Source organism: Vigna unguiculata, chromosome 7, assembly GCF_004118075.2.
Source record: "Vigna unguiculata cultivar IT97K-499-35 chromosome 7, ASM411807v1, whole genome shotgun sequence".
Taxonomy (NCBI): domain Eukaryota; kingdom Viridiplantae; phylum Streptophyta; class Magnoliopsida; order Fabales; family Fabaceae; genus Vigna; species Vigna unguiculata.
The window spans coordinates 40,751,567-40,865,858 of record NC_040285.1 but is presented as its reverse complement, the minus strand read 5'-3'; the positions used below and the strand labels follow the sequence as shown (position 1 = coordinate 40,865,858).

Below are 114,292 nucleotides of genomic sequence, written 5' to 3'. Positions count from 1 at the left end.
GAACCCTGAACCCTGAACCCTGAACCCTGAACCCTGAACCCTGAACCCTGAACCCTGAACCCTGAACCCTGAACCCTGAACCCTGAACCCCTGAACCCTGAACCCTGAACCCTGAACCCCTGAACCCTGAACCCTGAACCCTGAAACCCTGAACCCTGAACCCTGAACCCTGAACCCGAACCCTGAACCCTGAACCCTGAACCCTGAACCCTGAACCCTGAACCCTGAAACCCTGAACCCTGAACCCTGAACCCTGAACCCTGAACCCTGAACCCTGAACCCTGAACCCTGAACCTGAACCCCCTGAACCCTGAACCTGAACCCTGAACCCTGACCCTGAACCCCCCCTGAACCCTGAACCCTGAACCCTGAACCCTGAACCCTGAACCCTGAACCCTGAACCCTGAACCCTGAACCCTGAACCCTGAACCCTGAACCCTGAAACCCTGAACCCTGAACCCTGAACCCTGAACCCTGAACCCTGAACCCTGAACCCTGAACCCTGAACCCTGAACCCTGAACCCTGAACCCTGAACCCTGAACCCTGAACCCTGAACCCTGAACCCTGAACCCTGAACCCTGAACCCTGAACCCTGAACCCTGAACCCTGAACCCTGAACCCTGAACCCTGAACCTGAACCCTGAACCCTGAAACCCTGAACCCTGAACCCTGAACCCTAAACCTAAACCCTAAACCTGAAACCCTACACCATACACCCGAAACCCTAAACCCAAACCCCAAATTCCAAAACCTGAAACCCAAAACCCTACACACGAAACCCAAAACCCTACACCCTACACCCGAAACCTTAAACCCAAACCCCAAACCCCAAATCCCAAACCCGAAACCCTACACCATACACCCTACACGTGAAACCCCAAACACGAAACCCTAAACCTGAAACCCTAAACTCGATACCTGAAACCCTAAACCTAAAACCTGAAACCCTACACCCTACACCCGAAACCCTCAACTCGAACCCTGAACCCCAAATCCCAAAACCTGAAACCCCAAAACCCTAAACCTGAAACCCTAAACCCGAAACCTAAAACCCCAAACCTTAAACCCAAACCCCAAACCCAAAACCCCAAAACTTGAAACCCTACACCCGAAACCCAAAACACGAAACCCAAAACCCGAAACCCTAAAGCCGAAACCTTAACCCCGATACATGCAACCCTAAACCCGAAACCCTACACCTGAAAACCCAAACACAAAACCCTAAACATGAAATCCTAAACCCGATACATGAAACCCTAAACCGAAACCCTACACTCTACACGGGTTTTCGGCTTCGGGTTTAGGGTTTGGAATTTCGAATATCGGGTTTTGGGTTTAGGGTTTGGGGGTTTCGAATTTGTGGTTTCGGGTTTCAGGTTTCGGGTTTGATGTTTGGGGTTTCAGGTTTCAGGTTACGGGTTTCAGGTTACGGCTTTGCGGTTTAGGGTTTCGGGTTAAATGTTTCCGGTTTCAGGTTTCAGGATTTGTGTTTCGGGTTTCGGGTTTCGAGTTACGAGTGTCCGATTTCGGGTTTCAGGTTTCGAGTTTCGGGTTACGGGTTTTGGGTTTGGGGTTTGGTGTTTTGAGTTTGGGGTTTCGGGTTATGGGTTTTGGGTTTCGGGTTTTGGGTTTGGAATTTCGGGTATCGGGTTTAGGGTTTGGGGTTTCGAATTTGGGGTTTCGGGTTTCGGATTTTGGGTTTTGGGTTTCGAGTTTTATGTTTGGGGTTTCAAGTTTCGGGTTTCGGGTTATGGGTGTCCAATTTCGGGTTTAGGGTTTTGAGTTTTGGGTTTCGGGTTTCGGATTTCAGGTTTCAAGTTACAGGTTTTGGGTTTGGAATTTCGGGTATCGGGTTTGGGGTTGGGGGTTTGGGGTTTTGAGTTTCAGATTTCGAGTTTTGGGTTACGGGTTTAGGGTTTGGGGTTTCTGATTTCGGGTTACGGGTTACGGGTTTCGAGTTTTGGCTTTGGGGTTACGGGTTACGAGTTTCGGGTTACAGGTTTCCGGTTTAGGGTTTAGGGTTTCGAATTACAAGTTTCCGGTTTCAGGATTTGTGTTTCGGGTTTGGGGTTTGGAGTTTCGGATTTCGGGGTACGAGTTTTGGGTTTCAGGTTTGGGGTTTCGAGTTTGGGGTTTCGAGTTTAGGGTTTTGGGTTTCGGGTTTCGGGTTTCAGGTTTTGGGTTTCCGGTTACGGGTTTCCGGTTACAGGTTTCGAGTTTGTGGTTTGGGGTTTCGTGTTTCGGGTTTTGAGTTTCGGGTTTCGGATTTCGCGTTTCAAGTTTCAGGTTTCAGGTTTCAGGTTTCAGGTTTCGGGTTTGGGGCTTCGGGTTACGGGTTTCGGATTACAGTTTTCCAGTTTTGGGTTTTGAGTTTCGAGTTTCGGGTTTCGGGTTTTGGGTTCGGGTTTCAGTTACAGGTTTTCGGCTTCGGGTTTAGGGTTTGGAATTTCGGGTTTTGGGTTTGGGGTTTGGGGTTTCAAATTTGGGGTTTCAAATTTGGGGTTTCGGGTTTCGGGTTTGATGTTTGATGTTTGGGGTTTCAGGTTTCGGGTTACGGGTTTCGGGTTTTGGCTTTGGGGTTACGGGTTACGGGTTTCGGGTTACAGGTTTCCGGTTTAGGGTTTCGAGTTACAAGTTTCCGGTTTCAGGATTCGTGTTTCGGGTTTGGGGTTTGGAGTTTCGGATTTCGGGGTACGGGTTTTGGGTTTCAGGTTTGGGGTTTCGAGTTTGGGGTTTCGAGTTTAGGGTTTCAGGTTTCGGGTTTCAGATTTTGGATTATGGGTTACGGGTTTCAAATTTCAGCTTTCGGGTTACGGGTTTCAGATTTCGGGTTACATGAATTTCCAGTTATATATGCAGTTAAAACTATAATAGTTTTTTTTATGATTAATCTTTGTAAAAAAATTTAATGTATAAATATTTGTTAAACATGAACATTATATTGTTAAAGTTTATGAATAGAAAAAAAATTTAACAGTATTTATAATATTACTTTTGATTATTCAAATTATTTATAAAATTGAACTTCAATTAAATCTAAATGTATTCAAGATAAATCAAAATACGTAAATAAATAAGAAAAATATTTAGAGAGGGTCTTTAAAGATGTTTAAAAATGTTTTTTTATTATTATTATTGTAACTAACAAGATGTTATTCAACTTAAATATTTTTATGTTTTTCTGTGTATACACCATGTTCCCTTAAAATAATGTTACATTTAGATTTTTTTTTCGATGAATGTAAATTATTTACTTTACAGACTTAAATAATTACGGCACATATCATACTTTAGTTTACAAAAATTATATACAATTTAATAGAAAAAAAAATTGATGCATGTGTTTGAACTTTTTTTTCATACTTTTAAACTAACATTAATTTGAATCGTAAAAATATGTGAAATAAAAAAAATGTTATAAAAAACATATTAACGTAATATATTTTATAAAAGTCTTTTTTTTTTTACATTTTATTACATTTTTATTGAGTCTATGTCAAGAGTTTACACAAAAATAATTTAACTATTTCTAATTCACTTAAAAAATTTGTCAGTCAAAATTAATACAACGTTCTGAATTTTTGAATTTTAATTGTGATATTATGGGTGTGAGAAAAATATGATTTGCATTCTTTCCTCTAATATTTCCACCACTAAACACAGTAAGGTAGGTTTCGAACCCGAAAAAAAATTATTTAGATTATTTTTCAGTAACTCAAAAACAAAAACTTAGCCCGTCAAAATTGACACAAAGTTCTAAATTTTTTAATTTTAATTGTGATATTATGCGTGTGAGAAAAATATGATTTGTACTCTTTCCTCTAGTATTTAAACCGCTAAACACAATGGGATAGGTTTCGAACTTGAAAAAAATTAGTTAGATTATTTTTAAGTGACTCAAAAAAAACTTAGTCGGTCAAAATTTACACAACGTTCTAATTTTTTGAATTTTAATTGTGATATTATGGGTGTGAGAAAAATATGATTTTCATTTTTTCCTCTAGTATTTCCACCGCTAAACACAGTAAGATAGGTCTCGAACCCGAAAAAATTATTTAGATTATTTTTAAGTAACTAAAAAACAAAAACTTAGCTTGTCAAAATTGACACAACGTTCTACCTTTTTGAATATTAATTGTGATATTATAGGTGTGAGAAAAATATGATTTGTATTCTTTTCTTTAGTATTTAAACCGCTAAACACAATGGGATAGGTTTCGAACTTGAAAAAAATTAGTTAGATTATTTAAGTGACTCAAAAAAAAAACTTAGTCTGTCAAAATTGACACAACGTTCTAACTTTTTGAATTTTAATTGTGATATTATGGGTGTGAGAAAAATATGATTTGCATTCTTTCCACTAGTATTTCCACCGCTAAACACAGCAAGATAGGTTTTAAACCCGAAAAAAATTATTTAGAATATTTTTCAGTAACTCAAAAACAAAAACTTATGAATATATAGACTTAATAACACATACTAGCGAGCTGACCCGCTATTTTATTAAAAAATTTTAATATTTTTATTTTTTTTAGATTACTTTCAAATTTTTATATAAATTTTGTTTATATAATATATATATATATATATATATATATATATATATATATACATATACTAATAAAGATATATTTAGAGCATATTTAATTGTCTAAGTATTTTTTAAGCTTCTAATTTATCAATTAATATCTTTAATTGGATAAATTAAAATAGTTATTAGATTTACATGTTAAATTACTCTATTATTAAATTAATGTTATGCATCTTGCATGTTATCATGTTAATGACATGATTGCATGTTATAAATAAGCCATGCTTAATTGCAAAGCTACTACAATTTTTACTTAGCAATTTTATTTGCACAGCATACACCATAATTGGCAACTCTAAGCGGGCGGCACCATGAAACCACATGTAGCAGAACTTATTGCAAAAATTGAGAAAGTTTGCAATGAAGGGCATCAAACTGAAAGTGTCTCGGTGTGCTCTTGTGCGCATGGTTGAATTACATGGAGTTGAGAGGTATGATATTATCAATAATATCAGTATCAGTTTACCTGTATGTGGAGAACTGACTTTCTAATAACATTGATACCATCATGAAGGTGGCGTGAGGTTAAGCTACGACCTTTCTCGGATGCAGTGCAGACCACAGGACTCATAGAGATTTAAAGGTATGATAGATCTTTGTTTTGTTTTTTCTTACTACAATTTTTATTAATTCTAATTTAATGTAATTCTAATTTGACATGCACAGGATAAATGGAACACATTAGTGCACACGGAAAGAATCCCCCTGAACGAAGGAGGGGTGAGCCCATACCTCAGGAGCTCTTGGATGGAGTCTTAATTGCTTAGACTCTTGGATAAAGTATATATCGATAGAATCTAGAATACTGCATGGTATGTAGGTATTTTTGTTAAAAACAAAATTATCTTATTCTAACTTTTGAATAATGATAGTGAAGTATATGTCTTAAAAATTGCTTTGCATTTATAATTAATTATGCAAATTAATTTATAATTAACCATTCCAAATAATATTGAATATTAACCGTAATTACGATCATGACTTAAAATAATATTTAACTTTCTCGAGGATTAAATGAAATCTTAAATTGATCTTCATATTCATACCTTTATATATAGAGTTACTTGAATGTTATAAAATGTAGTTCTTATCAATTATGGAGAACTTTGGACGATTACTTGATTGACCGTCAGCCTGTTCTATCATTATGAATATATAGACTTAATAACACATACTCTTTTATAAATGTTCATTGATGCTAAGGACTACTGTGACAAGCAGTTTTTGTATTTCTGTTCTACTTTATCTAATATGATGTATTTTATGAATATTTTTTGCAGGTATTTAGATGGAGGTGTTATTATGTTTTATATAGCATTAACTGAGTGATTTAAACTTATGATATTGTGATGTGTAATCAAAACTTTTGTTATTAATAAACCTCTAGTTATCAGGCTATTCTTGCTCTAGTATCAATCTTATATTTCATAGACAAAATTTGTAAGAATCACATCATATCTACTGGTGTGCACAGCAAAACTGTAAAGGTTATGTAATTATGAATTGTAGTATTTAAATTTTTTAACTAATTATGTTTTGATTTTTAAATTATCTTAGAAATAGAAATAAATAAAAATGAAAGTTGGAGATGATTGAGATAGATTATTTTAAATCATATATGAAATGTAATTCTAAAAGAGAGAGATTGAGGAGAAAAATAGCCATAATATTTATTGAAAATAAAGGATAGTAAGTAATTTTGTGTAATTTTACTGATGAATTTTATTTCACGATATAATAATACATGAAAAAGATTGAAATTTTCTTAGGGTATGATATTTTCACCAATAAAATTTTAACAATTTTGACAAACTACTTTATTTTAAAAGGATAAAAAAATTACTATTTTATTATTTTATTTTGATTAAAAAATAAAAAATTAATCAATTAAATTTTACATATAAAAACTTTGTCAAGTTTGTAAAAAAAATTATCAAAAAATTATTTTTCATTTTATTAAAAGGTGTAAAACAAAATTGAAAGACAATAAAACTTTATTTCATAAGTATATTTATTTTGAATAATGGATATGAAAAAGAAATTATTTTTGTCTCATTGTTACCAAAATCAGATAAGTCATTGGTTTTAGAGACTTAGGAAGAACTAGTGGAATTATGAATAATACAAAGAGAAAAAAATTATGGGTGCCAAAACAGGTTTGTCTATTCTGTTTTGACTGTCCAACCCAATTTAACTCGTTCTATTCTTCAGTTGCCAAAAATTGATTGGACGAAGCTAGTTTGCCAATGGAAAACGGGTTAGAATCGGCTGCTTGCCGCGCCATAGGACGGGTTAGGGCGCTGACCCTCCATTTTATTAAAATTTTTTAATATTTTTATTTTTTTTAGATTACTTTCAATTTTTTATATAAATTTTGTTTATATAATATATATATATATATATATATATATATATATATATATATATGCATATACTAATAAATAAATATTTATAGCATATTTAATTGTCTAAGTATTTTTTAAGCTTCTAATTTATCAATTAATATCTTTAATTGGAAAAATTAAAATAATTATTAGATTTACATGTTAAATTACTCTATTATTAAATTAATGTCATGCATCTTGCATGTTATCATGTTAATGACATGATTGCATGTTATAAATAAGTCCTGCTTAAATGCAAAGCTACTACAATTTTTACTTAGCAATTTTATTTCTACAACATACACCATAATTGGCAACTCTAAGCGGGCAGCACCATGAAACCACATGTAGCAGAACTCATTGACAAAATTGAGAAACTCTACAATGAATGGCATCAAACTGAAAGTGTCTCGGTGCGCTCTTGTGCGCAGGGTTGAATTACTTGGAGTTGAGAGGTATGATGTTATCAATAATATCAGTATCATTTTACATGTATGTGGAGAACTGACTTTCTAATAACATTGATACCATCATGAAGGTGGTGTGAGGTTAAGCTACGACCTTTCTCGGATGCAGTGCAGACCACAGGACTCATAGAGATCTAAAGGTATGATAGATCTTTGTTTTGTTTTTTCTTACTACAATTTTTATTAATTCTAATTTAATGTAATTCTAATTTGACATGCACAGGATAAATGGAACACATTAGTGCACACGGAAAGAATCCCCCTAAACGAAGGAGGGGTGAGCCCATACCTCAGGAGCTCTTGGATGGAGTCTTAATTGCTTAGACTCTTGGATAAAGTGTATATCGATAGAATCTAGAATACTGCATGGTATGTAGGTATTTTTGTTAAAAACAAAATTATCTTATTCTAACTTTTGAATAATGATAGTGAAGTATATGTCTTAAAAATTGCTTTGCATTTATAATTAATTATGCAAATTAATTTATAATTAACCATTCCAAATAATATTGAATATTAACCGTAATTACGATCATGACTTAAAATAATATTTAACTTTCTCGAGGATTAAATGAAATCTTAAATTGATCTTCATATGCATACCTTTATATATAGAGTTACTTGAATGTTATAAAATGTAGTTCTTATCAATTATGGAGAACTTTGGACGATTACTTGATTGGTCGTTAGCCTGTTCTATCATTACGAATATATAGACTTAATAACACGTACTCTTTTAAAAATGTTCATTGATGTTAAGGGACTAACGGTGACAATCAGTTTTTGTATTTTTGTTCTGACCTTTATCTGAATATGATGTATTTTATGAATATGTTTTTGCAGGTATTTAGATGGAGGTGTTATTATATTTGATATAAGCATTAGCTGAGTGCTTTAAACTTATGAATATTGTGATGTGTAATCAAAACTTTTGTTATTAATAGAACTTTTAGTTATCAGGGCTATTGTGTCTCTAGGTATCAATCTTATATTTCATAAACAAAATTTGTAAGAATCAAATCAATATCTACTGGTGTGCATAGCAAAACTGTCAAGGGTTATGTAATTATGAATTGTAGTATTTAAATTTTTTAACTAATTATGTTTTGATTTTTAAAATTATCTTATAAATAGAAACATAAAAAATGGAAGTTGGAGATGATTGAGATAGATTATTTTAAATCATATATGAAATGATTTCATAATGTAATTCTAAAAGAGAGATGGAGGGAGAGAAATAGTCATAATATTTAATTGAAAATAAAGGGATAGTAAATAATTTTGTGTAATTTTACTCATTAATTTTATTTCATGATAGAATAATACATGAAAAAGATTGAAATTTTCTTAGTGTATGATATTTTCACGAATAAAATTTTAACAATTTTGACAAACTACTTTATTTTTAAAAGGATAAAAAAAAGTACTATTTTATTATTTTATTTTGATTAAAAATAAAAAACTTAATCAACTAAATTTTACATATAAAAACTTTGTCAAGTTTGTAAAAAAAATTATCAAAAAATTATTTTTCATTTTCTTAAAAGGTGTAAAACTAGATTGAAAGACAATAAAACTTTATTTCATACACATATTTATTTTGAATAATGGATATGAAAAAGAAATTACTTTTGTCTCATTGTTACCAAAATCTGATAAGTCATGGCTTTTAGAGACTTAGGAAGAACTAGTGGAGTTATGAATAATACAAAGAGGAAAAAATTATGGGTGACAAAACGGGTTTGTCTATCCTGTTTTGACCTAAGTATTTTTTAAGCTTCTAATTTATCAATTAATATCTTGAATTGGATAAATTAAAATAATTATTAGATTTACATGTGAAATTACTCTATTATTAAATTAATGTCATGCATCTTGCATGTTATCATGTTAATGACATGATTGCATGTTATAAATAAGACATGCTTAATTGGAATGCTACTACAATTTTTACTTAGCAATTTTATTTGCACAGCATACACCATAATTGGCAACTTTAAGCGGGCGGCACCATGAAACAACTGTTGGAAATATTTTATTATAATTTAAAAAATAAATAATTAAAATAAAAAAAATTTACTGTTACTCATGTTTTTGTAGACCTTTAATTTATGGATTAATGTGTTTTATGGCTAACGGCTATATTCTTATTACTATTTACTTCTTTGTCTCCCTTTTCTACCTATAAATACCACCTAGGTGCATGTGGAAAGATAGAATAACAAAGAATAACAAATACTAGAGTTTTCTTAAGAGTGTTCTTTCTTTTCTATATTATCTTTAAGACAGTGTTCATAAGGTTCGGAGATCCTTCGCTGCACTCGATCGATCTGACGGGTTGTGTATCTTGGGAGAGAAACGCATATGATAAGAAACACATATGATTGCGTATTGATATATTTATTTAGCCCTGTGCAGTAGGGATCTTTTCTCTCTAAGGATAGCGCTATGCGTGCCTCAACCCAGGATATTTCTACTTCTTACCTTTTATCTTTTATTTATTATTATTATTATAATTGTTGATCTATGATTAATATTCATTGTTTTATATATTGTCTCAGTATTATTATTGATCTAATAATTATTATTATATCATTTTATATTTTTATTATTATTAATATTATCTGAGTAATCATTTTCTAACATTCTTAGAGAGAAAAATTATCTTGTTATTTCTATTTTTTGATTACTCGTTTGTATTCAATTCTAAAATTAAAAACAATATAAAGTCGAAGACCGCAAAACACATTTTATGAACTAATGTGTTTGTTATGGTTATAATTAAATCCGTATCAACTAAGCCTAAAAATTTATGTGTATAATTGTTTTTATTTCTATTGGTAACAATAAATGAAATTATGGATAAATGAAATTCCTGCTCATTGAATATTTTTTTTTGTGATGTCTATAGCTAATATTTTTGTTGTTTTATGCTTTAATATTGTCTATTCTTACCATTGATAAAGATGTTCTATATCATGTATATATTTTAAGTGTTTGTATGAAAATAATTATAAAATAATTTGTCATACTAAAACTACTATTGTGTTATAAAAAATAATTGAACTAAACTTTGCATTCGCAAAGGTAGAAAAAATAGTTTGATATTTATATGAAAAAAAAAATGATTGATAATAAATATAACCTTATCAAATTTATGAATTCAAAATTTTTGTTTATGACATAAAATTAAAATGAATTATTTTAATTGATATCATGTTTAAGATCATGTAAATGTTGATATAAAAAATTAAAGGGATGGTCAAGTAAAAATTAAACTTGTCTTCTAGATTTTTTTTAAAATGTTTGTCCTGTTTCTAAATTTAGAAACTTTCTTGTGCTCAACAAAGTTATGAAGTGATTTTCAAGTACAATAAGATTATTATTTCTAGACATTTGTTTGGTTGGTAAATGATATATTTATGATGATTTGTTTGAGTTAAGTACCTTTATCTTGTAATAAAATATTTATAATTTTTCTTTGATTATTACAATATGTTAAGTTGTGATTTATGACATGTTATATATTGAGAAATTTTGGTTAGAGACCATTCAAATTATAAAATTTTGAGGTACAAAATTAATTAAATAGAGAAGTGATGATACATATCTTTATAAATGAGTGTTTTTGTGTGAAACTCATTGTATTATTCATTATGTAACATCTTCATATAGTGTTAATCTAATGGTGCAGCGAAAAAAAATGATTTTGTTTGATATGGTAAATGTTATGCTTCAAGTTCTAGCTTGTTTTTGCCTATAAAATCATATAGGGTGAAACTTTATATTCAGCTTACCATATTTTGAACACAAAAGGTTGTGATAAACATTTTATGAGTTATGAAAGAAAAAAGAACCACATTAAAAATATTTCAAAGTGTGGGGGTGTCTTGTAAAGGTTAATATACCTCTTAATGAGAATAAAAAAAATCTTTGATTATTTATTCTGATAAATGTCTAAAGATGTTTCCTTCCAATGACAAATTATCTAAATTTGTTTGTGATACCTCGGGAACTATTTTTCCATCTAGTGTAATATTATTTGTTTTTCTTCTAGTTATGCCAATATATCAAATTTCTTGAGATTATTGAATGATATATATTAATGTAATTGGATATTGTTTCTGGTGGGACAATATCAACTATTGGTTATGGTTATGTTCTAACCTTCGATGAAGGTGTCCTATAATGGAAATATGTTAAAAAAATGTTGTCATGATGTACTATGAGAGCATAAATTATTCCTTTTTCCAATGCATCCTGACAATTGAATTGTTATATTTAAAGTGTTTAAGTAAAAATGTCAATGAAATTGACATATGAGAATGAGAGACAAATATATATTAGAAACTTAATTACTCATGGTGTTGTCTCTTTTGACTTTGTCAGGTCGGAAAGAAATATTGCAGATCTGCTTATCAAAAGGTTGATGCATCAACAACAAGTATTTGAGTCGTCGAGGGGAATGAGACTAGAGCCCATAAATTAGTTGCAACAATGGACACCCATCTCCACATGAGTGACGATCCCATGGAATGGAGTTCAATGGGTAACAACGAAGTTGTTGTTGACTAAAGTACACCAAATAATTTGATTAAATTTTATGTCTCATTCTTATGATGAGGTGTATTATAAATTGTGACAATAATAAGGTTGAGGTATGTGCATTATTATGCTTATTTTATAAAATACCTCTTAATAAACCCAATGACAATTATTGTAGGGGTGTGAGTCACAAACCACCCCTTGAGGGTTTACCTAGTGAGTGTGATGGTGGGGCCTCCATTGTTAGATATGGGCAAGTCTCTAAATGACACTCATGAAACAAGATACATGCGCAAGGCCGTAACGTGCACCCACTGATTAGAACCTATAATGAACACTGATATTGTATGTGTTATTTACTAAAACCTGGTCACAGAGGATGTAGTTCAAGACAATCAAGTCTCTGCATTTTCTCGGGTGGAAGTTTATGAGCACTAGGTGTAAGGGTCAGACCCGGAAGGTTCCTTACACTGAACTACAATATTTTATTTTAAAAGATAATATATTTTTGCTTTTTTGTTTTTAAATTATGTGGGGGATTGTTGGAAATATTTTATTATAATTTAAAAAATAAATAATTAAAATTAAAAAAAAACTTATTATTACTCATGTTTTTATAGACCTTTAATTTATGGATTAATGTGTTTTATGGCTAACAGCTATATTCTTATTACTATTTACTTCTTTGTCTCCTTTTTCTACCTATAAATACCACCTAGGTGCATGGGGAAAGATAGAATAACAAATACTAGATTTTTCTCAAGAGTGTTCTTTTCTTCTCTATATTATCTTTAAGACAGTGGTGTTCATAAAGTTCGGAGATCCTTCGCTGCACTCGATCGATCTGACGGATTGTTGTATCTTGGGAGAGAAACGCATATGATAAGAAACACATATGATTGTGTATTGATATATTTATTTAGCCCTGTGCAGTAGGGGCATTTTCTCTCTAAGGATAGCGCTATGCGTGCCTCAACCCAGGATATTTCTACTCCTTACCTTTTATCTTTTATTTATTATTGTTATTATAATTGTTGATCTGTGATTAATATTCATTATTTTATATATTGTCTCAGTATTATTATTGATCTAATAATTATTATTATATCATTTTATATTTTTATTATTATTAATATTATCTGAGTAATCATTTTCTAACAACAACATGTAGCAGAACTCATTGACTAAATTGAGAAACTCTGCAATGAAGGGCATCAAACTGAAAGTGTCTTGGTGCCTACTCCTTCAATCCAAGAACAATAGGGTCCTACCAGGAGACCATTCTCCGTAGATAAGGTAGAAGCTCTTGTGCGCACGGATGGATTACTTGGAGTTCGGAGGTATGATGTTATCAATAATATCAGTATCAGTTTACCTGTATGTGGATAACTGACTTTCTAATAACATTTATACCATCATGAAGGTCGCGCGAGGTTATGCTACGAGCTTTCTCAGATGCAGACCACAAGACTCCTGAAGATCTAAAGGTATGATAGATCTTTCTTTTGTTTTTTCTTACTATAATTTTTATTAATTCTAATTTAATATAATTATAATTTGCTATCCACAGGATAAATGGAACACATTAGTGCACACGGCAAGAATTCTCCTAGAACGAAGGAGGGGTGAGTTCATACCTCAGGAGCTCTTGGATAGAGTCTTAATTGCTCATTTATATTTGTTAAAATAAAAACAATTGATCTTATTCTAACTTTTGAATAATGATAATGAAGTATCTGCCTTAAAAATTGTTTTGCATTTATAATTAATTATGCAAAATAATTTATAATTAACCATGCAAAATAATATTGAATACTAACTGTAATTATGATCACACTTAAAATAATATTTTACTTTCTCGAGGATTAAATGAAATATTAAATTGATCTTCATATCCATACCTTTATATATAGAGTAAATTGAATGTGATAAAATGTAGTTCTTATCAATTATGGAGAACTTTGGATGATTACTTGATTGGCTGTCCGTTCTATCATTGTCGATATATAGACTTAATAATACATACTATTTTATAATTTTTTGGGCTGACCCGCAATTTTTTAAAAAATTTTAAAATTTTTATTTTTTTAGATTACTTTCAAATTTTTTTATAAATTTTGTTTATATATATATATATATATATATATATATATATATATATATATATGTTAAATATATTATTTATTTTAATTTTTATATATGTTAAATATATTTTTTAAAATTATATTTATATATTATTATTTTATTTATATGAAATTTAGTAAAAATGTTATTGTATTATCTATTTTATTTATATATTAAAATTTATATGTATTTATTATTTAAAAAATAAAATAAAAATTAACTTGATAGACATTGGTTAATAAAAGATAGTAGGGTTTTATCACTAATTATAAGATTATTTTATCATAAATGATTAAAAAAGAATGAGAGTAAAAAAAAGGTAAAGAAAAAATTAGGAAACAAAATATTTTAAAACACACAATATGTGGTTAGTATCTTATTGTGATTTATGATTATTCTATTATAATATTTTTCTCAAATTAAACTTTTCCCGAATTAGTATGTCTAATTATGAAGGGATTCTTTTATAAATTTGACACGAACCCTAATTATGTATTTCCCGAAATTGGTATAACCTAAATTGTGAAATTTAAAAATTTAGTGTTTTTCACTGTCTATGGTCAAATTTGTAAAATTTTATAGATATATCTTGGACTGCATTACGAATTCTTCTCCACATAATGGTTTTACACCCATTTTGCACCTCAATTTTTTTTAAACCCATTTGACATCTAAAATATTTTTACATCCATTTGACAACTAAATTTTTTTTACACTCATTTGACACCTAAAATATTTTTAGGCCCATTTGACATCTATAATATTTTTACACCCATTTGACACCTAAATTTGTTTTTACACCCATTTGACACCTAAAATATTTTTAGCCCCATTTGACATCTATAATATTTTTACATTCATTTGACACCATAAATTTTTTTACAACTATTTGACACCTAAAATATTTTTCGACCCATTTAACATCTTACACCGATTTGACACCTAAAATATTTTTATACCCATTTGACAACTATAATATTTTTACACCCATTTGACACTTAATTTTATTTTACACCCATTTGACACCTAAAATATTTTTACATCCATTTGACACCCATAAATTTTTTTCACCCATTTGACACCTAAAATATTTTTACATCCATTTGACACCTATAATTTTTTTAAACCCACTTGACACCTAAAATATTTTTACACCCATGTGACCCTTAAAATACTTTTACATCCATTTGCGCCTAAAATATTTTTACACCCCTTTGACACCTAATATACTTATACATCCATTTGACCCCTAAAATTTTTTAGACCCATTTGACACCTAAAATATTTTTACACCCAATTGACAACTAAAATATTTTTACACCCATTTGACACCTAAAATATTTTTACACCCATTTAACACCTAAATAATTTTGACACCCATTTGACAATTAAAATATTTTTACACTCATTTGACACCTAATTTTTTTTTACCCCCATTTGACACCATAAATATTTTTACAACCATTTGACACCTAAATTTTTTTGCACTCATTTGACACCTAAAATATTTTTACATCCATTTGACACCCAAAATTCTTTTACACTCATTTGACATAATAAATATTTTTACACACATTTGACATCTATAATATTTTTACACCCAATTGACACCTAAAATATTTTTACAACCATTTGACACCTAAATTTTTTTTACACCTAGTTGACACCTGAAATATTTTTACACCCATTTGAAACCAAAAATATTTTTACACCTATTTCACACCATAAATATTTTTACTCCCATTTGACACCTAAAATTTGTTTACATCCATTTAACCCCTCAAATATTTTTACATCCATTTGACATCGAAAAGTTTTTTACACCCATTTGACACCTAAAATATTTGTACACCCATTTGACACCGTAAATATCTTTACACCCATTTGACACCTAAATTTTTTTTACACCCATCTGACACCTAGAATATTTTTACATCCATTTGACACCTAAAATTTTTCTACACCTAGTTGATAACTAAAATATTTTTACACTCGTTTTAAGGATGACTCTAGTGTTTGTTGTCTCTGTTGTTGTGTGTTTCCCCATGCACCTAGGTGGTATTTATAGGTAGAAAATGGAGACAGATAAGTAAATAGTAATAAGAATATAGTCGTTAACCATTAAAAGCATTAACTCATAAATTAAAGGTCTATAAAAACATGAGTAACAGTAATTTCTATTTTAATTATTTTATTTTTTAAATTATGTTAAAATATTTCTAACACATTGATGTTAAGGGACTAACGGTGACAATCAATTTTTGTATTTTTATTCTGACTTTATCTGAATATTATGTATTTTATGAATATGTTTTTGCATTAGTTAGATGGAGACGTTATTATATTTTATATAAGCATTAGCTGAGTGCTTTAAACTTATGAATATTGTGATGCGTAATCAAAACTTTTTGTCATTAATAGAACCTTTAGTTATCATGGCTATTGTGGGTCTGGGTATCAATCTTATATTTCATAAACAAAATTTGTAAGAATCAGATCAATATCTACTGGTGTGCATAGAAAACCTGTCAAGGGTTATGTAATTATGAATTATAGTATTTAAATTTTTTAACTAATTATGTTTTGATTTTTAAAATTATCTTATAAATAGAAATAAAAATAATGGAAGTTGGAGATGATTGAGATAGATTATTTTAAATCATATATGAAATGATTTCATAATGTAATTCTAAAAGAGAGAGATGGAGGGGGAGAAATAGCCAAAATATTTAATTGAATATAAAGGGATAGTAAGTAATTTTGTGTAATTTTACTCATGAATTTTATTTCACGATATAATAATACATGAAAAAGATTGAAATTTTCTTAGGGTATGATATTTTGACCAATAAAATTTTAACAATTTTGACAAACTACTTTATTTTTAAAAGGATAAAAAAGTACTATTTTATTATTTTATTTTGATTAAAACTAAAAAAATTAATCAATTAAATTTTACATATAAATACTTTGTCAAGTTTGTAAAAAAAAATTGTCACAAAATTATTTTTCATTTTTTAAAAGGTGTAAAACAAAATTGAAAGACAATAAAACTTTATTTCATACACATATTTATTTTGAATAATGGATATGAAAAAGAAATTATTTTTGTCTCATTGTTACCAAAATCAGATAAATCATGGCTTTTAGAGACTTAGGAAGAACTAGTGGAGTTATGAATAATACAAAGAGGAAAAAATTATGGGTGACAAAGTCTATCCTGTTTTGACTGTCCAACCCAATTTAACTCGTTCTATTCTTCAGTTGCCAACAATTAATTGTACCAAGCTAGTTTGCCAATGGAAAACGGGTTAGAATCTGTAGCTTGCCGCGCCATAGGACGGGCTAACGAGCTGACCCGCCATTTTTAAAAAAAAAATTAATATTTTTATTTTTATATATTACTTTCAAATTTTTATATAAATTTTGTTTATAATATATATATATATATATATATATATATATATGTATGTATATATATATATACATACATATATATATACATACATATATATATATATATATGTTTTGATACATATACTTATAAATAAATATTTAGAGCATATTTAATTGTCTAAGTATTCTTTAAGCTTCTAATTTATCAATTAATATCTTTAATTGGATAAATTAAAATAATTATTAGATTTACATGTGAAATTACTCTATTATTAAATTAATGTCATGCATTTTGCATGTTATCATGTTAATGACATGATTGCATGTTATAAATAAGTCATGCTTAATTGCAAAGCTACTACAATTTTTACTTAGCAATTTTATTTGCACAACATACACCATAATTGGCAACTCTAACCGGGCGACACCATGAAATCACATGTAGCAGAATTCATTGACAAAATTGAGAAACTCTGCAATGAAGGGCATCAAACTGAAAGGTGTCTCGGTGCGCTCTTGTGCGCACGGTTGAATTGGAATTGAGATGTATGATGTTATCAATAATATCAGTATCAGTTTACCTGTATGTGGAGAACTCACTTTCTAATAACATTTATACCATCATGAAGGTGGTGTGAGGTTTAGTTACGATCTTTCTCGGATGCAGACCACAGGACTCCTGGAGATCTAAAGGTATGATAGATCATTGTTTTGTTTTTTCCTAGTACAATTTTTATTAATTCTAATTTAATGTAATTCTAATTTGATATGCATAGGATAAATGGAACACATTAGGGCACACGACAAGAATGAATTCCCCTTGAACGAAGGAGGGGTGAGCCCATACCTCAGGAAATCTTGGATAGAGTCTTAATTGCTCATACTCTTGGATAAAGTCTATATGGATAGAATCTAGAAGACTGTCTGGTATGTAGGTATTTTTGTTAAAATAAAAAATATTTATCTTATTCTAACTTTTGAATAATGATAGTAAAGTATTTGTCTTAAAAATTGCTTTGCATTTATAATTAATTATGCAAAATAATTTATAGTTAACCACGCAAAATAATATTGAATACTAACTGTAATTATGATCACGAGTTAAAATAATATTTAACTCTCTTGAGGATTAAATGAAATCTTAAATTGATCTTCATATCCATACCTTTATATATAGAGTTACTTGAATGTGATAAAATATAGTTCTTATCAATTATGGAGAACTTTGGACGATTACTTGATTGGCCGTCAGCCTATTCTATCATTGTGAATATATAGACTTAATAATACATACTCTTTTATAAATGTTCATTGATGTTAAGAGACTAACGGTGACAATCAATTTTTGTATTTTTGTTCTGACCTTTATCTGAATATGATGTATTTTATGAATATGTTTTTGCAGGTATTTAGATGGAGGTGTTATTATATTTGATATAAGCATTAACTGAGTGTTTTAAACTTATGAATATTGTGATGTGTAATAAAAACTTTTGTTATTAATAGAACCTTTAGTTATTAGGGCTATTGTGGGTTTGGGTATAATCTTATATTTCATAAACAAAATTTGTAAGAATCAAATCAATATCTACTGGTGTGCATAGCAAAACTGTCAAGGGTTATGTAATTATAAATTGTAGTATTTAAATTTTTTAACTAATTATGTTTTGATATTTAAAATTATCTTATAAATAGAAATAAAAAAAATGAAAGTTGGAGATGATTGAGATAGATTATTTTAAATCATATATGAAATGATTTCATAATGTGATTCTAAAAGAGAGATGGAGGGAGAGAAATAGCCATAATATTTAATTGAAAATAAAGGGATAGTAAATAATTTTGTGTAATTTTACTCATGAATTTTATTTCACGATATAATAATACATGAAAAAGATTGAAATTTTCTTAGGGTACGATATTTTCACTAATAAAATTTTAACAATTTTGACAAACTACTTTATTTTTAAAAGGATAAAAAAAAGTACTATTTTATTATTTTATTTTGATTAAAAATAAAAAAATTTAATCAATTAAATTTTACATATAAAAACTTTGTAAAGTTTGTAAAAAAAATTGTCAAAAAATTACTTTTCATTTTCTTAAAAGGTGTAAAACAAAATTGAAAGACAATAAAACTTTATTTCGTACACATATTTATTTTGAATAATGGATATGAAAAAGAAATTATTTTTGTCTCATTGTTACCAAAATCAGATAAGTCATGGCTTTTAGAGACTTAGGAAGAACTAGTGGAGTTATGAATAATACAAAGCAGAAAAACTTATTCTTTATCTCAAAATTTGGACCCTAACAGTGAAGGTCGAGGTGTGTCACAAGATCGGTATATATGTTATTACTTTTCCATTTCCCATGCAACCACATGGGAATATTTTCTGAACTTCAACATCTATTCATCTGGGTTTTTGTTACAGCTGAAGCAGGTTATGGACTCAGATTCTGCTTTGACAGAGGATCTGATTGCGTACAACATCATCCCCTTAGACACATCTTCTTCAACAAATGCTATTGTTTCTTTACCTGAGGTGAGTTACTTTGTTTGGGATTCCAAATTTTTTACTATTCAGGTCTACTCATTTTTACCTGAAAAAAATGATTGTTCGGTGCAAGCAGCAATGTCAGCTTTGAAGTATTTCAGTGGCTTGCCAGAGTTGCCCAGGGGCTACTTCATTCCTTCATCGAGGAACACTAATGTGTCCGATTTTTTGCAGTGTATTTTTGGTTTTCAGGTCTGTATACTATGATTTCCATGTTGTTTATCGTCAAGATTAGTGTGATTCTTTCAATTGTAGAAAATATTTATATATTTATTTATTTATTGGGTTCTCAAAATTTGCAATATTTTTTAGAATATATCAATGATTGTGGGCTAACCTTGGTGTATTTACTGCAGTTTTAAAGTTCTTTTATTGTACCCATATTCCATTTCTTCCTCTTATCTTTTAAAATAAGTGATTAATTTACAGTATCAATATGAGATTTTTTTTTAACACTCTCATAATCAATGAGGTGATCAATGCTTCCATTTGCTTTAGCAAAGAAAATAACAATATCAAGATGAGTAGCATCCATATGGCCATAATCAGAATCACCATCTTCATAAGCAAAGTGTGTTTCTATGTTATTCTCATTATTTGTAAGATGCTTTGATGTACAATAAGTACAACTCAAATGGCCTTTACCACTGTAATGATAATATATACTTTCATCTTTTTGTCAATATTTTCACATTTTCCTTTTCCTTTCTTTTTCACATTATTGTGCTACTTCTGGTGACAAAATGTGTTTTTGAAAATTTCTTTATAACCATGTCCATAATCAAGATCACGATCACGATCATGAAAATATAAATAAAATGTTGCTGCATTCACTTCTAGGAATGGAGCAGAACCAATTTGGACAGGTTTCATGATTTTCTATCAAAAGCTCATTACTTTTTTCAGCCATACAAAGACATGAAATAAATTCATAATATTGATTGCTGCATTCACTTCTGGGAATGGAGCAGATTAGGCGGATCTCATGATTTTTCATCAAAAGCTTTATTGCTTTATCCAGCCAGCCATACATAGGCATGAAATAAATTCATAATATTTGTGAATCCTTTTTCACAATATTTTTGTCGCATGAGCAAGTTAGTTGCTTAGATGCTTTATTTCTTTATTTAATGGTATCCAATTATCCATTGCATCTAAATGTATTTCAACATTTAAAATCCAATAAAAGGAATTCTTCCTTACAATATCAAGGGTCACAAATCCAAATTTTGCAACTTTTCGCGTGTCTATAACTAACACATAAAATAATAATATTAATAATAATCATCATCATCATCAAAATAATAATATTAATAATAATCATCGTCATAATAAAAATAAATAATAAGACAGATGAAAAATTGATAAGGTCAAACAATTCTTGTCACAAGAGGGAGAGTATAAGGTAAAATTATAAATTGAGAAAAGATTAGAAAGAGCCTGGATTGAGACACGCAGAGCATTATCCTTGGAGAGAAAAAACTTCCACTAGTCCTCAATTGGAGCATGGTGCTGATAACGTGTTATGAAATAAAGCGAATAACAGAGAGGAAGAAAGAATAATAGATAAGAGAGAAGAGAAAGAAACAATAGAGAATAGAGAATAGGGAGCAACTCATGTGTGTATTATTATTGATAGGAAGAGTCCTATTTATAGATACAATATGTAATTCATAAAGGAAACAAATCAACTTAGTTAATACTAATATTTATTTATCATAAAGAGTAATGAATCATATCAGCAAATGTATCAAATCAATGGACAATCATTAATTCATAACAACAAGTTTGTTACGAGGAGTTATAACAAGTTATTGAGGATTAACATATCTGTTGAATGAAGCAAGTGCAACTTCTATTTTAGTTCTCAGTATCCCTGAAGTGTATGCTAAATTGGTTGTCTCTGATTAAGTATTCCCTTTAGGTCAATTCCATTTTTGAATGAAAATTTATGCAGAATAGAGAGGTAGTAATACAACCAACAATCTAGAAAGGAATGTTTTTCACGTTATGATTTGGAGTGATAGCATTAAGCTCTCATGAATGATAGGTATCCTAAGTTTGTTTTTTCTCTAAATAGATATTATCTTTTGTGCAGGTTAGAAGTTTGAGAAATAACATTAAGTTGATACGCGAATCATTGAGAGCTTCCACTGTCGTCGAAGTGCAGGTGAGTTCTGATTTTATTGTGGGGTTTGTGGGGTCCAAGGTCCAGGGTCCAGGGTCCGTACATAAACCTACCTTCATCTTTCACATTCTTTCTTCTTTAAATTTCTTTCCACTTATGTTAATTTCTGGAGTCTTACTTTTGTGCGATTGTACTTATGATTATATCTTTGAATGCGTTTTTTGTGATTTTGATACTGTTACAAATTGTTCAAAGGAGTTTAATTATGACTTGAGAAAGAGCCAGGGATAGTGGGTTGAGTAGATGGACAGTGAGGACAAGGAATTAGATGGGTAGCTTTTGAATTTTATTTTATTTTTTAGCCTAAAAATGTCGTTGTCTTTATTTAAATTTAGGAGTTTCAGTTTCTTCTCTTCATGTGTGGTTGGATTCTATTAAAAAAGGTTGGATTCCAGTTATTTGAAAATTAGTTTATTTGTTTGGGATTGAGCTCATTCTTTAAAGTTTGGTGTTGCATTCCATCTCTGAATTGCACCCTCGCCAATTTGTTTGCATGATTATTGTACTTGATCATATTTTTGTTAACAAAATTTTTTAGTGTTAGGAAAAGGTAATCAGATTTAATATGAACTTGGAGATTTAGTTGGAATCTTTGTGGGCTAGTAAAGGAATTAAAGTATTAGGAAAAGGTTTGTAGCTAAATTATCTTAACCATGACTTTTACACAGGGATCTTTGCTATGTTGAGGCATTAAATTTAATCTAGCCTTGTTGAGACATATGCTTATTGTTTGTGCTGATTTCTCCACAGCTTTGTGGTTTTGGTTTGTGAATTTTGAATTCAATTTTTGGGTGTATTTGGAGTTACACGTTGATGTATTATAAAAGTTTAAGCTGAAACAGGGGCGGTGTGACTTTGTGATTAAATTTGTTACTCATTTATTATTATTGTTATTATTATTATTATTATTATTATTATTATTATATTTTAATTGATGTTGCGTAGAGAAATGAAATTAACTGCTGAGGTGGTTTTGTTATGAGTTTGATACCTTTTTTTTTTCCTGCTGGTGGTGAATATGTAGTTGTCTTGGGGCTGGTTCGTGTGGCAGAACTCCTCCACTGTTCTATCTTTTTTATCTGGTTCATGTTTGTCAATGTTTGAAAAGATGAGAAAATCTATACTCATTGTGACCTCTTTAATGCTCATAAATAAGAAATAATGTTCATCTTCTAAATTATGGTGTTTATTTATCATGATCCGTTTGATGACATTTTCATGACATTTTCAAGGTTGAGGATGCAAACCCTGTTGGTAAAAAGTATGACAAGGGTATGTGCTCTTATTTCTTTGTGTTGTTACTTCTTTTTAAAATAAAATCAGTCTGCATTGAAGTATCAGTGCTTTGGATATATGCAAAACTATCTTATCGAGTTGATAATATGATTGAAGCAGCACCTTATTTTTTTCTACTAGAATGTTGCTGCAATATAAATCATTGATTATAGTCTCTTGTATATTTTAAGCACTTAGTTTTACACTGCTTTTCTATGCATCTAAATATAAATGACACGTTTCGATTACACATATCCACGTAAGCATATGTTAACGGCATTTCTCCAATTTAAACGAAATGAACTTAATTGATACAACATTTTAAAATTAGGAACCTGAATGAGACTTTTAAAAATTAAAGGGCCAAATTGATATTTCATTATGAAAATTGGGATCAAATAAATAATTTAACCATTTATAAAAGATACAATTTCGCCTTCTTAAATATACGTTTCGGAATGGGGAATTTGGGATGCATGCACCCACTTTTAATCTATTCTTCGGTTAGAACTATGGTGCTTGGAACACGCTACAACTTATATTTTTTTGTCCCTTAATTTCTGTTCTTGAGAAATTCAGTTTTTTCTAATTTTAGTTGATACTTTCTAGTTAGTTTGACCATTTCATTCAATTAAGTTGAGTAGTTTTTCATGAAAAACCAGTTTGAAAACAAATTTTAACATGTGAGATTTTAGCTTGTCATTGATTTGGGTCTTGAGAAGGCAGGTTGAGGATAGCATTGCTTCTAGTAGATGGTTTAGTTGTTGTGTGTGTGTGTGTGTTTTTTTTTTTTTTTTAATTTTAACATTACTTACATGTTTTGGTTATCATTTTCCGTTAAAATGTATGTATTGAATATTTTACAGACTTCATTGAACGGGATAATTAAGTTTGAGATATCTTTTTTGTTTGAGGTTCTGTTGCTTGCCATTGTCCGTGGACAGATCATCATCACAAAGCATTTAGACTGAGGGTGATTAATTCCAAATTCTTATTATTTTGTAATTGGTTTTTTATAATACTTTCTTGCAACTTTCTTTATGTGCATCAGTTTAAGTTATTAACTAAGAGTGTTTGTCTGAAAGGTTGTTTGCTTGAGCACCCGTCATTCTTTCCTAAATGATTTGTGGAGTTTTGCTAATATATGAGAAGGTATGCTTGGGTGTAGGGAACTTCATTGTAGTTATAGAAGTGTAATTCTTCCCTAATGATATGTGGAGCTTTGCTGATATAGGAGAAGGCTTGCTTGGGTGCAGGGACTACATTGTCGTTAGAGTAGTACACTAAGGTATGATTTGTTTTTGACTCGCTGCCATGTGGTAATTAATGTGGCGAGGAATTTTCATTGCTGCAAATTTCGTTTATGTTGGATCTATGTTGGACTTTCTCATGTAACCCTATAATTGTATATTTCATTGTATTGTTTCATTGGTTTTTAATTACATTAGAAAATTTGAGGATTGAAGCAAATATATCCGATCAAGTGTATAAAACTACTTGACTAAGTGACCTTGTAAATACCAAAAGCATTTAGTTCCCCTATAATTGTATATTTTCATTGTATTGTTGCATTGGTTTTTAATTACATTGGAAAATTTGAGGATTGAAGCAAATATATCCGATCAAGTGTATAAAACTACTTGACTAAGTGACCTTGTACATACCAAAAGCATTTATTTACACTTTTGTCATTGCTCATTAACTTTCTACGTGAACACTATTAGTCTACTCCAAAACCCCCAATCTTGAAACAATAATTATTGCAAAAGGTACTTGATGTTAATCATTAAAAAAGTGTTAATTTCATTTACTGAGAATATTAGTAAATTTGTGTAATGATCTTAATTATCTTGAAACAATTACTAAAATTGGTAATCAAGTTAACAATATTAAATAAAAGCAGAATTGCTAAATTTTATTTATATCATCAGTTCCCTAGATGATTGTTTTTCTTATATTTAAGTCAAGAAAGATTACCTGATAATAGTTCATTTGTTAATTGAACTTAATAATAGGAGCAAAAAATAATAATAATAATAATAGTTCATTTGTTAATTGAACGCTTTAGGCCACCATAACTTACAAAACTTAAAGCCATAATAAATGTACCTTAACAATAAAAGAAACTTGATTTCCCATAAGCATTTGTATCCCCATACCAACAAAGATATGGCTTCGAGTTTTTTCCACCTATAGTCGTCTACTTGTATTCACATTAATGAGAAGATACCAATACAACAAAATATCCAACCAAAACAAAAATTTGGAAGCTTAGAATTTGTCGTTTAATCTTCATGATATAAATACAAGCCAAGACCAAACCGGGCACAAGCTTTGCAGAAAGCAATTTCCTCAGCAGCTGAAACTGGATCGCCTATGGAGCCATGACTGGGTGAAATCGTCCCAGTTGATTCACGATATGCCTGTCATCATGGAGAAAATACAGTGTTTAGAGACTTCTGGTGTTACTTAATTGTTCAGTTAATGAAATAGGGAAACTCTCCCTTTGACCTCCTGGAAGCAAGACGGCCCTCGTCAAAGAAGTCTAAGCTTACCAATAAATTACCTCAATTTGCCTTTTTATTTCAGGGGTGATTATAATATTTCAAATTTCAAAATTTAGGATTAGGAGGCTAGAGTAATATATATGGCTTGGGTATGGTGCTAAATAAGGTAGAGCCACTCGGCACCTGAATTTAGAATTAAATGAGCAATGATCCTTACATTTTTTTAGTGGACAGATGTGGGTAAAAAGAAGCTGGTCCAGAAGTGCCTCATTAGGTTTCGCAGTTAGAATATTAGTACTTCGATAGTTTAATCTTTGGAGGTGGTGGACAATATATGATTGAAAGAAAGATTAGCATCAGGTGTCTTCAAGAAACTGATAGATTGAAAAGAGAAAAGTATAGGGAAAAACAATTGTGGTGGCTATAAAAAGGAACGAGGACATGATTTTACCTTCATAACTAATTAATGATTGACTTAAGATCAATAAGAGAGAAAATAGATTTTCAAGGGCTTGTAAAACCCCTCTTATGATTCTCATATTTATAATGGCAGAAATATGATACAATGAGAAGATAAAGATCAAAAGACTAAACTAGAAACCTAATTTAGGTAAAACTCCTAGTAATTTCCAATACCTGCTTTCTACCCAGATTCAATACTTATTCTAACAGATTGCATAAGAGACTTTCAATAATATCTATATCTATACATTACAAATAGGACACACTTTCGAAAGAAAAGTTTTAGAGAGATTAAGAGGGATTGATATAGAGTTCTCCACAAGAAAAAAATATTCTCATACGTAAAATCTAAATAGACATAAGCTAGTAGTTTATAGGAGATCATGGTAGTTCTGGTTTTCGAGGGCTAAATACGAATAAAAATTTCTCAATTGTATATGATTTCAAGATTAAAACACTTATTTTAAAGAATAGAAGGAACCTCTGATCACTTGTAGGATGCAAATTTCTTTCTGGAAAAGAAGCTCAGTTAAAAGAACTTGAAAGGATTTGAGTCTATGAGAAAGTCTTGCTACATAGGATAGGGTATTGATCCTTAATGTTCTTTTCAAGCATCATAAAGTGATAACCAAAAATTATAAAAAAATTCAAGAATCAACTGGTGGCAGTTCAAGGATGATAAACATTTTTTACAATTAAAGATTATTAGAATAAAGTGACAGGGAATCACAAGTACTGCTTACCCCCTTTGGAGAGGTTACTTACTACAAGGGAATGATAAAACTTGTGATGTGAACCATGCTATGAAATTATGGGAAAAAAGTGATTCAGCATTGTTAAAAATTTAGTAGGTTTTATGTCTAGAAGGACTACAATAGAAGCTATCTATCTTCTATAGAAATTTATGGAAAAGTGAAAAAGCAAAGAGACTAACATGGATTTAACTGTAAAAGGCTGTGGAAAAGTTGACGTTCAGGTGGCTTACACAGAAGCTCTACAAGACTTGAGAGCGTGATAACTCCTACAGGAAAGACTATAATAACTTTACTATAAGGAAAAGTTGACATTGGAGCGTATCCATGATTTTTGTAGTGTCCAGGAACAAACAAAAGATTATCTGTAAGTGCATACTATTTGCAGATGATACAATTCTAATTAATGAATTAGGGGAAGACGTTAACTGATAACTTGAGCTTTGGAAAGAGACTCTGAAATCAAAGGGTTTTACTTAAGTAAGAGTAAAACAAAGTATGGTCATACCTCACAAGTTACCGAGTTTACAAATGGAAGATGTCATATCACTGGTTTCTAAGTTTTGTATCTAAAATCTTCTGTATTACAAGATGATTGAAAATTAATGAGTATGATACACACAAGATACAAGATGAGTGGTTAAAATGGAGAAAGGCATTGGATTATTTGGGACCACAAAATACTTACTAAGCTCAAAATAAAGTTTTACCCTGCTGCTACACTCTGATGGTGAATCATGGACTTTAAAAGTGCATGAGAAAAAAGTGGAAGCAGCGAAATTCAGAAGGTTAAGACAATGCTTCATAATGCAAGAGGATAAGGAATGAATGTACAAGGAAATATTAGTAACATATATTGAAGAAAAGATATTAAAAAAAATCAGTTAAGATGGTTTAGTGTGTGCAAAGAAGGCCACTCAAAGCACCAATGCAAGACTAACATACTCGAGTTTACCTGCCAGGGGTGATGATAAAAATTATGTCTTTATGGAAGGATACGAAAATTTGTGATGAAAGGAGTAGCAACAAAGACAGGAGAGATGGAAAAGAGAAAGCAACAAAGACATGTATGTTATTTATTTATTCATGTTACAATAACAAAATTGACCTCTCCCCAACCCCCTCCAATACCTAGTAAGATTCTCATTCTAGATAATTTGCAGACAAACAAATAATGAGAAAGAACAATAAAATGCACCAAAGTAAAAGGGAGAAAAGAGTCGTATTAGAAACAGATGTTAAAGACTTGCCTCTCCATCAGATCCACGTACAGTAAGACGATATACCACGGTTACACTTCCATTGTCAGAGAAAATGACATCACGTATCTCGCCACACCATCCTGCAAAAATAGTTTTGAAATTTGAAAGATGTATAGATCCATTGGAGTCTAATTTACATTTAGAGTGATGGAAGATGTTAAGACAACAGAGACACTAATACGAATAGTAATCAATGGATAACTCCAAGGACGCACCTGGGGCGTAGAAGCTCAGCATCCTGTTGGCATGATACCTACCAAAGAACAGCAAAAGACAGTATAACTTAATTAGATGGCCATAAATTCAGGAAAAGAACTCTGCAGTGTGTCTCTTTATCTTTTTGTTTTCTCCTTGGCGCTCATGGAATCCAGAGACAGTGTTACGAATAGAGAGAACATTGGATAGCAAGGAAAAAAAAATATTAACTAAATATCATAACGCAGCAAAGTACCAGGGAATGAAGGTGGAAGCAGAGGGATCGCCAGGGACATGACCTTTGACGATAGTATCGGGGATTCTTTTATTGAGGTCTCGGAGTATCTCTGCCAAAGGACGAGTTATGCAGGATGAGTTGGAGAAAGGAGAGGAATTGTCCAGCGGCACCACGTAATTCGAATTAGATACGCCTCCTTTCTTTCCATCGCTGCCGTTGCTGCTTCGCTCGATAGCACACTTCATGGTCAGGATACCATGGCGATCCGTTACCCCAAAATCCCTTCTCCCAAACCCTGCTCCAAAATCCTCTTTCCTTGCTCGGTTAAGAAGTGAGAGCGAAATTATCTTAGGCGCAACCGCAAAAGCCATCGCCAAAACTCACCAACCTGTCAGATCCCCAGTTGCATTAGGGCATTCCAACACCAAGTGTTTGTGTTTATATCAAATCTTCGCAAAATCCCACCGCAACAGTTTCAGCCGTGGGAAAGTAGGGATATTTAGGTTGGCTCACCTACTCCGCATTACGATTGGAACAAACAACTAAACTTTTTTTCTTTTTTCTTTTGCTTCCCTTTCTTTTTCAAACCACTGTTTTTCTAACTATGAACTAGTATTAATTAGACCCGTGCCCGTTGTGTTTTTTTATTTATTTTTATTTTGTAATGAAAAATTAATTAATTATTATTATATTTAAAAATAAATATTTATATAAATACATTTAAGTATTATAATTATATATAGTTATAAATATAATATTTAAATACAGAGTTACGTAAATTAAAAATTTAAGTAATTAGATATAAGTATATCTTTTATAATAAATTAGTTAAAAATAATAAGGTTAAATTATATTTTTAGTCCCCATTTTCGTAGCAAAATTGGAATTTGGTCCCTCAATTATTTTTTATCTCAATCTGGTCCCTATTTTGGGAAATTTGACCCAATCAAGTTCTTTCCGTTAGTGGTGGAGTAACGGTGTTAAATGGGGTGCCACGTGTCAGCTTCTGGATTTTTTGAATTTTTTTTTTTTTGAATTTTTTTTTTTTAAATAAAATTTTGCCACGTGTCAAGCAGACATCGTGCCACGTGGCAGTGACAGTGTCACGTGTCACTATTTGGGAGTTGTCATTTTCTCATCCTCAATTTGGTCCCTGTATTTTATTTTTTGTCTCAATTTAGTCATAATTTTTGTAAAAATTGTGCAATTTTGTCCCTCTCTAAATTGAAACCAAATTTAATTTCTATATAAATATGCACAAATATTTCTATCAAAATTGATATTTCAAGTAAATATTTTTAACAAGATTAAGTTTATTTTAATTTATATTTTACGTTAAACTTTATTTAAAATTGTTTTAAAGTTGTTAATAAAAAAATTCCTAAATTATATTGATATTTTATTACATTATACTTTAATATTGTTTTTTATTTGAATTTATATTTTAAATAATTGCATATTTTTAAAATGTGTAAAATTCAATAATTTCTATACAAATATTTTAGTTAGTATAAAAATAACAATTATATAATTTAAGAAAAATTAATTAGTTTATGTAACAATAAAAAACAAATAAATTTAAAATTTGAAAACAATTTTAAGTAAAATTTAATGTGAAACAAATTTAAAGAAACTTGGTTTTATTGAAAATATATAATAAAAATATCAATTTGAATAAAAAAATCAAATTTAATAAAAATATTTGTATAACATTTTATAATTTTTGTTTCAATTTGGAGGGGGACGAAATTGCATAATTTTTACAAAAATTTGAACTAAATTGAGACAAAAGATAAAATACAGGGACCAAATTGAGAATGAGAAAATGACACCTCCCAAATAGTGACACGTGGCACTGTCATTGCCACGTGGCACCATGTCAGCTTGACACGTGGCAAAAATTTAATTTTTTAAAAATTTTTAAAAAAAATAATAAAATAAAATAAAAAATTCAAAAAATTCAAAAAATTCAAAAAATCCAGAAGCTTACACGTGGCACCCATTTAACACCGTTACTTCACCACTAACGAAAAGGACTTGATTGAGTCAAATTTCCCAAAATAGGGACCAGACTGAAATAAAAATTAATTGAGGGACCAAATTCAAATTTTACTACGAAAATGGGGACTAAAAATATAATTTAATCAAAATAATAAACATCATTTTAGTGTTGATTTCTTTAAACTAATGTAATTAATGTAATCTACTATATCTATGAGAAAATTAAGTATTATTGAAATTTTTAAATCACTTCTATTTTAAAATTTGACACCTGTACACTTTTTTTGTTAATGGGTAATTTTACATTGACCTATTACCCGATTTACGAATTTGTCCTTACTACTTCTTTCGATAATTGCCACTGAATTACTATCCTATTATATTTCCTTATTCACGAAAATGTAACTTATATTATTTACGAACATACCACTCATATAATAATAATAATAATAATATTATTATTATTATTATTAAATTTATTATTAATAATATTATTATTATTTTTATTATGAATATTACTATTAATATTATTATTTTTATTATTTTTACTACAATGTAATTGTTATTATTATTAACATTATTATAATTAATATTTTCATTATTATTAATTTTATTTTTTTAATGCAATTATTCCATTAATAATATTATTATTATCATTAAATAAAATCTATATTAATTATATTTCTGTTTTGTTTATTGTAATATTTTATATTATTATTAATATTATAAAATATTAATAATAATATAAAATATTACAATAAACAAAACAGAAATATAATTAATATAAATTTTATACCTCAAATCATTATAATTAATATTAATATTATTATTACTTTTATTATAATATTATCATAAATATTGTTTTTATTATAATGTTTTTTGTAATAATATTATTTTTTATATTATTATTATTAACATTATTATTACAATTAATTTTATTTTTAATTATTAGAATTGTTAATACTAATATTAATTTTATAATTATAATTGTTATGATTATAATATTTTTATTTTATTTTTCATATTAACTTTTATTATTACTAATATTATTATTGTGAATATTATTATATTTATTATATTAATTATAAATATTATTTTATTCATAATAGGATTTTTTATTGTAATTTATATCATTATTATTGATATTGTAATAATTATTATGATAGTATTATTATATTAATTATTATTATTATTATTATTATTGAAATTATTATTGTTTTTATTTTATTTTTTATCAATATTATTAAAATTATTATACTATTATTATTATTATACTTTTTATTATTATTGATATTATGACATTTACAATTTACATTATTGTTATTATTTTTATTGTTGTTATAATTATAGGAATAAAAATAAATTGTTATTATTATTATTATTATATTATTATTATTAAAACTTTTATTATTAGTATTATCATATTATTATTACTTCTATATCTAAGTAATTTTTTAAATTCAAATAAGTAATTACAAAATTAATAAAATAATAAAATTGATAAAATAATTTTTTATCGTCAATAATTATTTAAATTTAAAAAATAATAATTAAGAGGATAAAATCCTAAAATCATAAAATATTAATATTTGTATCTTTTTATATACATGTAGTTTTTGTATTATCATTATAATCTTTTTTATCACGGGATAATAATAATTATAATAATATTAATAATAATAATATTATTATTATTATTATTATTGATAGACATACATTTTATTTTTATTTATTTTGACATCATAACCCTTTTATTTGTATAGTGGTTGGTTTATTTTTAAATATTTCACCTCAATCAAATAGTTACTAAAATTAGTAAATTAATATAATTGAAAAAATATTTTTATTATGATAATCATACTGTATTTGTATTGGTTATTATTATTATATTTCTATAAACGTATTACTATATAATAATTATTATTTGTATTATTATTATTACTTTTATCAAAACCAAATATTATTTTTAGAGTGGTATTATTATTGTAATTACACACATATTTTAGTTTTATTTACTACTAATCTTATCTCTTACAATTTTTTATTTATTGGTTGTTTATTTATCAATCCAATCGAGTATTATTTGAATTCAATAAATAGTTAAAAATAATAAAATTTAAAATTTTTTTTAATGAAAAATTATATAAATTTAAAAATTAATAAGAGGATGAAAATTTTAAAAACAAAATAGCACATTAAAATGTGTATCTCTTTACATGTATGTAATAGTTGTATTATTATTATTATTATTATTATTTTATCACGGGATATTATTATAGTAATATTATTATTATTATTATTATTATTATTATTATTAGTAGTAGTAGTAGTAGTAGTACAATGAGATACATATCTTACTTCTATTTAATATGAGATCATATTTCAATTACTTATATATTTGTTTTGTTAATTTATCTTTAAATCTTTGAACTAAAATAAATAAATTAATAGAACTGAAAAATAATTCTTTTATAATGATAACTATATTTCATTTATAATAATTATTATTATATTACTATAATGGTATTATTATTACTAGCGAAAACACAAGTTGTGGTGTCTTTGTGTTCGCATTTTTTAATTTTCATAGAAACTTAGTTAGTCCCGCTTTTGTGTTTGCATTTTTTAATGTTCATAGAAATCTTAGTTAAGATCAATAAAAAATATATAATTAATTTTAAAATAGTTGTTAAATAAAAAATTAGAAAAATAAAATATGTACACAAAAGAAGTTTTTAAAATAACTTTAAAGACGACAAATGTTTTTAAAATAACGGTTAAAGATAAACTATTTATAAAATAATTTATCTTTGAATAATAATTAAGGGTAAAATTGGAATAACAAAATATAAAAATAAAAGAGGAAATCCTCTTTACATATTGTTATAGATTATCACTACGAGATATTACTATAGTGATATTATTTATATTAATACTGTTATTAGTTTTTTTATCACTACGTCATATTATTATAGTGTTATTCTTCTTCTTATTATTATTATTATAGTTAGACACACATCTTATTATTTTTGTTTACAACGGGAGCAATTATTTGCATCTTTAATTTGTTTTGTTGTTGATTTATCTCAACATCAAAATAATTATTTGAATTTAAAAATTAATTACTAAAATAAGTAAATTGATCAAATTGAAAAATAATTTTTTTATCTGAATAATTATTTCAATAAAAAATAATAGTTAAAAGGATGAATTTATAAAAATAAAAGAGGACATTAAAAATATATTTTTTTGATATATAGTTACAAATTATTGTAGTTAATAAAATTAGTATTAACATTTATATAAATATTTTTAGCATAAACATTTTTTTATTTTTATTGTTATTGTTATAAATATTTTTTAATTATAAAAATTATTATTGTACTAAATAATTTTATTAAATTAATTTTTAATTTTTAAAATTATAATTTATAATTATTAATAATATTTTTAATGATTAAATATGTAATTTATTTAAATTTATTTATATAAATATAATAATTATTATATTATTATTCTATAGAAAACAAAAGGAAAAAAACTGCACAGGTCACACACTAGTGGTCACAAAAAGAAAGTATACCTAATAATATTAGCATTTATAATAATAATAATATTTTTTATTAATAATATCACTACTAATAATAATAATACCGGTAATAATAATAAGATATAAAAAATAATATTTCGATATAATTTTATTTGTTTTAAATTATATAATTGATACAATAATTGATCATAGATGTGTATTAATTTTTTAAATCATGTATTATATTAAAGTAAAATATGTGTATAGAAATCATTTTTAAAGAAAAATGTAAATATAATGTGTAATATTTCGTATAGAATGAATACAATATTAAAAAATAATAACTATATATCTTTGGTGATGCGTGTGTTTTTTTAACTTGTAACTTGGATCAAGAAAATTAATATAATCATTATCATATATAACTATATATATTCAATTATAATCATTATTATATATAATTGAGGTTTAACCATGTTTTTTGTCTTTATTTTAGAGTCAAAATATGTAAGGTGTCAGTATTATACCATGTGTCATTTTCTTAGTCTCAATTTGGTCATGTATTTTAATTTTTGTCTCAATTTAGTTTCTATTTTTGTAAAAATAATTCAATTTCGTCCCTCTCCAAATTAAAACAAAAATTAATTTTTATATAAATTTTATACAAATATTTTTATTCAAATTGATATTTTTAACATAACTAAGTTTATTTAAAATTGTGTTTCACATTCAACTTTACTTAAAATTGTTTTCAAATTTTAAATTTATATGTTTTTTATTGTTATATGAACTAGTTAATTTATGAATTTTTTTCTATTAACATTATTTTCTATTAACAACTTTAAAATAATTTTAAATAAAGTTTAATGTAAAATATTAATTAAATGAACTTAATTTGGTTAAAAATATTTACTTGAAATATCATTTTTAATAGAAATATTTTTGTACATTTATATAGAAATTAAATTTGATTTCAATTTGGAGAGGGACAAAATTGTTAATTTTTACAAAAATTGGGACTAAATTGAGACAAAAATTAAAATAAAGTGACCAAATTGAGAAATTAGAAATGACATAAGTGACACGTGTCATTGTGACTGCTACATCACTCTGTCACTGTCACGTGGTACGATGACAACTTGACACGTAGCAATTTTTTTTTAAATCCAAAATAAGTCAAAAAATCGAGGAGCTAGCATGTGGCACTCCCTCTAACGACGTCAATCCAAACTTAATAGAAATGGCAAACTTGATACGTTTTAACAAAAAATGGACCAATTTGAGACTTTTAAAAATTAGGATACCAAGTTAAAATCTTGACTCCAAAATTGGGGGACCAAAGGCATGATTAAACCTATAATTAAATATTTATATTTAAGTGTAATAATTATATATAACTAGAAATGTAATATTTAAATAAGAGAGATTGATAATATTAAAAAAATTAAATAATTAATTATGGATATTTTTTTATAACAAATTAATTAAAAAAAACTATTACTGACCTTTTTAAGCTAAAGTAATAGATTATAGAAAGTACAACTAATAATAATAATACAAATAATAGTGATATATTACACTAATAATACTATTACTAATAATAATAATAATAATAATTAATACATATCATCACATATATGAATATGATATGTGTATCGAATACGACACTTATTAATATGTGTTGGTTCTCAAGTGGGTATTCACCAAAGTCCCACATCGAGTAATATGAAGAAGAGAGTAGCAGAAAAATACTATAAAAGTAAAGAGTTGGTTTTAGAGTTGTCACTACAACTCAATAGGTCTCTTGGGTGTATGAGGGGCTTGGGTAGTTGTGTGTGATTGGAAGGTTTGCAATTTTTGCCAAAAAAATTGCACTATGAAGGGTTTACAATTTTGGTCCACAAAAATTGTACTATGAAGGGTTTGCAGTTTTGGTCCATAAAAAATTGTATAAAGGTTTGCAATTTTTGCCAAAAAAATTGCACTTGGGTGATAATATACTTCTTGTTGAGTGGTTGTGAATGTAGGCCTTAAGGTGCCGAACCACGTTAAATTTCCTGTGTGCTTTTATTTATTTTTCTAGCCGAACCACGTTAAATTTCCTGTGTGCTTTTATTTATTTTTCTACTCTTATTTGTGGGTGTGCTTCCGCTTGAAGAGATTATTATTTTTAGTGCGTGATTTCCCAACAATATGATACATTAATACATGATAGATACATGGTAAATATATAAGTATTATTGTGTAAATCTAAATTAAAATCATATATATTAAACACTATCAAAATAAAAAACTATAAAATTTTGGTAGCATAAAAATAATACTTTTTATAAATTAGATATTTCATAAATAATTATTGGTAAAATATTCTTAAGTATCAAGCACAAATATGTAAGCTAGATTAAAATATAGTTACATTATAGATCAATACTAAAAATAATAAATAATAATAAGATTATAGATTAATATTTGAAAATGAGTTTGTTTGTTTTAAATTATAAATTTGACACAATAATTGATTAGTGTTGTATAATAAAATAATATTGTTATACGATTAAAATTTAAAATTAAACATTTCAGCTGTATATTATGTTAAAATTAATCGTGTATACACCGATATAGTTAAAATAAGATGTAAACACAATGTAAACTCATATAAAATAATTAGAAAAGAAAAGTTAATAGTCAAATTTTTAAGTTAATTTACATATATAAATATAGATAGTTGAAATATTGAAAACATATTGACATATGAAATCGAAGAAAAAAAAAGTTAAACTTAAAAGATTTTTAACAAAATAACATGTAGATATGAATAAAAATGCAAACCCATAAATTTGACACATCTTCTTGCTCAAGCCTTATTATTATTATTTTTTTTGTAATTTTTATTTTGGAAAAATAATATTATTGTTATTATATTTGTATAAATACATTCAATAGAGTTGTTATAATTGTTTTCGAAATTTGTAATTAGTTTTTATATTTCAATTTTTTTTCTAACAAAATAGTTATAGCAACTTAAATTTTTAAGTTGAAGCAGTTTTAAAAGTAGAGACGTTTCTTAAAAACATAGTCTCCGAAAAAACATTCCACTAGATAAAACTTAAACATATTTTGATCCTACAAAATAAATAAATAACACGACAGAACATTTTACACATAGAGACGATGTCCTGACCAAATCTGACGCTGCAGTAGATATCACAAGATCATACTTTAGCTCATATGTAGACAGACCTAACTCTTTAACACAAGATTCCGACATAGGAATGTGTCACTGCAGAGTCATACAAAACACACAAACTCTTGCCGGCTATCAAACAACATCCAATTATAAGGTTACTTGAACCAACTCTCTCGACTCCATTTATAACATAAACTCTTCCTTATGCTTGAGGTCTGCCACCATATGTTCCATATTATGTAATCCTAAATGCATTTTTTATTTTGTATATTATAAAATACAAAATTGAGAATATAAATGTATTCCGAAATACGATCTATATTAAAAACTCCAAAAATACAAATTTAGTATTTTGGAATGTAAATTTTTGTATTTCAGGTTGTGCAACTCATAATGCATTTTTATTTTGTATATTGGAATGCACAATTCATAATACAAAATTTGTATTTCGGGTACATTTTGGAATACAACATGTATATTTCAAAATATATAATCAAGAATACAAATTTTACATTTCAAATTGTATATTTCCGAAAGTTTACAAATTGTGTATTTGGGATCTCAAAATAAAAAGAAGGTAAAACTTGAGTTTTTTGATATATAAATGTGTATGAAGAAGAAATGATGTAGGTGCATACAAAAGTCTCTAAATAAAAAATTGTGCATTATAATTTGAAGAGCCCAATTACCCTTACCTTGAGTTTGGATGAAAAATTTCAACAATTTCAAGAAATTGAAATATATAGTATTTGAATTACTTGCAGTTGAATTCTCTTCATTTCTTTAATAGTTTGTTTGCATGGAGTTATTGAAATATGTTAGAATTCATTTTTTTTGTTTGGATAAAACAAATTAATTTCTACTTTAAGACAAACTCAACTCCACTTTCAACTCCACTTTTGGGCTCGAGTTGAGTTAGGTCAACTTTCACTCGAGAACGACTCGTCTTGACTTCGACCCGAACAATCTCAACCAAACCTTTGGCACAGGCTGACTCAGTTTGACCTGTGACAGGGCGACTTGGCTCAACCTTTGACCCATACCATCTCGGTTCAAAGTCATCTCGTCTCAACCTTCGACCATGGTCATCTCGGCCCGATATTCGACCAAGTCATCTCGACTCAACTTTTTACCTGAGTCGACTCAGCTTGTCCTAAGCAATGAACAATTCTACAACATAGAAAATTTCAATTTCATACTTTTTGAAATGAATTTCAAATTTTACTATTTTAGTTATTTGAAATACCTTTTTAAAATTCCTTAATTTCAATTGTCTTTTAATTTCTTCATCAAAACATGTCTTGTTCTCTAAAAAAACTTCAAATTTTCTAAATAAATGAGTTACTCTCTTAAAAGTACTTCGTCTAAACACACCATTACTACACACCATTAATAGATTCGGCAAAATACAATGTAACTTTTGCAAAGATAAAGGAAGAAGACGAGGGAAAGTGATGTTTTTTTGGTGATCTGGTGGAAGGGCCGGAACAATTTCCTTTTAAATGAGATAATTTGTGTCCGTCATGAGAGAGCTTGGCGTGTCACTGTCCTCGAAAAGATTTTTCCAAATCAATTTAAAGCAATCCATCTCAAGGTGAATTGCAGCAGTTGCATTTAATTCTGGGTTCTTTGCTGTTCTAATTTCTCAAGCAAGGTTTTCCTTTCGTCATCACGAAGGGAATTGAACTTGAAAACGGACTTGTCCCCGATGTCATCCTTCAAGTAAAACCGGAGTTCAAGATCAGGAAATTTTTGTACATGAACAGAATATATAAGCTTCTATGAACACAAATCCTCAAAAGTAAAAGTAGTGTCTACCTTGATGGGTTGGGTGAATTTCCTTGCAGCAAATATCACGAAAAGAGTCATCCATGAAGCAAGTAAAGTAAGCTTGACTCCGTCATCCATCAAACCAGTCTGCAAATATTGTAGTCCGTATAAAAGAAATTGCATGCAATGATATCGATGATGAGAATAATAATAAAGTCAGCGTCTTTAGAAATGTCATAAGCAAAATATGCGATTTTCCCCCCTAAATTACCAGTATTTTTTTATAAAAATTATATACCTGGGCAAATCTTACAACTTTAGCCTTTTCTTTAAGTTTTATATTTGTGAATTTTATACTATTTTTTTTTCGACCACGAAGTAAAATAAAATATTAAGAGATTTTATATCCTAAATAATATAAAAAGACTTACCAAATAGTAGTTCAAATCTCAAAATAACAGGTTACACTAAAATGTTAATAGTATTTCTGTCCAGCATGACCTTTTAATAAAAATTTAAAGAAAAACTAAACTTTTACTTGACAGTAAGATTTTTTTCCAATTTATTTGTAAATACTGCTTGCCCAAAATACAAAATTTCTTAATAGATTTGCTTTAGTAAACTAAATTAAAAGAAAAACTAATTCAAGTAAGAATGTTTTTTAATTTGTATTTATAAATACTACTTATCGAAATACATTATTTCTTAAAAGAATTAATTTAGAAAAAAAAAAAACTACACCTATTATGTATTTTTTTTCTCTTAGGGTTTAGGCTATAAGCTTAAGGTAATGTTTCCTTGTAATGTTGGTGGAAAGTTATATTATTAGGGATATTGAGATAGTGCATATTGTGAAATAATAAGGAATAAAATTAGGGTTTTTTTTCTCTAACATTAGCATAACTTGTGTCTGCCAATTATTTTAGTTAATTCATACTAAAGGTACCTAAAATTTCATGTTAATAATGCAAAAAGATGGCGAATAATATATCAAATACTACTTAGAATTGCTTTAGTAAACTAAATTAAAAGAAAAACTAATTCAAGTAAGTTTTTTTTTTTTTAATTTTATTATAAGTACTACTTATCCAAATATATATTTCTTAAAAGAATGGCTCAAATACCTTTTTAGTCTTCATTTTCGTAGTGTTTGTTGCAGATGATCCTCATTTTTATTGAATGTTTAAAATGGTTATCATTTTTATTGAATGTTTAAAATGATCCTCATTTTCGCAATTCGTGTTTAATTTGGTCTTGTATAGTTGACACTGTTTGTGTTACGTGTACGGTATAGGTAATAACTAATTAAAGTTAAATTCTCAATTTGGGGGAAATTTTGTAATTAGGTATTTTGAATTGTGCAATTAGGGCTTGACTTCGTTGGAGGTGATTTCTTCATCGTTGAAAGCGATTTCTTCATCTTCGACTTTCTTGAGCATATATTGAGCTTTTTAATTGTTAACATCACTCTTTTCCAAGCTGCTGGGGGTTACGAAAACCTTAACATCACAATAACTCCACAAACCCTAAAACAACAACCAAACCACTTACCTTGTTGATGATGATTGACTGGAAAATTAAAATCAACTGAACAAATCGCAAGTATTAACTGCTTCCTCTTCAAATCCGAACTCAAGAAAGTCGAAGATAAGAAATCGCCTCCACCAATGAAGAAATCGCCTCCAACAAAGTTAAGCCCTAATTGCACAATTTGAAATACCTAATTACAAAATTTTCCCCAAATGATAAAATTAACGTTAATTACTTACCTGTACAGTACAAGTAACACACCCCAATACAACGTAATACAAACAATGTCACCTGTACAGTGCTCCGTTATTGATTTAAACGGCGTAAAAGAAAAGAACCAAATTAAACATGAATTACAAAATTGAGGACCATTTTAAAAATTTGATAAAAATGATGACCATCCACAATAAACATTACGAAAATGAAGACGTAAAGGGTATTTAAGCCTAAAAGAATTAATTTAGAAAAAAAACACGCCTATTTGGTACTTTTTTCCCATTGATCCTAAGAAATAATAGCATTGAAAAAAAAAAGGTTGGAAGACAGAAAAAAAAAATGGAGAGTTTAAATCTGAGTAATCAATGTCATAGTTAGTCGAATTCAAAGGAACCGTGGCCACAGGTATGCAAAATGATGGGTAATCTGCTTAATAGATGCCATTAGAGTAGGAAGAAAAGAATAATACCAAATGCCCCAGAAGAACTGTAGGAATAACAAACGTAAGAAGTCCAGCTTCAAGCTTGCCATAGCAGAGTCCTGTTTAAAGAACACAGGATAACTTTCAAGAATCAAGAGAATGCTTCTTTTTCAATTTGATTTGTAATGGGGAAAGATAAGTTAGATGAAGCATTACCTTCCTTGAAGACAAGTCCTGTAAGGGCAGCAAAAGAGGACCGACAAACCAGATAGCGGATGGGTTGTCGACGACATATAGTATTAGATTTTTATTAGCTGGTTGAGCAAGGGTGAAGTAGGCTGTAGCCGATCCAAGAACACCGACCACCCACAGTGCTTGTATGAAGCGCTTGATCTCAGAAACATAGATATGAATCAGGAGTAACGATAAACCCAACCCACTGGATCCAAGGACATAAAATAGATCAAGATTCTGCTTCAGAATGCTACTTAAGGAGGAGTTATCTGGTAAAAAGGCAGCAGAAGCAGCGACCACAAATGATGTAGCAGTTGTTACCAATCCCGATCTATACAGAATCACCTGCCACGGCGTAATAATAATAACAATAAAAATGATAATTGCTTACAACCTCACTACGCGTTCTGGTTCAGAAGTCCAATCAAATTATGCTAATTATATCTGGATCTAACAAATTGATGAATCCACACCAAACTCAACCAGTAAGAACATCGGAACTCGAATCGAAGTAAAATGAAATTATAAAAAAGGGAAGCTTAGGTATCTACTCTGTATGAAAAAGAATGAGGACAGGATGAACACCTCTCGAACATCGGAGTCGTCGATGGTCCACGGGCCATATATACCGTCATAAACGATGGTTTCGCCCACGGAACCTTGTTGCTTTTCTCCAACAGCTTCACACCGTACAGAGAATCTGCGGCCGGAAGAAGGAAACCGAGCACCACAAGATAACCTTGGAGTGTCGTTGTGAACTCTGCATCGTGGACCTGGAAGGCATACTGACGCAGTCACCGCCACCGTACTCAATCCTCGCAATGCCATGTTCTAATTTATCAGATTATATACGATATTTCAGTTTTTTAAATAGTAATAACTTTATTTTTCTTAAGGTGACAAATTAATCAAATTAGAGTAGTCGTAAGTAATGCATTACTTTTTTGAAGTATCCAGTATTCCGTCTGCGTCATTTGTTTATTTGTTTTGTTTGGATGAGGATAAAATATCAATAAAAAATATAAAAATAAGTAGGAAAATATATTATTTGAATTTGATAGAAATTAAGGAAGCGAGACAATGTTTATTTAAATTTGTAAAAACACATAGTCTAAGTGGAAAGAAATGCCCTGTATGTAAGTAGCAAAAAAAAATCATTACTATACTATTGAAATAAAAAATATTATTAACTTTATATAATAATTTAAGGTTTAAATACCTTGTTGACTCTCATTTTCGTAGTATTTGTTGCGGATGGTCCTCATTTTGACAGAATGTTTAAAGTGATCCTCATTTTCACAATTCGTATTTTATTTGGTCCTTTTCTGTAACGTCGTTTAAATAATTAACGGAGCATTGTACATGTGGCAGGGTTTGTATTAGGGTGTGTTACGTGTACTGTACATATGGTTGGAGATAAGTACACAATGAATGTGGATGCTCAACATTGCAGCGGTAGGAGATGGCTTCTGATTGCTATCCCTTGCTGCCATGCTATTGCAGCAATGAATTTCATCTATGTCAATGCTGAGGACTTTATACCAATCTGCTTCAGGAGATCCATCTACGAATAAATATATCAATCCACCATCTTTCCAGTCAATGGTGAAGTCTTATGTGAAAAACTCCTTACCCCGACGTCCATCCACCACATAAGAGGATCTTACCAGGAAGACCCAAGAAAAAAAAAAGGTTGGAAGGGTAGGAGTTGAGAAAGGATAACACACAAATCAGCAAAGGAGGTCATAGAAAAAAATGTAGCATATGCCGTCAGATTGGACATAACAGGAACAATTGCCCAGATAAGCCTATGGATGAGCAGACTGCAGCATCTGCTGACTCTGCACCAGATGCCTAAACGGCTGAGAATGCACCAACTGCTGAAACTCAAACAACTCAACCACCAAGGAATGAAGTGGAGAGTCAAGCAACACCACTACCAACACCAGAAGAACCATCTCAGCAGTTTAGGATGAAATTACAGATTAGGAGGAGGCCATGATAGCAGCTACAAACGTCTTACTTATTTTTTGGAATTTCTGATGTAGAATTCATTATTGATATACTGCATCTTAACTTTCCTTAAACTTCGTTCAATTTCACTTTTGCCAAACATTGATGTAGTGCATTTTGATGAGGATAAATTAATGTTATGAATTTAACTTTTTCCAGACTTAGATCAATTTAATTTTTCCCAAGCTTAGATCAATATCACTTACTTCAATGCTCAGATTAAGATGTCATTTTGAACATGTTGGGACTAATATCAACATAATCAAACTAATTCATTTCTTCATTCAACAATAGTACAAAATAAATTGGACTTTAAAAGATTACACACAATAACAGTACGAATAATACAATAAGTGAACCCTATTACTAATTGCAGCCTCTTCTCAACAACATTCAATGACTTCTCCAAATCATTAATCTGCCTCATTTGTGTCATTATGATGACATGCTTTTCATCAACACCACCATTTGAAAAAAGTTGCAGCCCACATTATTGAAACCACTACTCTGTGAATCAATAAATCAAAAATTAAAACCAATTTATTATTAACACAAAAATAAAAACATATTGTACCCAAAAATTTCTACCAATATTCTTTGGAGTTCTTGTCATCCTCAAAGTTTCCATCTCTTCGCAGCTACAAATCGGGGTTAATCCATTTCTCGTTGAACCACCAACAGTACACGAAGTGATACAACACGGTTGCCTCCAACGATTACAAACCAGAGGTAAAGAAAGAAGATTGGGACCGTAACATACCAATATAATGGGATTGCAGGAAGAAGAAGATTGCAACAACACCAATTGGGAATGGAGGAACAAGATTGCCAAAACTCACCAACTGCCCAAACATTCCTTACCAAAACCCTAGCTCACTTATTTATCCACAAATATCTAATTAGCCATATGTACAATACACGTAACACACCCTAATACAAACCGTGCCACATGTACAATGCTCCGTTAATGATTTAAACAACGTTACAAAAAATGATCAAATAAAACACAAATTGCGAAAATGAGAACCATTTTAAACATTCGGTAAAAATGAAGATCATTTTAAACATTCTGTCAAAATGAGGACTATCTGCAACAAACAATACAAAAATGAGGACCAAAAAAGTATTTAAGCCATAATTTAATTATTTTATTGTGTACATAGTTTATTTCATTATAAGTACTATTCTGGCAAAAAAAAAAAAAATTTGAGCCAAAGGCAACAGATATCATAACCTCTCTTAACTCAAACTTTATGACTATCTATAGACTAAAATTAGTTCTAGAATTAACATTTTATTTTATTTGTATGTTTATCCTCTAAAAAACAAGATAATATTTGAGTTATAAAGAACAACAATCCAAGTAAAGATTACAAAAATAACCATCTATTGGATCTTTTATCTAATTATATTTATTACAAAACCATATTTATTGCAAAGAATAATAACTAAAACAAAGGTTACAAAAATAATAACTAAATATCCTATCTCTTATACTATAATATATGTTAAATCTATTAGTAAAATTTAAATATGTTATTAGACACAATTAGGCCCAATTTTGATCCAATTATGCATGTTAGTTTTAATGCACTTATCAGGTTGTCTCGGCCGAACAACCTCTGTTTTCACCTTTTGGGTTAGATTTTGTCTTAGATTCTTTGTCAAGTCACGATTAAGATAGATACATTGAGATCGGTTATATCCTAAACGGTACACAACCCTCAAGTTTGAAGCTTCAGGTTTTGAGATGAAAAGATTGTCATAATCCGTTCACTATCTTCTAGTATCAGGTCGGGTCCTAAACGACCTAGACATACTAGTTAAATGACTTTAAAAAAATTACTTAAAGAGTAAAATTAAAAAAGAAATACACCAAAAGATATAATCTTTTAATAATTATTATAAATAATTAAAAATGTCATTTCACTAAGTTATTGTTTATTTTGAATTTCAGAGTTCCATCATAGTTTTTTTGCGTCATAAAAGATTAAGAGATGGAGAATATTTAAATTGTTCTGTGTCATAACTCTTAGGTAATGCGAAACCATTGATCGTAGTGTAACGAGCCTCTAATTGAGGTTTAAGGAAACAAATGCTCATTTTTTTCATTTTCCATAACAAACCTTTTAGTTGAAGTCTCATAGAAACAAATGTTCATATTTTAGAATAATTTTTCATTCGCTTAGCTGAAGGTTAAGGGAACTAGGTTTTCAATTTTTGAAAAACAAAGATCTCAAATCGAAGAATAAAAAAGTGGTTTTAAAAAATAATTATTATTCCTCTTTGACCTTGAGATTATTCCACTTAAATCAATCACCTTATATGAAATAATATATTTTCTCCTCTTGAATTCTCATTAAAGAAAAAACTTTTGTAAGTGTGCACGTTTGCTAGATAAAGGCGTGTAAATTCTACATTTTTTTTTTCCAAAAGCATATTGTTTCTTATAAATTTCTCAATCTTAATAACGTAGGTCATCTTCTCATATACTAAACTAGATGATTTCACGAATGTTGGAAAAAAAAAAAAACACTTAACGAAAATACATTCTAAACATATGATTTACATTCTTTTTAAGTCTTCTAATGTATAGTTTTTTTTTTTTCCTAAAATTGTTCATTTTCTTTGAATTGAAATGTTAAAAAATATACGCACATGTGGATCTTACTTGACAACTAATTTACTACTTAATAGAGAATTCATCGTTTAATGAATGTATAAGGACAAAAGATAAGTGTATCCATTACCATGAATACAAAGAAATTATGTAGGGAGTGAGAAAAGTACTAAACGGGATTTGAATTGAAATTGGTGTGACATTTGTACAACCGGAGGTAGCACGAAGAAGAAAAGAAAAAGAAAAAGAAAAAAAGAAAAGTAGAGATTAAATTGAATACATAAGAGGCAATTGCAATAAATAATAATAATATAAACCCCTTTAAAATGGTCAGGGTCAATAAGCTTTTATTTGGTAGTTAAGGGTGAATAAGCTGTTTGTTTAGTGTAGTATAGAGGCACATAAAGATTGAAAACCCAGTTACAAACAACAAACAAATACTCCTGCAGTCTGAAAAGCCGCAAAATCAACACGCCTCTCTCCTCCATTTCTGTGACTCTTGGTGCTTAGTTACGGAGAGAGATGAGGTGACCCACTCTCCAAACGGCGTAACGGACATCCGAAAAGGAGTCACGTGCCGAAGAAAAAGAAAAAAGGGTAGGCCCAGTTGATGGCTTTAGAGCAGGAATTGTCGCTGGGTCAGAATACGAATACGAGTAGGAATCCGAACCCAGTTGACGGCGTGGATGTTCGGGGGGAAGGTGGAGACGAGGGAGGGAAAGCGCCGAGACTGCCTCGGTGGACGAGGCAAGAAATTCTGGTTCTGATACAGGGAAAGAGAGACGCTGAGAACAAGTTCAGGAGGGGCCGCACGGCCGGATTGCCATTAGGGTCGGGTCAGGTGGAGCCCAAATGGGCATCGGTTTCTTCTTACTGCAGAAAGCATGGAGTCAACAGAGGTCCGGTTCAGTGCCGGAAAAGGTGGAGCAATTTGGCCGGAGACTACAAGAAGATCAAAGAATGGGAATCTCAGATAAGAGAGGAGTCGGATTCCTTTTGGGTCATGAGAAACGATTTAAGGAGAGACCGGAAATTGCCCGGATTTTTTGACAAGGAGGTCTATGATATTCTCGATTCAGGCTCCCAAGCTCCGGCGTTGGCTCTCGCTCTTTCATCGCCTCCTTCAATGACAGTAACTGTTTGCAAGGACATGCGCATGGACATGGACACCAAAAGAGGGTATACACCTGCCCCTTCCTCAGCCTCTGTCCCTGCTGAGCCTGAGGAGCCTCACCTCTACGATAGTAATCGGATCGCGCCTGTTGAGGATGGTTTGTTTTCAGATTTCGAACAAGATGAAGTCTCTGCCAGTCCTGATAAGAAGGACATTTTTCCGCCCTCCAACAGGGTCTTCCCTGCTCCCATTCCTATATCAGGTTCAAATTTTATTCCATTCCATGTTTTCTAATTTCTCGTACGTGATTTTATTCCTTTTGCACTCCACTTATACTCTACTATCTTGCTTTTGCCACTTTGTCATCTATCTTCTATACTTGCTTGCTCGCTTCTTGTCTTGTCTTTTTCTTATAAACATGGAAAAACTATAAGCACGTCACAATGTTTGATTGCTGTCTGGACCATTGCCTGCATCTTTTCTTCTCCTTTACATAAAAGCAATATCAACCACTCCTCCGTGGATGCCAAGGGGAAGGTAATATCAATATAATGCCACACAGCTTTCACAACTGCTTTATCACATTTGTATTATTGCTTGTGATTTCCTAAAGGCTTAAATATACTTTTGGTTTAGTATAGGAATCATTTTTTCTCTCCCTAGTTTTCAATCAGCTTATTTTTCACGCAGACAACTTAAATAGTGAAATCTAAGCTTATTTTAGAATAGCTGACTTTTAGACTTGTTTGATTGATATCCTCCATAAGCATTTGGAAGATAATAAAATAAGAATGTAAAATGAACTGAGTTTCTTTCGTAAGTTCAAATCAATTGATGCACTGGAGAAGCTAAATGAGATAGCTAAGTTCATTAGTTGTAGTTGTGTTGGAAGTCCCACATCAACTAGAGGATCAATTCATAATATATAAGTGTGCACAATCCTCACCTTACAAGTCGATTTTGTGGGGTTGAGTTAGGTTTAAAACTTATCGACTAGAGATAAGGTCAATTCACAATATATAAGTGTGTGTAATCCTCACTGGGGTTGAGTTAGACTTAAAATCCACTTCTAACATGATAGATAGTCTACAAATTTTAGATGAATTCTAGTCATGAACATGATAGATAGTCTACCATTCACCAAAATTTGTAGCCCTTAGATTAATCTCATCCTACAAACCGCTCCTTAATGTCAAAGCACCAGCTTGGTGGTTTGCGGTTAGCATTGTCAGCATTGCTACTGACAAGATCTCCGACATGGTAAAAAGCGCAACAAGAACCTTGACAAGGAAAAGGACATTGAGATGCTTTTGAGCCCCATCCATAACTATATTTTTGACCAATTTGCATCCATGGGGAAGTTAAATACCAATCTGTTTCAGACCAACTTGTATCAATTGGGAAGTTAACTGACAATTTCCAGGACATGTTCTGAAGTGGTGGAATTTGATGCTTGATGGTGAAGATGGACTCAATGTTGTTTTTCTTAGATCGCAATGTTAGTAGAGAGAGTTGAACCTACAACCTCTCTCACGTCTCTTACAACTTTACCACTAAGTTAACCTTAGAACTCCCACGATGTTGTTGGTGTTTTTGAGAGAAGTGATTTGGATATCTGAAATATGTAGGAAAGGAGATGAAAACAGGGGAATCAAAACATTGCCACTGGAAATAAATGCCATGCATTTCGGTTAATTATTGAATAGAAATTTTGAAGAGAGACTTGGCCTAAAAACAATGATGACTAAATGTGAGCAATTAAAATAAATAGAGAACCAAAGTCACACATAGATTCAAGTATGAGACTAACACTGAAATTAAGTCATTTTCAAATGAGAATATCCATTCGCAAACTTGCAGAGTTCATAATGTACGTCATAATTGATTGAAAATCACATGTATCTTCTTAATATTTAAGACTCAAATGATATTGTTTGTATTAGCATTTAGTTGTGGAATTATGTTTAGTTAAATTACAACTGTGTTTGGAGAATTTTTTTAATAAATTATTTATAGAAGAAAATGAAAACCTTAAATGTTTCCAACTTTTCCACAAGTCATCTTTAATTCATTTTAACTTCTTTAGAAGTTTCCTCATCTAGTTTTTTTTTTCTTTTTTCAAAACTGATGTATAAGTTGATTTTAACTTGTAGAAGTTTATAATTCATCTTGCTATCTATTTTTCTTCTTCTTTGAAGTACTTAATGTTTTTTTTTAAGACAGTCTTAATATTTGATTTGTTAGGCTTGTATCTGTAGTTCTTAGGACAACTTTCTCACTTAACCAATTTTGACGTGGGGGCTCTAATTCTAATGACTAATGCATGTTTAAGTAAGTTATACCGCACTTAATGACAAACCCAACAACATGGAAGTTACTTCAATGAACTTTACTTTGTCTCCAAAATATAATGAACATGGGGCTTTTAGTTAGACCTTGAATCAATCATCTAAAATTCATGCGCCGTAGCTTGCTACCGTTGGATTGAGTGTTTATGACTAAGTCAACAATTATACTTGATAGTTAAGGTTCAATTCTTTCTATTTAAGGACATAACAATCGAGTGCCTCGATTCGATTCCACTTTACCCAAATGACTTATGTCACAGGACAATTGATATATCTTGCAACAATCTCTCAGCAATTTAACTATGATACCAATCGTTAGATTGAAAACTCACTACTAGTCTTAGCTGATAGTCAGAGCACAAGCCTTTCTACTAAAAAACATAACAGTTCAAATGCCATGATTCAACAGCCTTATAATAGAGTTGATTTGTTGCTTATCAGCTTCCTATTTCTGAATTTGGAATTTCAATAATTCAATACAGACGAGTATGCAAGGTTTTGATACATAACACTTCTATCACAATAATGTCAATATTTAATTATTGCTTGTGCTAAGTATCATTTACTCGTGTTCACTTTTTTGGGGATAATCATCCAACGTGTGATTGCTTACTCAAAATGGTTGAGAATTTGTTTTTGGGAAAGCTGGAATATAAATCATGCATATGTACAGTATGAATTAAATCAAGGTTTGTCACGCATAGGTAAATGATGTCAACTTGTATAATCACACAAGTAACACTACTTTATAACTCCTTCGCACCTCCACAAGTCATTGGATATTAAATTCTGCCGAACAATTTTTTGAAAGGTTCAAATTTTTTACATGCCTCATATGATACAAGTAACTCTTGAACTGTTAATGTTTCAGAGGCATGCCATTCATAATTAGTAAAGTCCTTGAGCTCCGTGAAATAGCGTAAGATGATCAGATAACTGCCTCCAAGCCACAAGCACCGATTGTGTGATTTTAAACCTTTTAGCTTTAGCTTCTTATAATAAACTTACAAATAAAGGTACTGGTTTAACAATGATAACAATGAGGATTTAACTGATGTTTGACTATACATTTAATTTGTTTAAACGTTCTCTTTTTCCGTAGGTGTGACTAACGAGAAACAGTCTACTCCAAATCCAGAAATGGGTTCTACCTCTCAAGGAGAGCGGAAAAGGAAGCGATTAGCAACTGATGGGGGGGAGGAAACTTTGCAAATCCATTTAATTGATGTCTTAGAAAGAAATGGCAAGATGCTAAGTGCTCAACTTGAAGCGCAGAATATAAATTTCCAGTTGGATCGTGAGCAGCGAAAAATCCATGGTAGTAATTTGGTTGCTGTGCTTGATAAGCTTGCAGATGCTCTAGGGAGAATCGCTGATAAATTATAGGGCAAGAGCAATCATAATACAGTGTACATAACAGTTTAAGTCCTGTAGATAATTGGGGTTACTGTTATTTATCACAGGATGTCATCTAGAAGATGACTGCCACACTTGTTCTCCCCTTGTTTTCCTTTTTGGATATGCCATTATTTTTGTGGTTTATTACTGCCATTTTAGTATTTTACACACACATTTGGATTACCGCTCCTCTCTCTCTTACTGCTATGTTAATATACATGACGTTATACCAATCTTTCTCAGTGGACGACATTTCATATTTAGATTCATTTTTATTTTCATTAATGGTTCATAATTTATTTGTTCCTATGGTTCACAGGGTCTTCTTTAATACTTGGCCATCTTTGTCTAGGTATTGTTTTCTATTTGCTGGGGTATCTCTCAACAAACTTTTGAGTTTAGAAGATGATCATCATCATGAAGAGCATAAGGTGCCACAAGCGCCTCTCTATGGACCATTTTCGGCTGCATTAGAGCACACATCTAACCTTGGTTTATACGCAGATCATATAAACCCCAAATTCGTGGGACGAATTGGTAAGCAAGTTAATATAATTTAAAATAATATTAAAAAAAGTAGTGGTTATTATTCTTAAAAAGAGAAATTACATTAAAATATATATAATTTTATTATTTTTAAAAGTAGCCAATTAAAAAAATTATATAATTTGAAATACATTTTGTTTTTCAAAAATAGTATTAAAAAGATTGTGAAGTTTTTATTTAAAAAAAATTGTTTAATTATTTTGAAATAAAGAAAGTTTATTTAATTATTTGTTTTCTTAAATAACGAAGTAAATAATTTATTATTTATTAAAAGGTAAAATTATTCAACTAAAATATAATATTAAAGGTTATCAAATATTGTATTTTTTTTATATATATAATAGTGTAGAAGTTGCAATTTGCTTTATTTAATTAGTAACTAGTTTCCAACTTTTCTTATTTATAGAATTATGGTGAGCAAAGGTCAATATTTTATATTTTTCCTTTTACTGGGAATAGTTTTTAAACATGTGCTTATTGTCTATATGGAGAAGTAATCATTTATTTTGGGAAAATCATCTTTTAAAATAATATTATGGTTAGGGATGTCAAAAAAATCCGTACCCGCGGGTATCCGCGGATAAAACCCGCAACGAGTAGAAAACGGATATTAAAAATGGATACTCGCTACCTGTGGGTATGGATATTTTTGATACCCGCATATTAACGGCGCGGGTACGGGTATCATAGTATCCGTACCCGTGGATACCCGTACCCGCTAATCTTTAATTCACAAAAGTACTCTCATATATATATATATATATATATATATATATATATATATATTAGTAAAAAATATTTTGGCCTAATTTTTTTTAAGTTGCACATCTAGTCTTATGTCTTCATTTTTCAAACTTCAAAAGTATTGGTATATTGTTTTCTTTTAAGTACACCCCTTGACATTCTTCTCTTTCCTTTATTTGAAATTGGACATATACATCAAATCCTATATAGACAATGACGTTTATGGTATGCTTTTTGTCAAATGATGAAATCAAAATAAGAATACTTGGCATGTGACAATTAAGGTTTATTATTTGTTTATTTTTTAGGAATCAATTGGAGAAAGTGAACTTTTTTATCAAAACACTAATTAAAAAATTTTCATTGTGTTGAACGTCATTTTATATCTACTTTTATAATTATTTGGACTTGTATGAACTTGAGTTTATTTGAACATTATTTAAAATTTATGACAATGATGTATTTTATTTTATTTTGTTTGAATCTATGATTAAATATTTATTTTATAAATAATTTTATAAATACCCGTGGGTACCCGTGGATACCCGCGGGTATGAAAAAAATAGGCGGATACCCGCATAACGGATACCCGACGGATATGGGTACAGATACGGGACGGATATTTATCCAGTGGGTAGGGTACGGGGGAACTACTACACATACCCTACCCGCCCCGTTGACATCCACAATTATGGTAGTAGAAACTAGGTCGGATAAAATAATATATGAATAGTCAGAAGAGAGTGGGAGAGTCCCCACTAAAACAGTGGTTAAATGTATCAATTTAGGCCAATTACTTCCTTACCAAATTCGTTCTTCAATTCACCATACAAATAACAACCATAATCATTTCTTTAAAACAATTCAGTAGCAAATCACACATGCAATCATTTAATCATGTCAAAACTTAGTTAACCTAACTTTCCTTACCTCACCAAAAAGCTCAGAAGACCCAAACTATGTTAAGAATACCAAAACACCTTTAGCTCTATAGGATTCTCTATTTGTACCAAAGAACAACATAAGAATGATCAGGACATATCATTATGATCATTGACTAGTAGAGATTCATAAAGAATGTTAAAACCTCACATTCAACCAAAGAAGAGTCACATGCAAGTTAGAATAGAGAAAACCCACAAGAAAATGAACAGATGTTCAACTTACACAGTTGAAGAAACTGATCCGACAGAATGGAAGAACTTGCCAAGAGGATCACCCTAGCAGTCTATGATCTTCAAACAAACAAGTAAAGAAGAAGAACTCTTAAAGAAAAGTCAAATAACTAAAAAAAAGTGATTTCTAGAGCTATAATGTATTTTAAAATAATGAAACTTATTTATAACAATTCTATTCATACTAAAACCTTTTAATATTAAAATAATCGAGTCTCACCGTTTTTAAACCTATCATTTCTAAAATTGTCATCTTCTATATCTTGATAACTACAATAATAAGATTGATAATAAATAATTATAATAAGAATAATGATGATAATAAATTATCTAAGTGATGATATTTTAAGAGTTACCTAACAATAATATTTTAATAGGCTGTTATTCAAGTTGTCAAATTAATGTTTTTATTATAAAGAAATCTTAAAAATAAAATAAATATGACTAAAATATTATTAGTTTATGGTATTTAGTAAATTTTATTTTGGTGAAATTCAAATTACCATCATCCTCCCTTGGTAAATATGGTTTGACCTTTTTAGGATAACCATAATGCATTCTTTCTTCAAAAGTGGATAATCAGAAATTAATCTTTAACTATTCCAGTAGCCCAGTTAAATGACCTCCCAATGAGATATATTATTGTGGGAAAAGTTTTCGAAAAGGGTCTAGAATTCTTCAATAAATGAATTTTAAGAAATAATAAGTTTTGGTAAACTAAAATGAAATCACCAGCGCCGAGGTGTGCTTCCATAATAGGTTACGAAAAGGAATGGAAGGTGAAAAAAGCGGAAAAATGGTTGATAACCCAACCATTAACCAACCACCCTTTTCTTCTACTACGTTGTCTGTCTAAGTCTAAGTGAGGAGAAACAACAGGAAGCTGTGTTAGATAGAAAAGCTTGTGCAGAAGTGGTGGCAGTGTAGGATATATGATTTGTAAAGCATTCACTTCATGCTCTTTTCTTGATTTGTTACTAGAATTCTAGGCTTTTAGGTAAGTGAACTAAGATATAATATCAGTTTCATGTTTACATCTTTCTTACCTTTCTGACGTATTCTTTTCTAATACCCTTCACCTATAGATGAGGTTTTCTATGATTATTATTCTGACAGGTTATAACTGTTAATTATGCCGTCAAAGGTGGAAAAGGAGAGCGATGACTTCATCCGTTCCTAAATTTAATCAGTCACTATACCTGGAGCTAACAGCAAGAATAAACTCATTTAAACATAATGAAAGGTGACACTCTCCAGAAGATAAAATTCACAATTCATATGCATAAATCAGCAAATCTCTCAAGCAAATTAAGCACACATTTAAAGTTAAGTCCACTTTCGTGCAATAGTTAAGTCCTGGTCAACTTCCTTTCTGGATGCCTCCCATAGTCGATGTTCAATCCCCAGTTTCCTCAGCTCAGAAAGTCCTTGCTCAACTGGAATTTGAAAAATCCACGTAAGTAATAGAGAGCTAATTTTCTCAATAATACTAAGCAAGAATTGATCCCTTAGCCAACGTTGTCAATGGAGGAAAAACTAAAGCATATCCATTATGTGCTTACGAGAAGACTGACACAATAGGAGAAAAGGCACGAAAAATAATTATAAAAAGCATAAGGCACGAGAAAGGAACAGTTAGCTATGGTTTTGGTTCATGGTATGGGACACGAAAAAACCCTAGACAGACCATTGGAATTGCAATACATCAAAATTTCAAGCACAATGAAGCATTTTGAAGTGTAATGATGTGTCCGAAATAAGCACGCTCCATTATAAACATACAAAAAAAAAAAAGACTCTCCCTACCTTGTCATTAACCAATCTAGACTCTAGGCCTACCAGCTGAGAGTTGTTGCATGTAAGAAGTGTAATTCAACTACATCTACCATGGTTAAAGGTGATTAGTAGCAGGCATTGACTCAAGAAATATGTTACCGGTGACAATAACAGGACAATTTTCTACGAAACTATAGAACAATTCAAATTTCCAAACTAATGTAAAGTGGTCGGAAATTTAGAGGAACATATCAAAAGCTATTGGAATGTCCTTAACTCTTGGAGAACTCCACTACCATAAGGAGGGGTAAGTAAATCGGTTGGATAAGTAAAACTCACTAGTGTCATTAATGAACGAAGTCATGGTCCTTTCCTGTATTAAAGGGTCATGTAAAGAAAGAACATATCACCCAACCCGAAAATCGGGTCTTGTAATGAGAAGGGTACTCTGAAGTTAATCCACAAAACTTGTAATCCTATTTGAGATAATAAATACTTTTAAGATATTCCCGTGGACGAAGGCAAGAGCTATCAAGCCATGTTAAATTGCTCTCTTTTGCTATTTCTACCAGTGATAATTTTCAATGTGCATGAGATTTTTGCCCATCAGAAACCAAATAGTAAAATACTGGATTGAAACATCCACGTGTACTACGTAGTAATTAATTAAAACAAAAATGCTAAGCGCTACCATCAACAGCATCATGTGATGTAGGTGAATGCCCACTCCGACCAATCCAAAACTGAAGACGTTCTTTGGCTATGTCCTCCTCTATACCATGAACCTTGGCTCTTCTCCAAAAATATGTCAGCCAAGCCTGTCCACGAAGAGTAAATTCACATATAAGGCAGCATGTTTCACTAATACAAAGCACACATTTCTAGTAAAACAGAGAACCGTGAGAGTAAATGTCATCACTGCTTACAGATCCAAACTAAATGCAAGCCACTAACATTATGAGGAGGTGAATCATTAAAAAGTACATGCTACAAAAATTAAAACCAAAGAATGGTGTAATCCAGAATCTAGAAAAGCATGCCTTCTTATAGAGAAGAAATAAATACAGTGTAATATACAAACATTCCAAGAAGCTGCTAATGTGATAAAGAGCATAAATAGTTCATAAGAGAACAGAATACCTCCTTGAAAAGAACATCCTCAGACTCCTCTGGACTCAATTCTACATAAAAACCAAGATATTTAGCATAGCTTTAACATGTCATCTTCATTTTTGCACAAAAGGGACAATGCATAGCTATTTCAGCTAATACTCGGTGGGAGAAAACTTACCAAAGGCTTCTATAAACTTAGGGTCCCCCGGTGATTTAATATCTGGCAATGGTAAAAAATGTACAGAATGTTATTAGTACATAAGAATGCCGAATTTTAATATGACAGATTTAATGTTTGTAAATAGAATAAAAAGAAACTGCATTATATTATAGGAAAATAAAAAACCAAAGTACAAGAATGATGAAATTAGCTATATAACTACTCTAGAGAGACTCGGATAGAATGCACCTGATCCTAATTCAATCTGTAACAAGATTAGTTACAGAGGACGGTAGTCAAAACTTAACAGAAAAGAAAGGTTTATTTATAACAGGAGCAAAACTATACACCAATACCCCATGAGCTCACAAGAAGTGAGAACCAAGAGAACAACAACAACGAGAATTTCCTTGACAACAACCCTGTGTTCTTCTAATGGCTGAGACATAAACTGGTAATAATTACCGCTAGTACTACTATACATTATTTCTGTCTGCCCCACACTACATGGAATTAAACAAGGAGTTGCATACAATGGGTGTCTCTAGTACTACTTTCTTGCCAATTTCTATACCTTTGCTAAACCCAAACACCCTCACCCTGGAATGGTACAGAAGATGATGCTCTCTGTCTTTTTGTGATTGTGGACTCTTAGGTAATTCAATTTATTATTCTTTCTTAGAACATGGGTTTAGGCCCAATTTAATCCAACAAAATTTACAAGGTGGGGGTTTCCCCCACTTATATATTGTATTTTGGTACTATCTCTATCCAATGTGGAACTTGGGTTTTTCCCAATACACCCCGTCATGTCCAGCTCTATTGGTACATGAATAGCATGGTGGATGACCATCTTTTAACGGATTAAGGAGGGACTCTATTACCATCTTAAAATGTGAATTTAGATCTTGAAATTTTCCCAATTTTCTCAACCTAGATATTTTTTATTCCAAAAGCTTCAAACCTTATGGCCAACACAATAACCTTGTTTCCAATGATTGGAAATATGATAGAATTCAAAAAATTCTTACAGCTGATGGCAATTACCTGCCTATCAACGCTGCCAGCAAGATTTCTCCTTTAACTATAGTTTTTGTTTCTCCTGATCTTTCCACAAACTCTATTTCTGTAGGGAAATTGGTTGATTATAATTGTAATGCCCGGTTTTCTTCTTCTAGTTGTGTTGTGCAGGATCAAGTATCCAGGAAAAAAATTATGAAGGACCCTAAAATTGGATGACTATTTCCTATTCAATATCTTCGTCTACATGTTCTCCTTCTTTGCCTTTATTTTCTCTTATTCGTATTGACGTTCAACTTGGAAATGAAGAGTGGCATAAGAGTTAAGATTATCCAAATTCTCATGTTTGTAAAAATCTAGACTGTTGGGGAGTAAATATCCATTTTTCCCTTTGTGTTTCTTTTGATTGCATGATGTACGAACATAGAAAAAGTAAAGCCCCACCTTTTCCAAATGTTGCAACTCATTGTTTTGATATCATTCGTGGTAAGTAATGTTTGGGGCGCTATACCTATTATTTCCTATGCACATTACAACTATTTTCTCCACGTTTATGGATTATTTACAATAACTTTAAGTGGATTTATTTTCTTCTATATGAGGCAAAAAAGTGTGCTCCTCTTTTATAAGGTTTGTAACTTATGTTCAAACTCAATTTTGTACACATACAAAAATTTTAAAAACCTGATTCTGGTGGAGAATGTATGCCTTATAAATTTCAAATATTTCTTCAAGACAGAGGAATCATCTCTTAGCATTCCTATCCTTGAACACAGGAACAAAAACCATGTTGTTGAGAGATAGAATTGTTATCTTCTTAGTATGATAAGAACTCTTTACTTGAATGTTCAATTCCTCATCATGTGAAGCCCTTTCTACAACTGTTCATTTGATAATTTTGGATAATATATCTCCCTTGTATAAATTGTATGGCCATTCTCCTTCATTTTATAATTTTATACATTTGGTTGTGTTTGATTTGTGAACCTTAGGGCTCAATCTATTAAATTTTCTTTTCTAATTCTTAAAAAGATTCTGCTTGTTATGATTCATGTGTTGTATAAGAATATCTATAAATGTTATTTTCTTTGAAAAATCGTACTTCATTCCATCATATGCAGAACCACCATCTTTATCAATATCTTTGTTGCCTCAATTTTCTTCTAAATTAAACCACTGGAATGATTTAAACCTGATTTTGTAGTTGAAAGATTTGTCATAACTTTGGAGCCCTCCAAGACTACGATCCAATACTAGATTCTTCCATAGCATTTCCTCTATCGTTTAGCTGACCTTCTAGACCACCTAATCTATATGGTTTTTCTTTTCCTACATCTTTGTTGACTACCTCATCTTCTATTCATATTCATGTTTTAAACATGTTGCAGAAAGAGTGTTGGAGAAAGGTAATCCAAGAAGAACTTGAGGCACTTGAAGAAAATCACACTTGGGACATTGCCCTTTGTCGTCCCAATGTCACCCTAGTCGGAGATAACTGGGTTTTCTCTATGAAGCTTCACTTAATGGTACTTTGGACTGCTACAGAGCTTGTCTAATACCTCTACACATAAATGTGGGTATAAATTTTGAAGAGACATTTAGTCCAGTTGCCAAATCGACCATGATCCAAACCACTCTAGTTATTACTACTTCTCAACCTTGGAAACTGTATAAAATGAATGTAATGTTTTTCATAATGGTGATCTCAAAGAATAAATATATATATATGAAGCTTCATTTTGGCATGCCTAGTTCTTCTCCTCATGATGTGTGTAAACTAAGGTGCTCTTTGTATGGACTTAAACAAGCGCCTCAAGATTGGTTAAAGAAATTTTGCAGAACATCTCTTAACTTCTCTTTTACACAGCCAGAACAATTATTCTTTCTTCTTTCACAAATACCAAGGGGATAGCTCTCATTCTACTTTATGTGGTTGACAAGACTGACTACTAAGCTTTAAAGTATGGTTCATGCCACTTTTAAATATAGTGGGAATCTAACCTATTTTTTAGAGTATAATTACATCAGCAGCCTGATGTTTTTCTGAACCAACAAAAATATATTCAAGTACTAATCTTGGCAAGTTTGACTAGTGTTGATCCAATAGGTACTCTTTGAAAGTTAACATGCAATATCATAAAGATGATACAGATCTACTGTCCTATGCTTTATCAAAGTTTAGTAGGAAGCCTCATCTACTTGACATCATCCTAAGATCTCGTGACATGTACATCAGTCATCCAAAGCACATCCTCCCCTCAGTGTCCTCATCTTGTTTTTGTACGTTACGTCATTTGCTTCCTTGCATGGTCACCAATGCAATGAACCCCATATGGAATGCAGAATCCATCACACTAGGTTCAAGAACCAAAGGCAAACTAACGGGAGATTATTTTTCTCCATAGGTTGTCCTAGAATGATCTATGAAGATGATTCAACCAATTGGATCATAGAAAATCCTAAAGAACAAATGAACATGAAAATGGGTTTGAAACCCATATTGAAACAACTCAAGAACATGATCATATAAACAAAGCAATTGTATATACGAACAAGGTTGAGAATTAAAGAGACAACATATAAAGGAAAGAATGACTTGAAAGGATCAATATGAAAGAAAGAAGAATTTTATTCAATTGATTGATTTGAAACAGTACCTCAATCTCAATATATATAGAACTCTAGCCCTACACTAATAATTATAGAGAGATCTCTAAAATCTTCTAACAACTTGTAGTAATACGCTTAATATCATACTAACAACACTCCTCAAGATGGTGAATGGATCTATCATTCCCAGTTGCATGTGAGAACATGATATCATTCGCTGGAAAGACCTTTGGTGAACAAATTTGTTAACTGAAGCCCAAATGGGACATAAGTAGTGACAAAGCCAATATCCAGTTTCTCTTTAATAAAGTGTAGATCTATCTATGTGTTTGATCCTATCATGTTGAACTAGATTGTGACCAATCCTAATAGTTGACTTATTATCACAAAAATAATCATAGGCTCTTCACATGCCACTTTAAGATCATCTAGAATCTCAACCATAGTAATTCATAAACCCCATGTGACACAACTCGGAATTCAGCCCCTACACTAGACCGTAGTACAACATTTTGTTTCTTATTTCTCCAAGTCACCAAATTTCCACCCAAGAACAATCAATTCTCTAAGCTAATTATGTAACTGACTGGATTTTATTAGCACCTCCACAAGCTCCTTAATCTTTCTTTTTGTTATCCTTACTTTGTATTCATTATTTTCTTCTTGAATTCTTTTCTTTTATCCTGGCCCCAGCTTTTGCAACCAGTCTTCCTTGAATAGCTTACTCCTCACCATGATGTGCAGGATTTTTTCCTTCGAGGAAATCCTTACAACCTAGGCTTACAATGGTGTTGATTGGGTTTGTTGCCAAATTCTACTGCATGGTGGTAGTTTTTTTTAGGAGACGCATATTTCATGGGAATGTAAGAAACAAAATACAAATCTTCCACTGAATCTAGGTATTTTGCTATGTCATCTACATGTTTTGAGAATGTGGTCGCACAATCTTTTAGTGGAGGTTTTGCTTCTCTATCTGATCCTATTCTTTATGTTGATAATGCAAGTTCCACTCAAATTGCAACAAATCTCATGTTTCATCAATGCACCAAATATATAGAAATAGACTATCATTATATAAGAGAAGCCTTAGCTAGCCAAGTTACACCTCTTCCGTATATTTCTGCAGCTCTTAAAGAGGTTGATATCTTAACCAACACTATGGCTGAACAATGACATTAGCTATTTTTTGGCAAATTGCGGAATTCCATACCCTTTATGTTGTGATAATTATTTTTAATTAGAAATTACAATTGTACAACACAAATCTTTCTGTTAGGCTGTCATAGTATTTAATTAAATGTTATATTTCAATAATTACTATATAATTATATGTTACAGTTTCTTATAAATATTGTGCTGTAAATATAAAGCTTTTATTAGCAGCAGATCAATATTTTCCCAAATAGTATTCCTGATTTTGTTATGGTTCTTATGATTTTCTGAAACTCTAGTCATCCCAATCCTTGCACAAAGTTTTACATGTTCCCCAATTGACCAGCAATCTTATCTCTATACACTAGCTCACACAAAATTTGAATATTGTATTGACCATTTTCCGTTTTCATTGTGTCTTGTAGGACCTGCTCAAGAGTAGAGTAGGTGCTACTTCGTGAAGAGTAAGAAGATTGATGGTGTACTAGCAAAAAGGTGTTGTCTTCTATTCAACAAGCAAACTCTGAAACTTCACCATGCTAAGTCCTTATTTCTACATTTCAAATCAGTCAGTTAAGTCTTTTCACTATGATATTTGTCAATTTTATTGCAACATTTCCTCCCCGTCGCAATAAAAGTCTTGCACTTTTGACCTTGTGCATTCTTATGTGTGGTGATCTATTAATGACTCTACACACGGGGCTATGTGGTTTGTGAGATTAATTGATGACTGTACTTGTGTGATATGGTTGTCTTTTGAAGAATAAATGTAAGGTTTGTTGAATATTTGTCTATTTCTTCCCTCTTTTTCTAAAACCAATGTGGAAAGTTTATTAAGAGTGTTCATGATGATACCAAATATGTCAATCTAATGTTTTACAAGTTTCTTAAGATAATGACATTATTTAAGAGCTAACTTGTGTTAATACTTTCAACAAAATGTGTTTGAGTGGGTTTTAATATGCCTTTCTTCAATCTATCATTCAAGCTATGTAAGCACAGGAAATAATGATAACAGTAACAATACATACCTGAGACTAATTGTCGAGCAGAATTTGGACGCCGCTGTTGAGCTAATGCTTGCACAATTGCATCCTCAACCTCATAGAGAAACGTGACAAAAATTACTTAGATGACTGAATTTCCCATAACAAAATATTTAAGTCATTTAAAATATTTCTGAAAACCTTTAAAGAAGCAAGCTCTTTTAGTCCCATTTCAACAGAAAGCATACTTTCAATATTTCCTTCTCCAGTAAGATCATTTAAGTCAGGAACAAGTTTGCTCCTCTTCTCGATTGCATCATCATCTGTTTAAAAATCATAACAATAATCTGGAATTCACATAATGAAAATCATCACTGTAAGAAAAAATATAACATAGAGCATGGATTTGCCCTACTATGCAGCCAAACTAATATGAACTGTACAGTCCAAATCTTTATTTCATGCCTTTTTCCCAGCATTCCTCCTTTGCCTTTTGTCCAGCAGAAACAACGACCTCAAATGGAAGAGGGGCTAAGGATGACCAAAGTTCGTACTTCGAAACTGCAACATCTGCACAGATGCCTATAACCATGGAAGAAGTTACACTACATGGAATTATTCACTTATCTAGATCAGCTGAATTCAAACTTGATATATAGACAAAGTATAATTCTATATGCATGCAATCATACAAAAATTATAAAACTCGTATTAAAAGCTTCAGTAATGTATTCCAGTGCAGCTGAGATGTTTTTGCCTCTCACCAGAAGAAAAACAAAAAAAGGACGATATATCACCAGTTTGGTTTATTTTGTAGCTACATACCAATTTGTTAACTTAACATCACTCTACTGATTAATGATAATACTAACATACATAAATGCTGAAAGAACTATAATAAAGAACTGAGAAAGCATATTCAGGTTCTGTCAAAAGTGATTGACATATAGAACCAATTGATAATAAAATGATCGATTAGTCATGTCCACAAGAAATACAATAATGCTTCTCCCAAAAGAAAAGAAAAGAAAAAGTTAAAACAGACAGTAGCGTACCATATTTTGCAGCTAAACCCCAATAACGAGCAAGCCAACACCTCTTTAGAACAACTTCTTCCTGACAAGAAAATAATTATATATAACAAGTTTTCTAAGTAATTAATAAATACCAATGGACTCCTACTACTGTGGAAATATGTACCATTTCTTTTTGAGTTAATATCATTCTTTGAGTCATTGATCGAAGAGCTTTTACTTCAGATTCAGCTCCATTAAGCTGTCTCATTACAGCCTCAGTCTCAACTTTTGCATTCTGTTTCAGAAGAAAAAAATTAAACATATATAGCAGCCTGTGTTGAGAATGTTAAAAAATGGCATATTCACCTCAATTTCAGCCTGTAGAGATGTGATTTCTTTATCAACTCCATCCTTTGAGCCTTTGGCATTCTTAAGTGCAGCCTGTGAAATAAAAAGCTTTGCTGAAAGCATTTTTCACAAGTGGATTAAGCAAGAAATGGAATACCAAACTATTTTGCTAAACAATATATTGATTCCCCTTGATGCATAAATCAACTATGTTCAGTGTTTGTACAACATGCAGCTCCACAGTTCAATTTATTACCACCACACTACCTCTCTTTGACGCAATGCTGCTTCCTTTCTGCAATTCAGTAATAAGGGAATGTCATACACCGTACTAAGCGAATGAAAAGCCATTTGCAACAGTTTTAACTTTATCTCACATACCTGCTCAAGAGTTTGGCTTCCAAAGATACACCTTCTCCGAGGGAAGCAACCTACAAAGTCAGATGAAAATTAAAAACTGCACATGAAAGAAATTTCGTTGACACATACACTCATGTATAAAGATAAATATCTAAGCCAAGTAATAAAATTTCAAAACTAAAAAGGAAAGCTCAATTAACTAGAGAGAAACTCATAAAAATAACCACTAGGTGCACTAATACAACCCAATCCAGCGAGGTAAAAATGATGATTTATGCTAAACAATAGACAGAATCTGAAATCAAAAGCAATAGGGAATTCTTAATCAGAAGCAGGATAATAAGCAAGTATGAATTAGGGACTCTTAATGTATCAACCTTGAAAAAGGAGACAACAATCAACTCAGAAGGCCATTATCAAGTGCGGAAACTAGAGTACTGCATACTAAGAATTAAAAAAAAATGCCAGCACCTGCTTCTCAAGCTCCCTAACTCTGGCCTCTGATTCCTTGCATCTCTCTTCCTCTAGTCTAAGCTGCATGGTAGAAACGCTTGAATACTTACGAATGATGTGAGTTCAAAACAAAGTCGACCGTAGTACCTTGTCTAGAATACTTTCATTTTCTTCCTGCAGCATATCAACCTGCAGGTAGAGCAGAGATTTGTTTAAGTGAATTTAGAAGGGCGTGGGCCTCGGAAAGTAACACGTTGAATTCTGTTTCATTGAAAGTCAGAAACAGGAAAACAAAATTTGGCAAAAAAGGTAATTAACCTCATCGCGAAGTACAGAAGCCTCACGCTGATGTCCTGAATCTTTTGGTAGAACGAGTCCAGTATCAAACGGAAACCTGTAAATTTAATGGAATCCTGAATTGTAATTGTAGTTTAGGGGGTGGACAGGCATGCATTATTATACACATTCACACACATAAACGGAAGCAGCAATATGGGAAAACAATGTGGGAAGGGGTACGCATTGTATGGATCTATTAGTTATAGAATAAGATATGACGTAAAGGGAAAGAAATGCGAAGGGAATGAGAATTTACCTTTTATCTTTGGGCTTATTATTATGGATGGGAGAGTCTAAGGAAGGAACAGGAGCTGGAATCTTGAGGCTTAGCGGTGGTCTGTTAGTAGCAGGTGGAGTCGGTGCTGCTGCTGCTGCTGCGCGAAGATACGTTGATTCTTCCTGGAGGTTTCGAGGTACCTGATTAAGTTAGGAGGCGAATAAGGAAAGGAAGTTAGTTAATGATGGATGGGATAAATGTAGAGTGGAATGGGAAGAATCGGACCGCGGCAGGAGATGGCGATCTGAGAGCGGCAGTGGACTTAGCAGAGTTCCTGGAGAGAGATAGAGGTGGGGGAGCAGTGTAGCGGAAACCTAGATCGTCGACGTCGTCGTCGTCGTCGTCGGCAGTCTGAGAAGCCATGACCTGGGCGAGGCGCTGAGCAGCGGCTTTGGCAGCAACATTCTGAGTCCTTTTGACGGTTGAAATTCCAGTTGCAGTAAGGGTGAGGGAGGAAGAACGAGAATGACCATTACGTGAGTGTGATGGCGACGACATCACATTCCCAGATTCACTGCTCCATTTCCGCTCCATCTCCCTTTTCCCTTTACCCTTTGCAAATTGATGCCTGTTCACTCCTGGTTAGTCGGTCAGTACTTCTACCAGTACTGCTTCAATGTCAATGCTTGTCACTCACCATTTTGGTCCACTCTTTTTCTTTTTCCTTTTAAAATTCAATAACCGTTACTAATTTTATATCATTTTCCTCCATTTCCTTATTACATTATAATTATTATTCAACTAAAATTACAGAAAATATAATAAAGGCTTAAATACCTTTTTAGTTCTTATTCTTACATATGGTCATCATTCTGATCAAATGTTTAAAATAATCTTCATTTCTATCAAATGTTTAAAATGGTTCTTATTTTCGCAATTCGTGTTTTATTTGGTTCTTTTATGTAACGTCGTTTAAATCATTAACGGAGCATTGTACAGGTGACACGGTTTGTATTAGGGTGTATTATACATATGGCTAATTAACGTTAATTTCTCGGGAAAATTTCTTCATCCTCGTCTTTCTTAAGCTCCAATTTGCAGAGTAAGCAACTAATACTTGTCATTTCATCATTGGATTGCAGTTGCGCTCTTCATTCCAATTTTCCAATTAATCATCATCAACGAGATAAGTGGGTTTAGGGTTTTTTGGGTTGTGTTTGCTCGTGGGTTAGGGTTTTCATAATTCTATTTTGGGGTTTGTTTGTCTTTCGATTGTTGTGATGTTCTGCATGGTTTCTAAATTATTTCCATGATTTTGTGTAGTTTGTGTATGTAGGTGGGGTTCAGTGGGGGTATTTGAAGTGAGGCACATATACATGGTTGAAGATAAGTACACAGTGAATGTGAATGCTCAACATTGCAGCGGTAGGAAATGACTTTTGATTGCTATCCCTTGCTGCCATGTTATTGCAACAATGAATTTCATCAATGTCAATGTTGAGGACTTCATACCAATATGCTTCAGGAGATCCATCTACGAAGAAATATATCAATCTATCAATCATTTTTCCAGCAGTCAATGGTGAAGTCTTATGAGAAAAAACTCCCTAGCCTGACGTTCATCCACCACATAAGAGGATCTTACCAGAAAGACAAAAAAAAAAGGTTGGAAGAGTGGGAGTTGAGAAAGGATAACACACAAATCATCAAAGGAGGTCATAGAAAAAAATGTAGCACATGCTGTCAGATTGGACATGACAGGAACAATGGCCCAGATAAGCATGTGGATGAGCAGACTGCAACACCTGCTGAGACTGCACCAAATGCCCAAACTGTTGGGAATACCAACTGTTGATAATGCACCAACTGCTGAAACTCAAACAACTCAACTACCAACTCAACCATCAAGGAATGAAGTGGATAGTCAAGCAACACCACTACAACACTAGAAGAACCATCTCAGCAGTTTAGGATGAAATTACAGATTAGGAGGAGGCCATGATAGCAGCTACAGACGTCTTAGTTATTTTTTAGAATTTCTGATGTAGAATTCATTATTAATGTACTGCATTTTGATTTTCCTTCAACTTCGTTCAATTTCACTTTTGTCAAACATTGATGTAGTGCATTTTGATGAGGATGAATTAATGTTATGAATTTAACTTCTTCCAGACTTAGATCAATTTAATTTTTCCCAATCTTAGATCAATATCACTTACTTCAATGTTCAGATTAAGATGTCATTTTGAACATGTTGGGACTAATATCAACATAATCAAACTAATTCATTTCTTTATTTAACAATAGTACAAAACAGATTGAACTTTAAAATATTACACACAATAACAGTACGAATAATACAATAACAACACAAGTGAACCATATTACTAATTGCAGCCTCTTCTCAGCAACCTTCAATGACTTCTCCAAATCATTAATTTGCCTCATTTGTGTCATGATGATGACATCCTTTTCATCAACACCACCATTTGAAAAAGTTGCAGCCCACATTATTGGAACCACCATTCTGTAAATCAATAAACAAAAAATTAAAACCAATTTATTATTAACACAAAAATAAAAACAGATTGTACCTAAAATTTTCTACCAATATTCTTTGGAGTTCTTGCCATCCTCAAAGCTGCCTGCCATCTCTCCGCAGCTACAAATCGGTGTTAATCCATTTCTCGTTGAACCACCAACCGTGCACGAAGTGATACAACACGGTTGCTTCCAACGATTACAACCAGAGGTAGAGGAAGAAGATTGGGACTGTAACATACCTATATAATGGGATTGCAGGAAGAAGAATGCAATAACACTAATTGGGAATGGAGGAACAAGATTGTCAAAACTCACCAACTGCCTAAACATTTTTTACCAAAACCCTAGCTCACTTATTTATCCCCAAATATCTAATTATCACACATGTACAGTACACGTAATACACCCTAATATAAACCGTGTCACCTGTATAATGCTCCGTTAATGATTTAAACGACGTTACAGAAAAGGACAAAAAAGAACACGAATTGCGAAAATGAGGATCATTTTAAACATTCGATCAAAATGACGACCATTTTAAACATTCTGTCAAAATGATGACCATCCGCAACAAACACTACGAAAATGAGGACAAAAAAGATATTTAAGCCTATAATAAATTAACAATTTCTACTTTTACTTTTCTTTTAATTCCTTATTTGTTGACGAGGGATGATATAAAGATCATGCATGCGACATGTATAACAACACTTGAGAGTTAATTTTAGGTTATGAACTTTTCTCACTGGATATTTTATGAGTAAAAACTAAAATTATTTCTTTCATAAATTTAAACTATTTTTTATATAAATTAATTTGTAGGCACTTTCTTCTTATTATTTTTAAATAAAAAAATATTCATTTATAATTAGTTTTAACTTCTAAAAAGTTTACTTTTCTATGTATTTTAAAGATTTTATAAAAAAGAACAAAAGGTGTAGTCCACTTTCAAAAACTTTTTGTTGAGTAAGTGATTTGTGTTGTATTTTATATAATTTTATTAAATAAATTTATTATTTTATATTTCTGTATTATTATAGATTAATATTAATCAATAAATTGTATTATTTGTTAGGATTAATTATATAGCATATGGTTATGATTATTAAATTTGTGAATAATATGTAATGTTGGATTTTTAATGAACGGTTTAGATATATAAATACGTATTTAACTTTTGAACATTCAATTTTTTGACATACCCTACTAAACATTTTGAAAGTCTATAATTGATCTTTGATTCATAATCTAACAATATACCGTTGTCTTGTTTCATCAATTTATTTAGTTGTTGACATTTTTCACTTTTTCACGCCAAAAATTATATGGATAAACTAAACTCAAGTTTCATATTTTGTAGATGCGTGTAATAAAATTATAAACTTATGAAATTATAAAAACATAAAATAAGAAAATTAGGATATTATAATATTATTAACTTATAAAATTAAAAAAAATTGTAAAATTTTAAATATATATAGAGAGAATAGTGATTTACTTATTTAAAAAAAATTGAAAGACATAATTTGAATTTTAACTTTTTAGTTTATTTTAAATTTTCTACTCAAATTAATTTGATAATATATACATTTCATTTGTACTGAGGAATCATTAACATCTTATCTTTAATGTATTTATGAATATAAAAAAACTTTATTTCTTTTTATTAATATGCATTTAATAATTACCGTTTCTTTTTCTATTTCATGGTTTTTAAAATGATAACTTTATTATTTTTTTAGGAAATATTATTGAAGTGTTGAAAAAAGGAAAAAAAATGTTCAAGACTCATCAATACAAATAATTATGCTATAAATTTGTATTGGTATTTTTATGAATTTGAATTTTCTATCAGATTTTTATGTATTATTCTTTATTATGAAAATACATTAATGATCACTGATTTTAAAGTTTTAAAATATATTACAAATATCTTTAAAGCACAAAATTAGTGTATTTTTAATGCTTAGTATAGAATAAAACAAAAGAAACTCAGCAAACTCTATTTTTGTACCAGTATTTTGTTGTGTGCTCACTATATGTAATTAAATTTTTCATTACATTTCTAAATGTTCTTGAAATCAATCTAATAAGTGGTTTATGTGTTTTTATATTAGTAATATTGAATGATTCAACAAATAAAAATTTATACGGTTAACAGAAGTATCAAAGTATCTGGTTATTGTTTAGGATGAATTTGAGGGAGGAGTAAATGAGAGGATAGTGAAACTATTGTGGTATTGCTTATTTTTAGGTTGTGTTTGGATTTGAAGATGAATTTGAGAGAATGAATATGAGGGATAAAGAGTGTGAAAGTAGAGTTGTTTAGATTAAGGGAAAAATAGTGAGAAATGAATAGATTTGAGATGAAAATTACTTAATGATGTGATATGTCACGATTCAATTGTGACACGGGAACATTGATGTCACCTGCAATAATCTCTCCCTCATCCTACTAGGAATCCCACTCTTAGATTGTAACTTGACCCACCTAGCCTCCACCACGGGGCAATTGTGCAACCCACAACAATCACTTGGCCTCCGCCACAACCACCACGGTCACGATTATCCTATTAGTATGGTGTATTGTTGCGGGTTGCACAAATGTCCCGCGACGGAGGTTAGGTGGGCCAAGTCACAATCCCATAATGAAATTCCCAATGAGACAATTGTTGATGAGGAGATTGTTGCAGGTGACATCAATTGTCCTGTGAACAGAGACCAAGTGGACTAGGTCATAATCAAATTGTGGCACTTGGATTGTTATACTCTTAAGTAAAAATAGTTGTATCTTGATTAAAGGCTATAGATTTTGGCCTAGTGGTAAATACTTGATCTTAACAATTGATATCAGAGTCAGGGTCACGAGTTTGATTCCTGATGGACAATTGTTAAGGGGAAAATTATTGCAGGTTGCACAATTTTCTCATAACGAAAGTCAGGTGGGTCAAGTCACAATCCAATAGTGAGATTTCTAGTAAGACAATTGTTACATGTGACATCAATTGTCTTGAGTGGATCGGGTCATAATCAAATTGTGACACTTGAACTGTTACACTCTTGAGTAAAAAAGTTACGACCTAATGGTAAGCGTTTGATTCTAACACAATTTTACCATCAATTTAATTCATTTGACCCAACGTAATAACATGTCCACAATGTATAGACAACACACTATCTTAGTTAAGTGGGTAACATAATTGTTATATTTTCTTCTTTCTTAATTATCTCATGCTATTTTGTTTTAATATTCAAGCATATAGTTTTGTGATTAACATAATATATTAATTTTATTGTTAGACGAGGATAAAAGAAAATGAAAAGAAAATTAATGTGAAAAGTTAAATATGGTATTGGGAGAATGTGGAACAGGTTTGAGATTGATAAGTAGAACAAGAGCAAACGTCAGAAAAAAAAATTAAAAAGGAAGCAAAAATGAAAACATGCATGTTGGATGAGTATAAACAAAAACGAAGACAAAAGTCAAAATTAATAAAATTAAACATGACATTGGGAGAGAGGGGAACAATAGTTAGATTTGTTGTACTAACAATTCGTTGATGTAGCAAAATTAGGAACATTTAAGTCTGTGAAGTCTTGTTTTTCAAATTTTAAATTTGATTTCACTGTACCAAATCATATGATGTGTTGAGTAACGTGTATACTGAATTCTAAATTATAGAGCCTTAGTAAGAGAAAACACTATGGTACAAATCATAATTGTTGAAAGTGGTATGAATAATGAAATGAGTTTAGGAGATATGTGATTCGGCTAATTTGCTGTGGAGCAAATTTGCTGTACAAGGAGCAAATAGTCTCTCGTAACATCATGTTTACGTTTTCATTTTTGTTTTTTAAGTTCATTTTCATTTACCCTCATCCAACATGTTTTTTGCTTTCACTTCTGATATCGAATCCCACACTTGTTCCATAATCTGCCAACTGCGTCATATTTAGGTTTTCTTTACGATTTCTTCATTTTTGTTTATCCTCGTCCAACAATGAAAACAAATTATTATGTTAACAACAGAATTAAGTGACGAGGCAAAAAACTCAAGTCATCCCATCAACAATAAATTAAACCGTAAAGAATGAAATGAAAAATACAAAAAATGTTAAATATTCAATAACCAAAAAAGCTAATAACTCAATTGAATAAACTTGAAATTTAATTAAACCTTAAATAATTATATTATAGTCAGGTTCTAAAATGACAACATTAATTTGAGAGACAAAATAAATTATTTACTATGACATGTTTTTTGAGCTTCTTAAAAAAATTGGAAATGGTTAAATGTTTTTTAATATTTTCACCATAGGACTCCCTCAAGACTCATTTGAAAGAAAAACTTAAATATAAACTTCCATAGTTCCATTTATTGCTGCTATTTAATTAACATTTTCCCCCTATTATAGTTAAAATTTCATTAACATTTTTCCCCTATTATACCTTATCCCTTTTACACTATTTTACACATGTATTTATTGCGGAGAAAGAAACGAGTAAAACAACTTATACATGTAGTTTCTCCAAAATAACCTTAAATAAATAATAAAGAATAAAGAATCCAAGCATAGCAATTGGCAGTGGCATTACCGGGCTCTCAAGAGAGCTTTTAACAAAAGTTTCTAGTGAAAAAAAATTAAATTGAATGTGAATACTCCAATGGGTTTCCTAAAATTGAATAGTGTTGTAATTAAAAAGATTAAGAGGGTGTTGTAGTAAGATTTAGAATGATTTAGGAAAATGATTTATGTCACTTTCTCGCATTAAGGAGCTAAATAGTTTGCTTAAATGAAAAATTTGACAGCTCAATACATGGTCATTTATTTCGCTAAAAATAAAAAATAGAATTATCGGCCCCATTGCTGGGTGAATTAACAATAATAACGACAGAAAAAGAATTATAAAGGAATATTTACAGATTTGCAACTGTACCAAACTGAGAAACAAAACTTGACCCTTACGATATTGAATAGAGCATATCTTCTTAAAAACAGTTAATCTGCTTAAGTACCATACCTGGGCCATTGAATATTATGAATATAAGCATGTACATCCCTGAAATCAAGAAATAAACTGGGTTAAACAAATTTTGCTTATAGGATTATTTGTGTACTACGAGCAGAGTAAGCCAATTTTGGTTTTATGTGTAAAAACATACCATGCAGGCTTCTACAAATTGGGATGAAAAAGAATGGACTGGGGGTAACTAAATTAGAATAGAGATTCTATTCTGTTGTTTCACCAACCCAAAGTTTGGAAGGAGGGGAATCAAGAGGGTGAAGACAAATCAGAGCATTGGTTGAATAGGATGGCATAGAATCCGTCATGTTACATTCCATTATTTATAGTTTTAAGAAGCGTATTGCTAAATAGTACCACTTGAACAATGGTAAGGAACATCTACTTTTCATCCTATTAAAGGCCTATAAATACTTGACGAATGAAGTATAAAATGTTATTACGTTTTCAAATTTCAGTCTAATACATGTTTTCGAGTTCATTAAATATTTCTACTTTTGCTTCCTTAATCAAACACCCTTGAGGTGCTCGCTAGCATTTGGTTATAAGAAATCCAAACAACATAATTAATGTCATCTAATTTAAATCCTTTCTACCAATTCAAACAGCTTAAAGATCCCGTGCTTACACTTCAAATAGATTCAATGCCAATTCACATTTCAAATATGAAAAGAGGTGTCTATGAAAGAACATAATAAATATAGGGCTTTCCAAGAACTTAATATATGGGATTGAGTGATAACCCTCGTGTCCATATTTTTTCTCTTGAAACCAGGTAATGAGAAGAAGACTTTTCCATTTAACATGAAACTTCAATTACATTCAATAATTAATAACAAATACTTACTTAAACCATGAAAACAAAAAACAAATAATTAAACAAAAATACTCCATTTTAAATATTACCTCCAGTCTCCAGACAAGGCAACCCGAGCAACAGTCTGACAGCCGTCTCATGATGGCTAACTAGTAGATGAAGCAATGTACATCGGACGAGGAGAATCAACATACTCGGATATTGATGATCTGTTAGGGTCTTCTGGAGGTCTTGACCCATCTAATGCTGCAACTTTAGCACTGCTAGAAGGTATGGAGAAACTTCGAGCCATTGCTGAAGGAGGCATTGGCAATGGAGATGCTGCATTTGATGTAACCAAATTATTTCGAGCAGAAAGCTGGTGACCTCGGGACACCAATGGACCTGAATGACCCACCAAACCTAAAAGCTTAGAATTGGATGCGGAAATGGTTGGAGGCCTTGGAAGTTCATGAAGCTCATTTATTTTAGGTGAAGATGAAAGAGGGGGAGAAGCACTAGGAGATACTTTTGGAGATGATGACGATGGAAGCTGAGGAATTGATGTCCGTAAAAGAGGTCCGGAAAACAACTGGGCACTCTCTACAGAAACAGGCTTGGTTGGCCAAGCATTACTTACCAATGGACCAGAAAAGGCTTGTCTTTTAATCTTTTTAGAGTAAGCAGTAACAAAATCATGATTTGAGGATAAATTACCATCAATTAAAGGAGGTGGCAATCTTGTGTACGCAGTACTGCTATTACTCTCCTTGACTACAGACTGCGCAGTCCTAACATTCGGACCAGAAAATGCCCCATCTCCAAAAATGTTTCCGTATTTCTTTTGTTCCAATGGGGATGAATGCCACAAATTCTTCATAGGCTCATCTAAATTTGCCTTTATTTTGGAAGGTACTTGCTTACTTGACATCGGAGGTATGGAACTCTTTGCATCAACTGGTGTAGGCAGCACATATGAATTGAACTTCCGTGATAAAGTTGGCCGCATCTGTCTCAGCCTTTCTCTAGAATCACATTTATTATCAGCAAAAAGTGGGGCAGATTGGCTCGCTGACCTAACCCTGAAGGAGAATGAATTCCTGCGAAGCCTATCCAAGTTTTCCTACACATTAAACAACTCATTTATAAGAGTTCAAAAATTTTAGATTATAAAGAAATTAACTAATCTCGCTTCAAATGCATCAAGAGGCCTCCACTTGGGTCATATATATCAGCCTGTGAAGTATTTCCAGTCCTAAATCCCGTGAGTTTTTCTTACCTTTGCTTTTACAGGTTGAAGAAGCATGCATGACTCCACATTCAAAATGAGAGTAATTAGGCCAATGTAAGCTTTTTATAGACAAAAATTAAAACCAGAAGTATGGATATGATCCAAAATATTGACAATCATAAGGTTAATATACAACTTTCATACAACTATATGTATAGAAAAGAGATATTGATATTCCAGGTTATCTTCTGGATTTTCTTAGTTCTTAATCCACCCTTCCAGCTCTCCATCCAAACTGAATTAGTTGTGCCCACAAAAACAATAAAATCACATTTGAAAACAAATATTACAGATGTAAAGTTCCTGCACATAAGAACATGATTATTCTACCTAGAAAGTCTGATTCTCATGGACTTTGGTCCCTAAACAACAATATAACACAATGTTCCCTCACCCCAAATTTTTATTTTACTCATTTATTCTTTAGCAATTTAGGCTATAAAACCACAACTGCTAGGAATGAAAATAAAGAGAGGGGAGAGAATATTGGGATTGTATAGCAGAAGGAATACGAAATTCTGTGAGAGGTTTAGGTGGGGTGTAAGGGATAGGGGGCCTAATTGAACCCGAGGGGTTAGATAACAAATTGTAAACTATACAAACGAAGTATCCTAGGGGAATATTAATCTGAACTGAGCCCAATGCTTTGTGAAAAGGGGAAGCCCTTGTATGAGAACATTCTTCTTGAGTCTTTGGATCTCAATAACAGAAACACCTCTTTCTCCTTCCCTCTCACTCTAGCCTACTTAACATCATCACACCGTTCCTCTATCACTACTTGTGTGCTCAATGAACTCCTACTCATATTGATGTACGTTTGCTGGAATAGTTACTCAATCATCGTAATGTTCATTTCTCAATGTGATTGAAATATGCAAAAGACGTTAAAAAACATTACTAATTTTTCTAGTTTCGAAAGGTAGTACCTTCTTTGAGTTGTCTAATGTAGAAACATCTTTCTCGTGTTCATTTCTCAATGTGATTGAAATATTCAAAAGACATTAAAAAACATTACTAGTTTCGAAAGGTAGTCACCTTCTTTGAGTTGTCTAATGTAGAAACATCTTGCTCATGTTCATTTTGTGTATAGTCAAAACTCAGCTCCCCATCATCATTCTCATCATGGCTGTCACCATCTTCATCTTCGTCCTCATCCTCATCCTCATCCTCATCCTCATCCTCTCCTTCAATACCAATGAAGTGGTAATCAATGTGATGCTGTTCTGTTACTAATTTTACGTGCGGCTCTGCTGTCTCAAGAGATTTAACTGCTTTCTTGAAGAAACACAACTGTTTCGGGGGATAAAGGAGGCAGTGTCAAAGGAAAGAAACATTAAAAATGAATTAACTCTCCCACATCTGAAAAGTAAATATTGGGAACAAGTAAAACCTGAGCTGCATGGTGGCGTGCTGCCTGTGTTAGAAGGCTCCACGATTGACCTTGCTTCAGAGATTTCAAGCGGAAAACAAATAAGGTGGCCTCCTCATCATATTCATCACGAGCAATTTGTAACTGCTGCAAGGAAATAGTCTCTGCTCTTCCGCTTCTAGACCTACCTCTTTCTCTATATCTTGTTAACATGGACTCATATGCAACTCTGCAGATTATAGATCGAAAAGATAAGGCACGAATAACATTCAAAGACAATTATATCCAATACAACACGCCAAACCTTTTTTCGTCACAATGTCGCTTCATCTCCTGTTTCAACGTGAAGGAAAAAAAACAATAAATAATCATTCGCAAAAAGGATAGAGCAAGATATGGTAAATTCAACAAATAAGCTAGGAATGTTGTTGGGGGATATAACGTTGGGTTGGAGGTGAAGGTAGAGAAATGAGGTCGGAGGTGGTAATTGTCTAAACTAACATATTAACACTTGTCGGAAAAAAAGAAGCTAGGAATCTTGTTTGGATGAAATATATTGATTGAAATAATTGTGTTGATGGGCGGCGTACTGTTAGAGAGTTAAAAAGGGTGGTAATATTAGGCAGCAGATAAAGAAGGGTAGTCGAAATTTGAATCGAGGAGATAAAGATTGGAAAAGAAAGAAGAAACCTCAACAATTCGAAGTTCATTGAGAAGAGAATCCGAGGGAATGGTAATTGTCTGGGTAATATGAGAGCGCTGAAATTGCAAAGGAAAAAAAGGATTAGAAAAGCATAGAGAGAGATTGTTGAAGTTTTAAGTTAGAAGTGATTGAGTAGGAACTGACATATTTATCAATGAGCTTCTGGAGTTGAAACTGCATCTTACCGAGCATTATGAGAACTTTGCCTGCATGAGCGCATCAAATCGAAAATAGGAAGAGAAAGAGAAAGTTAGTAGGTAGTTGGGTATGATGAGTGAGTTTGGTAGTGTAGGGAGAGATGAGTGAATAGTACCGCTTTCTTCATCGTCATGCAAGGCGGTGTTCTGAAGAAGGCAAGAGCCCAATTCTCCCAAGGACTCTGAGAATTCTGGAAGAGAAAAAAGAAAGTTTCCATCGGAATTGTTACTATTATTGATATGTCTTGAAAAATGGAAAGGGGATGAAAGAGGAGATACCATAAGCACTGTTAGCGGCGGCGGCAGCAGCCGAAAGCAAGCTATCGTAGCAGTCTCTCATGTCTTCCATGTCCTGCAGTTTGAATATGAATTAGAATTTGAACCCTAAAATTAAAATTGAAAGGGAAGGAAAGAAAAGAAAAACCTGGGTAGCCTGAGCGAGGTCCTCTAACTGGGACAAAGGAAGAATGTTAGTGCGGTCACGGTGGTGGTGATGCTTCTCTAACGTCAGAACTCCCAACTTTCTGAGAGACCTCTTCATCTTTATCTTTTATGCAAAGGAATGGTAGCAGCATAACAAGTTCAGCTCAGCTGAACTCCCCAATTCCAAATCCAATTAACAAACTATTATTACTATTTCTTTCTTTCTTTCCTTTTCTCTCCCACGTTTCATCTAATATACTATACTCTTCTTCAACACAGTTTCTTTATGAAACCTAATCCTCCCCTTCATCGCAACACATCCTGCATTTAATTAACACATCAATTAAGAAATATATAATTAAATAAATGTTTTTAACGTCTCAACTAATTTGGCATCGCATGATTTTGTATGGTCAATGGGCGTATAGTTGGAGATGTAATAGTGTAGGCGAAATGACCCCGAAATGTTTGACCGTTTACAAAACAAAACAAAATATCAAGTTCAAAGCAGTTTCGAGAATAGAAGACCAGAGACCATGATTCATGACTTTAACAAAGAAAAATAAGCCTTGCCTTTCATTACTTTTTTTTTTGGTCAACAAAACGTGTTCCCTGACGTGAATCCCAAGTCATTTACTCTCAATAACCTTCTTCCGGCCCCACATCTCTGAAAACAAATTCACTCTATTCTTATATCTGCTTCCTTCTCTTCACAGTTCTTAGTTATGCACTTACAATTTGATATGCTGTACTGAGTTGTGTTGAAGTTTTTCTATCGTTTTTTGAAAAACCCTTTTTTTATTTTTTTTAGAGCAAATCTTGCTCCATTTACAGATCTATTGTCACCTCATTATACTTCCAAGTCCAATAAATTTGTATATCTATTTTATATTTATTATTTTACTTTTTTATTTTTTTCTCTTTATACAAAAATTTATTTTTTTAATGACCATATAGTTATTATTGCTGTTAGTTTCTAAAGATGGACTCTGAACACGAAAGGAAGAACTAGGATGGTTTGTGTTTGTAATTTTCTTCATCAGCGAATAAATAAATGCAGTGTACACTTCTCGATTTCTCTCGATATCAAAAAATGTATAATTAGTCCTATAGTACCTAATTTGGGACTAGAGTGTCAAATAGGTACCCGGTTTAAAAGAAGTGTTAATTGCATCTCAACTTTTGAGAAAGTGCTTCAATTAGGTCATTTTCAAACAGAGTTGACTAACGTCGTTAGTCAATGTGCCACATGTCAGTCTGTGGTTTTTTTTATTTTTATTTTTTAAATTTTTTTATTTTTTTTTAAATTTTGAAAAAATAAAATAAAAATATCACGTGTCAAGTCTCTGTGTGTGACACGTGGCATTGTCAGTGTCACGTGTCAGTATCACTATCAGATACCATTGTGTTGATTTCGATTAAGTTCCCATATATGTTTTTTTGTTTCAATTTAGTACCTAAGTATGTGTATCTCAATCAATCTTGTCCCAATTTTTTTTAATAATTAAAATCCATTTTTTTATAAGATTAAAAGTAATTAAGTATAAAAGTTTAACAAAAATTAAGTATTTGATATTTATATTAAAATTTAGTGGTAAAAGTCATTTTATTAAGTCATTTTTAATAATAAAAAAAATTAGTATAACATTCAAACCAATAGAAATTTTGGTTTAAAATTAGTAAGAGACAATATTGTTCTATTTAAAAAAAATAATGAGTACTTAATAAAAAAGTAATTAATAAAGTAATATGTTAAAAAGTCGTTTTTAATAAAAAATATTAGTATAACATTTATATAAATAATAAATTTGGTCTGAAATTGAAGGGGAACAATATAAATAATAGTACTTAATTTTGTAAAAATATTTATACTTAATTATTTTTAATCTTATAAAAAATGGATTACAAAAATATTTTAATTATTAAAAAAAATTGAGACAAAATTGAATCAGATACACATACTTAGATACTAAATTGAAACAAAAAACATATATGGAGACTAAATCGAAATCAACACAATGACATCTGACAGTGACACTGACATGTGTCACACATAGGAACTTGACACGTGACATTTTTTTTATTTTTTTTTTCAAAAATTAAAAAATAAAATAAAATAAAAAGTTAGTCATCTCTGTCTAAAAGGAACCTAATTGAAGCACTTTTTTAAAAGTTGGATGCAATTGACACTTTTTTAACACTAGGTACCTATTTGACATCCTAACCTCAAACTGGGTACTATACGACTAATTATACCAAAAAAAAAAAGTCATGTCAACTTTATTCAATTACACATTTATCCATTCCAGTTACACGTTAAAATCTCCAAATTTAAAATTTTCAAATTACATTACATGTTACGTTATATGCATAATCAATTATGTTACATTATATAACGCACCATAGTTAATTATGTATATTACAATATAATAATACTAATGAATAAATAACAAAATTAAAAGAATATTAATTATAGTAATAATAAAAATATTAATTAATAATAATAATTTAATAAAATGATAAAAATAAAAACAAGAAGTTATTAATAAAAGAATAAAAATTAATAAAAATAAATGGTATTAATATTAATAAATAAAAAAGTTATTAACAATAAAAACTTAAAATGATAATAATCATATTTTTTATAAAATTAAAATAAATAACAACAGAAAATTTATAATATTACTATTAGTATTAGAAAATTAAAATAATAACATTAGTAAAAGTAAAATTATAAATAAATATTAAAGCTATATAAATTAAAATTACTTTTGGATAATGAAAACAATTTAAAAATTTCATAAATACCATTTTTTAACTTTTTTTAAATATATTATATCAATAAAATCATTCGCTATCTTTTTTTTAATATAACCAACCTAACTTTTAACTCCCTTTTTCTTTGTTACTATCATTTCAGTTCTTCAAATTGAGTCCTTACGATAAACGCATCTTAAAAATTCACCTTTCAACCTTTGTTGAAATACCGATGTTTGAAGCCGAATTAAGAATAAAAAATATTTCAACTTTTAGAAAATAAATATAAAAATTTAAATTAAAAACAAAATTGTATTAATTTCCTTATTTATGTTAATCGAAAAGATTATGGTAATGCTCAAGTAACGAGAATATACGGAATACAAAGAATAAATGATATCTCTTTGTTTTGGGTAAATATATTTTTGTCCTTTAATTTTTTATAAAAATTAAATTTAATATTTTTAAATATAGTTTGAATATAGTTCTTTTAATCAAAGTTTTTTATATTTATTTAACATTTACAACGATTTTTTTTATAACATTTGAGTTGTTAATACCATTTGACATATTTTCACTTCAATACTATTTAAAAATGTCATGAAAGGTATTTGAAACGTCAAATAAATTTAACAAAATTTTGTTAAAAGAATTAAATTCACACATATATAAAATTGAAGAACTAAACTGAACTAAAAGAAATTTCCAAAGTTCTTCGTACACAAAAAAAAAAAAGTCTTTGAACAATAATAACTTGTAATAATTATCAAAAGACAAATTTACCATAAACAACTTTCTATAGATATGAAATCTTAAGTGCAAAACCTACTATTACGTTATTTAACTTACACACACATATATATATACATATATATATATATATAATGATACTTTAATCCATTTTTTTGATCTATTTCTAATTCACCACTTCAATCACCATTAAATCATCACATCACATCACTAAAAGAAATAAAAAAAGATAATCTAATGATGATTAAAACAATAAATTAAAAATAAGTTAAAAAAATGAATTAAAATATCATTTTCATATATATATATATATATATATATATATATATATATATATATATATATATATATATATATATATATATATATATATATATATATATATATATATATATATATATACATACATACATATATATATATATATATATATACATATATACATATATATGTCTATGTATATATATGTATATATATATATACATATATATATATATATATATATATATATATATATATATATATATATATATATATATATATATATATATTAAGAGGTGACACCATAAAATTGTTTGATCATACCTTTTGTAACCAACTTGCTTATAACACATTTTAAAGAATTGGTAGTAACGAGTGCAAATATTCCAAGAAATACTTCGTTTAGTGAGAAATACTCGGTGTTCATAAGAACTTGTTGTATTTTTAAAAGAAAAAGCTTCAGCATAAAAGTAATTGCGTTTCAAAAAATATTTATCTGAATTATAACATTATAATTTATTACTCAATTTTACTATGAATGTTGAGATTTAAATAATACTCATTTTATATTTATAGTGACAATCTGCTATTTTCTTATAGATTTTAAAAATTATATTTATTTTATTCATACATTCTCTCTATATAATAAAATATAAAATATAAAATATTTATAGTATTTTAATCTTGATTTCCTCATTCTAACATAATAATTAATTTCTAAAGTTGAAATATATTTTCAAAAATATAAATATTTTCTAAAAACTAATTTAAATACAAAAATATTAAATAAATATTCTCAACGTCAAATCATATAACAAACCATACACGAAATTGAAAATCATAAATGAAGTTACCTTATCAGAACTTGTTACTAAATATAATGAATTTGAAACTGGATCGGTATGGACAAAATTTAAGTTGACAATGCTATGCTAATCATTATAAACAAGACGAATCGGTTTGCGAAACTAATTAAAACATATATACACAAATTTGAGATATAGGTAGATACACACCTCTTTCCTATACTACCTAATTGAAAAAAAAAGATGAGTATTATCTATAATTATACCCGTTTTTAGTCAATGTAGATATTCTCATCAAAACAGAAACGTGTTTAATATATATAAAACTGGTTTCAACTTCTTCCATTTTTAATTGAATATTTATTTTCAAAAAATTCATTAGATATTTATAACTTTTATATTTTAAAATGAGTCACAATTCAATGTTTTTTATTAATTGGATGTGATTGTTGTTGTTCTTCATCTAATTTAGTTTCTGTTAAGAAATAAAAAGTTGTGTAATTAATAAAAAATAATATCGATGACATAACACGAAACAAAAAAAAAACTCACGACATTTAATTGACGAAAAAAATTAAACGACAAAAATTTAATTAAAAAAATAAAAAAAAATTTGAGTATTGAATAAACAAGCTAATTAAAATAAATAAACTTTTGCACACTCGGTTGAGAGAAGAAGACAAACCTTTTAGTCATCACAGGTTTAAAGGCAGACAAATAATTGTTTGGCTAAATTAGGTGTTTGTATTTTATTATAAGGGGAGGCTTGTAATTGTGAAGTCCCACACAGAGTATAAAGTGAATTAATCGGAGACAGAGGAATGAGATGATGTAGAAAGAAACACATTTTTGATGTACTCGAGAAGCAACAATATGGATGAGTCCAGTAGTATAAATATGATAAGTGGTGTTCAAATCCAAAAGAAATATTTAGTAACAACTAAAACCCAAATGCATCGTACCATACCATGATTCAGAGCTTGGAAAATACTGGCTTGCGTTTCTGTTTCTGTGCCGTCACTGCTTCAGTTAAGTCAGAGGAGAACAATCTGGCAGAATTCAAGGTTGCCACATAATCCAACCCCTGATCCACAGTTAAGTCCCTACTTTTAAGCAGCACCATTTTTGTCCCAACAACCGCAAGGGGAGACTTGGTGGCAATTGCTGTAAAGAGTCGGAATTCAAGTGATTAAGTCAGGAGAATTTTATTTGGTTAGGTTAGACAGATAGTTGATTCAAGATTGAAGGGAGGAAGGAACCTTGAGCGAGATCCATGACGGCCTGATCGAGGTCATGTTTGGAGTCGAAAACGCGAGAAACCAGACCTAATTCCTTAGCCTCCTCGCCGGAGAAGGTGCGACCGGTCAAAGCCAGTTCCATGGCGTTGCCGAACCCCACAATAAGGGGTAGCCTCTGAAGAGTTCCCAGATCAGCCGCCAGGGCCATATCCACTTCTTTAACCGAAAAAAACGCCTCCTTCGTGCACATCCTGATGTCACACGCAGTGATGATGTCAATTCCACCACCGATGCAAGCCCCGAGGATACTCGCAATCACAGGCTTCCGGCACCGTTCGAGGGCTGTGACGGCATCTTGCATCGCCATGATCTGTCGGCGGAGGGCCTCGCCGGAACCCGAATTGGATGCGGTTGATCCCAAAATGGAGAGGTCGATGCCGGAGCAGAAGTGGTTGCCAGCGGCCGACAAGACGATGACCTTGACGTCGGGGTCGTGATCGAGATCATAGAGGGCCTTGGGGAAATGGATGAAGAAATCATGGGAGAGAGCGTTCCGTCGTGATGGACGATTCAATATAACATACCAAACACCCGATTTTGGGGTCTTCTCCAATATTTCCAGACTTGGGTATTTGTATTTCTCTTCCATTCTCTCTTATGAATCTATCTCTACCACTCACTCTATTTAGCACCAACACAACAACACTTCATACATTTTTAGTTACTTAAATACCGCTAATTACTAAGTGACTGAATTATCCAGAACAAGAGCGGTGTATGAAGAATTCAGCTTCATCTACCATATTTCTTTACTATGCGTATATCCATTCTTTGTTTTATGCAATCATATCTAATTACATGTGCAATAATCTTTCAATTCATGCACAACGCCTTTTTTAATATTTTCTTAACATCATATTCTTATTATTTCTTTCTTATTTCATAAATATAATTTAAATGTTTTTTATATATTTTTTTTTGAGAGAAATTTCGTCGTTTTGTGTAAATTGTTTATTTCATCATAGAAATGCTTAAATAACATTTCCAGGCCAATTACTAATTTGGAGTAGGCATTATGAGTCCTCTCCCTTGTTTCCTCGAAAACTCAGCGGGCACGAATTTAAGGTGAAAACTCGAAGATCAATGCACAGTTACACGAAAAATAACGCAAATAATTGTTTGAAATTTTCTTTGATCAGGACAAAGATTTGTAAAAAATAATGATATTTTGATATATATTTTTTTATTTATTTTTAATCAATTGCTCTAATCACCTTAGATCATTACATCAGATTACATCACTAAAAAAAATCAAAAAGAATAATTGAATGATGATTAGAAGAGTGGATTAAAAGTGTGTTAAAAAAGTGAGTTAAAATATTATTTTCCAATTTTATTATCCTTTACAAAGAAGTATATATATGATATATACACATTTTGTTATATATTAGAATAATATAAATGATAATAAAATATAAGTTATTATCAAAATAATAATATAAATAATAATAATAATAATAATAAAATTAAAATTAACTCATGTTTTATTTTAAAATAATTTATACTAACAATAATTTATTTAAAATTACATTTTAAACACTAAAATAAATAATAATATTACAATTTTATAGATTAAAATATTTTTTAATCTATTAAATCAATCTCACTCAAACTTTCACAAATTTATTTTTTCATTCCTCATTAACTTTCTCCTAATCAAAACAACTTTACTTTTACCTCACTTTCTCTTCCAATATATTCAAATCCACCGTGATTCATCTTTTGAATCACTTTTTTTTTTTTTTATAAATTCAGAATTATTCTATTGTAATTAACCTAATTGATTTTCTGTAATTTATATTCTTATTATTAACTTTTTTTTATGTTTTATAATAATGCAATAAAATCTAATTGTACTAACACTTTAATTTATACTAATGCAATGGTCTTATAAGATCCACAATTTTTTTTTATGTTTTATTTGTTTGTTTGTATATATATATATATATATATATATATATATATATATATATATATATTTAAGATAATTTTTTTTTAATTCCTATGACCTAAAGTCTTATTTTTTGTGCCATCACGACATACTTTAATAAAACTCAATTCTTAGTTCTATAAGCATACATTTAATAAAACAATTTTCTAAAACTCAAGTCTTAATCTTATTTGGGCAATGTATTATTTTTCATTTAATTTTATTGTGAAAAACATGAATGCATATAACTTTTTATTTGACCCTTTTTAAATTTGGCTCTTATATATAACTGATTAATTTTCCAAGGTCCATGAAAAAAACTTGAAAGGAAAACTTTCAACATGATTATAATTGTTTACAAGTTAAAAATTTTGACCAAACCCATTTTTCCCAAATAAATAAGAAGTATTTTTTTTTTCAAATATAAATCCAAGCATACAATCTATAACGAATAATTTTTATGTAATCAATCATAAACAATTAAAAATATTCAAGTACAATACAAGTTTTAGATATTAAAAAGATATTGATTGTCTATGATCCTTTTAAATAAAATTTGCTTGTTAAAAAAAGAAAATTGCATTTTAGTGAGAGCAGGGATGAGCAGAAGACATAAGAGGGAAACTTGGATTCTGGTATTTTAGGTAAGAAAGAGTAAATGAGTTGGAAAAAGCATTATCAAAAATCGAGGGTGTCATAACCTTAACCTCCTACTTGTAAGAAATAATGTACACTCTCCAAAAGTCCAAGTCCAATGTGTCGTGTGCAGGAGGTAAATCAAAGATACATAAAAGAAAGCTAAGTGCATAAAAGGGGTGATTTTGGACGGAAGAAATGGGCGCAAAACAGATTCTAAAAGGAGTAGAATCCGGTGGTGACACAGAAGAGGAAGAGGAAGAGGGTGATGGGAATAGTACAATGGAGAGAGACTAGGCGTTAGAAGCATCAAAACTGCCCTGCGCACTTTGTCGTCTTTTCTCTCTCCAATTCTCTCCCCACATCTTTGCTTCAGCCACCGCACGTTCTCTATCAAGATCCCTGTTGTTTAACATCCTTGCAGTTTCACGTGGGGACTCATCTTTCTCACACCCTTCCAAATCCCATCTCCTTCCAGATCCTCCACCTTGCTCAGTTTTCAATATTCTTCCACCCTGATCATCTCTGTTCCTTTTATCATCACCACCTCCCTTATGGTCATATGCCTGGTTCGCTAGAAAAGACAGGGCTGTCACCACATCCCCAATCAGAGGACGCGCTGCGGCCTGTTCTTGAATGCACATTGATGCCACTGCAAGAGCTTGGTAAAGTCCCCGCATCGGATACCGTCCATGCAGCTCTGGATCTGCTAACTTTGGAAACTTTCTCCGGTCATTGAACAGTGGACGTGCCTGATCCAACATATATATAAAACCATCATTACATTACCACCCTGCTGTTGTTAACTATGCACAAGTTAATGTAATGCAAGCCAAACTAATCGAGACAAGGAAGGATTGAACGACTACTCACCCATGTGACAAGGTTTTGTTCTCCATGGGGTCGAGTGCTGTCAATGGCTTTACGCCCAGTAATCAGCTCCAAGAACACTACCCCAAAACTATATACATCAGACTTCACAGTCAGCTGTCCAGTCATAGCATATTCTGGGGCACAGTAGCCATAAGTTCCCATGACACGGGTGGAGACGTGTGATTTATCACCAACTGGACCCAGCTTTGCAAGCCCAAAGTCTGAAAGCTTTGGATGATAATCTTCGTCAAGTAATATATTAGACGATTTGAAATCTCTATAAATGACAGGAGGATTTGCTTTGTCGTGAAGGTATTCCAATCCTTTTGCTGCCCCAGCAGCTATTTTCATCCTAGTGTTCCAATCCAATGGTTCCTTATCCGGGGGAAGATCTGCACTCAAGTCCATAAATAACATTAGAAGACAGGTGATGTAAAAGACGAGTCATTTATTCTCCAATCTGACCAAAGTTCCGAGATGCTAATCAATCATTAGAAGGCATATAAGATGATCGCAAGGGAAAATCGAAACATTTCTAGCAGACTATATATTTGTTATCAGATCATCACATGTATCACATTCCTTTTCCATAGATAGCAAAACCATGGAAAGATAGTCTAAACACTTGGATGGATTGGCTTTATTACAAAAGGCTTCATATTTGAACAGCCAGAGCCACTTCATAGCATATCCATGGTGCATGGTGAAAAATAAACTCTAGTGTGACAACTTAATTCTTTTATCTATGTCCCTCTTGAAGAGGCCAAAGCAGCACCTTGAATGTGTAGAAGATGCTTTCCTCCATCCTTCTCGTTAAATTTATAGTGTAAAAGTTTCATTAGTCATTTAGACACAATCTGCTATTCTATGATATCTCGCAATTTGAGACCATAATGCATATTAAATAGTTACCTTCCTTTATATTATTTTCTTTCAACCTAGAAATTTAATGTTTAGGTTCCAAATCCTAAATTGTCAATTCGTTGTTAGAACCAGTGTACTTAAACGAAGGCAGAACCAGAAAAAAACACACAGCAGCAAATATTGAGATTCCACTCATGAATTGCCGCGCTAATTTTTAAATAATGAATCATAATTTGTATCAAAGCATAAAATTCAAATACAAATAAAAAAAACTATTCCCTGTATATAATTTCATATAGATGATAAATAGTGATCTATGATTCTTTTTTAACTAGAAATAGATAAAACAACTTAAGCATAGATCGTAAAAAAATATATAATTTCCTATACATGATACATAGTGTTCTACGTAAAACATTTAAACTATAGAAATAGATAAAACAACTTAAGCAGAAATCTATTAAGTTTGTGAAGTGTTTATTTTACAAGAATGATATCTTATTAGAGTACATGCATTGAATGAGCGAGTTACTTAAATAATATCTTAGTGTTTTCTTATTCAAGATAGGATTATTTACTTATCTTATTTCCTTATTTGGACAAGATTTAGCAACTTGTTCTAGGTTGCCTCTTCAACAAAAAAAGAGGAATCATAACTGAACTACAATAACAATTTAGGCATTTGAAATATTGGAGATTTGTTGGTCTATCAAAGCGCCAATAGCATGGCAGAACAGAACCCCAGTGGGTTCCACCATATTGGTATGGGTAGTGATATCGACACTGTAATGTTCGCCTTAGCCTAGTAAGAGTTACCAGGGCTGCAGAGCATGGTCCGATGTTAAGATCCAATAGCAAGGTCTAAAATTTCAGTCCCACGTTGAAAGTACGAGATTCTAATGTGGGATTTATAAGGTTTCGGATTATCCATACAACAACTATCTTTGCAATATGTTTCTCCCAAGGTTCTCATCATGGGCCTTTGAAATCTTATTCGCATCCTGCAACAACCATCTCTAGTAAAACTATTTGGAAAATAAGAAGACTAAAACAACAAATACAGAGTATATACTTGCTGTAAGGGACATCCTAGCCAAACTTGACTCTAAACAAAAAAGTAGTATTAATCAGGGCCGTCAGAGATCCTGCCCAAGAATAGTAATTAGAATAGTAATTTGAATAATAATAGAAATTTGTATCAGGTTTCACAGAGGACAAATTTCTACCGAGAAACATGGTGGCTGGCGACTAATTTTTGTTGGGGAACTTGACTGGCTACTTTTCCTGGAATCTCCCCTCCCAAGCACGTTTTTCACATTCACAAAACTCGAGGGCACATTGTTTAACGGAACCGAGTACATTACCATTCGGACAAATGTCTTGTTGGTCAAAATTTTTATTTAATTTTAATTTTGTTTTTATTTTCACATAATTGTGGAGGAAGAGTTAGGCTCTCTTAATTTTTTTAGACTGAGCGGATATTAATTATTTAGTTTTCTCTATGAAAAAGCCTGGCTCCATGGGCAAAATTCTCTATCAGTGGTGCAGATGATTTATTGAGCAAGCTACTTGCTCAAATCAAGATCATACTTCCTCGAGACAGAAGAAACTTTCACGACAGTGCAATGGAAAAAACAACAATTCTTAACAGCTACAGCCATATACTTTATAGAGGCAAAGCATGGAATATAATAAACCCAGAGCACATAATATGATGATCATAGCAGCATCCGTGTTCATGTGAAAGGGCAAAACTCTACACACAATTCTTTATCACCATAATAAGCTCCAGACAAAAAAAAATGTGTGTAGTTCAAATCACCGAAAGGGAATTTTTCTTTATAAATACGTATGCAAGAAAATTAAACACATACTATAGAAGACAAAGACACAAGAACAGGTTACCTTGCAACGAGAAACGAGATTCTAAGATAGAAAAGCAAAGTACGTCCTATAATAAACTGACTACTACCGGTTTTAATTTCAGTACAGATAATCGATTTAAAGAATCAAATTATACTTCTCTGTATTGCAAAGTATATAGTGGTAATTTAGAGTAAAGCATAATTTGATTACAGGTGTTAGATAATGTAACATGGGTGCGTACGACTTTGGTAAGAAACCCTAAACCACAGATATAATCTTATCCTGCCATGTATTAGTACTACCGCATAAAGACAGCACAGATACTAACTAGAATTACATAGTTTGGAAAAGCATTAGCCACTGATCTTGGTGATCAGGATATTCTAACAGAGAATACTGACCATCAAATACTGAACTAAAATTAAAAAAAAATTGTAATGATTGAATTGGGAGGAGTAGAGAAGAAGAATACCATGAAGGTGGTCTTCCAATGATCCCAATGGCATAAACTCATAAACCAAGAGGCGTTGGTCCCCGTCCGCACAGTATCCAATGAGATTGACAAGATTAGGGTGGTGTAGAAGACTGAGCATGAGAACCTCCACGAGGAATTCCCGGTTGCCCTGAAGACCGTTTCTGTCTAACTGTTTAACAGCCACAGCCTGTAGAGGTAAAGGAACAAATGTGAGGAGTTAGTGAGAAGTGAAAGGTGGATAGAGGACTAATAGAACAGAAAGAAAGAATTACCTGACCAGTGGTTTCAAGGCGGCCCTTGTAGACCCTTCCGAAACCACCTTCCCCCAAAAAGGATTGGGGTCTGAAATTTTTGGTTGCGGCTGCCAGCTCACGGAATGTGAAAATTTGTGCAGCAATTTGTCCAGGAGGTCCATCCTTGAGAGCAGCCAATTCCCTTTTGGAGTCACCATTATTAGCATTGCCATTGCTTGATGAGCGTAGCTTGTCTGCTCCAGCTATACAATGGAAATTAAGCAAAACCATATTAAGAAGAAAGAAGTGTGTGCCGAATACTTGAATTTAATAAGAAATTAAGATATACAGAAAAGGATGCGTGATGTGATGGGATGAGACGGGGAAGGTAGCATAAACTAATACAGGATCTGATTTCAATCTGGTTCGTCAGATCAGATCAAGCAGAGTATTGGGATTACATATTTTGTATAAATAAAAAAAGAAGAAAAAAGAACTAACCAGACGCAGAGGGCAGTCTGGACATACGAGAGGGGATAGGGGGATTAAGATCATGATCGTGATGATGATGATGAAGATGATGATGGTTTTCCTGGTGAGGATTGGGATTCAGCTTCTCGTCTTCCCTCGAATCGAAACAAGAAAAGCAACCCATTCCAGTTTCCTCTTAAGTCACGCGCAGACACACTCAATCAACCAATCAGTCAAAGCCTCATCTTCCAATCCAATCCTAAACAAAACCAAACTAAAACTAAAGAGATTGTACGGTTGGAAGGAAGAAAGAAAGGATGAATTTGCGTAACAAAGTGGTTGGAAGGAGAAGAAGAGAGTTGGGTGGTTTGATTATGCGCGTACAAGTTAAGTTAGTGGTTCCACTTTCACACTTCCGCCACTGCCAGAAGAAACACCCAGGGGCTTTCCTTTGGATTTAATTGGGCTGGGTTGGATCCTATGTATTAAATACTTTAATAAAAAAGATACAAAACTAAAAGCAGAAATGTCCTAAATTTTATCATTTGAGAATTATTATTTTCTTAAAAACTAGCTTTAATTTTATTTTGGTCTTTCAATTCTTTGGCTGTTTTAAATATGCGCTCCTAATTTACCATATTTTAATAGCGTGGGTTAGTTAAATTAAATCTCTCAAATACTAATTATAATTCTGTTATTTTAATGCTTCCTGAATTGGAATTTGATTAAGTGATGTTGACTGGTGAGATAATTAGTGAGTTAAGACCCGCTGGGTTCACACAAGAAAAGCATATAAAATATAGTTTGACATAAAAAGAAGGAAATATGTGAAAATAATAAAAGAGAGGGAAATGAGGAAAAGATATAGAAGAGAAAAAAATAGATTGGACAGAAGCGAAGCAGAAAGAACGGAATGCCAGGCTTGTTCCCATTTGGGTCAGCGGTCAAGACAGGACGAGCGAGGCAGCACCACCAAAATAGCTACAAAGTAAAAGGAAACAAAATATAGAATAGAAGAGAATAGAAAGTTACATTAGGAGATAACTCATCTGGTTGCAGTGAAATGAAGAAAATAATGAAGAAAGATGAATTACACGGTTCATCCTGTGAGCTGGAATCTGGGGTTTTCCCGCCCGAACCCCCTGTGCAATTCATATGATAACAACAATCACTGAAATTGAACGTTAATGTGAAGAGGCGATGGAGATGTCATCACGAACGAACGAGGTGGAACATGTTTCTCCTGCAGATGGCGTCCCTGAGCTGTTGAAAGAGTTGGAGCGTATGGTGGATAGATACATGGCGAGGAGCAATTTTATTTGGGAGGATGACGAGGCAGAAGAAGAGGACAAGCCCCTCTTGCAATTCCTGGACTTGGTGGATCGCATCTCCACCGCTTCCTCTTCTTTTTCTTCCTCTTCCTCCTCCTCCACTGTTATTGCCTCCCAGGAAGAGTCGGACCAGATCGCCTTGGTCCTAGAAAAAGCAATGTCCCTGCTAGAGAAACACCTTTCTTATCTTCTATATGAGGACCCCAAATCCAAACCACCCAACAAATCCCTCTCCTTTGGTTCTCCTTCCCACCTCTCTCCCGTTCCCGAGTCCCCCTCCCCTAGGCCATCCCACCAGGATCACCACTCCCAAGACCCCTTTGATTTCTCTCCTCAAAAGGTTTCTACTTTGAACAAGATCGCCACTTCCATGATCGCAGCCGGCTACCACATTGAGTGTTACTTGGTTTTTGCCAGTTTCAGGCGGACTGCTTTCAGAACTACGCTCCAAACATTTGGATTCGGGAACACCAAGATGGAAGATTTGTGTAAAATGCCATGGGAGTCTCTTGAAGCCGAAATTGCAACGTGGAATCAAGTCGTTTGGCACTGCACCACCGTGCTTTTCAAGTCTGAACGAAAGCTTTACGAATCCATCTTCCCCGATCATCCCTCTATTTCTCAAAACTTGTTCTGCGATCTTGCACGACAAGTCATCGTCCATTTGCTCAACTTTGCACAGTGTGCTGTTCTGACGAAATGGACCACAGAGAAACTGTTCAAATTTCTAGATATGTACGAGACCCTGAGGGAAGACGTTGTCGGGGGTTCCTATCTGGAGTCGGGAGCTAAGGAGCTGGCGTATGAGGCAGACACCGCAAAGGACATGATAGTAGAGGCCATTATGGCCATGTTTTGTGATCTGAAGAACTCGATCAAGAACGACAACGAAAGGATTCCTGTTCCGAACGGTGCAGTGCACCCCTTGACTCGGTATGTTATGAACTATCTAAAATATGCATGCGAGTACAAGGATACGTTGGAGGAAGTGTTTGAGCAAGGAGAAAGGAGAAATGAGAAGGAGATGGATGAAGTGGAAGATGTGGAGAAGCGGAAGAATTCGGGTTTTGCAGCGCAGTTGATGAACATAATGGATCTTTTGGATGCAAATGTGGAAAGGAAATCACAGTTGTACAGGGACGATGCTCTGAGGTATTTTTTTCTGATGAACAACGGGAGATACGTAGTGCAGAAGGTGAAAGGGTGTGAGGAGCTTCATGAGCTGATGGGTGACAACTGGTGCAGGAGGAGACAGTCGGGTCTGAGGTTGTACCACAAGTGTTATCAGAGGGAAACCTGGACTAAGGTGCTGCAGTGCCTGAAGCCGGAGGGGCTGCAGCAGGGGACTGGGAACAAGGTCTCCAAACAGCTCGTGAAGGAAAGGTTCAAATGCTTCAATCGGATGTTTGAAGAGATACACAAGTGCCAGAGTTGTTGGATGGTGAGCGATCAGCAACTGCAGTCTGAACTCAGAGTTTCCATCTCCTCTTTGGTCATCCCCGCCTACCGCTCCTTCGTTGGAAGATTCAAACAACATCTTGAATCAACCAGACACATCGACAAGTATATCAAGTACCACCCAGACGACATTGAGCTTTTGATTGATGATTTCTTTGCCGGTAACGCTGCCTCCATGCCTCGAAGGAGGACATGAACCAAGACACAACATCCTCCACTCTCCTACCAAACATTATCACCACACTTTCAAACTATTTCATTCCTTTTCTTTTCACTTCTCCTGTAATCTTAATCTTTATCTTCCTTAGTTAATCCTCATTGATGATAGTTTAGTTTTAAACTGAACTCATCTACAATTTAATTCATTTTATTTTTGTCAAAAAAATTATATTACTTTTAACCCTTTCGATATAGGACTTTTATTTACTATTTTAAATTCTTATTTTAATTTAATTTTCAAAGTACTATGAAGATAAACAAACACGTTCTTATTTTTAATAAAAAGTTATTCCAACTCTCTCACTAATACCATAATATATATATATATATATATATATATATATTTAGTCCTTAAATTATTACGTAACTTTCAAGATACTGATTCAAGAAGAAAAAGAATAAAATAAGTATCGGTATAGTTTTGTAGAGTAAAGTGACGAAGAGAGGAGAAAAGGGGTGGTGGAGATGGAGAAAGAGAGAGAGAGGGAGGTGTTGACTGTGCTGCACGGTGGTATGATCATAACCATGGACGAGGAGCAGCGAGTGTTTAGGGATGGGGGAATCGTGGTCGAAGGAGATAGAATCAAAGCTATTGGACAATCTGCAGAAATTCTTGCTGAATTTTCTGATGTGGCCCACCACATCCTCGATCTCACCGGCCATATCTTACTCCCTGGTTCTCGCTCTTTCTTTTTCCTTTTTCGGTTTGATATTGCTATGAAATGAAAATGTAAACAATCTAAAGCAGTGGAGGGACAGGATTTATTAACACCCACGTCCATAGTTCCCAACAACTGGCTAGAGGCATAGCTGATGATGTGGACTTGATGACCTGGTTGCATCACCGCATCTGGCCCTACGAATCCAACATGACCCAGAACGATTCTTACCTCTCTACTTTGCTTTGCGGGATTGAACTCATTCACTCCGGCGTAACCTGTTTTGCGGAAGCTGGGGGTCAACATGTGTCTCAAATGGCTAGAGCAGTCAGCTTACTGGGTCTGCGGGCTTGTTTAACCCAGTCCACTATGGACTCTGGCCACGGTTTGCCTCCATCCTGGGCCACTCGAACCACGGATCATTGCATTCAGGTCTCTCTCTATTCAAACTCCCAAGTAATATTCATTCATTATTCACACTTACCGTCTTTAAAACCATCCACACTTACCATCTCTAAAACCAGATTGCAGTAAGATAGTTTTGTGAAGCTGACAAACCAAAGAAGTATCTTTATCTTCAAAACCTGGAGGTTTAGTCGTGTAAACCTCTTCATCAAGAAACTCATCAACAAAGACATTGTTAACATGTAACTGAAACAAAGACCACTTGTAAGCAACAACAAAAAGTAGAATAATGCAAAAGGAGACGGTTTGTATAACTAGATAAAGTCTCATTAAAGTTGAAACCATACTGTAAATTGAAACCCTTGGCAACTAATCCCATTTGGGTTTCCCATAACACAGAACACCCGTTTACAACCACTAGTATGAAAATTAGGGGGAAGAGGAACTAAAGACCGGGTATTCTTCCATTGAAGAGCAAGAAGTTCATCTTGCATAGCACCAAACCACTTTGTATCCTGTAAGGCAATTTTGACAATCTTTCTATCCAAATAACGTACGGTTTTTCTAAGATACACTTTTTTTATTGATTTAACTTAATATAAGTTATAAATATTGTTAAAAAAATTCTAAATATATTATAATAAGTATGTGTATGTAATAAATTTCAAATATATTGTAAAACAAAGAATTGTTTAAAAAATAGGATACACTTTGTATACCATTATGTGTAAAGAAACAACAATTCATCATTTACACAGTGTAATCTGAATAAAAAAAAAATCAAATTACGAATATGAACTATATATAGTTATATTTTGTACAATCTTCTAAATGTTATATTAGTTTTATATTTTGAAAGATAGTTTATTATATAATTTGAAATTGTGAATATGAACTATACTTAAGTGTTTGTTGATATAATTGATAGGGTTTACACTATTATTTAATTATTAGTTCTATGAAAAATATATAATGAATACGATTTCCTACTTGATATTAACACTATCAAAATTCATATATAACATTATTTTAGCATGCGTAAAACATAATATTAGCAATTTAATTATTCATAAAAATCAAAGAAAAGTATTAGAGTGGTACATTTGGTGAAAGTTATTAATAAGGGGTTGGATCCTCTTATATCTAAGTAAAGCCCCAGTGAAACACACTATATTTGAATGTGGTGTTGAAGCAATTTCGTTTTCATTCAACACTGAGTCCTTGACTTAAATATCACATCTAATAAGGAGGAAATAAACTAAACACGGTGGTACTGTCATAAATATAAACATTCTACGGCAAATGATGAAAGAGCTGCTCAGTAGCACAAAGAGCAAGAAGGGAATGGAACATACAGTGTTGAACCAAATCAGAGATGTGTCCCACTTAGCCGAGGATGTCATCGACGCATTCGTAGCCAAAGTTTCCATTTACAAGAGAAGAACCATTCTGGGGAGGATGCTCCGTGGCTTTGGCCAAGCAAGGTTGCTTCGAGATGTAGCAGAAAAAATAGGCAAGATCAAAGCCACTCTCAACGAAATACGCGACAACAAAAGCAAATATGAAGCTTTCAAAGAAAGCAGTAATCAATACGCAGCAAAAGAAGAGGAAGAGGAGAAAAGGGCGAAATCAGTGCAGAAGATAAGAAGAAATGTGGAGGAAGATGACGTGGTTGGCTTTGTCCAAGACTTCAAGGTTGTCATCAATCGACTCCTGGAAGGTGGTTCAGATCGTAACGCTGTCTCGATCATTGGCATGGGGAGATTGAGGTAGACCACCCTTGCCCGAAAGGTCTATAACAGCACCCAGGTGAAGCAACACTTCAAGTGTCGTGCGTGGGTTTATGTGTCAAACGAGTGCAGAGTTAAGGAGCTTTTGCTTGGCCTTCTTAAAACCTAAAAGAAATAAACATAGCTCTTATTTTCAGCTTTAACTTTAAAGTAATTTATACACCCAAAGAAAAACTCGTCTAAACATAACCTATATGGTAACAAATGCAGAAATCAATATCAGCAGTTCTGAAGATAAATGCTCAATGTAATAATTCAGTAACTTTCTGAACTCCAATCTTCTCAAATTCAACACATCAGATCTTGCTATCAGTAACTTCCAAATAGGAGATGAATGAATGTGGAAAATAAACATTTTTCAAACAATCCAGACTGCTCAGGGACGTAGAAACCACAACAGAAAAAGACAATAACAGTTTGTTTGCCTCCTCACCAAATCAAAATCTGACAGTACTAAGCATCACTAAACAAAAACTGCTACTACCCATAAATAAAGCAGTAATATGAAGTATTTTAAAAAGTAATATCGAATAAACAAAAAAACCTATATCATTCAAAATGTGCAATAGAAGATATAAGACAAAAACTTTAACTAATCATCCTATAAATAAAATTATAAAGGCAATAGAAGCACTAACAGTGTTTCAAACCACCATCACCACCTCTCTCTCGTTGTTCAAAGAATCAGAGCATGGAAGAAGGGACGAAGGAACACCAAAATCAAAATCAAGCATGGAGGGCAGCAACATGTCACTCCATCCATCGTCTCATCATTTATCTCCTTGATTGCCTCTTGTTAATGCAAAACAAATACACAATTACATCAATATATTTTATTCACGACACAAATTGCAACCAATTATTCCATATATTTCAAAATATCTAACTAGGAAGAAACTATTATGAGGTCCAAAACCATGAGGTTCCAATTCTAAAGTGAAGAATGCGTTTACATGTGTGTAGTATACTGAAGATTGGTTGGAATCTCATGTTTTTAAATCATCTAACAATTTCTCACTTAATAAAGCCAAGCATTTGAAAAGATGGAGTTAGATACTACCTCTGGATCTTTATTTTGTTTCACAACTACACACTTGGAAGCACTAATACTAGCACTTTTTAACAAGCTACGCGCACTATAGTTTGATCTGGAGGTTCCATTTTGAGTACCTGTCGCATCAGACCCCGGAACATTTTCAATATCGTTCTGTTGTTTACTTTCATCCTTGGGAGCACAAACTCTCTGTCTGCATAAAGTGAAATTGCATATAACTCCCACAGTACCATAGAAAAGGTTCACAAACTTGTCTACCAATCTCATCTAAGAAAAGACACTAATAAACTGGACATAAGATTAAAATCCATGAGTAATAACAAATATGAAACCAACGAAATCTCCAAAAAACAAGACAAATACTGTTTAATGTGTAAGTTGGTAATCCAATATTTGAACATGTTGGACAAGTTTGAACCAAATGTTTAACCAAGACTTGCCTAGGTAAGGAGACATGTTGTCTCTGCAATGGAGTGCTTTGTTCACTGTTCCCATAATGCTCCTTAAGATGTGCAAACGGTCTCTTGAACCGATCAAATAGCAAGGTACATAGAGTTTTTCTGGTCTAAGGGCTTGAAATGAGCAGGTCAGTCACAAAAACAGGTCAAAACAGGCTCAAAATTTGGGTTCAATGGTAAATGATTCAAGGTAGGCTTTATTTGGTCAAGTGGCTAAAGAAACAACAATGACCTAATATCATCTCAAGAGTTGCAATTGAAAACAAGCTATGTCAACTAGAGTCAATTGAAGTTCTGCCAAAATCTAGAAATCATGAGCGCATCACACACATAAGGAAACAATATGGCTCAAGTCTCACAAGGCAAAAAATGTCATACTGATCTAGAACTGAAGTTATCATGAAAAATTTACTATACTTAACAATGAATGATTGCATCAAAAAGTTTGAAATATCCAAACTTTAAAAGTTGGCAATGTAACATTATGCCCATGTGTAAAATCAGCTTAGGTAGCAAGAATAAGGCTCAAACATACTGTAACAAGTTTTAAAACAGCATGAGTTCAAAATCTAAAACCTGAACTCACCTTAAAACCAACAAAAGAAAGTCAAAAGTAAACTTAAAACCCAAGATCATCATGTTAGTAATTCAAGTTGGAACAAGAAATCAAAATATGGTTAAAAAAAGGTTTAAGTAAAAAAATAAAGAAACAAATAAATAAGATTACTCAAAGATAAAACAACATTACTCCAATAAGGTTAAATAATTATTGGTTCAAAACAAACAATCATAAAAACAATATAAAACCACTAATCACTCACCTTGTAATGTTGAATTTAAGACACCAAGCTACACCACAAATAAAAAACAATGAGTAAAACAGAACAATGAAGAAAGTAAAAGCAGGACAACTCTAAGCTATACATAAATCAACAAAAAATAATAAGAATCTGCAAGTAACAACAAAAGAAAGTTAAAACCAAGGTTAGATATCCACAAACAATAACAAAATAATAAAATCTGACTACGAATCTGCAAGTAACAAACTACATTTGAGTAAGAAATGAAAATTGCACTTTAAACAGCAAAAGAAATACTAAGCAAACTGTCCAACAAGTTTAAAACATAAAAAATGAACCTAAAACCAGGATTACCTACTCAAAATACAATGGAAATCACAACATCATATATGCAAATAGGAAATCTCAATAAAAAGGAAAATAGAACCATAATGTAACTCTACAAGGATCGTCTTCAAAAATTGGACTGCACTGCTATTAGTTACGTGAAAAAACCTATAACTCCTGTATGATCAAACTTAAAACCAAATCAAACAAAAGTGAAGTATTAGTTTAGTTAGTAAATTGTAGAAAGTCAGTGAAAAGTTATTAAAAAAGAGACATGCTAGTAAACATGTTAATAAAACTAAAACAACAAACCAAATCTAAATTGAGAACACTTTTAGGATCAAAAAATTGCTTTAAGAACCAGCCACACCATCGGTCAAATCTAATTTAACCCTAAAAGTGGAACAACACACCTAATTATACAAAAACCTGCTCTTGAACCTGTGATCGTCAGTGTTCCAAAAATTAACCTAAAAAATTCACTCTGAAGGGAGGTCACGCCTAACAACATTCGATGCAAATTAAGAAAGTAAAATATAAAAGTAAAGAAAAATAAAACCATTCAAATACAACAAATTAAGGAAACAACATACCACAACACAACACACAACTCAAAACTGAAAAACACACACCACAACACCCTAAGCACAACACTTCGTGTATCCTGAGCAAATTGTCAATAATCTCAACGTACAAACACATGGACAGATAGAAGCCCTACACTCTTGTACTAGGTGCCATTATCCAAAGCCTTGACCCCCTAAATCATGACACAACGCGCACAACAAAACAAAGGACACAACAAACAATTAATAAAACATAGCTGATAATACACAACACACGACAGACAACTCAAAACACAAAAATACACACCACAGCACCTCATGAACCATAAGCAAATTGTCAATCATCTCGATGTAAAAAGAATAAGTATGGACAAATAGATGCCCTATACTTTTGTATTAGGTGCCATTTTCGAAAACCCTAACACTTAAATCCCCCCTTACCCATAACACCCCCTCCCCCAAACCCCCACAACTGCTCAACCCTTAAATTCCCTAACCCCCCACCCCCCAACCCCACTCTTAAATCCCCCTAACACCCAACCTAAAAACCCTCCAACCACCCTCCCTAAATCCTTCTCTCCCCACCTCCTAAACCTTAAATTCTCGCAACCCCCACACCTAAACCCCCGTAACCACTACATCCCCTAATTCCTAACCACCACAAACACCACTGAATGCCCCTAACCCCTGAATTACCATAACTCTTTAATCATATATGACACGATGGATGATACACACGTCAGTCTGTAGCCGACAAACAAAACACAACACAACAGCATAACAATACAATATCACCCAACAGCAAGCAGCACAACAACACAACACATTAGCACACAAAAGCACAACGCACAACGCACAACAACACAACACATTAGCACAGAACAGCACAACAGCACAACAGCACAACAGCACAACAGCACAACAGCACAACAGCACAACAGCACAACAGCACAACAGCACAACAACACAACAACACAGTACATCAGCACATAAAAAGCACAACACACAACACACTAAATAACACATTAGTACATTAAGCACAACACACATTGCCCAACGCACAACACACAACAGCGCAACAGCGCAACAGCACAACAGCACAACAGCGCAACAGCGCAACAGCGCAACAGCACAACAGCACAACAGCACAACAGCACAACAGCACAACAGCACAACAGCACAACACACAAAAAGCACAACACACAACACACAACACACCTAATAACACATGACACAAAACTCAAAACACAAAATCACACACCATAACACTCCAAGCACACACCCCATGAACACTAAGCAAATTGTCAGTCATCTCAACAGCGCAACAGCACAGCAGCACAGCAGCACAACAGCCCAACAGCACAACAGCACAACAGCACAACAGCACAACAGCACAACAGCACAACAGCACAACAGCACAACAGCACAACAGCACAACAGCACAACAGCACAACAGCACAACAGCACAACAACACAACAAGTAATAACACTCAACACAACACACAGCTAATAACACACGACACACAACTCAAAATACAAAATCACACACCATAACACCCCAAGCACACACCCCAAGCACACACCCCATGAATCCTAAGCAAATTGTCAGTTATCTCAACGTATAAAGACTGAGCATGGAAAATACCCAATACTTTTATATTAGGCTTCTTTATCGTAAGCCAACCACCTAAGCATAACATTACTCGTATAAGGTCACACAATTATTAACTTGAAACAAATTGACATGAAAATAACATTAGATGACTAATCATTCATTGCTGCAATTGAAGAAATTGTTTGCCCTGGGGAGCCATGAGACATCAATGCCAATAAGGGTGGGTGCACATGAAAAAATAACGTTGGAAATACCCCGCTTAACGTATAATATGCATTCAGGCCACCAATCTACACCTTAAATAAAAAAACAATTCGAGAAAGAAAGTTTCATCATAAATAACATATACAACTAATTATATTTAAACGAAACTTACAATTGCTTTCCTTTGACCACATTTCAAAAGATATCTCACAAATCCTCAAACATCACATATGACAAAAAAATCAACCACTGGATAATGTTTAGAGAATAAATCCAATCAATAAAAGAAATCATATCTTTCAACTAAGAACTTAAAAATTTATATCAAAAGATGAATTAAATACCTTATTATTGAAGTTTCATCACTCATTTCTTGGATTGAAGCCATTTCCCTCTCATATCTCCAACTGAAAATAATTTCAAATTGAACAAAACATTAATAACAACAAATGAAACTATGGCTCAAATTTAAATTTTTTCTTAAACAATGAAAAATTAATATAGTTAAGATTAGTGATGCATGATAAATTTTACATAATAGTCGAATACTTTAAAAACAATTTACCTTAGGAGCTTATAATACTTGACCTTGTACTTCAGTAAAGTCAAAATGGATAGAAATAGAATAATTACTAGTAGAGGTTGAGAACCACAACCAACACAGCACACAATGTATAACACACAACACACAGCTAATAACACGCAACATGCAAAACACAACACACAACCCACAAGTAATAACAAACAACACAAAACTCAAAAACACACACCACAACACAACAAAACATAAGACAACTCAACAAAGCAGACAACACAAAACTATTAACAAAGAACACATGACACATGACACACGACAAAGCACACAACACACAACACAATTAATAACACACAACACACAAGTAATAACAAACAACACAACCCAAAACTCAAAAACTCACACCACACCACACCACAACAAAACATAACACAACTCAACAAAGCAAACAACACAAAACTAATAACAAAGAACACACAACACACAACAAAGCACACAACACAAAGCATACAACTAATAACACATAACACACAATACACAATGTAAAATAGAAAAACGCACACCATAACACCACACACTACAACTCATGAATCCTAAGCAAATTGTCAATCATCTCAATGTACAAAGACTGAGTATGGACACATGCTTTGTGCACAACACACAAAACATAACATAACACAACAAAGTAGACAACACACAACTAATAATAAAGAACGCACAACACACGACAAAGCACACAACACAATTAAAAACACACACCACCACACCCCCATGAAACCTAAGCAAATTGTCAATCATCTCAATGTACAAAGATGGAATATGTACACATAGATGTCCTATACTTTTGTATTAGACGCCATTATCGAAAACCCTAACCCCTAAAACATAGATGATAGGCTCTGTTCACAACGCACAAAACACGACGCACAGCGCACAACACACAACACCTCATTATACCTAAGCAAATTATCAATCATCTCAATATATAGAGACTGAGAATGGACAAATGCGCTAGTCTTTCATTAGGAGTCATTATCGATAACCAACCACCTAAGCATAACAACATTACTCATATAAGGTTAGACAATTATTGGTTCGAAACAAATAAACATAAAAACAACATAAGACCAATAATTAATCACCGCCGCTGTAATTGATGGAATTTTTTGCCCTAAGAAGCCATGAGACATCCATGAGACATCATGCCAATGAGGGTGGGAGCACACGAACAAGGATGGACAAATCATGTTCAAAGTATAAAATTGCATTCGGACCACCAATCTGCACCATAAATAAAAAGTGCATAAAATGTAATAATAAAAGTAAATTCATACAGTAATTACAACAGTGGACAACTTTATTGCCATAATTCCTTTACTGTATCTAAATAATTATCTTTTATGGAGAAAATTATGTTTTTTAGTGTTTCATGTGTGCAAGGACATTTTTTTATAGTGAATATGAAGTTGTGGTCCGAAACGTAAACTTGTATTTCTTACATAAATCTTATCTCAATTATATTGCATCCTTGTGATTTCCTCATCTGCTTAATTACATTCTTCCATATACAACCCTGCAATACCAAAATATTTTAGTTTGAAAGCAATAATAGCACTTACCTCACCAAAATCCAACCTATTATATCCACAACATGTAGAAAGGGATTTCTGTCGCTTGCATTAACCAATGTGACCGGTAAACTCACAGTCCACACCTATAATCACAAATTGGTCATTGAACAACTATGCAAGTTTCACGCCAAACAGTGCAGTATAATATAAAAGGACTCCGGTTAAAAGGGAATTTTACAAAAATAAACAACAGCAATACAATATGGTAGTCATATCATACGTTCATGTTCCGGCAAAGTAAAGAGAAAAGAACCCATTCAATTCAAGAATATAAAGTTAAAGATGAAATGAAACATTCTTCTTCTGGCAATGTAAAAGGTGATAGATGAAAAGAAAAAGAATTTGGAATGAAAGTGGTCCAACTGGTATGAGATATATGGGACAAACCACGTATACTACTCAATGCTCTACAGAAGTACTACAATGCTACCACCACAAATTTATCAAGATGCATTGCAAGAAAAGCACACAAGACATCATTCAATCGTATTACATAGACTTATACATATACATACATGAATAACATGAAAAGCGCCAGGCGAATTCCCCATATCCCAACAAACAAAGTTAGGATTATCTGAAAAGAGTGAGTTTATTCAAGATCGATAGGAACTCAGGTAGGAGAATAAAGATTGTTTTGTAATTGTCAATTATAATTTCTTTTTAGCCTGATAATTCAAAATACACAAAAAGAAAAGGATACATTAGATTACCTGTCAAAAATACCACGAGCCTTTGATCACCCGTGTCAATACAGCAATTATAATGAAATTCGTGCTTCCTTCAAAGAGAAATTGATGGCAGAACGATTTGAACAACCACTTTGTTTTATTCATTAAAAGAACAATAAAATATACTAGTCACTTCTTTGTTTATTACGAGAACAGACTAGAATAGTAGTTACCTTTTGAAATCAAGGAAAAGGTCAAAGTGCAGTAAAGAATAAGGATGCCGGAAAAATCAGTGACTTTGTCGAATTTGAGGAGCGCGGTGATGTCGAAAAACAAAAACTGATAGTCAATCTGAAAAATTAAACAAAAATAACTAAATGTTTGTGATGAACATCGGAAAATATATGAAATTGAAAAAAAAAATTGGGAATGCTTACAGTGACAAGTGCGGTGAACGCTAAGAAATGAGAGTCGACGAGAGTAGCCATTGTCTTTGTTTCTTCTTGAAAACAAAGAAGAAGAAAAAGAAGAAATGTTTGAAATCTCAAGACCGCCTGTAACCAATGGTTTGATAGGTGAAGAGTTAAATAACGCGCGCTAAAGTTTTTGTAATAAAGATATCGGGAAAGGTAAAAAAAATAATTTGGATTCAAGAAAAAAAAGGAAAGTTTTTACTTTATTTTATTCATATAACAAAGTAAATTTTCTAAAGTAGAAAAAATTGGAGTTAAAATGAATTTTAAATTGAAACAATAAATATTATAAACTTTTAATAAATAAAAAATGTATATTCTAAATAATATTGTATTAAAATTAATTAAAAATATTATAAATTAATAATTTGTTAATATAATAATTATATTAATAAATATATCATTTATGTATAATCGATTATAGAGAATATATATATATATATATATATATATATATATTCTTTGATAAACAAATTCTTTAAGGCTTACAGGTTAAAGACTATGAAATGATAATCGTGCGAGAAAATTGAGCTCATACTAACAGATTCAGAAAAATATATTGTAATTGTCATCATACATTACAATAACTGAGTGTGTTAATGATGGTCCTTCAAACTGGCTGATAAGAAATATATAGGAAGGTAAGGTAATCCATGAGATTGCAAAGAACTTACATCTTTTTTTTATAAGGCCAGTAAATAATTTACCTATAAAACAATGTACTGCGAGTATAAGAGCATGTCATTATTTAGATAAATAAGTCAACAAAAACTGAGCTTTTACCTAGGTAGCTAGATGCATCATTGACCCTAAAGACACCCTTTTCAATTAAAAGCACAATATATACTTTAATTCAGATAAGAAGCGGCAGTCTTTTCCTATCTTATTTTCTTTATACCATCACATATATTTAGCATCTAAACTATAAACCTGATTACTTGGATCTCTATTTCATAACCTTTGTAAACCTGTGTACCTGAGATTTATCCTATGGTTAGTCGGAAGTCCTCCAAATCCTGCAAGCTATTTCACGCACCAGTTCCAACTACATCCAAGATTTTGATGTCCTTCAAAGTTCAAACAGACTAATCAGTCAAGTGTTATGAAAAAAAAATTCTAAGACAATTTATCTAGTTAATATGACACCCACAATGTCTACCAATAACTAATCATAAATTGATACAGATTTATTTCTTATAAGTAATTGTTAAACCAGTTGAACAGTAATTGCTCAAACAAAAATGCTTATTGTAAGTGCTTATCAATCAAATGTCTCCAACTTTTACATCTTAGCAATCTTGCATGTAATGGTAGAATTGTGATTGGACACAGGAGAGTATCAGGGAAGCAATTACTGGCGCAACTCTGACCACCAAAGACAGTAAATTCAAAATCTTTCCAGCAACAAACTTCACTTCATCGCGCTTGCACATACCCCCATAATAAAAAAGATTCAATATTGAAAAGAAAGATGCAACCTTCAACAAAAACATGCAAGAATCGACGAAAACATGTAAAAACAAAAATGGCGAATTAAGAAAGGAAGAGGTTTATTTGGTAACAGGTAGATGGCGAGAAGAGCGATACCTACCAAATCTAAGCCCGACCATAGTGAGAAGATGGAACTAGTTTGGTGACAATCGAAATCGGACGACGATCGGTGAGAAGGCAACGAAGAGAGCTGGAGTAGGCGTGCGGTGTTTTCCGCGTGATGAAGAGAGGGAGACAGTGAAAAGGAAAGCCAATGGAGGGAATCGAGTGATACGAGCTTCTATAGTAGGAAAAAATGAGGGTGAGCTTTTTCAGGAGAAGGCTAGTGGGGGCTATGCGCAAGATTGAAATTGCAAGAGAGGGGAAATGAGTTCACCATGTCTAGGGCGTAATGGGTGGGTGTGAGAGTGAAATTGGAGAGGAAATAGCGCGAGGGTACAGGAGAAAAAAATAAATGAGGGAAATGAAATAGAAAGCGAAAAATTAATTATATTCAAGCTGTGTGTGTCCATTAGCCGACGCAAAACAAAATAAAAAAACTTAGTGAGAACTGGCCGACGCTAACTGGAAATAAATAACAAATCTCACCTAAAATAGCGTTGGTCAGTGCTCGCAAATAAATAATATAAGGTTTTCATTATCTTTTATAAATTATATGAAATTTAGCGTTCCTACACCGAAGCGAGGACACCAATCTTTGGTGGCTAAATCAGCCTATTCTTGTAGTGGTTTGAAAAATCGACAACCAAAAAGGGCACCATAAAATCAACAAAGCAAAACCATAATAGTAAAAAGAAAAAGAAAGAAAAGAAGAAGACGAAGAAGAGAAATTAAAATGCACAAAATTTCATGACATGTGTTAGAAAGAGCAAGAAAGTGGAGATCAGGTGAAGTGAAGCACAGGGTTGTACATAATTCAGAATCATACCTCTCTATCGACTTTTCCTTCTTTGTTTGTAATTCTTTATTTTCAAGGTTTTATGTAGGAAGATTTACTGGATCCATCCAAATTCATGTCTGTTTCTTTAACAGTATAAGGTTTAAAATAAACATGATTAAGAAACATGTGAAAACTTATTAAATGTAATTAATTATTCATAATTTATATAAAGTGGGTAAATTATTTTTGTAAAATTAATTTGTAGGTCTTGAACTTTTTTTTCTAATTTTTTAATACATACTTCAATTATTATTTTAACTGAGTGTATGAAATTTTATTTAATTTTAAATTAGGTCCTACCTTATTTTGTTTGATTCGTTCCAACTATATATAAGGGATAGTAACAATTGAATTAATAACATTAAGTTAATATATAAAATAAAATTATATTTATTAAAAATAAAGTAGACTAAGTAAATATATAAAATAATATTATATTTATTAAAAATAAAGTAGACTAAGTAAATATATAAAATAATATTATATTTATTAAAAATAAAGTAGATTATATAAAAAATAAAGTGCACTATATCTTAACTAGTTTCAATAGTTAAGATAATGCTAATAATAATTCACAAATTTATATATAATACCTAACTTTTTGTAAAATCATTTTCTAATTAAGATTATGTTATTAATTAGATAGTGCTATCATTATAAGAATTCTAATGTAATGACAAACTTTAATAACAAAAATATGTTTTGAAGATCAATTTCCTAACTAAATATCAATTTAGAGACTAATTCCTTGATAGCCAATATCATAATAATTAACATTAATGACCAATTCATAATAAAAACTATTTTAATAATCAATTTATAGACTAATTATAACTTTTTTAAAATATTTTAGTTATAAATAATTTCTAATTTATAAATTATTATAGTAACTAATTACTTTTATTACTAAAATCGGTTATAATTCAAGGATTTCTTTGAAGTGTTAAGTTTTTTCTTTTATTGTAAAATCATTTTCTAATAGATATGAACTAAAATTCTCGTACCATGTTCTAAGAATTTTGTAAAATCTTTTATATATATATAATATAGAGAAAAAATATTCTTAATTGTAGTGATTACGGAATAACCGCTACTGAAATTATTGGAGTCAGTTTTAATCGCCTTAAAGTAATTTTAAAAATTTATATTAAATACTTAACGACGGTTGTAACGACCTGGAAATTCAAGAATTTTAAAATTTAGAGACGATTGTAACCGCTAATAAGTTCAAGAATTTAAAATTTTAGAGACACTTATAACCACAAAGCAAGTTTGAAAATTTAAAAAAAATTAACGACAGTTCTAACCGCCACTAAGTTCAAAAATATATTAATAGTTGTAACTGCTAGTAAAATTATAGCTTCTTTCAAAAAAAAAAAAAAAAAAAAACCTAAAATCTATTTTTATAGTGTTTATCTACATTGTAATCAAATATATCAAATCATCAATCCTACAACAATCAAATCAATTAATTCAAATCATCAAAAGGATGCTAATATGGATGTAATTTTTCTAAAGTTCAATCAGGGATAAGTCATATAAGTATTACAACGACAGTGGTCATGTTTCATTTAACTACTCAGCTTCTATTATAGATAGATACCTTCAAATGGCAATTTGTTAACTTTAGGTATGTCCCTCCTATGCTCTGTCCCTGAAATGCCAAATCAAGATTCAAGAACAAACAAAAGAACTATTCACTATTTCATCCTCAACTATAAAGTTAGTAATTAATTAGTAATTATGATATATCTCTAATTAAGTTTCTCCTTTGAACAGTTGAGGTACACCTAACTAATAATACCCCAATTCCCACCACCAAACACGACCCAAAAATAGAAGGTTCTTGGGATCCTATGTGGAAGCTCCATACATATGTAATGAAAACAGAAATGCAAGACCAGTTTCCAGAAATATACCTCTCACATGCATACTTTTTTTAATGATTTCAAGGGAAGAAACATATATTTGGTTCATCACTAGATAAACCTGCTTTAGTTTAGCTGTATCTTTCATCTTTCTAACCGCACTAGGTTTCTATTTTAATGTACTTCGGCCTTTTTGATGAAAATGCAGTTCTATTTCCTTTTCGGACACTCCTATGTAATCCGTTATGTTCATTTTCATCTCGCTAATACATTCCTAATAAAGGAGCAACAAATAAATGGGATTAGCAAGTTTTGCATGAGTAAGAGAGCAACGATGGAATCCCTAGCCTTTGCTACTTCGCAGAAGCACATATCAGCAAGTACCTCTGATTCGCTTTCCTGTCCAAGTTTGCTAACCAGATACTTCAATAGCAACTGAACTGTCATCCTTCCCTCTCTGAAAGTTTACAAAGTCAAAAAGAAATTGAGTTTCATCACAAAAAGACAATTAAATTGCACTAGCCTTGCTAGCTAGATGCATGCACATACACATATAGTGGATAAAAAGAAAATAAAACTAGAAAATAGAAAATAGAAAAAGAATAGAGAAGGACCCAGTTGTTATAATTCTCAAATTAGAAACTTTAAGGTTTTCTATAATGGTGAAGAAGTAACAAGATATAGAGGTAATTTGAAGTTTTTTACCCCTTGAGACTTTATGGATTCTTCCCTGTATTCTTAAACCTAATTCACGCCCCAGGTTTAGGCTTTTACTTTTAATGTCCATCAATGACCAATTATGATGACTGACTAGTTTATGTTTTGGTCTGTTTACATGCCTTGTTTTCTTTTGTCTAACTTGCCTTGGATTAGGATAAAAATATTAGAATTCTCCGGAGTTTCTTACTTGTCAAGTTTGGAAAACCAAATAAGGGACCAACTCAGTTATTTCTCTATACAATCAATCTTTTTGTGCACGTCTTGGATGTGAAAAGTTAAGCCAATATGATTATTCTAACCCCTAACCATTGCATATACCTTCTGCCCATGAACAAATGTTCAAGGTGGCACCTTTCACTTTGTTAATTAATTATGATGATCTAATGAGCTTAGTAGTTATTAGAAGGTTGTGGCTTAAGCCTCTATGGTAATAAATAAGGTATCATGTATCCTCACGCATGTGTATTTTAATATCTTAATATCCTATCATTAAGTTAGTGATTCAAAGCTTTTCTACAGTAGATTTTTCTCCAATCTTCTCAGCTTGCAACTTCTATTATACTTATGGCATCATTTACTAGTAAGTCCTTTACAAAAACAACAATTCGTGCATCTTACCTATAAATCTAGTAATCTATTGGTGCTTTTCAGCCTTGCAAATAGCTTGTCATCACTCATTATGTAGGAAATGAATCTCAACAAATCAGAAAGCAAATTTTGTTTGCAACTAACAACTTGTAATATAATTTCAAGCACATAAAACTATCTTATTCTGACAAGTGAAAATCAAATATTCCTAAAAACCTGTAAACCATCAAATATAATTGGTAAATGGCAAGAAATAGCTTCACATTATGCAACAATTTTACTGACCTTCAAGCATCCTTAGAGATTTGTAGGAGAAAATGTTCACATCAGTTGAGCACACAAAAGAATGTAGTTTGAAAACTACAAGATGTAAAAAAAAAATGGTAGTGATAAGTTTGAGAATGACAATGGATGTTGCCAGATAACCTGTTTTATTTTTAAAAAATATATATTGGAAAGCATCCTCAAGGGAGAAGGGAATAGGTATCCTAGGGAGGACCAAAGCTTAGACGTGGGTGTTTCATTCCTAAACTAGGATCAAGTCAATTCTAGATAAAATTGTAGCTTTTGTATGATGATTCAATACCCATTTCAGCAATAGTAATTCACGCAAGTTAGATCACTGAATTAGCACTAAAATAAAAGAGACAGATTTTACCAATTGTACAAAGCTATATTTATTTTATTATCCAGTATTGATTATCAACATAAGTGAGAACTGATACACCTCTTATGTAAAATTGCAAGACAAACCATTCATCTAGTTTAGAGTTTAGGAAGATAAAAATAATCCATGCAAATTTTCACGAGGGTCATATTTAAAAAAGATAATAGTAAATAATGATTAATTCTACGAGTGTATATTGTGATAAAAAACACCAACACAAGTTACATCTGGTCAAGACTAGCTAAATAGAAATCGGGAACAAGCTCCTGGACGATTTCATTTGGTGGTTGTCAACATTCTTGCATTTTCTGCATGAGCTCGACAATCTTGCTAAAGTTTCCGGAATCATTATCGTAAACTTCATACACGTTTATTGGTGTGCGTAACGTTCATATTCTTCTTTGCTTATGCTAGATTTGTGGTCTTCCAGCCGCTTAGGATATTTTTCTGCTATTTCTTTGCTTAAGCTAGTCCTTTCCCTAGTTATTCCATGTGATGCAAAACGAAATGAAAAGAGAAACAAAAAATAAAGTGTGCTCCATTAATTATTTTCACTTAATTATTTATGTTTTGCTTCTTTGATATTTTTTTTTTAAAACCAAATGCTTTTATTTTTATTCTGTTTTTAACTTTCATTATTTTTCCTATTTCCATTCACATCATTATCGACCAATCTTTTTCTTTCTTAGCAAATGGACCCTAATGTCTTAAAATTTGGCAAGCAAGAGAAAGTGAACCAAAGCACAAATAATGTATACATACTGAACACTGATCAAGATTCAAGGGGGAAATCATAAAGTATATATAAAATTATACCTGTATCAACACTCATCTCTGCTCTTTGGCCATCTGATTGGAGGCTTATATCCATCTGGTGGAGGAACCAAACATTCTTTCCTCTAAAAAAATTATAGGGCAATGGCGTTCTAACAAAGTAAGCAGGTACATGCCATATTTTCTCCATCTCTGCAAAATTATGCATGCTTAATCAACAATGAAAAAATTTCAGCAAATCAACAATAGCAGAATCACTCCCTGCTCAAGCATCACGGTGGTTCTAACATTCATCCCCTGCAGCTTCAATGAGCTTTGCCCCGAAACCATAAAAAAACATGCATATCGGTAATAGAAATTAGGGTTTATGAGAAGAAACGATAAGCAATCGAATGAAAATCAAATTTGAATCGAAGAAAAAAATGTACAGAAGAAACAATCAACTTACGGAACGAAAAAAATGCTTAGAAAAAATAAATTACAAGAAGAAAAGAAGATGAATGACATCCATAGACTTGGAAGATACTTCTTCACGAAACAGAAGATGGTTGATGAGAAGATCACGAAACAGAAGATGGTTGATGAGAAGAGATGAATAGACGCGAAAAAAACGATTTAGACGCATAATACCGCATATTTTAAAAATAACAAATTCAAAATTTAAGCTAAAATATACTGGCGGTTTTAAAACTGACTATAAATGTTATATACTTTTTAAAATTCTTTTAAGATAACGACATTTTAATATAACTGCCACTAAAGAAGTGACGCTCGAAATTATTTATGTTCTAGTGACATATTTGAATCATAAATATTTTACAAAGAGTTAATACTGTACTTTTTTTTTAAAAAAAATTATATATATATATTAAATCATTTCATAGGTCCTCATTCTTATAGCAAAATCTCAAGTAGGTCCCCCATTTTTATTTGACTCAATTGAGTCTCTATTTTCGAAAATTCGTTGCAATTGGTTCCTTTCTGTTAGTTGATTAGTAATGTGCTAATTATGTGCCGCGTGTCAGCACGTGGTTTTTTTTATTTTTTTAAATTTTTTAAATTTTTAGTTTTTTTTATAATTTTAAAAAAAATTAAAATTGCTACGTGTCAATCTGACATTGTGCTACGTGGCAGAGATAGTGTGATGTGGCAGTGACAGTGCCACGTGTCAATATTGGATGTGAAAAGTCTCAATGTAGTCCCTGTATTTATTATTTTGTCTTAATTTGGTCCCAATTTTTTTAAAACTAAATCAATTTTATCCCTATATCAGATTTAATTTTTATATAAATTTACAATGGTATTTTTATTATAATTGATATTTTTAACAAAATTAAGTTAATTTAAATGTATATTTTGCATTGAACTTTATTTAAATATTGTTTCAAATATTTATATATCAATAATTTATAGAAAATGTTAGGATTGTTATAATTTTTTTTTTAATTTTATATTTGAATTTATAAAGTTTTTATTTTTAAAACAACTCAAACATTTATCTATAAATTATGAATATATAAATATTTAAAATAAAATTTAAATATATATTAGTGCAAAATATACATTTAAATAAATTTAATTTTGTTAAAAATATCAACTATAATAAAAATACCATTGTAAAATTTATATAAAATTTAAATTTGATAAATTAATCCAGTTTTAACAAAATTGGGACCAAATTGAGACAAAATAACAAATATAGGGACTGCATTGAGACTTTTCACATCTAATAGTGACACATGGCACTATCACTACGACATCACACTGTCTCTGCCACGTGGCACAATGTCAGATTTACACGTGGCAATTTTAATTTTTTAAAAAAATTATAAAAAAAAAAAGGTAAAAAAAACCACGTGCTGACACGTGGCACATAATTAGCACCGTTACTGTTCAACTAACGGAAAGGAACCAATTGCAACGAATTTTCGAACATAGGGACTCAATTGAGTCAAATAAAAATGGGAGGAACTACTTGAGATTTCGCTACAAAAATGGGGACCTATAGAATGATTTAACCTAATTAATAATTTCATGTTAAACTAGGTTTTGACCCGTGATGCATGGGTCTTTGTTTTTTTCTTTTTCTTTTTTAATTTTGTGTTAAGAAAAATAATTATTTTTTATTATATTTAAAA

The 114,292-nt window shown here is 31.6% G+C and overlaps 10 protein-coding genes and 1 pseudogene across 19 annotated transcripts; 4 read left to right on the top strand and 7 right to left on the bottom strand.

Moving 5' to 3' along the window:
- Positions 1-25,617: 25,617 nt before the first annotated feature.
- LOC114191895 (DNA repair RAD52-like protein 2, chloroplastic) lies at positions 25,618-29,525 on the bottom strand. Its single transcript, XM_028081342.1, has 4 exons — positions 28,964-29,525; positions 28,728-28,765; positions 28,501-28,592; positions 25,618-25,952 (listed from the first exon to the last, which is right to left on the bottom strand). Exons 1-4 carry the CDS (start codon positions 29,314-29,316, stop codon positions 25,815-25,817), a joined length of 621 nt encoding a protein of 206 aa, XP_027937143.1. The 5' UTR covers positions 29,317-29,525; the 3' UTR covers positions 25,618-25,814.
- Positions 29,526-38,966: 9,441 nt separating this feature from the next.
- LOC114192816 lies at positions 38,967-42,720 on the bottom strand. Its single transcript, XM_028082636.1, is given in 6 exon segments — positions 38,967-39,378; positions 39,481-39,579; positions 41,648-41,718; positions 41,816-41,851; positions 41,854-42,178; positions 42,419-42,720. Coding segments are annotated over 6 exon segments (876 nt in total). The 5' UTR covers positions 42,662-42,720; the 3' UTR covers positions 38,967-39,276.
- Positions 42,721-46,824: 4,104 nt separating this feature from the next.
- Positions 46,825-51,559, top strand: LOC114191751 (trihelix transcription factor ASR3-like). The gene is made up of 2 exons (XM_028081126.1): positions 46,825-47,842; positions 51,031-51,559. Exons 1-2 carry the CDS (start codon positions 47,077-47,079, stop codon positions 51,312-51,314), a joined length of 1,050 nt encoding a protein of 349 aa, XP_027936927.1. The 5' UTR covers positions 46,825-47,076; the 3' UTR covers positions 51,315-51,559.
- A 3,438-nt stretch (positions 51,560-54,997) lies between these two features.
- LOC114189541 (coiled-coil domain-containing protein SCD2-like) lies at positions 54,998-66,044 on the bottom strand. The gene is made up of 17 exons (XM_028078128.1): positions 65,627-66,044; positions 65,381-65,541; positions 65,104-65,179; positions 64,933-64,974; positions 64,804-64,866; positions 64,354-64,403; positions 64,240-64,267; positions 63,991-64,065; positions 63,809-63,919; positions 63,664-63,724; positions 63,074-63,190; positions 62,810-62,931; positions 62,654-62,723; positions 56,859-56,900; positions 56,708-56,748; positions 56,259-56,385; positions 54,998-55,227 (listed from the first exon to the last, which is right to left on the bottom strand). Exons 1-17 carry the CDS (start codon positions 65,933-65,935, stop codon positions 55,118-55,120), a joined length of 1,605 nt encoding a protein of 534 aa, XP_027933929.1. The 5' UTR covers positions 65,936-66,044; the 3' UTR covers positions 54,998-55,117.
- A 6,569-nt stretch (positions 66,045-72,613) lies between these two features.
- Positions 72,614-78,199, bottom strand: LOC114190885 (uncharacterized protein At2g33490-like). Its single transcript, XM_028079956.1, has 10 exons — positions 77,692-78,199; positions 77,547-77,619; positions 77,384-77,458; positions 77,215-77,276; positions 77,058-77,126; positions 76,672-76,700; positions 76,389-76,596; positions 76,034-76,288; positions 73,818-74,830; positions 72,614-72,947 (listed from the first exon to the last, which is right to left on the bottom strand). Exons 1-9 carry the CDS (start codon positions 77,806-77,808, stop codon positions 73,874-73,876), a joined length of 1,845 nt encoding a protein of 614 aa, XP_027935757.1. The 5' UTR covers positions 77,809-78,199; the 3' UTR covers positions 72,614-72,947; positions 73,818-73,873.
- Positions 78,200-83,091: 4,892 nt separating this feature from the next.
- LOC114189944 (delta(3,5)-Delta(2,4)-dienoyl-CoA isomerase, peroxisomal) lies at positions 83,092-84,345 on the bottom strand. The gene is made up of 2 exons (XM_028078673.1): positions 83,524-84,345; positions 83,092-83,428 (listed from the first exon to the last, which is right to left on the bottom strand). Exons 1-2 carry the CDS (start codon positions 84,149-84,151, stop codon positions 83,238-83,240), a joined length of 819 nt encoding a protein of 272 aa, XP_027934474.1. The 5' UTR covers positions 84,152-84,345; the 3' UTR covers positions 83,092-83,237.
- A 1,760-nt stretch (positions 84,346-86,105) lies between these two features.
- On the bottom strand, positions 86,106-91,363 carry LOC114190917 (serine/threonine-protein kinase PBS1-like). Its single transcript, XM_028079995.1, has 5 exons — positions 90,941-91,363; positions 90,479-90,702; positions 90,204-90,393; positions 87,002-87,393; positions 86,106-86,880 (listed from the first exon to the last, which is right to left on the bottom strand). Exons 1-5 carry the CDS (start codon positions 91,092-91,094, stop codon positions 86,422-86,424), a joined length of 1,419 nt encoding a protein of 472 aa, XP_027935796.1. The 5' UTR covers positions 91,095-91,363; the 3' UTR covers positions 86,106-86,421.
- A 97-nt stretch (positions 91,364-91,460) lies between these two features.
- Positions 91,461-93,973, top strand: LOC114190916 (exocyst complex component EXO70B1). The gene has a single exon (XM_028079992.1). It carries the CDS (start codon positions 92,111-92,113, stop codon positions 93,893-93,895), a length of 1,785 nt encoding a protein of 594 aa, XP_027935793.1. The 5' UTR covers positions 91,461-92,110; the 3' UTR covers positions 93,896-93,973.
- A 321-nt stretch (positions 93,974-94,294) lies between these two features.
- LOC114190690 (5-methylthioadenosine/S-adenosylhomocysteine deaminase-like) lies at positions 94,295-95,505 on the top strand. Its single transcript, XM_028079669.1, has 2 exons — positions 94,295-94,594; positions 94,678-95,505. The coding sequence occupies exons 1-2, from the start codon at positions 94,384-94,386 to the stop codon at positions 95,109-95,111; spliced, it is 645 nt and encodes a 214-aa protein (XP_027935470.1). The 5' UTR covers positions 94,295-94,383; the 3' UTR covers positions 95,112-95,505.
- A 617-nt stretch (positions 95,506-96,122) lies between these two features.
- On the bottom strand, positions 96,123-112,797 carry LOC114191492. 10 transcript variants are annotated; one of them, XR_003605947.1, is made up of 13 exons: positions 112,197-112,793; positions 110,999-111,073; positions 109,790-109,862; positions 109,141-109,191; positions 106,083-106,173; positions 105,071-105,187; positions 104,867-104,984; positions 104,676-104,743; positions 103,831-104,045; positions 103,474-103,612; positions 102,141-102,203; positions 99,106-99,133; positions 98,268-98,588 (listed from the first exon to the last, which is right to left on the bottom strand). XR_003605947.1 is itself a non-coding variant. In XM_028080677.1 (7 exons), the coding sequence occupies exons 2-6, from the start codon at positions 101,988-101,990 to the stop codon at positions 97,449-97,451; spliced, it is 366 nt and encodes a 121-aa protein (XP_027936478.1). In that variant the 5' UTR covers positions 101,991-102,045; positions 102,141-102,627; the 3' UTR covers positions 96,123-96,877; positions 97,411-97,448. The 10 variants fall into 10 exon arrangements, 1 of the variants encoding a protein (XP_027936478.1); XR_003605949.1 differs by having other exon boundaries at positions 98,268-98,398; XR_003605952.1 differs by having other exon boundaries at positions 98,268-98,391.
- Positions 96,285-96,915, top strand: LOC114191490 (annotated as a pseudogene).
- Positions 112,798-114,292: the final 1,495 nt, after the last annotated feature.

Excerpts from the sequence above, each read along its gene's own strand:
- LOC114190885 (XM_028079956.1), bottom strand. The coding sequence starts at position 77,808 with ATGAAGAGGTCTCTCAGAAAGTTGGGAGTTCTGACGTTAGAGAAGCAT. Across the intron at positions 77,620-77,691 it reads ACCTCGCTCAGGCTACCCAG|GACATGGAAGACATGAGAGA; the intron begins GTTTTTCTTTTC and ends TTCAAACTGCAG. Across the intron at positions 77,277-77,383 it reads GCATGACGATGAAGAAAGCG|GCAAAGTTCTCATAATGCTC; the intron begins GTACTATTCACT and ends GCGCTCATGCAG.
- LOC114191895 (XM_028081342.1), bottom strand. The coding sequence starts at position 29,316 with ATGGCTTTTGCGGTTGCGCCTAAGATAATTTCGCTCTCACTTCTTAAC. Across the intron at positions 28,593-28,727 it reads GCTGAGCTTCTACGCCCCAG|GATGGTGTGGCGAGATACGT; the intron begins GTGCGTCCTTGG and ends CTATTTTTGCAG. Across the intron at positions 25,953-28,500 it reads TACGTGGATCTGATGGAGAG|GCATATCGTGAATCAACTGG; the intron begins GCAAGTCTTTAA and ends CCATGATGACAG.
- LOC114190917 (XM_028079995.1), bottom strand. The coding sequence starts at position 91,094 with ATGGGTTGCTTTTCTTGTTTCGATTCGAGGGAAGACGAGAAGCTGAAT. Across the intron at positions 90,394-90,478 it reads GCCTTGAAACCACTGGTCAG|GCTGTGGCTGTTAAACAGTT; the intron begins GTAATTCTTTCT and ends TTACCTCTACAG. Across the intron at positions 87,394-90,203 it reads ATTGGAAGACCACCTTCATG|ATCTTCCCCCGGATAAGGAA; the intron begins GTATTCTTCTTC and ends ACTTGAGTGCAG.
- LOC114189541 (XM_028078128.1), bottom strand. The coding sequence starts at position 65,935 with ATGGAGCGGAAATGGAGCAGTGAATCTGGGAATGTGATGTCGTCGCCA. Across the intron at positions 64,867-64,932 it reads ATGAAAGTATTCTAGACAAG|CTTAGACTAGAGGAAGAGAG; the intron begins GTACTACGGTCG and ends TCTACCATGCAG. Across the intron at positions 64,066-64,239 it reads CAGCATTGCGTCAAAGAGAG|GCTGCACTTAAGAATGCCAA; the intron begins GTAGTGTGGTGG and ends TTTATTTCACAG.
- LOC114189944 (XM_028078673.1), bottom strand. The coding sequence starts at position 84,151 with ATGGAAGAGAAATACAAATACCCAAGTCTGGAAATATTGGAGAAGACC. Across the intron at positions 83,429-83,523 it reads CGTCATGGATCTCGCTCAAG|CAATTGCCACCAAGTCTCCC; the intron begins GTTCCTTCCTCC and ends GACTCTTTACAG.
- LOC114191751 (XM_028081126.1), top strand. The coding sequence starts at position 47,077 with ATGGCTTTAGAGCAGGAATTGTCGCTGGGTCAGAATACGAATACGAGT. Across the intron at positions 47,843-51,030 it reads TGCTCCCATTCCTATATCAG|GTGTGACTAACGAGAAACAG; the intron begins GTTCAAATTTTA and ends CTTTTTCCGTAG.
- LOC114191492 (XM_028080677.1), bottom strand. The coding sequence starts at position 101,990 with ATGTGGTCAAAGGAAAGCAATT. Across the intron at positions 98,392-99,105 it reads CTTAAATTCAACATTACAAG|ACCAGAAAAACTCTATGTAC; the intron begins GTGAGTGATTAG and ends TCAAGCCCTTAG. Across the intron at positions 97,563-97,942 it reads TCCGGGGTCTGATGCGACAG|GCAATCAAGGAGATAAATGA; the intron begins GTACTCAAAATG and ends CATTAACAAGAG.
- LOC114190690 (XM_028079669.1), top strand. The coding sequence starts at position 94,384 with ATGGAGAAAGAGAGAGAGAGGGAGGTGTTGACTGTGCTGCACGGTGGT. Across the intron at positions 94,595-94,677 it reads CGGCCATATCTTACTCCCTG|GATTTATTAACACCCACGTC; the intron begins GTTCTCGCTCTT and ends GTGGAGGGACAG.
- LOC114190916 (XM_028079992.1), top strand. The coding sequence starts at position 92,111 with ATGGAGATGTCATCACGAACGAACGAGGTGGAACATGTTTCTCCTGCA.